Raw genomic sequence first — 126,798 nt, 5'->3', positions numbered from 1 at the left:
CCCCCCCCAAACCCCCCACAGCTTTCCCTTGCTTGCTAATTTGAATTCAATATTCTTGAATGCAGATTGGCAGGAAGAAAAATTAACCTGTGAAGAGAATTGGAAGTCAACTGCACTTCCTCCATATCCATCACACCTTTCTGCCTCTTCTTGAAAGTATCCAAAAGTTCATCTCTAATTGACAGAAGCTGAAGATAAATTGTCTTTAACATCAATGAAACCATTCTCAAGTATTCGGAAAAATTGTCAATAAGAGACTTGGAATAGAGAGAAATGCAAAAACAACTGAGCAATCAGATTAGTAAAATGGAATATACCGGTTGCTCAACATGGTCATTAAAGAAGCTAACTGTTGATTCCCTTGCTTCACGAATCCAATTGTCAATGTCAGAACTTCCCATCAGACGGCTATGCCGTAGGAGCCAGAAAGAACAAACTGAAAGGCCAACTGCACCACATGTATACCGGATCCAGTAACGAGTTACTTTCGTTGGCTTTTTGTGTTTAGCTACCTAAGAGCAAGGTAAGCAAGTAAGCAACAGATCCCAAAAATTAATTGGTCATCAAATGCAAGTTAATAAAATTACTGTCTGATTTTGTGGCAAAAAGGATTAAAGATAAAAAGGATTCTTTACCATGAGAGCTAAGTAAGAGTCCAGTTCCTGTAGATTCCTATAAATCAAGTTGATAGCATCGCTAATTTCACAATCTGTCCATTGAGACTCTTCCTGATTGATTTCTGGCAATTTCTCAAATAGTAGGGGAAATGAATAGGTTCCATCAACAGAAGAATTACTCTGCATAGTTATTGTCATGAAAATTGGATCCTAAAGTTCTTAACCAGCTAATCATAGCAGCAAGTCCTGAAATGGTCTCCATAAGAGTGAAACTGTTGCAAAAGCAAATCCAATCATATAAAGACATATATCGATATGCTTACCTGACGCAGTGCATGTAGATGGCCAATTGATGCCTCCAACTTCGAAAATAAACCATTAAGAGGAACCGTTAGTGAGGGAAATGACTTCGCTGGATCTGTCACTAACTCTTCTCCACATTTGTCAACTTCCATATAAAACTAGACAGACAAACAAGAAATGAATCCATGACAAATTTTGCATGAAATGAAAAAGCAATTATACCTATATGTCCAGCTATCAAGCATACAAAACTACTACATACTTGATGTTAAGTCTATCCGTGGTTTGTGCAAATTTGAATGAAACAGAAAAAGATAAATAAATTATAATATTGCAAGCAGTATTTGAAGATGATAGGCTTCCTTATCATGGTAATATTATGACAGTACAGAACTAAGAACAAGATGGAGCAAACCTCAGCCAGAAAAGCAGCAAGTGAACACCTTAAGGTAGATAAGACAGCTATTCTTTCCGAAATGTATGAAGAAGCAGAATGGGAAAAATGCTGCATTGCTGAACCATCAGCAACGCTTTCTCGCATGAGTTGAACTGTTCCATTAAAAAATGCTCGTGGCCCTCTCTCAAAAATCATGAAGTAAACTTTCCTAGCATTAGATCCCTGAAAATAATTACAAAATTAGGATAAATACTTAAGGCAATAACCAAGATTATAGCCATAGACACCATTTGAATAAATTGCTTTTAGCTTTTTGCTTCCCAACACAAAAGCAAAAAAGTTTCTTGTAGAATTAAAAATAAAAAAGATAATCTTTTGGATAACAAAATGCATGATTTTAGTTTTGTATAGACTAATTATCTTATAGTTGATGTTACATTTAGTCATTTTTCCATATATAATCAACTGTCATTTTACTTTATACTTTAGTTTTTGCTTTATAACAACCATTTTTTTTTTTTGGGGGGGGGGGGGGTGGGCTGATTGCTTTTCACTTTCAGAAGCAAAAAAATGCAGATAAAAGCAATTTGAAGAATTAAAAATTGATACTACAAGTTTAGAGAAAAAATACATTATTTGATTTTAATATAAAGTTAATCAAGTTATCATTGGTGTTTGCATTTTAGTTATTAGCCCTATGCACACCCACTATGTGGGTGGAATAGATAAAAAATTTGATTATTTAGATAAGTATGAAAAAACATAACAAAAAAGAAAAACCTTTATATATTTTAAATTGTGACAGACTCTGAATTACTGTAACACACTTGTGATACCGAACCCAGCAATCAATTAGTAAAAATTTGATCATTTCTTATCAATTATGATTTTTTTTACTATTTGAACAAATTAGAAAAAAAAAAAAAAAAAAAGCAGCAAACTTAACCAAATTACCAACCAAACTAAGGCTTAGTACGGTAGTTTACCTCTGCTCTAGATTGCCAAAATTGCAAATTATTTTGAATTTTATGCAAATTCAAAATGGAGCGATCCATTATATCATTTAGAACTTCATAAACTCTCGATGCCTCCGGCGTCATCCTGCATGTAGAAATCAATCAATAAATTCAAATATCACATCACTTTTCACTTTCAATCAATAAACTTTGAAAAAGAAACGAAGAACAGGTCGAGGCCGTACGGGGTGGTGGAGCTGAATGAGTCGGAAGGCAATGGGAGAGGGAGACCAGTCCTGCGTTTTGCTGAGATGGGGAGAGCCGTTTGGCGAGACAGATTTGAGATTTTCTCGAGAAAATTGGAAGGGGAAGAAGGAAACAAAGTGGTGAGTCGGTTCCATAGATAGTTGGAGTAAAATGAGAATAGGGTTTTAACGTCCCTCGACGATTCATTTCCGTCAGGCGTAGCTTCCATACTATTTCTAACTTGTAACTGCAGAAGCTGCTTTGCCTCTCAGCTTAAAACTCAAACTTGACGACTTCCTCTCCGGACGTTTGTTTTCAACGCTGTGGATCACTTTTCCGGACGAAAAGTGAAACCCACTTTTTTCTTATGATTTTATATGGGAAATTCCCGAACCACCCTTCCCCACATAAACTTGGTCTTTGAATTCTCCATCGGCTTTGCTGGGCCTAATGTGTTGGTCCATAAATCCGTGACCAGTCCAGCTCGATTGGACCATCGAACTAGCAGCACAAGGACATACCACAAAGCTGTATGAGACTGGATACGACCATGAGCCTGGCACTGATTGAGAGTTTTTAAACGCACTACACGTCTGTAACGTTAAGCCGCACGAGCAAAACGCAAACAGATGGATTATGCAGAACAGTGCGGGACAGCAAGTTTGGTGCGCCAAACTCTCGCACACACAAAACGTATACATGCTGCGCACACAGAAGTGGCGCACATGGGCATCGTGCAGAAGGAAAGTGCACACATGAGTGCCGCACGGAAGGTAAGCATGCACATGGACCCTGCATAGATGGAAACTGCGCATATGTCGCACACCAAAGGGGGCCTCACACCAGAAGGCTGTGCGAACACAACCTATACACTAAAGGATATCGCACGCACAACCCGCACAACAAAAGGTCAGGCGCATACATGCCGCACTCTAAAGAGCTCCACGCATCATAGGTGCATACTAGAATGCCTTTCATGGGAGGGTTATGCACAAAAAGACCATGTACCAATGGGTCACACGATAGAGGGCCATGCACAAGTGGACCACACACATGTTATGCCAGAAGGACTTGCTCAGGCATCGGTCGTGCACAAAGAAACAGTGTGCATGAGGGCTGAGTAGATGGACATCAAATATCAACAACCTGCATACAAGAGGACAACTCATATGAGGGTAATTTATTAGCTATTAGGAAAAGTAGCAAACAAGTTAATGTTATATGAAAATTATGACACTTTCCATATTTATATTTCTTTTTATGTTATTTATTTTATTTACATTTCAAATAGGCTTAGGATTAGGATAGTTTATCACACTATAAATAACCGCTTTATGTTTCATTGTAAGGTACCAAGTTGCCACCCCTTTAGTTTTCACCAAGCTATTGTCAAGCATAGGTAAGCCAAACCCATGATCACTTAGCATTAGTCTTAGGTTTTTTATTTTTACGTACGAGGAATAATATAATTATTGTTTCTTCTTTTTTTTTTTCAATTGTCTTATGCTTTCGCATCTTTATCATGTTTTCGCATTATTTCGCATATTTATGAATTAAGGCTTACTTAATCTTCATATACAAGACTTAAGCGTCGCATGGATCTTGGTTAAAGTTCTAAGATCGTGATAGTCAAATCTTGAAGAACAAGTCCAGACTTATACGACCTATATAATATTAAAATAATAAAATCATTTTTATATTAATTTTATACACTTTTTAAATATCTTCGAATTATATTTATTATTTATATAATTAAATAAAATGTAATGGTAATTTGTCTTATAATTTTTTATCTATATCCAAATAATCAAAATGGCATAACTTGTAAATAAATTTAATATAAAAAACAATTATTTTAAGTGTCTATTTGAATATTATGTTGAATAAAAATAAGTATAATCTTTTAGTAATCATCATAAAATAAAAGAGTAAAATACTCTATCATTTTTAACTTTTAATAATAATTACACACGACTCTACTAATTTGTAAAATAGACACTTTACCCCCAAATAGCTAAACAGTGTTACTGTTTAAATTGAACTATCTAAAATGTCTTTCTCAATTTTTTTTTTTTACTTTTTAAAGCCAGCAGACGAAGTTCCCTATCCCGACCGACCACATTGTGGTCAAATTGGGCTCAAATTCAGCTGAATTTCTCAAGGAGCTTTAGATCTGGTGCTCCCCAAGGAGCATTGGATTTGTGCTCCCTAGGGAACATGTTAATGGTTTAGGGAGCGCCTTGAGGAATTTTTTTTAAAATTAAAAATAAAAAATTATAGTTTATGTAGCGTGATAATTTTTAAAATTGATAAAAGGTAAAGTTATATTTTTAATATTACCACATCATCAAACTAATGAAAATATTAATAGTGAACTAACAACTAGACTTATGTATTTAGCAAAAAATATTTTTTTAGGGTGAATTGTTTATTTTAAAAATTAATAGACTCTTATGAAATTATGATTAAAAGTTCAAAGAAGAGGGTATTTTACCCTAAAATAAACTTATAAAGATGTGAAACTTAGTGGTCTCATTTGATCTACTTATCCCACTACATATGGAGTTGGCTTAAATAATACATATGAGAAAGTAGGAGACTTTGATCTTTTTATCTTATTTCTTCTTGTGCTAAATTCTTAAATATTCTTATCGTTTCAATTTCATAGCATAGATGGTTGACTTTTAGATGATTATCTCATTCTTTAACAAAATATGTTTTTTTGAAAGGTGAATGTTACAGTAAGTCTAATCTTATTGTAAAGTCAATCAATAAAATTTTTAAAAAATAAAAAAACCTATATAATAGGTTAACAGAAAAACAATATATATAATTTTTAAATTTATCCATTTTAGGATAACAACATAGATAATTTTTAAATTTGTTTAGTTTATTTTAAAAGTTATTTAACTTTTAATTTTATTTTTTACTTTAAACAATAAGAATATTATTCTTTTTAATATTAAAATTATATTTAATTAATTAATTCAATAAAATTATTATTATTACTTGTTACGTTAACTCTCATATGTTTACGTTAAGATTTTAAATTTGCTTATTCCACTTTTATAAGATTTTAAGTCAATTCTTACAACTTTATGTCAAGCATTTTCAATAGTAACTTTTAACTACAATTATCGTTATCTTTATTATTTTTTATTTAAAATAAAAATTTGAATATCGTTATATACTTTTAGCCTGATAATATAAATATAAATGTTTATTTTTATTAAAATTAGATTTTTTTACTTGATTAACTTATTACATTAACTCTAACACATTTACGTTAAAATTTAAAATATAATTATTCCACCTTTATAAGTTTTTACGTCAATTGTTGCAGTTTTACGTCAAGGCTTATTTATATTAATTTTGAACTATAATTATTTTTTTTATTTTTTTATTTAAAAATTAAAATTTATATATCGTTAAACACTTTTAGCTTGAGAATATAAATTTAAATATTTATTTTTTACTAAAATTATATTTTTTAACTTAATTGACTTGTTATATTAACTATTACACATTTACATTAAGATTTAAACTTTAGTTATTCTACCTTTATAAGGTTTTATGTTAATTCTTACAGTTTTACGTCAAGACTTATCTATGTCAATTTTAAACTATAATTATTTTTATCCTTATTATTCTTTATTTAAAAATTAAAATTTGTATATCGTTAAACACTTTTAGTTTGAGAATATAAATTTAAATATTTGTTTTTCACTAAAATTATATTTTTTTTACTTAATTGACTTGTTACATTAATTTTCACGCATTTACGTTAAGATTTAAAATTTAATTATTCTACCTTTATAAGTTTTTACGTCAATTCTTACAGTTTTACGTTAACGTTTTTCTATGTCAATTTTGAACTATAATTATTTTTATCCTATTATTCTTTATTTAAAAATTAAAATTTGTATATCGTTAAACACTTTTATTCCTAGAATATAAATATAAATGTTTTTTTTTTACTAAAATTATATTTTTTTTATTTAATGGACTTGTTATGTTAACTCTCACACATTTACTTTAAGATTTAAAATTTAATTATTCCACATTTATAAATTTTCACATCAATTGTTACAGTTTTACGTTAAACTTTTTTATATCAATTTTAAACTATAATTATTTTTATCCTTATTATTCTTTATTTAAAAATTAAAATTTGTATATCATTAAACACTTTTAGTTTGAAAATATAAATTTAAATTTTTATTTTTCACTAAAATTAGATTTTTTTACTTAATTGACTTGTTACGTTAACTCTCATACATTAAGATTTAAAGTTTAGTTATTCCACCTTTATAAGTTTTTACGTCAATTGTTATAGTTTTGTGTCAAGACTTATATATATCAATTTTGAACTACAATTATTTTATTATTATTATTTATTTAAAAATTAAAATTTGTATATCGTTAAACACTTTTAGTCTAAGAATATAAATTTAAATATTTATTTTTCATTAAAATTAGATTTTTTTCTTTAATTGACTTATTACGTTAATTCTTACACATTTACGTTAAGATTTTAAATTTAGTTATTCTACCTTTATGAGTTTTTATGTTAATCTTATTGCTTTACGTTAAGGATTTTTAATTATAACTTTTAAAGATTTTAGGTTTTTTAATGACAACTTTAAATTATATGCGTTTTTATTTTTATTATTATACATTTTTAATTTTGACTTTTGATTTATTATAGTGATAATCTTATTTATAATATGAAATTTCAGTCATTGAATAAAAGCAATGCAAATAAATGTTTTCTATTAATAAGGTATAATAAGAGTCCATCAAAAGAAGGATATTTTGTTTACAGGTTGAATTTGTTTACTAATTTTTTTATGAGTTTTAAATCAATGATTGTAATTTAATATCATAGATCAGATGGTTTTTATTAATTGACTTTACAGTATGGTAAAAAATGATGACCTTATTACAGAATTTACTTTTTTGAAATTGTAATTCTTTTGATTTTCAAATATCTATCCTAATTATTCTATTTTTATTAAATTTGTTCATGAAATCCCTATCTTCATTTCAACCCTTTTTATAGTCCTTATAATTGTTAAGTTTGATTTTTCTCTTTTTTTGGTATTAACTTGAAATAAGACTTTGAGAGAAAAACTAAAAATCTCAAATAACTCGAGATAGAAAAAGGAAATATGAGCGGACAGTGGTACAAGGTAGTATAGGAGGACGATGATAGACAAGTGAAAAGAAATGAGAAAAATGAGTTTCGGCGAGTCCGACTGACGGAGGAGTGGGGCTACGACAACCGTTTTGCTTCAGAGAGAGAAAGAGTGAGGAAGAGTGAGAATAAACAATGGGTTAAATAGGTAAGTTAAGTTTTGTATTATATAGGAGAGTAGTTTGTAAAATTGCTGGAGGACATATTTTTACCAATCATGTTTTTCCTATTGTCAATATATTGGAATAACCATTATCAAAGAAGAGGTCGGTAATACTTATTTTAATTTCTCTAAAAATAATTAGTTTAAAAAATGATCCTTCTGTAAACCAAATGTTAATATTAAAAAATTAAAATAAGAGAAATGACTATACTTCATTCCCACAGTCAAACATGTACTTAAATTGTTATAGTGGGGAGCATTCCTCTCAAACCAAAATCGAGTCTCTAAATTTAAAGTATTCATGAGTCGAGCTCAATTATTGTTTTTAAAATTTAAAGTGATACTCAATTGTCATTTTTAAAATTTAAATTTCAGTGTATCTATTTTTATTTATTATTAAAAATATTTTTGTAATAATATATTAATATTTTAAAATTAAAAATAAATAAAAATAAAAATAATATTATTATTTTGAGCATTCCTGCCAGCCCTTGTACAGCGCTACTCCATTAACACCTTTGCCTTGGCTTTAGGTAAGTCTTGTCCAAAAGCAAATGTTTGTCATTTTTTGATAGAAGAAAAGTTGGAGTTTTACGGAGTTAAAATTTATAATGTTTTTCCTTCGAACATTTGAACAAATTTATTTTGGTTCCGTAATCTTCTTTTATTCAAATTATTGAAATTTTCGGATAGAGATAGTTTGACTAAACAAAATTTATGAATTTTTTTTAAAAAAATAAATTCATGTTCTTTTATTAAATATTGATTAACTACTAAAATAATTTTACAGTCAAAAAATATTTTTTGTCAACAAACTTAAATTTCAACTCAACTTTTATGGAATTTTAATTTTAAAAGTTAACGATACGAAATCCGAATCCAAACCCTGGATTGTAAAATTTACACAACTAAATTATGACTCGTGCATTGCACGTGAACCACTTTTTATTTATTTATTTATTTCTTTCTTTTATATCTTTCACGTGATTAAATGAAAAGTCCCTTTGAATCTTCCTTTTATATATATATATATGTTATCAATTTGGCAACTATTCTTAACGATTCAAACTCCATCACGAGTCTTAAGCCTGAAGCTAATTGGATTCTGGGGAAATACATGTGGGCGCTCACTGGATAACGTCTTTTGTCCTATACATGCCATCCGCGTTTCTAGATTTTGACCTCTCCCACAAAGCTTACGCGTTAAGGAATATCGTTGAGTTTGGGTACCCTGCCTTCAATTCCATCGTAATTTTCTCTACACCCCAGTCACTCCGCCAAGCCTCTAATCCCCCGCACGGATTAGTGCCACGCTTAAGAAACAGCTGATTGGAGACACGCTGGCGAGTGCAACAAACCACAAGAAGCAAAGAACAAAGACCCTTGGAGTTTTTTAAGAGCGTACTGACGACGCGCCCCGTTTCCATTGTCCACCAGTCGTAAAAATCTTATTCTTTTGTCCTTTATTTACCTCTGATTTTTCCTATAAAAACACAAGCACTTGCACAACAGATAAACAAAAAGAAATCATATCATCGAAAAGAGAGAGAAATGGCAACAGTGGGTGGAGTTACCGAGGTTGAAGGAAACGCCAATAGTCTGGAGATCGAAACCCTCGCTCGTTTTGCCGTCGACGAACACAACAAGAAGGAGGTCTCTCTCTTTTTCTTTTTTCCTTTTGATTACAATTTTACGTCCTAATCCGATTGAAATTATTGTGTGAAATTTCATTTTATATTTATTTATTGTTTTGGGGTGATGCAGAATGCGATGCTGGAGTATAAGAAAGTGGTGAACGTAAAGCAGCAAGTGGTTGCTGGAACTATCTACTACATAACAATGGAGGTAATGGATGGTGACAAGAAGCAAATTTATGAAGCCAAGGTGTGGGAGAAGCCTTGGATAAATTTCAAGGAGTTGCAAGATTTCAAGCTTATTGGTGATGCCCCTGCCGATTGCGCCAGCGCTTAGGGTAAACCCAAACCCATCCTTAATTTTGTTTCCATTTATTAGTCTAAAAGATAATTGTAGATATGTTACCTCAGCCCCAAATTAACAATACTAGTTGGAAAAAGCAAATTGATTTTTGCTTAGTCTTCCAGGTTTTATTAGATTTCGTTTTGATTTAACCTCTGTGTGTTTGTTTGTGGCTTCATTTGATATTTGCTTTAGGTCCAACTACTTTTCTCAAGAGTATAAACTAAGGGAAGGAGGGTTGAATTTTAATTTTTAGGATCATTTTTTCAATGTTTGTTCTTGTTAACACCAAGTGTATCATTTTATTTCTATTTTTTAATCTGATAGGGATGGCTTTATGTTGACAATTTCAATGGATAAGATTTGGAGGGGGGACAATTGAGGAAATGAGTTATTTGTTAAGCCCCACGATAGGTGAAACTGAGGTATAGTGCCGGTATAGGTATTACTAAACCCAACAATCTTTCCATAAATCTGTGTGCCTAACACATATGGTTTTGATAGTGTTATTTGAAACCTAAAGTAAACCATTTAGAAAGAAAGAAAGTAACCTTGTCTAGAAATCTACTGCAATCTAGTGCTGTTGTGATAAAGGTGGACCATATGATGTTCTTACTTATTCTTCTATTGTAATTGTCTCAACTTTATGTAGCATTAGAGACTAATATCCATATTTATGTACATACCCACAAAGTTACATCACTTCTTGCTTGTCTGTTTTCCTTCTGTACTTGGGGAATCTGGTATGTTCTTAATGGTCATTGCATAGGCCTGCAGGTCTGGTTTTATTAGTAATACTATCGTCTTTGTTTTAATTCAGGTGACCCAAGATCGGATGTGAAAGGATATCAAGTATTTCCACGGCGTGTTCAGCCTTGAAATAAATGTAGCTATGTCTTATGTGGATTTCGATTTAACCTGTATTAAATTCAGTGGTGTTAAAACTTATATAGAACAATATAGACTAATGTAAAGTTTAGTACATAATTATTTATGTTTTCTCTCGTTTACCTCTTAATTATGATAAAATCTTCATATGGTTACACAGCCTCCCAACGCAAGAAATATCCCATCATGTTTAAACAAAGAGACAAACCCTAACTAAACTTGTTCTTTGTGGACTAATCAAACACTTGGTCAAATATTATATCTTCATTAATTTCCTGACAAGACAGAGAATGGTTTACCTCTCCACCTTCATAATCAATAAAGGCTTCATCTCCATGGTGGAGAATTCCCTTCTATGTAAAGTTAATCTCCATGACTACCTTCCGGGATGTTCAAAGTCAATTTTCCGGCACCTTCAATCGGGTTCCCATAGTCTTTATGCAAAATTTGCACCTATTGGATGAGTTGCTTTATCATCCTTTGCACCTCTCGCATGATCGTTCTCCCATACTCTGCAACTAGAACATCTCTTGGGCTTAATTCAGCCTAAGAACTCTCCCACTTCTTGCTATTCTGAAAGCTGGACTCTCCCTCTACTTGATACCACAACAACGTTTACATCGATCTCCAACATAAGAGAAACTTAAGGGAAAAAACAATAGACATACAAAATAAATGCAGAGGGGCTGGCTTCTTCACTTGCAAGAGAAAGAAATAGAAAGAGCAGCTACTTCTTGAATGCTATTAATAGAAGCAGAACGACCTCAACTACATCAATAAAATAAATTTATGTAGCATGAAAACTTACTGATATTAGACCTCGGACCTTAACATAAGACTAATTTAACCCATCCAAATTAACTTAAAAAATTTGCCCGAGAAGAAGACAAACATTAAAATAGAATCAGCTACATCGACATTATTAGAGCATGAACAGTCTGCACCACAGTTCGGCTACAGTAGCATGAACAGTACTTTTCCTTTTCTTCAAGAGTTTTGCTCAGTCATCCTGAACTTAGGAACTCAAAACTGCTTTCAATTAGTTTTATATAGTGTAAACATATATTATTACAACCCCTAGAGAAATCAGAAAGATAAGCTAAAAGTTTCAGACTAATCTAGAATGTACCTTTCAGTGTTTCCCTTCTTCCTAAGCTTCCTACCATATTTCTCTTTTCAAAGCATAAAATCTACTCTACTCTATATAAGAAAAGAACTGCACATGTAGGAGAAAGGCAACTATAATACCGCACATGAAAGCAGAAATTCAATTGCTTATCCTTCTTCATCATAGTCTTCCTCATCTATCCCCCTGTTTAAATTAGCAAGTTCAATAGGATCAATAGCCATCTTCTCAATTTCAGAGAATGAATAACCAGGGTATTCCTCCTGCTTTTCAGGTATGCTGTCTGTTATTGGACTAGCAGGAGCAACAGATATGGTTGAGTCCCTATTCTCGTTCAAGTCGACATTGAGGTCAAAGCTTCCAACTGGGGCTTCAACGTTCTTGCCAGCTGAATTATGATTCTTCAATTCATCAGGCTCTTCCCGATCATCAAGCCTTTGAATGCTTAAAGTATGCTTCTCTTGACAATGAGAAATGTCTGGATCATCTTCAAACTTTTCACAATGTGTAGCTGTCTCTCTCTCTGCTGTTTTGCTACCTCTTCCACGACCTCTACCTCTGCCCCTACCCCGACCTCTGCCACAGCTAGTAAAATGGCTGGTCTCATGCTACAAAAAAGAAAAAGCGGCCATGAACACAATTTTTGGGTTGTCATGCTTCACTTCATCATATTTTTTACCAACCTAACTTCCAGCACGAATTATAATTGCTAGCAAGAATTAAAGTTAACAGGTCACGAATTGCAGCAAATTAGTTTTTTCTAGCTTGCAAGTGCATTCTTATTTCTTGTAGCCCCATTCCATCATATTAACTATTAAGTACTTCCCCACCCCCACCTCCTCTTGGGTTGGAGAGTGGAAGGGGGCACATCCATGATAAGTATCAAAGAAAATGAAGGACTTACTATTCTTCTCCTCTTTGACTCATCGCCACTAGCATTGTCATCATCATCAACCACTTTCCTGCTCAATAAAAAAGGATTAGCAATATTAGAATATTGAGCTTACTTTAGTTTATTCACCTATAAGTATAAAACTTGTCCAAACCTTCTTTTGGCACCAGAATGATCATTGCCAGCAGCATCCGATCCACCTAGGTCAGGAACCTTGCCAACAATTTCTCCGAGAAAATCAAAATCATTAAAGGCCCGTACACATTGCTTTCTGCACGCTCAAAACCAACAAAGTTAATCCTGATGTCTAACACCCAATGTCAACACAAGGAGAAGAAAAAATTCACTTACAGATGCAAAGAATTCATAGTCCTGGCACCCCTCATCAAAGTTATTTCATACGTTCGGTCACATAAATCTTGTAGAAATAACTCCAATGCTTTAGCTGCAGCCATTAATTATCATAAAAGATAAATTAGTTTTCCTTTACATAGCGAAAGTCTATTGAACTTCAAAACCCTCTCTCATCACACAAAACCCTACTCCCTACCTAAGATTCGAAACTAAAACTTCCAAGTTCTAACTATTCCGGACAATGCATAAATTAGATTTTTTACTATATTTGTATTTACAATGAATGAAACTTATGAGGGAAAAAAAAAATCAAAAGTACTTACAAACAAGCACAGGGACAGCCATAGCAATTTTTCCAACATCTTCATCAGCTTGCATAATCTTCTTTATTCGAGCCTATCGAATAATTAACATCAATTAGTACAAGATAAACAAATTTCATAACACACTTGTAAAAGTAAATAATACCCCAAGCAATCGTTTATAAGCTATATGTATAACAATTGAGAGAAAAACAACTTACGGCTGGGAAACGGGTGTCGAGTTTCTTCCTCATGTTTTGTTAAATTACGAAGAAAAAGAAAAATTGCAGAAAACCCTAGAAAGACAAGAACAAAAAGAAGGAAAGAAAAGACCCGCACAAATTTCGACTTAATAGAAGTTCAAAAATTAGTGAACTAGGACTCTGTTCTCGGACCGGTACTTTCGGGTCCAACTCCTGTCCTTTTTCTTACATAGTACTATGTTTACCCTTTTACTGTTCGGACATAGCTTTCCTGCCACGTCACCTATGTCTTTTTCTTGTTTTTCTAGAAATTTTTGGGTTGAACCTTAACTTTTAAGAATATTTGAAAACAATTTTTCTGTAATTTTTAATTAAACTTAAAAGATAATCTCAAAATTACATCTTAAAAAAAAAGTAATAAATCTGATTACTACTTTGATTAAAGCAGTAAATTTAAAATTTTCTTTTAATAAAAAAATGTTCTCTGTGATGAAAGAGTTAACCCTTCTAATATAAATTCATTTATATGTATATTGAAAGAATCAATTAAGTATAATATTTTTTTAAAAAAATTTAATTATTTAAAAAAATTTAAATAAATTCTTATTCTTATGAAATCCTTATGTCATTGAATAAAAAAATTATTATTAATGAAAACAGTCACTTGTTATTTTATATTTATAAAATGTTAACATCAAAGCTTAAAAATATCATGAATCATGTAATCATGCCATGTCACCATCTAATATGACATATCAACATTCATGTTAGCACCATGTGAAATAAAATAAAAAAAGTATTTTGATTAATAATAGTTAATTAATTGTAAATTATAAAAACATATTTAATTTAAATAAAGTATAAAAATTTGATTAATCACAACAAAAGGATAAAAGTTTATTTAAATTTTTTTAAATAATTCAATAAACTAATTTTAACTAAGTTAGTTCATCTATTTATTTCTATTCATATTTATAAATGTGATTATAATCTTATTTAGATATACAAATAAAAAATATAAATATATGTAACAATTAATAATTGAATAAAACAAAATTTAGCCTTGACCGCGCGGCAACGCACGGAAAGAATACTAGTACAGATTGAGGAGGACAGATTCAAGTCTGGGTGCACTGTGCACATGGGCTTAATTACTAGTAATGAAGAAACTTTGAATTAGGTCAAACAATAAAACAATTCTGCAGTGACACCGCTGTCTTGAACTCGGCTTGGGTTCAATGTTAAGCTTTTTCCAACAAAATGGGATCCTGCATCCAACTTAGCAGGGTGGTTGGAACCCTGACACCGACACCTTTTAAAAGTTGTCAGATTTGGTGAGTTTGTATTTTAACTATTATATATATGTATGTAATATATGATCAATGCCTATGATCTTCACTAAATATTGCCATTTTCCTATATTTTAGTCAGACTGGCAAGAATTGTTCAACCCTGTAATGTATGTAACCCATTACAGTAACCGGCTAAAAGTATATAAAAGAGAAAACCCTGAAAAGTATATGCAGCTCTTAAACAATAAAGGTTGACTCAATTGTCTTTATAAGTTGGGAAGCATTTTCTAGAAAAGAGGGATAAGATTAACTAACAAGAAAAACCCCTTTCTACAATTCAATTATTCAATGGAGAAAATAGGTTTCATGCTATCTTGTGACTGATTGTCTCAATTTAAGCCTTAATGGAACACATTAATTAGCCTCTATCACATGAAATCACATCACCTAAAACTATGCCATGTGTTTAAATTTTTTTTTTACTTAATTAGCATTAAAGAGTTGAAAAAGTTAAATGTTTAGGGTGTTAATGTTGAGTCCACAACATTAATTTCCGGATAAGGAAATTCAATAAAAAAGATGAACTAACTAATCAACATTTTCCTTTTATTTATTTAACTTATTATCAATTTAATTTGTTAAGACCCAATAATTAAATCCAATTTATTAATATCTTGGAAAAAATTGAAAACATCCTATTAAAATGCAAGTAGATGATAAATTAGAAACAAAAATTATATGCATGCTTGTTCTTTTTATTTTTGGAACATCGTAGGAAAATATTTGTAAGTTAATATGTCACACTATTGTATGAATTTTAGTTTTTTGGATTTTGGACTGTACTACAAATGATTTGAACCCTCCAACCATTAGAGAGCTTACCCAAGACCTATCTATGCAAAGCTCTTGTTAAAATCATTCAATAACAACTTTTTTGTGTCTATTGGAGGAACATCATAAAAGACATAGTCATTATTAACGTCAAAACCTTTATTAGCCATACAATCGATTACCATATTATATTCTTTGAAAATATGTCACGCATTAACTTCCCACTGCCTCTAAAGAAATTGATGAATGGCTTGAATTAGGTCCGAATTAGAGCAAGGATGACCCCTACAAGAAGTAATGGCTTGCACAACTAACTTACGGTCAACTTGTAAATCAATTTTGGAAAGCCCAGCTCTCAAGTTAAACAAAGTCCTCTATAGACACCCCAAAGTTTAGTTCGATATGTCGTGCATCTTTCAAGTCTAATGTTAAAACCATCAAGCCATTCCTCATTAAAATCCCGAATCATCCCACTTGCAGTAGATCTAAATGCACCATTCGAATTCAATGTCAACCAAAACCTCTCCAAAATCTCCATATATGTAATAGGAATTTTTTACGGATGACACAAAGCTTGGGATTGCATTCAGTCGCCCCTCCGTTGAGATCCACTTACCTTCAAAAACGAAAATATTCCTCCATTTCATATGTATCACCAAGTAATACTAAAGATAATTGCCTAAACGACATTGTTAATCACTAGTAAGTTCCTTATTAGTAAGGATACATTCATGCAGACACTGAACCAGGGACGTGCAGATGCGATAAAGCCCCTTTCAACGCCAAGCCATATTCCAAACCCCTTTATTGACTACAGTTTGAGTTTCCATCCCCTCAATTAATGTTTCATTTGTAGAAGAGATCGAGGAAACACATGAGGATGTGGAAGCCTAATACAACTCATCGCAATGATCGAAATGTAAAGGAGGAATGGCATTAATCAACACCTTAGGTTCTTCCTGTTGGAACATTTTCAAATAAAATGTTTGTCGAAAAAATCGTATTTAAAAATCATATCTGTTGAAAATGAAAAATAAAAAAAAAGTCACATTTGGTGGGAAAAATTAAAAGTTATGTCTATTTGAAATAGATAGGTATGAATATTTGAAAGAGACACAAATTGTGTTTATTGGGAATGGGCACTAAGCCTATAAAAAAGACTATCTTTTAGACAATAGAACGTACATAAAAAAATATTAACATCTTTACTTCATTTCTCAAACATTTTTTAAGTTTTCTGCTATTTTATTTTGCTACAGAAAAATATTTTATAAATGTGATAATCTTGTCATATTCTGATGAGTGTTCAGTGAATTTGATTTTATTAGTATAAAACGTCATCAATAAAATCTTAAAAATAGTAACATTGATACACGCCTTTATGTTAATTTTTACATTTTCTAACTTAGTGTTCTAACACCTCCTCCATAAACAATCAACTACCCGCTCAACATCCCAGGCACCATTAGGCTGAACCAGATCCCGAACATGACTGTTATCATCAATAAAGCAACCCAATGATTGAGCAGCCTTGAGCAACAGTCTCTCACCAATCCAAGTGTCTATCCAAAACCTCGTAGTTCTTCCATCTCTAATGGCCCACTTGATATTCTGTCTAAAGGTTTGCCAAAGTCGGCTTAGTGAAGACCACAGAAAAGAAGCCTCGGTTCTGTTAATGCTCTCAGGTATTAAATAGGAACCAAGGCTGTATTTACCACGTAGAATCTTAACCTATAGAGTAATTGGAAGAGCAATTTGCTTCCAACAAATTTCAGTAGAAAAGCATCATTCAAAGCCTTCAGATTTCGGATTCCTAAACCACCTTCAGATTTAGGCTTGCAAGCCCTTTTCCACTTAAGGAGATGCACTTTGGCATTGCTAGAATCACCACCCCCCAAGAAATTATGGCAATGAGCTTCAATTTTCTTGCAAGTCTCAATAGGTAGCAACTGTTTGCATGGTATAACACAGTATGGTAAACAAGAGAGTCAGTCTACCTGCAAAGGAAAGACCAAAAGCCATCCAAGAAGACAATCGGCTATAGATTTTCTCCTCAAGATATTGGAAAGTGTTAATTCGCTTCCTTCCATGCATCAAAGGCACTCTCAAGTATTTTCCATAAAAGAATTTTGATTGTGTTTAAGAGAGACTTTGAGAATGGTGGAAGAAAACTAAAAGTTGTGTGATGTAGAGAGAGAATCCACAGACGTTGGCATGAAATGGAATTTAAAATAAAGTTTGAAGATATTTGCATAGGTTAATTTAAGAAATTGCCGTTAACTTTAATTTTTATTTAGTTGTTGTTATTTATGGTACTTTAGTGTTTAAAAATTCCAGACTAGCACTAGTCAAGCCACGTCAACAACAGTTAATACCACGTCAACATAATCAACACCGTATCAACAACTTTAATAAAAAAAGCTTAAGATCATTAAGGATTCAATTGATATTAATAAATTTTAAAAATGTAAAGATTCAATTTATATAAATTATAAATAATAGAAAAATCTATGTTCAAAATTTTGGTAAAATATAATAATTAAATTCAAAATTTGACCAATAAAATTTTTAAAAATTTCACGTCAAAATCAAATACCACTACATCAACACTCGTTAATGCCAAACCAGTATGTCAAGACTACATTAATAACTTTAATGAAAGAAACTTGTTAACGATCAAAATGACATTAATAAATTTTAAAAGTATTAGAACTCAATTTATATAGATCATAGTAGATGAACTAAATCCAAGGTATGCTAGAATATAGAACTTAAATTATAATTTAATCAATAACTTTAATATAATAAAACATATTTTGAGACAAATCGAGTCAAACCTTATCTTAAAATACATTGTCCAATCCTTACTGGATACAGGTTCAATTTAAATGCTTAGTGGCTTATTATTTTTGCCATAATGCTTTAAAAAGTCTCTAAATTATTTAAGAAAATTCTAATAAACTCTTATTCTTCTTTTGTATTCAATTAAATTCTTATATTTTTATTTTAAATCAAATAAAATTTTATAATTAATGATTGACTAACTATAATTAATCAAAATATCATTTGTCATTTTATACCAATGTGGTACTAACACAAAAAGAGAAAATGTTACTTGACCATGTAATCATGTCACACTAGTATGCTAGATTAGCACCATGTGATATAATGACAAATATTATTTTTACTACAAATAGTTAATTAATCATTGGTTATACAGATAAATTTGATTAAAAATAAAAATAAAATAACTTGATTGAAAGAAATAAAAAAAGAATTTATTTGAATTTTTTAAAATAGTTTAGAGATTTTTTTAAGTATCATGTTATTATCTTTTTTTTCAAAAAAAGTCTTTAGAATCTGTAGACTCTTTTTGTTTTAAAAAAAAAAAAACTACTGGAATAATTTTTTTTAAGAACTGTGTTTTTGATTTTGTAAATGAAAAAAGAAAATGTTTACGAAAATAAAGTATCAATCAATTTAAATAAGAACATAAAAAAATATTTGTAAAGTTGTTTTTTGGGATTGTAAAGTTTTTATTATTATTGTTATACATATAATTTTAGACTACACAAATAAAACGATAGTCTCCTATCTCATAAATTTTACAAGATTTTAGAGTATTAAACCTTGACTCCCTTGATATCTATATGGGATAAAAGTATAATGCAAGCAATTAATTACATTTAAATTTACTCGTAGCAAGTAATGATAAAATTGATGGTAATAATAAAAAAAAGAAAGAAAGAAAGAAAAAAGCATCGAAAAATAAGGGGAAGAAAGGGCAAGTATAAAAGGGGTCCGTTATAAACGAGTGAATTTTGGTTATAATGGAATCTCATATTTCTCTTTTTCTGTTGTTAAAGAAACGCAAAACAAAACCCTAATACTATCGATTCAGTTTGGGCCTCGAAATACCGCTCTCTCTCTCTCTCTCTCTCCCTCCCTCCCCTTTGTCTCTTCGCATCCAACTCTCTCAACCATCGATCCTTCAATCTCGATCGTCCGATCCATCACCCCCTTCCATTCACCCAGGTATCCCCATTTTTTTTCGTTTTCTTCTTTGATTCCTTCCTTTCATTTTTTTAAGACTTTTTTGGAGATCATTATCTTTTGTGTAGGAAATTTGGTTTGATTGATCATGTGTGTGACTCCTTCAATCTTTTTTTTTTTAATTTTCATTGAATCTGCATTGTTCTGTTGAATGAATCGTGAATTTCTTCTCCGTTTTTAGGGTTGTTTTGGTAATTTCCGGATCGAATTGGCTCGTTGAAATCTTGATTTGTGGAATCAGGAAAAGAAAAAAACAAGTTGAAATGCGACTTTTAGATGCATGCATTATTGATTTAGAGAAATGGAAAACTAAAATATTCTTTTTGACCCAAAATTTGGGTTTATTAGAAATATGTTTCGGAAATGATGCTTTCATTTGTTAGTCTCTTTCTCGTGAATTTGGCTGCCGCGAAATAGGTTTCTTTGTGATCAGGATTCAGAAAACATGGGGTGTTAGTCCGCAATTGAACTAATCGATGAATTCCTTCTTGATTGCGTGAACTTTGATTTTAGTGTAATTCTCTCTCTCTCTTTTTGGATTATAGAATTCTCAATCATCTTTAGACAAAGTTTACAATGCTTGTTGATCATATGGCTACAATTCTATTCTGTGTTTTTAAGGAATTGCAAAAAGTTTGAATTCCTTCTTGATGGCGTGAACTTTGATTTTAGTGTAATTCTCTCTCTTTCTTTTTGGATTATAGAATTCTCAATCATCTTTAGGCAAAGTTTGCAATGCTTAGTGATCATATGGCTACAATTCCGTTTGTGCTTTTAAGGAATTGCAAAAAGTGTGAAACTTGGAGAATGCATTGAATGGGTATTCGAAACTGTATGTGGAGAATCTAGTGAAGAAACAGTTTTTTTTGAGTTTGGATTTAGTTAGTACTCTCAAAAATAGTGAGGCAGGATGACAGATCGCAGGGAATATGATTAGGGATCAAATTTGTTTGCATTCTTGTCATAACAAAATAAAAAAGAAGAAAAGGAGCAAACTGGATTTGCCTGCTAAACTTTTGTTCTCCTGTTTCTTCCCTGTTAATTATAAGCACTTTTCAAGCGTCAGTCATGGCATCTAAATGATATCACTTTCTACAACTGTCTCTGAATGGAGGTTCCCATTGCAAAGCAAATAAAATCTGGAGTTTTCTCATTCTAGTGCAAACCCAAGAATGTAATGTCTGAATTTGATGAGCCAGGTTCTAATTGGAACTTTAAAGTGCGATATGGAAGCTTCATGATGAGACTATTTTCAGTGTTTCTCAATGGGTGAGGACATTATAGAGAAAAGTTAAAGCAACAGAAGGTTTCATTTTATTTTATTTTTCTGAATCATGTATCAATCTGAGATACAAGCAAGAGGTAGGCACTAAATGTAACCTTTGACGGTGGTGGAAAATCTTGAGAATTGGTTAATTAAATTATTTCTAACTGGAGATTGACATTATGCCAATAAATTTATTGTTGAAGACCAAGGATAAAAAACTTTCCTATAAGCACATATATGTTTAAGTTGCAAGCCCGTAGTATGTATCTGGAATTTTGTTTTATGATGAGAGTAACAACTTATTTGCGTTGGAGCTATTTTCAGAATGTATCTGTGAGAAGAAACCATGTTTCAAAGGGCTTCTCAAAGATCTTTGCAATTATTATTTCATCCTTTCTGTCGTTCTTTGATACATTTATAAAATGGAATTATTATTATGTTATCTGAAGGAAATCTTTCTTCAGATGATTGCTTGGGAGTTTGATACTCTGTTAATATGGTGTACTTGCATTGATTCTTTGATTATTACATATAACATCTATTATTTTCTGGTCTTCCCTTTTAAATTCTTCTTAAGATAATGGATCTTATTGTATTTTGATGGGTGAACATCTTTTTGATAATGAATTAGGGATACTGGTCTATAATAAAAATTAAATGTGCTTGCTGTAAATTTTGAACATCTTATGTTGTTATTGGGATATGACATTTTGCACATTGAGTATGGAACCTGTTACTCAGAGTGTAGTTCTAGGTATATATTTTAATTTGCTTCATTTTACTGGATGCCAGTTATAACTTGAGGTCCAGGCACAAGATTGTTTTTTTTTGGTCACAGCATGATAGCTTCCTTGAATCAATGTAATAGTTGGAGCTATTTGGTTTCCAACACATATTTTTTATTGTCATTTGTATATTCCATAAACATATTTTGAGAAGTAAACTCTTATTTCGTTCTTCCTTTTCATTGGTTTTGGCTTTCTTCACTTTTAGGCCTATTTGAGTGACATGCCACAGAAAATGAGAAATTACCACTGCCATTGCTATTGCTGAGTATTGATTGCGTGAGTCTTTTTATGCATTATTGCTTTAGTAAATTGTTGTCCTAAACATTTCAGGACTATATTTGGCCACAAAGATGTCTCCTGCATCCAAGTCTAAGTCCAAGGATAAAAAAGCTGGCAAGGAATCTCAGAAGGCTTCTTCAAAGCCTTCAGGACCTGCTAATGCAGGTAGTGGTGTTCCAGCTAGTGCATATAATCCGATTTTGGGAACATTCCATACCATTGAAACAGTGCCATCATCCTCTGCTTCACCCATTCAAAACAATGGTCGTTTCCGAAACATAGATGAGACAGATGAGCATTCAGGGGGCTCACTTGGAGCTGGGGTTGAGTATGATTCTGTATCTAATAATGGTAGTTGGTCTGGTGAGTCAGAAGATCACAAAGAGAAAACATCTAATCCTCCTGTTCGGCAGGAAATAATACCAGGAGCTGACAATGATAAACGAGAAAAAATTCGTCAAAAGAATGAGAGGAAACACCAGCGTCAGAAAGAGAGGCGAGCTCATGAGTTGCATGAGCGGTGCAGTGGCTATCTCATGTCAAGAAAGCTTGAAGCACTTGCTCAGCAGCTTGTAGCAATGGGATTTTCACATGATCGGGCAACAATGGCTCTTATATTGAATGAAGGCAAAGTGGAGGAATCTGTGGCATGGCTTTTTGAAGGAGGTGAAGAAGCTGTTAAGCATAAGGAACCAACTATTGGTTGTGGGAACTTGAAAATTGACATATCAGAAGAGCTTGCTCGGATTGCAGATATGGAAATCAGATACAAGTGCTTAAAGCAGGAGGTTGAAAGAGCAGTTGTTGCTGCTGAAGGTGATCTTGATAAAGCAGCAGAAGCCTTAAGAACTTTGAAGCAGGAGCCACCTTCTGCTCCACCAAAGTCCGAAGAAACATGTGATTCCCTGACTGCTAGTACTAATAAGGTGTCAGTGGCAGCTAGCCAAAACTTATCAGTAAGGCCACAACCAAAACCAAATCTATCTCCTGCAACACAGCAAAGAAGGGATGAAAAGGATTTTGACTATACAAAAGCAGCAGTTACAGTGGGAGGTTCTTCAGAATCTGTGAGTAAAAGTTTCCAGCCTTTGAAGAGAATACAACCGAAGTTGGAATGGGCAAAACCCCAACAAAGTGCGGTGCCAGCTGAGAAAAGGTGGCCAACTGCTGGATCAAATCCTTCTGTTTCTTATTCCTTGGCATCACCTTTGCAGGCCTCACCTCCACTAGCAAAGACAGATACCCGTTATGTGGCTGTTGGAAGTGATTTTAAGAACCTTCAGCCATCAGTTAGGGAACCGGTTATAATGATGCAGCGACCTCAATCTGTAAATACAAAGCAGGTTCCAGCTACAAGTATAAGCTCATCTCCTCCTGGAACAAATTCCTTTATGTATCCAACTAGTAGTGTTGAAATTACAAAGTCTAATGGCTTTATGCCCCATGTTCCGAGTGCTAGAAGCCTTAGTTCTAACAATATGAGTTCAAATCAGATGCATCACCAGCTTTATTATCCACAACAGCAACACTTTTCATCCAGCAATGGTCCAGGAGATTCTCCAGGAGCAAGCCGAGGAAATGGTTTATGGAGTAGAACAGGCGCGTCACCAACAATTGCGGCTGCATCTTCTCTTGGACTTTTCACCGGTTTGGGTTCTACCAGTTCATCAGGAGCCTCTTCTCCAGTTGACTGGAGCAGTGGTAGCTCAATGACACAATTGGACTATAATAATATCGATTGGAGCTTGGATCGGGGGTTGCCCTCTTCTCCAAGGCCTGGTGGAATTTGGCTGGGGGCGACATCTCCTATGAAGAGTGCTCACATGTATTATCCTAATACAAATGGATTAAGTGCTAAACCGGCAATGAGATTGACACCTTCTAATGGGAACGTTGTACCCATTGCGGGGTTGCAGGATGGTGGAGTGGCGCCTGGAGAAATTTCAACTGCAGGCTCGCATGAGTGGACTTCACCATTTGAAGGGAAAGATCTTTTTAGCTTACCCAGGCAGTTTGTTTCTTCTCCCTCGCTCTAGGGTGGGGAAAAGATTTTATGAAATAAAATTAAAGAAAGAAAAGACGCAATGTGCTTGGATTTGGTGTTAGTGTTGGTTCTTGTGATGCTAATGTGTTGATTGCTGGTGAATATCATTTTAGTGGGAAAAAGCACCTGAGTACTCTCTTCTTTTAATCTCTATATGCCATTACTTCATGCACTATCATCATTTGGTTTTAGACGGGAGTAAAATTGGAACCAAAAACATACAAGAGGCCTTCTTAGGGGACTTTTAACGAAAATTAAAATTAAGATTTTGATTCTGATTTTTATCTATATTTTATGTTACATTCAGTTAATAATACTCATTTTATTTTCCAAAAGTGAAAAAGCAAAAAAAAATAAAAAAATAGCATTATACGAAATATAGGAAAAGAAAAATGAATCATTATTGGAGAAAAACTTCATCTACTTGTCCAACATAAAGCATTAAAAATTTGCCTACTGCAGTACCTCTCTGCCTGCATAGAATTTCAACTTACACGAGCTTTAGTTAGTATTTGCTCCTTGGGTAGAAAAGTCCACTTCCAGGTTTTCTCTGCCTGCAACTGGCCTCTTCCTTCACTGCTTAATTTCTGGGTTAAATATTGGGTAATTAATATATAATCCTTTTCTCCCATTTTCCCACACCCAAAGCTGACTGCAACTCGACATTTAACTCTACATAGTCTGATAGCACTCAGAAACACATCAATTGCTGTTGTACTACAAGTAGATCATACAAGCCAAAGCGGTTCCATCCTTACGTCTTGTCTTCAGTAGGGATGAATCACTCAAGAGTTTGTGATGCTTCCGGGGGCTGACAAGCAGTCACTGAAGTAAGTTCTTTGTACCACTCATTTTCTTCACGGTTAATAAAGTTGGCCTCTGCATTTAGATAAAAAAGTCCATCAACTCATGCAACCTATTTTTCCACATAAAACCATGCAAACAAAGGTACCAACGTTTACCCCCCTACTAGGTATTCTCATCAGTAATTTGATAAAATAAAGTCCATAAACCTCAAACAAGAAGTATTAAGTAAAAAATCAATATTCTGTACAAACTAAAGAATGCCATTTTCGCTTTGAACTTGGACCTTCCATCATTTGGTTGGACTTGAACACGAAGTCCAGATATTTATAGATATTAGTAAAAGGCTTAAGGGCTCAGACAAAGGAGTGCTCAAATAAATTATTTGCGACTTGCCTGACAAAAATACATCACGATAATCATCATCATCATATACAAATTGTGGAGGATCAGGGGAACCGATTCCAACAATGGTGCTTCCACTGCATTATGTATATTGAAAAACAGCGATGAGTGTTCACTTTGCACCAATTAAGATAATTGGATGGTGTGTCAAGAAAAGTAGGTGTAGCCATCGCACCCAACAAATATATACTGGCACATACATCTAATTAACATATAATTAAATAAACTGCCAAAACTGATGACTCAAACAATTTGAAATTGAATATGTTTTTTTTTTCTCATTCTTTTTTTTTTAAATATGGATTTTCAAATGACACTCAACAACAGAGCTTTGCAAATAGCAGCTCCTTTGTTATTATGGCATAAGAATCCTTTTGATGGGTTTAACGACTTATTCACACATTTTCCCTAGCCCATCTGTCTAAGTGCAAAACATCAGGTCTCATTGAGTCTGAACATAAGTTTATGGTAAAAGCTGGAAAAAACATCAAAATTTAACGAAGTACTGCACATATTATACCTCCCAGACATAAAAACAGCATCGTATTGTCCGCGACCAGCTGCAGTTACACGCTGCTTGAGCCGTTTAAGAGATGGTAGAACTTCAAAGGCAGGAGGTTCTGCAAAGAATATACAGAGATTCATGTAAGGCAATACATCTCTAATTCTACACTTAGCATGGCTCACTTTGACTTCCACTGAAAATAAGCATATTTATAAACTCACTCAGCCTAAATTAAGTTCAAAGTTTGGATTCAAGATGTGAAGAAGGGATAATTTGATGCATAAAGGCTGTGACAGAGATATATACTCTAATATTTCACCAAAAACCTTCCTCTCAAGAAATTAAGTCAATTATTATCTGAAAGAAACTTCACCTGATTATATATGCATCAAGAAAGAAAAAGGTAAGAGAAGACACAATTGATTCTTCAAGTATTCATACCCAAATCATTAATACAGACATCTTGGGATATTCCATTCCTTGAAATCTTCTCCAGCAATGCCAAAGGATCAACCTTACTAGTTTGATCTAGTCGAAGACACTGAGAAATCAGAACTTCTCTTAGCTATTAGCTACTGCAAGCAATAAAAGTTGTACAGAATTTTGTTCAGCATTGCCCTAATATATTACCTTGTAAACTTCAGCTGTGGAACATGACTCCTTAGGCTTTATAAGAACCATTGGAATGTCCAAAGGAAGAGGTGGGAATATATCTTGAACAACCTGGGCGTATCAGCACAGAGTCCATTAACCATGCATGTACAGCAATAGAGTCTATAAATTTCATTCCAATTGAATGAGGTTGCGTCATGATTATGTGCAAACTCATAATAACTACTATCAGAAGACAGATCCAGGCACAAAAATTCCTCTCTAAAAATAAATACACATACAAATATACAGTAAGTCTATGAGTTGTACTTCCAGTCCTAACAAAATATTCTGACAAATTCAGGTGCTAAAGGATCAAAGGAAGCTTAGTTATGGGCACAATGAGGTTTTCATCTTTATATTTACACCAAGAAAAAAAGGGCATGAATTGAATATGCATTAGAGTTTGTCCAATTCAAAATTTGAAATAAGAACTACAAAAAGTCAGAAATGACACTCTAATGTGCTAAAGAACCCAGAAAAAAGGCATGACTTGAATATGCTTTAGAGATTGTTGAATTCACAATTCGAAATGAGAACCACAAAAAGTCAGAAATGACCCTCTAATGCGCTACACAACTCAAATGATAGTTCTTGTATCAGTGAAAAGAGAAAGGGCAACGCAAGAACTGAAGGTATTGTCAGAAATGGACTATAAAACTGGCCTTCTTCCCTAACACATAAATAGTCAAAACATTCCTGACAATGTGTTTTGCAATCAAACAGCAAGGTTGTAATACAAAAGGAAACAAATTAACATCTCTGAGCAATAATTACGGTATGCTATTAACATACCTCACCTCGACCGGTACAATATGCTGCTCCATGTGAGAAAAAGAATGGGATATCCGAACCGATCTCACTTGACCATTCCTGAAGCTCCTTCTCAGTTGCAATACAACCATTGAACTGATTAGCTGCCCAAAGTGCAGTTGCTGCATTGCTGCTTCCACCACCAAGCCCTGCTCCAGTAGGCACCTTTTTATCAAGATGAACCTGCCCATTTTATTCCACAAAAAGAATATAACCAAAAAAATGGCTTTCCAGATAAACTCTAATTTCTCAGAAGCACATATATATTAAAATCAAACATAGAAATTCAAAGTTTATCTTGTATCACGTGTCTAACCCAAAAGAAGTTGTTACTGCCAGTTTTTTTCCTGTAGAGGTTAAGGGCTTTAATAATCTGCAACAAGGAACAAAAATTTAAGAACACAAGAGAAAAAGGGGACCCTGGGGATGGGGGAATCAACAGATTGCAGTTAGTTAAAAACCTCACCAAATTTCTATCATCAAGGGGGACACCAGAGACATTGCTTGACAAACGATCCTTAGTTTTGGATGGTGACAAAGAGAATTTAATTATATCCCCCAGACTAACTGTCTGGATCCACAAACAAGGGTAAGGGGTCAAAATCAGACTTTGGGGGCAGAAAATTCAAGGGAAACATAGCAATACATATATCTCAATTCGAAAAGTTATAAACTTACATGAAAGAGAGATGCTAAATCATGATACCCATCTTCCCTTTTGTTGGTTATTCTCAAGAAAACATTAATCTATTAAAAGAAAAAAAAGGCTATGGGCTGTTACAATTGAAAACAAAATTTGATAAAACTAATGCATCAGAAATTATCAAGTCAAGTCAAAGCAAAGAGAATAAATTACCTTACAAGGTGAGAACAATGTAAGTCTTGAAAAAGAAGCTTGCTTGTCCACCTCATCTGCTAACTTGTTTAGCCTCTCATCAGGGTCATATACAATCTAAGCAAAATAAAATAAACTAAACTCATAAAATCCAACTCAAAATATTAACTTTTTAACATAAATCCAAAGCAGGACCAAGAAAGAGTAAAGAAAGAAGAACCTCTAGCTGTTTCTTGGATGCTTTGGGAAATGGCGTTCTTCGAAATTGAAGTTTTGTTTGGGGAGTAATTGACAGGTGACTGTTTTTGGAGGAAGGAGGGAAGAAGAGACTATGGTCACAGAGCAAATGAGAGGAAGCCATGGGGATTTAAAGGTGAAGTTTTGTAATCCCAAAGTGCATGGAAAAATCGTCTAAATAATTGAATTCTGATAATTATTGTACTTTGGAGTTTGGACAAATGAAATGGGTTGAAGGCCTTCAGCAAAGAAATGGAATGGAAGCCTATTGTTTGTCTTCGCTTCTTTCTGTGTTAGGTGACAGTCATATTTTTTCCCAACTCGCAACAATTGATAAGCAAAGAGAAACGGGTTACAGGCGGACTGTTGAAACGTAGGATAAACTTAGTATTCGAGTTTTATTGTTGGGCTGGGCCCAATCCAAAAATAGTAGTTTATGAATTACTATATTAAAAAGAAAAATAATGAAAAGTTAAAGGTTTAAAAACAAAAAAAGTGCCTGAATTTAATTAAATCTATCATCAGGGTTTTTTTTATTATAATTAATTGAATTTTCATACAATTATTTACACTCAATTAATTTTTTATGTGGATTAAAATATTGATGTTGTTAATTCTTTTTGTAAATTAAAATAAAGATATCACGAAATAGAAAAAAAAACCTAAAAGTGTAAAAGATATCTTCTTAAATTTTTATATCAACATGCGACATGGATAATTTTTCATTATCATATGGAATTAGATTGTAAATAATTGTAAGAGTATTTAATTAATTGTAATAAAAAAGATAAGAGATAATAAATTTAAAAAATAATGAATAAAAAAGTTTTTGAATTATTTTAAAATTTTCAAATAAATTTTATTTTTTATTATGTTTAATCAAACTCTTATATTTTATTTTAAGTCAAATAAACTTTTATGAATGATGATTGACTAATTATCATTAGTCAAATGCATCAGAACATTTAGCTCATTAGTTGGTGCATAATCTCTCTGTTTAAAGAGTAGGGTTTGAATTTCCCTTTTCTCAATTATAAAAAAAAAAAACGTAATACTGATATAGAGAGTGAAAAATATCCTATGACTTTATTACTATGTTATATTAACATGTTATATCATCATTAATTATAATATATTAATATATCATGTTATCATCAATGACATGTCAACATACACATAATATAAAATGATAAGTAATATTTTGATTAATCAATCATTAGATATAAGGGTTTACTCGATTCAAAATAAAAATTTTACATGAATTTGATTAAACGTAATAAAAAAAATTATTTAATTTTTTAAATAGTTGAAGATTTTTTTTAGATATTATGTCTAATTTTAATTAAGTTGAAGGGTTTGTTGTTTTTATATTTAAGTTAAAATAGAAAAAAAGTAAAAAATAAATAATAATAAAAAAAAGTAGGAATGAAACCGGTCTTACTGAGTGCAAAACACTCATTTACACCAAAGTTTTGAGCTTTAACTGAACGAACGAAAACTTAAAGATAGAAGGCATGGTAAGCGTTGGCGATGGCCCACGTTATCCTGAGCGAGTCGTCATCCTTGGCTTGAAGAGTTGAACTTGAACTTGAACCATGTTTTTTGTAGTAAAAATGTTAAAGAGTCTAGGTTGCATTGCTTTGCGTCCTCCTGGATTTGTTTATCCAGGCCAGGCAAGTAACTAAGCTAAGCAGAGTTGAAGCCCGAGGTGGAACACCAAAAAATGTCTGTCTCTGTTCCTTTGCAAACGCCAACTTCTCTAATCTCTCGCACAGGGCCTAAACTATGTTTTCACAACCAAAAGTACCTGTGCCCAACATCACTGAAGAGAAAGAGAAACCACCTCCGTTATGATCGGATTCCTACTCCTTTGAGAACCTTCAAATGCTCCTCCCAGAGACAGTCGGCTGATCAGGCCCAAGAGTATGAATTTGAGAGGCTCTTTTCAAACCTCAACCAAGCCACGCTCAAGAGAGAACCTGGTATAATTAGGAATTGCATTCTTAGTTTAATCATATTCATTTAATTAGTACTGTTTTAAATTTCTTTGATTTGTTTCGAGTTCTATGATCCCCTCCTGCAGGAAGTTTATCCAGTGCAATATTCCTGGTGGCGGGTACCACGGTATGCCCTTTTCTCAGCTCTGCTCTACATTGTTTGATTTTCTCTTTTAACTATGTTGTTTATCTATTTGATGTCATCTTGCCTATTGCTGGTTCATTCTCCAGGTGGGTGCAGGGATCCTGGCCATTCCTGCAGTGACACAAGAATCTGGATTTTTGGCCTCTGCTGTTGCTTGTATTCTTTGTTGGATTTTCATGGTAAAACTACTCTTAATTTGCAAAAGATTTGTGGATTTTCTGTTCTTCATTTTGATCTTTGTTTATAAATTTATTGTTTGCTAAGCTGTTTATAAATTAAATAAAGGAAATTAATCACTCCAGTGATTGAAAAACTGGGGCAGGTAGCAACCGGGCTGCTCATTGCTGAAGTTAATGTCAACACAATGTGTGAACTGGGTTCTGGTGGTGTTTCACTGGTATGTAACTCTGTATCACTCTCATCCCTTAAAATCAATTCCGCTCAGTTTCACACAACGTGCATGTGCATCCTTCGTAAGAACAAAAACATTTTATATTTTTAACTATTAACCACTATTACTTGAATTAAATTAAATTTTTCACTGATTTCTTGATTTCATACTAATTAATGTGAACTCTTAATTTATTCAAAAATATAGATTCTTAACTTTGAATTAAGCCAGATTACCTGTGCATGAGTCTCATGCGCAGATATAGGATTTGCTTTGATGAAAACATATAGGGCATTACAATTTCTGGTTATCTTTTAAGTAGCAACTAATTAGCAAAAGCTATAATAGCTAAACTAGAGGAACTTTAATGGCAAGTGGTCACCTCTTTGGTGTAGAACCGTAGAGGAAGTATGGTTAGTTGATTTCCATGCATGTCTCTTTGACAAAACAAATCCATATAAATTTTGTCAAACATCTTGCAGATTGACTAAGGGAGAGTTGCAAGAAAAGTGTAAGGAAAAAGAGAGGGAAACTAATTTTACTATTTTCAAGATTATTTATTTACTTATCTAATGGAAATCGTAGTCTTGGTAATTTCCTTTTACCATTAGGAATGTTGAGAATCGAAATCCAAATTTAAAATCTTGTTACCTACTGATATTTACCATAGTTTTGCATATTGATACTTTAGTCTCATTGTAGCTAATTAACATGCTTATACTTCCACATGGTTTATTTCAGGTATCTATGGCCAGGAGAACTCTTGGATCTGTTGGAGTTCAAATTGCTTGGTAGGCTGAGAAGTCATCAATTTTACATTTTACTCCTTTATATAATGTCATTATGTGTTAAAATGCAACTCAGTCAGATGTTTAGTTAGGGTCTATTATGGATGAATGATTGTTTGTCCTTTTCCCCGTCTTTTGAAGGAGTATTTGTCTGCTTTACTAGCTGTTGAGGAATTGGATGGACTTCATCTCAGAAGCCATCAAAATGCGTGCTTTATGTTCGTAAAAGAATGAACTTAAAAGCTGAAATTATTTTATTAGTTTTGGCGAAAATATAGTAACTGCATGATTATAACAAACAATTAAATTTTGTCGAGGTTGCTGTTTTCTTGATAAGCTTTTGTTTGTTTCTCCAACACCTTATAGATGTTTGCACATTTTAAGCTTTAATGCATGCAACGGCCATTGCCTTGTTACGTTATCTGGATGCTAACCCACTGTATATTCTGGATTGTTTTGTCAAACCGAGTCTTTAATTTTTGTTGTTTACTTGTCTTGCAGTTGGTCATACATATCTATACATTACGCCCTTCTTGTTGCCTATGTGGCTCGTTCTTCAGATATCTTGACAAATTATCTTGGCATTCCATTGTATGAGCCTGAATTCTATTTCTAATTCTCTCAGGCAACTTAATACCAATTAGATCTCTTGATTTTGCTTTCTATGATTAATGTATCAAACAGCTGCTTTATGTTTTTTTAGGTATTGATGGACAGCCTTTGATTGCAGATGGGAAAGTGCAACATTGTTCTCATTGGTCTTGGGAGGCATATGCTACTTTGGAAGGTTGGTGTTCTTTAAACAATCTTCTCTGCTGTTTTTATTATTACATTTACATGATGTTCTGATGTTGTGAGTGAGATCAGTCTCTTAGCACACTAGAGGGAATACAAAAAGTTGCATCAACCCTGTTTTGGCCACATAAACAAAAGTTTGGTTTCTCCTTCTTGATATAGAATGTTTCCCTGAATGAACATAATCTTCCTAGCTATATCACCGGATGAAATTTCTGGGTCTGTTGGCATAGGATGTGCCTCATACAGTCATACCTAGAACCTAATATTTTAAGTTGAAATTGCCTTTACACTAATTGATGCCTTGTAGTTTAAGGGAAAAAGAAAAACAAAGATAGAGCATTAGACTACAGAATATTTTAACTTACAGTGTTTGATATTTCAATATAAAGCCCAGCCATTCATTAATAGGCCACAAAATCTAAAGCTAGTGTTCTATGATCATAGAGTTGAGGACATGTTCCAGTTCCTTTTTTATTCTTTTGGTAGGCTTCAACAGACATTTTCTCTTTCTTTTAGAATGAACAAATTAAGATTGACTTTGGCTCATTTTCAACTGTAGCCAGCGCTTTATTGGTGCCATTAATGGGATTCTTGTGCTCGGAATCATTGCTTCTTTCGCTGCTCTTGTGGTAATTTCCTGACTTTAATCAACAATATGATTTAAATTTCATTACTTGTGCTAAATCATAAGGTCCTTTCTCACATTCGTGAACACAATTTTGTTTCTTTTAGAATATATGTTCTTTGTTTCTTATTGATGAAGAATCGACCTTCTATTTCCTTCTTGATTCTCTTTCCCCTTTGGCCTCTACTATGTAAGACAAATACTGAATAACTTTAAAAATTTTTATGATCATATTAGCGAGAAACAATTCCTTATTCTTACGAAGGGGAACTCGTGGAAGGATCAATTGAGAAGAAGATAAATAAAGAAGAAGAAACAATTCATCTTTCTCTCTACTCAAAGAGCGAAATTTGAATCTCTCCTCCCAAATAAAAAAATGTAATAATTTTATAAATTTGAGATCTTTAGCAAGACTTGTTCATTTTACTGAGTTTGCTCTTCAATATATCTGATTACTGTCAACTCTTTATGCATTAACACGACTAAAAAAATGGTGTTTTTCTCCTATCAAATGTGTTTCTTTTATATTGATAAGCTTTTTTATTTAGGCTGTTGCAAGTGGAGGCCTAGAATGGGATAGTCTTCTGAAAGCAAACTTCGAAGCTGTTCCTATGAGTATACCAATAATTGCTCTGTCATTTGTTTACCAGGTAACATCTTTAACCTATAATAATTTAACCTTTAAGTTTTTGTAACATCTTATATCTGCTTTCTTCAGAATGTTGTACCAGTTCTCTGTACAAATCTTGAAGGAAACATGTCAAAAGTAAGGTGACAGATCTTATCATTATATGCTTATAGGATTTCATTCCCGTCCCCTCCATTTTTTTTCAGGTCAAATGTTAGCACATTACTAATCTATTGAATCTGATGATCAAGTTTCTATCATGGGGGCACAGCATTTTTGTCATTGTTTTGATCATGTTTGATTCTGACAAAACTAGTTTTGATCGTCAACAATCGGAATGATGGAAATTTAAGGCGATGGATGAGAATAGTTGTTAATCCAAATATTTTTTAGTGCCTGCTTTCTTTGTTTCAGCTGTCATTGCATCCTTAAGTTTGCTCCCTCTGATAAATCTTGTTTTCGCAGGACTGCTATTGTCCTAGGCACAGCTATACCGCTTGGTTTATTTCTTGTCTGGAATGCTGTTATTCTAGGATCTATTACAAATCTTGAAATGGGCACTGATAAGATGATAGACCCACTGCAACAATTACGATCTAGTAATGGAGTTGTTGGAGTAAGTTCTTGCTTGAAAGACTTGAGCCAAACTTCAGATTGAAAGGGAGCAAATTGAGTTTGAAAGTGACACCACTTTTGTTAATTTGCAGCCAATAATCGAGGTGTTCTCGCTTTTTGCAATTGCAACTTCTTATATTGGGTTTGTTTTGGGCCTTTCAGATTTCCTGGCTGACTGTGAGTCTTCCTTCAACTTTGTTAGTGATCTTATGAGCATCACCTAGCTTATACATGAGTCGAACATTTAGAGTTTAGATTAATTCTCTGATATTTTCCTGATTCTACGTCCATAACCATTGATTGATAACTGCATCCCTGTGCATGCGTATGTCATAACAGTGGAAGGTTATTTTCAATCGCCTTTCTGAAAAGGTTTGCCATACATGGGCTCTGCTATGGAACTTCCAATTTTTAAATCATTTCAAAATCAACTAGATCGATATTAACATCCGAGCATTTTATGTATGATTGGTGCATGTACTTCTTACTCAAAGAACAGTGTTCGAATTCTCTTCCTTCAAATAAAAAAAAAAAACTAGATTGATATCACAATTCAAACCTCCAAGACAGTTGATGCATAAACACTTTGCATCATAATTACTGTTTTGTATGATAATAAATAATCGGAAGAGGTGTTCTAGAGGTTGAACCTGTTTACTTTCAGCACACTGTCTCCTTGCACTGATTGCGTTTCTGTTTCAAAAATGTTGTTTCATGAAGATATTCAATTTTTTGTTCTCATTTTCCAATTATTTCAGTGCTGAAACTTCCGACCGGTAAGAATAGACCTCAACCCTATCTCTTGACTTTGATTCCGCCCCTCGGACTTGCTTTGCTAGACCCAGAGATCTTTTTTAAAGCCTTGGACTTTGCAGGAACATATGGAGGTAATTTCCTGAGACATTTTTCTATTTTTTCCTCTCTCTCTGAACACCCATTGATGTAGTGATAAATTAATTTGTTTTCCATTTTGCATAATTTTTGAACTTAAACATAATCACAATACCTTGCCATGCAAACAACTGCGAGTTCGTTTGCGCTAGTTTTGATTAAAAGCTTCCATTCCTTTGCCTTGCAAACATCTGAAAGCTATCAAAATTTTCCATGTTTTTGCCAGTACTAGTATTGTTTGGAATTCTTCCTGCTGCAATGTCTTGGTTAGATCGGTACTCCAATTCATCCAATTCATCGACATCTTTGAAACTGCCAGAGCTTGTTCCTGGAGGAAGGCTTACGCTTACTCTGGTAATGGGATGTGCAGGAGGGGTCATTCTTACAGAAGTACTTAAGAACTTCGGGCACCCATGATTGTCAACAATACTTAATCTTTTGTGCAGTAAACTGAAGTAAATATAATGTACTTGAATTGCATTTCCGAAGAGTTTCACCAATTTAAATTTGTTCTTTCCTTTTGCCTTCAATACTACTTTTCGTTGCTATTAATCTTAATTGGAGGATGATGAGGGTTGATTGATTTAAATTTTAGTATCGGAATATTTAATTCAATGGTGGCTGCATATATTTATTTATTGAAAAAATTATTGTTGAGTTTGAATCCTTTTCTTTTAATAAAATAAATTAATTTAAAATTCTAAGAAAGCAAAGGTTTTTATAGGGAGAATGTCTTATTAATTTATCGATTATTTTAAATATATCTTTATAGAATATGAACTCCCTAATTAATCCCGTTTGCAGAGATGTTGTATTGGATAATTCTTCTAGAAATGTTAATGTCAAAAAGGAAAAATGTTGTTGATTCCTTTAGGAGATTTAAGCTTATACAAACGAAATGAATATTGAGTATTGAATAAAAAAAATATTCTTAGCTGGAAAATTGGAATTCTAATATAATTCTTGATGATACATTGTCAAGATGTACAACCGTTTAGATTTTGAGGTTCGTCCTTTGCTTTAAGAGAAAATTGTGAGGAATAATCTTCTTAATAAGAAGATTTCAAAAATAATTATAAAAATAAATTTAATTATTTTTAATTATATTTAGTTATAATTTGACAAAAATACACTTTAAATTATTTCAAATAAATTAAACTATTCATCACAATTTTTTTCCATCTCCGTCTATGATTTTGATTTCCTTCTCTCACTATCTAGCTCTTTCTAATTTTATTGATTTATCTTTTCGGTATCCGTTTGCTGTGTTCTCGATTTTTCTTTCCTGGGCTTTCAGGACACTAAACGATGGTTTTTGATGTGCTTGAGGTGAGTCATTATTTGGAGAATTGGATTTTTAGGTATTTTGGATGAAATTAAAATGGTTGAAATGATCATAAATATTTGAAATAATTTTTAATTGAATTAATTAGGAACTTAGACACTAATGAACTTAAAAATTTGAAATTTATAAACTTAGGGTTTAAAAGAGAATTTTTTTCGATTTTCAGTCGAAATAAGTATTTTAGATAAGAAAAATTATGTTTTGATTTGTATAAAAATGTTAGAAACATTTTAATTGGTGTTAAATTGTAAAAAAAAAAACAAAAAGAAATGAAGAGAGTGAAGAGAATTTGAAGTTTTAGTTTGCAAGTAATAATAACATCTTAGGCATTAAAGTATAACAAAATTTTTTTGAACATGGAGTGTAACAACAATATTTTTTCAATATAGCATGTAATAACAACATTTTTTTCAACATGATGTATAATATGTTTTTGTTCATAGCATGCAACAACAATATATTTTTTTTTCAACATGACGTGTATCAACATTTTTTAACCATAACGTATAATATGTTTTTGCACATAGCGTATAACAAAAACATTTTTTCAACATGACGGGTAACATCATGTGTACTTGAATATGAAAAAATTTCATGAAAGGTAATTTTGTCTAATTTAATTAAAAATAGTTAAAATTATAAAAAAATTATTTTTAAAAACATCTTATTTTTAAAAGTTAAAATACCCTTTGCTTTAAAAATTAAAAATTTAAGTTTCGTTTTCTCATTTTAGAGAAGAGAATTTTGAGATATCTTATGTAAGGTATTTTTGTTTCAATGAATAAGGTTTAGAAAGTGATTATTATTTTATATTATATTAAAAGTGATTATTGTTCGTTAGCATTCGCTTACCAATGGGGTTTTTTTAAATCAACAAACGATGGAATAGGAAAAAATAAAAAATAAAAAGTAATTATTTTTGTCTAATTAAATTATTGTAAGTTATGTATATTTTTGTCGAGGCTTTCTAGACTTTTAGGTTTACTAATTAATGAGGTAAAAATAGATGACAATGTATGAAATCAATATACTAACAACACCTCAAATATCAACAGAGATGAGTTTACTATGTCTTTCCTTCAATTTGCCAATGACACGGTAATAGTTTGCAAGCCCCCTTCTTATAATTTGTTGAATGCTAAAAGGATTTTGATATGTTTTCAAGCTATTTCGAGTCTCAAAATCAACCTTAACAAGAGCTGTCTCTACGGTGTTGGCTTGGACCAAAGGCTTGTTGAAGATTGGCAAGTAGAATATCTTGCACAGTTAGCCTGTTACCAAGTAACTATTTGGGACTGCCATTAGGGGGAAAGTCCAATTCTTTGAAAATATAGTAGTCAGCTGTGGACAAATTTGAATCTAAACTATCTACTTGGAAGTCACACCATCTGTCTTTGGGTGGTAGACCTACTCTCCTTAATTCCTGCTTAGTAGTTTCCCAATATTCTTCATGTCTCTTTTCTTGATTCCCATTGGTGTTACGGAGATATTAGAAAAAATTCAGAGACACTTTCTTTGGGTGGAGCTTAAGGGAATAGAAGATGCACCTTGTTAACTGGCAGACTATATGTCTCCGAAAAGACCTTGGTGGTCTTGTGTGATTGATATCAATGTTCAAAATAAAGCGCTTCTTAATAAATGGATATGGAAGTTTGGTAACAAGACGAGCAACCTATGGAGAAAAGTTATTGAAAGCAAAACGGGGTGCAGTAGAGACAGCCTCTTCCCTGTTGAGGGTGTTCACGTATGACTTCTAGTATTTGGCTCAGTATCATTAGTCTTCTTGTTCACTATGATAGAGATAGCCAAGTTACAAAAGTTGGTTTTGGATTATTAGTGGGGAATGGTCAAAAGATAAGTTTTTGGCATGACCAATGGATTGAGGGGATAATTCTTAAGTTTAGCTTTCCAAGAACTCACGCCCTCGCCACTAATAAAAATGGTACTGTTGATAAGTATGGTGTATGGGAGGGAGATGAATGGCAGTGGTGTCTTGAGTTAAGAAGGAACATGTTTGATTGGGAGCTTGATCAATGCGAGGCTCTCCATAATATTTTGAAAGACGAGGCCTTAGATGTGAACCTTGACGACAAACTGATATGGAGAGACACTCCCAGTGGCTACTATTCTACTAGTTCTTACCGTTCCCTCCAAGGACCTGCTATTCAAGGTGAAAACTATTAGATATCACTTTAGAGTGGCCTTGCTCCGTTAAAGGTGGAAGCTTTCTATTGGCTCATTCTCAAAGGAGAAGTCATGGTTCTTGATACTCTTTTAAAAAGAGGTCTTAGTGAAGCAGTTTGTTGTCTTTTTTGTATGAAAGATGTTGAAATCATTGGCCATCTTTTTTTTATCTGTAGTGAATCCTGGGCTTTATGGTATCTTTGGGCAAGCAATTGGGTGTTGAAATGGGTCATTCATAAAGACCCTCTTGTTAATTTTTTATCTTGGAATGAAGTTACCTAAACTATCGACAATTTGGAAATTTGGAGGATGACTTTCCCAGCGATATTCTGGACCATTTGGTTGGGGAGAAATGATGCATGCTTCAATGGTAAGCTTTGAGATGGTCATCACATTTTTGACATGGTGAAATTACGAGTAGCTTGGTGGGCTTACGCAAAGTGGCCATATTCTAATTTATCTATTCAAGACCTTGTGAGGTTTCCAAAATCAGCAATGGTCCCTTCAAAACCTTTGAAAGGAAAACTTGATGTCAAGTGGCAAGCCCCTCTGGATGGAGCCCTCAAATTTAATATTGGTAGTGCTTTGAGTGGTAATCCGGGTGAAGCTGGAATTGGAGGGGTTTTAAAGGATGTAATGGTAATGTTTTGCTGCTTTTCTCTTTCTCAATGGGAATAATGGATGCCAATACCACTGAGATTAAAGCTTTATGTAAAGCTCTTCCAATGTTTGTTACTACTAGATGGAGCTCCCAAAAGGAAATCTTTGAAAGTGACTTTGAAAATGTTGTTAAATGAGGTTTAAACCCAATCACAGCCTCTTGGAAATTAAGGCCTCCCTTTATTCAGATTATGCACTTTAAATCTATGATTGACGGTTGTGAAATTGTCAAAATTCCTAGGTCCGCTCATGAGATTGCTGATTCTCTTGCCAAATCAGGGGTAAGTAGAGAAGTTGATTTTATACGGATGTTACCTCCAGCGGATGATGAATTATAACTGCTCTTCCTCTGTTCTTACTTGCTGCTTGTTTTGGTTATGTTATGCTTTGTTGAGTTGCTATGATAGGGCTGTTATATTTTACTATTGGTTAATTCAGCTTTTGGTTTTTGACTGGGGCTTTTCTTTCCTTTTGAGAAGTTGGGTTAATGCCCTGTTGTGGCTACCATGGTGGCTCTCATGGGGTCCTAAGGAGGGTAGTTTGAACTGTACAGGGGTGATCATTCCATTGCTCTTTGACATGCAATGGCTTGAAGTGATCTTCGAAGTGTACGGGGGTATTCTTTTCTTTTGCTCTCCTCTCGCAGATTTTGTGTTTGAACAAGGAGTTTTTGTTTTAAGTTTTGATAGGATCATCTCTGTCTGGTTGATTAAGGTTTTGCTAACCGCTTTTTGCTCGATGGGGGATGTACATGCTGATTTTCTAGGGAAGGCAGGGGTGGTTTGATGCTGCAAATCTGTTTTTGTTCTTTTGCCGCCTTTCTTGGTGGCTTGGAGGTTAATTCTCCTCCTTGATGATGGCTGTAACTTTATTCTTTATTATGAATGAACTCAGCTTTTCAAAAAAAAAAAACTTAAAAATAAATCCAAATTCTATGTATGATCATTAAATTTTAATTTTAATTTTTTATTTTACTCACTGAATTTTAATTCGTCCCAATTAGATTATTGAGTTTTGATCAAATTCTAAATTTAGATTTTGTACTCTACCAAAGTATTGGATCTAGCCTCTTGATTATAATTCATATAAATCAAGTTTTTATATTTTCAAAATTTATTAATATCAGTTCAATCATTAATAAAATCAAGTTTTCTCCGTCAAAGTTGTTGACATGACATTGATCATGTTGATAATGCTAACTTTAGATGATCGAATTTTGAAATTAGTTTTTATATTTTATCAAAAGATTAAATTTAATCTCTTAAATATAATTTATATCAATGGATTTTTTATATTTTTAAAATTTATTAATTTCAATTCATACGTTAGCATTGTCAAGCTTCTTTCCTAAAGTTGTTAAGTGGCGTTGACGATGCGGATGACGTTGACCAATGTTAACATGATATTAATCAATGTTGACATGAAACCGATTGGAATCTCTTCAAACTTTCTATCCGATTCCAATTTGCGTCAGTGCCCTTCGTTTCTCTCTCTACATCGTACAATGTATCATTTTCTTCCACCTCTTTAATATTTTCTCTCAAACACAACCATAATTGTTTTAACCTTTCTTCCTTATTCTCTGTCTATATCACACGACTTTTGGTTCTCTAGTATTCTTATAGTAGACTGGGTTATGGAAAGCTTGATGCAAATGCCTCAAATTGACCGCTTGCTTGAATATATACCAACTTTTACATCTCAATGGAATTTCTCCATTGTTGTACCACTTTTTAATCCTAATTAGTATGGTTAATTGATAAGCTTTTATTTTAAATTCTTATTTCTTTCTTGATTTTTGATTAATTTTAATTAGTTTAGGGATTAGTGTTTATTTTACGTTTTAATCATTTGGCTAGCAATTAAACGTCACGTGCCACCCAATATGCCGCATTGCATTTTTTTTTTGTCAATTTTACTTCAAAACAAATAGATCTTTAAAATTTCCATGTTAGCATTGGTCAACGTTATGTTAACATTAGTCGACATCATGCCAATTTCGGTCAACACCATGTTAGTACGGCCACATCAGCAACTTAATTTAATGGTGGATTTAACAAATTTTGAAAGTCTAAAGTTTTAATGTTTACAATTTAAATAAAAAGACTAATAAATCCAACATTTTAATAGAGTACATACATTAAATTCAAATTTTGACTTAATTTTTAAAATTCCAAAAACTTCTAAATTAACATGGTCAATGCTATGTGATCAACAAGTGTAATGAAGGAAACTTGATAGTATTAACAATCTGATTGATATTAATAAATTTTAAAAGTATAGAGATATTTATATGAATAATAGTACAAAGATTAAATTTTACATTTTGGTAGAATATAGAGGGATTAAGTTCAGAATTTGATGCCTTTCCAAAAAAAAAAAAATCAGAATTTGACCTTCAATTTTTTAAAGTGTACCAAATGTAGTCATTTTTATCAAAATAAATGACCAAGAATGACATAATAGCTTCTGTTTTTTTTTTTGTCAAAGTGGTATTTCATAATTAGGTGACTGAGATATCGACCCATCAAAAGAACAAAAAAGGATTTTGGGATGTTATACCACTAAAAGCACCAGATATACCAACCCAAAATCTGAACAATCACCCTCTTCTCTACACAAAATCAAGCTTCCCAGCCTGCATGGGACACTGACATAATAGCGACTTAAACAACCATAATTTTTTTTTAAAATATCATGTTAACTTTTACGATTCAATTTTTTTCTCTATCATTTTGTTTTTTGTTTTAGTTAGAAGAGATAAATTGCAAAAAATAATTTGAAAAGAAAGAAAATGAGAAGACAAAAAGGGTAAAGAATTTTCAAAGATTTTTTAAATGAATGAATATATACTTAAATGGTTATTATATTGTTATTTCATAATTATTTGAATAGAATCTCTTAATGTGATCAACATTAGATACAATTTTAAAAATTTTAAACTAAATTGGTATAAATTTGAATTTAGTGACTAAAGTAAGAAAGAGTATACCCACAACCTTATAAACTTAAAAAGACGTTCTCATGCATAAATACATGATAATTATTTTTTTATTAAAAAGCAACAAAATAGATCACTATAAAAATCACATTTAAAATCATTTAAGTCGAGATAGAAGTTCTTACCAATTGAATCAACCTAGTATTAATGATTACTTACTTGTACATAATAATATTCACAATAAGTTGATTTTATGTATATTTTATAATTTTTGTTATACATTTTGAACAATGTCAAGGTAATAAATAAGAGAATTGAAAATGTTGAGCACTGTACCAATAATAACAAAGAGATTTCGATGTGGAATCTTAACTCTCATTGAGGAGCAAAGGTTAAGCTTGAACTATACATAATATATATACATCCTATAATAGCAAAGGAGCAAACAGTAATCTTATAATTTTATGCAATGTTAGAATCTCAAACTATATATATTCGAATTATACAAAATGCAGCCTTTAGACATACAAGAACTAGCTATATTAATGAAATATGTTTAAATATTTTGTGGATATTTGACCAACACAATTCCATTCTTTCATTGGTAACACATCAAAACCATATTTTCAAACAAAGAGGAACAAAAATGTTGAAATATTTAAATAATAAAAGAAAAGCCAAGATCATAACTGAATGTATGGTATTGCAGATATCTTCTGCTCAAAGACTAGTTGCAAGAACTTAGGATGGTAGAGAAGGAGGATACTTTCACTTGAATCTCCATTCAACTTACCACTGGCGTTAAGAGCAAAGTTATTAATGTAAATCAGCCTATTTATGTTTGTTTATAATCAAAGGCATGACAAAATGTTGATGTTTATCATGTTGGCATAGAGGGAAAGGGAACTTGATTTTGTATAAGAGGGTTATAGGTTTTAAAGGTGCTGTTTTGTTTTTATTTGCGCTCACAATAATTGTACAGGGACTTACTGGTTAAGACTTTAAATGGTAGGACGACTGCGATTTTTAATGAAATATAGCATAACAAAATGATACAAAGCAAAAAGAACATTTAAAGTTAGAATATTTAAAGTTTTATATAACTCTTAAAATTAAATTAAAAAAAACTTAGAGAAAATGATAATGACAGAAATTAACTAAGTAAATATATGATTTTTTTTAATATTTTATGTTAATTAAACTTCTAGCAAGAACCCTGAATTAATTTTAGATATTCAGACAGAAATAAAGAAAATGTATCAAATTTTTTTTATATATATCATTTCTCTTTACATGCAATTTTCTTCTTATTCCCCCTCTTCAAAATGTTTTGGGAACTGACAATAGAGAAGTCCATTTGTCTTATGGGAGATGGGAGTCACTCAAAAATTCATTCACTCTGAACTCAACTCAAAAGCCTTTCTTCTCTTTCTTTCTGATATTAATCTTATTGAAGGACACCATCAGGCTAAGACCTCTTCTTTGGATTTATTGTAATTATAATAGAAAAACTATGCATGTATAGTTTGCTTTGATACCAATTAGATCATGTCATACCAAAGTTTAGCAGTGATCACAGTTTCAGGAATTATACTTCAGCTTTCATTGAACAAGCATTCCTTGGGGCAACCTAGACCAGACTATTTCACTCTTGAAAAGAAAAGAGAAGACTACAATATTAAATGGCTACACCTAGTTGTAACCATCATATTATGAAAACAAGAATAAACAAAAGGGTTTCTCACAGAAATTTCAGTACATCAAACTAAAGGATCAAATATCATCACTAGCTGACTTCAACTGAGCAACTAAAAAAACCAATCTGACTTCTAGAAATATAATACCCTGAAATACTTCTTAATAAGCTACATAATCAGATTGAGGTAATTTTAGATCCTGTATCCTCACCATCTAGAGCCGCATAAGGTTCATTGAGATCAAAGTCTAGTATCTTAGGGGGACAAACCTGACTTCCTTCAGCTGCCTGACTAGCTGTTGGGAATAGTGGTTTGGATTTTAGATGTTTGCCCTCTGCTGGTGATGCTGTTTCATCCAATGGAGCTTCAAATAGTCGTTCACTAGGGTTTTTTGGGTATGAACCAGGTGTTTGGCTACTTGGGATGATCTTGTCTCTAAATCTACCTTCTACGGTTGATGGATCACCCTTTTCTTCATCAGGCTTCCTCGGGAACTTCTGAAATTGATCAAAACAACGATTGTTTTCAACGATTTGAGTAGCATCTGCATAATTCAGCTTCAGCTTATTTTCCCTTACCATGGTTTTCTTATCTATGAAATTATCGCAACTGAGCTCTTTCGCTAATGACTTCTCCATCTTTTTTTCTTCACGAGGCCAGTATGAATCTTCCCGTTTATATTCCGAAGGAGCTCTCTCTTGATCCGACTCAGTTTTCAACCTAGCCTTTCCTTTCCCTTCACCCATGTCCTTACCTAGAACAATATTGCTCCGTTGTTTCTGCTCTGAAGCTTTATTTGTCAAGCCCGAAGATTGACATTTATCAATCATCGGCTTCACTGTTGTTGAAGAATATTTTTGGTATGCAATACTTGACTGACCCAAATCAAAAGATTCTCCTCGAGATAGCTTCATAAGGCAGTAGGCAGCTTCAGGTATCTCATCGGAGGTGTATTTCCCGCATCGCTTGGCAGTGTTAGTCCATTTAGGAAGAGATTTCAACAGATCAGAACCTGACACCGAGCCTCTTTCTGTTGCACAACTAATCTGATCAACTTCTGGAGCTTCATCGTTTTCGGATACGCTTGAACAGCAGCTGTTTTTGTCAGAAGGAGGTGGCCTGATCCCTCTCCAACCCCTCTCAGGATGGTTCCTCATGTGCCCAAACAAAGATTTCATTGACCTGAAATCCTTTTTGCATATGCAGCAACTGACTTTCTCACTACCTTCTTGATCATTCGAGGGCAGATCAACAGCTCCATCGGCAGCTTTTGGTAAAAGCGTATTCTTCGAGATCCGTTTCTTGGCCTTGGCACGATGAAGATTTCTTGGCTGAAGCTTTGAAATCTTTCTATGGCGACCATTTTTGTTGCCCTTCATGTGAATCCTTATATGGCCTCCTAATGCCTTGCCCGAAGTAAACCCTTTGCTGCAAACGGGGCAGATATGCTGGCCACAACGTTTCAAGGTATTGGAGACCTTGAGCTTGAGAAAGAGTTTGTTTGACTTTGAGGGTGACAAATCTGATGTTTCCATCGAAGCAGACTCTTGTTCCAAGTTTTCAATCGCTTGAGCAGCTTGATCACCCATCAAACAGAAAGCAAAAATAACAAAGATTTCTTCCTTTTCAGTTTTCTCAAAGGAAAACGAAAAGAGTATAGAGAAGAGAAAGAGATTGGGATCTTAGAAGACAGGAATTATGACGGCATGTAAAGAGACAAATAGCAAGGAGTGAGGGGGTAATCAAGGTATTAGGGCAAAGAAAGAGGAAGAGAAATAGAGGAGCTAAGCTATATTGTAGGGGAAAAATCAAAAAGAGGGAAAAACTAAAGACCTTTGCTTCTAGGATTTTGGATAGACACGCCACATTGCGATAATCTCTCACAAATATTACGTGCAATAATGACGGTCTTCATTGAATTTCCAATGCATAACAGATTTCGACAGCCATTTCTTGTATCTTCAATGAGTATTTAATTCGGGTCCTTTTTTCTTTTTCGTTTTTCCCATAAATAGGAAAAGCCATTTCATTATTGCCAAATAAACCAAAAAGACCAAAACAATGATACATTTATATTAGAAAAAAAAAATTACATATTAGGTATTGTAATTCTTCTTTGTTTACTTCCAAATTAAAGCCATTGAATCATGAGTTACACTATTTTTTTGTTTTGGGAATGCCTCTTTTAATATTTTGAATTAAAGATCTTCAAATTAGAGATTTCATTATCAAACTGCTGGTGTATCCTTAAAGATAATTACACAAGGTCTTTCCTTTTTTTTTCCAAGAAAGATAATTTTATTAACGTCAAAAGAGAAGTCTTTTATACAGTAAACAAAATGAAAAGATTAAATTTACAAAGAAAAGTCCATAAAGTCCACTTCAATCTTTACTTTAAAATGATAAACTGATCAAGACTATGAAATAAATAGATTCAAGAGCAACCCAAAATCAAAATATTTTGCATTGAACTCATATACAGAAAGGGCAATAGGGTTTGAACTTATAAACATTTCAAATCAAAGGCAAGTTGATTGTTTTTTTAATATTTAATTAGAAATCATGTCAAAGCCTTTTTGTCACATCTCTAAGTAGTTAGACTGAGAGAGAAAGGGAGAGTTTTAATTTGTAATTTGTGAAACTCAAACCTTTATCCTCCTTATCTTCAATGCCATTTTAATCAACTTTTTTTTTAAAGCTGATACATATAATATTAATTTTTTATATAATTTTTACTTATTTAAGTTATTGTTTATTTAATCGGGGTATTTAACTGTAATTAATGGCTAGTACTAAATTATTAAGGTCCGATTTTGGATTGTATTTCACGATTTATTTGGATTTTAATAGAATTCAAGCACTTTTTTAATTAAATGAATTTGGATAGGATACTTTATAAAAAGCAGATACCTTACTTGTTTACATCCTTCCGTAAGGGGCTTAAAACTGAATCATAATTATACCATATAGTGTTAATTCTTAGACGTATCTAAACATTCAAAATCGCAGATAAAAGTATGAAAACTTAACAATTTGAGAATGAGAGATAGAGAGAAAGGAGGAAGAGATGTTTAAATTACATGACAATCTCTTAAAAGATTCAGGAAGATACTTCAAATAGAATCTCTCCTGGAGCAACAAACTATGGAGGTAAATATATATTTTTTAGCTTAAGCTAATATATATTTCATTCATATTATGACGTGTATTTATTTTTAAAATTATAAATAGTTTTTACACATCACATATAAGTTATTAGATGAAATGGTATTTGTTGACAAAGAATAATCCTTTCATAGAATCCTTTTTGGTCTTTTGTAATTTCTTGTAATTTTACATATTATATATATATGTATTAATTATAAAAAAAATAACTAATTAAATATTAATCTCTCCCATGAACTGTATTCTTGTTCACATAATTATAATTTGCGACTTTCAAGTTAATAATTCTAAACTTTAACTATTAACTAAAGCTTTAGATACATGCATCTATCATTAAAACAAAATATTCAAGTGCATGAGTACATGAATAACTCAAAGGAAATTAATATAATACCAAACTCCTGCGCATATATATCTCTTCTATAGATGATAAAAGCTTAAATATAGCTAAGGCTTTCTACATAATTGAGGGAAAAGAAGGGTATGAATATCCTAAAAGATACGATAAGCTCATGTTGTCATTTTTCCCTTATCACTCTTTGACCAAAACAGGTTGGTAATATCCATTTCTTTGGTATTTCAATAAAATAATCCAACTCATATATTGGGATAATTTTCTTAAACTTGATGAAGACACCTCATTTTATTCTGGGAATTGAAAAGCTTCATTTTCCCTTTTATCACTTCAATTATATAATTCTGTCTACCATTTGGTTATTATGGCTTCATTTATCTAATTGCAATTTTATTTCTATATATCATCATCCTTAATTACCCTTTATTTACCTAATTTATTTACTTCAATTCATCACTTATGCATATCATTCTCAACCTTCGGGAATTTTACTATCTTAATATCACATCATTTTCAAAAGTTTCTCTCGTCTCATTTGGTCTCAATTTTGTAACTCAGCAATATGTTTGATGGATTCTTATTTCATGCATCAACATTACTTCTCTATAAATATTTACACCTGTTCATGACAAGAAAAACATTGTCAAAATCTAAAACAAAATCAAATGAAAAGAAAATGCAAAATAAATGGAATTAGGCCCAATATAATAATATCGCAATACAACGTGGGTTAAGTTGAAGTCTTCAAGATAGAAAATGAAAAATGAAAGGAAACATACTCGAATGGCAAGCACTTGAGCAAGATCCGAACAGAAATTTTCTGCTCTATTTGATATCTTTTTTTTTTTAATTTTACATTAACTATTTAATAAATTTCTCACATTAGAATTTTCGGTTTATGATTTGAGGTTTTGAGATTAGAGTTTTTGATTAATAATGACATAATGTTCAAATAAGTTCATTAACTATTTTTAAAAAATTAAATAAGCCATTATTCTTTTATTTGGCTTAAAACAAAAACGCAAAGACTTGATTGAATACAATAAAAATATAAAGATTTCTTTTTAATTTTTAAAAATAATTTTAAGAGCTTTTTTAGATATTATGTCATTAATAATATAAAATTAGATATTTAGTGCAAAATTATTAAAAAAACAAACAAACAAGACACTAAATGAGGACAGAAGATTTTCATTCACAAGACCCCAACATTATTTAGCTTGATAACGAGTTTGAGCCCTTTGGTCGGAGGTTTTCTATTTGTCAAATAAAATAATTATTCAATTCATCTAATTAATCAATGCTTCCAAACTTTTCAACTAAAAAGTTATTAATACCCATAATTCAACATTGATGTGAGAAGTAGCATATGCTTTGAGAAAATCATTACTGAAAGAATATTTCTATATATTATTCACAAATGAAAACTCACAGAGCTTATGTTTTATGTACACAGCTACAAAGGGGATAATGGATTCAGTTATAAAAGAGGGAAAAACTAAAACTAAAAGTTAGTTAGAAACTAACTACTAATTACAGCTAGTAAAATAGTAAAAGCAGTAAGTAAACATAAATATTGAACACGTGTTCATTTTTCTCTATTTACACGCTCCACACGTATCCTCACTTAAGTAAGCACATGAGAGGCATGTGCCTGTCTTTTTTTTTTCACCATCAACTCTGCAACCAAGCTCTTCACAATCTTCAGTCCAAGTAAATACTCCCTCTCAAGATGAATGTTCATGGCGGAGCATGAATATCATGAATATTCATCTTGCCTAAGAGTTTATAATATTGTTTTGGTTGCAACCCTTTTGTAACCAAACTTGTAATTTGCCATTCTGTAGAAATATATATAGAATCAATCATGCTTGTTACTTTCTCACGGATGAAATGACAATCCATTTTTACGTATTTTGTACATTCACGAAACATATGACTTCAACAAATATAAATTGCAGACTGATTATTGTAATGAATCGAAGTTTGATTGCTACTTTATTATTAATGCCAAAATCAAATAACAAATACCTCAACCATATGACTTCACAACATGTAGAAGCCATAGATCAATACTTTGCCTCTGTTGAACTTCAAGCAACCATTGACTGCTTTTGGGACTTTCGGCTAACTAATGAACTTCCCAAAAAAACACAATATCCTGTGATTGATTTATGGGTATCAAGACAACTTGCCCAATCACTATCGGAATAAGCAAATATGATCAAATTTGAGTTTGATTTCATGAGTATTCCTTATCTTGAGGCTGATCTAAGATACTTCAATACTTAACATGCTACAGATAAATGATCTTGTCTTGGTTTATCCATAAATTGTGATAATACCTGAACTGCATAAGAGATGTTTGGTCTAGTAAAGGTTAAGTATAAAAGCTTCCCCACCAATTGTATATAACTTGTTGGATTAGTAATTTCCTTACTGATTTTACTCAACTTGTGACTATAATCAATAGGAGTTGTCATTGATTAAGTGCCAAGCATTCCATATTCTTTTAAAAAATCCAATGTATATTTCCTTTGACAAATAGAAATTCCTTCTGAACTTCTTGCAACTTCAAGTCTTAAGAAATACTTTGACAATGTATAAACTGTCTCTTCTAAGCCTCCATTCAAGAAGGCATTGTTGATGTCTAACTGTGATAAAAACCATCCTTTGGCAATTACTAATGCCAAAAAAAACTCTAACAGTGATCTACTTAACAACAGAATTGAAAGTTTCTTGATAATCAAAACCTTATTTTTGATTGTATCCTTTAGCAACTAAATGTGCCTTGTACCTTTCTATAGCACCATTTGCATTCATTTTAACCTTAAACATTCATTTACAACCAATTGCATAAGAATCAAAGGGCAAAGGAACAATAAACCATGTACCATTATCTTCCAAAGCCTTCAAATCACATTACATTGCATCTTTCTAGTGAGTTCAATTAACAGCTTGATTATAAGTGCTAGGTTCATAAGTTCGAGACAGAGTGGTGGTAAAGGTTTTATGTGCAGAAGATAAATTATTATAGGAAAGAAAACTTAGTGAGGATGTGAAGTAACTAATTAAGTAGTAGAAGGTAAATCAATTTGATAAACATCAAGGTACTTTGTATGCTTAGGTCTATTACTTTTCCTAGATAATGCAATAATATCAGCAATAGGACTAAAATGTATAGAAATAGACTCTACAAGACTATGTTCAGGAATTTGACTAGGTGAATTATGAGATATATCATTGAATTTTGATGGAGAATAAGTATTAAATGACACAATAGGTATAAATGAAGATGACTTAGCTAAAGAATAGGAATGTGGTGCAAAATTCACAATGTCAAGAGTTGAAATATTAAATTCAAAATCAAGCACACCATGTGTTTATGGAAAAGTAGAATGATCACTAGTATGCTGTAGAGACTAAAAAGGATATATATGTGTAATAACGTATAAGTCTTGAAACTCAACTGTTTGACATAAATGAAATCGTCATCAATCTTTTTTGTTTAGGTGCAATTGACCACTTAATTAAAAATATTTTTCCTAATAAGGTCTTAGATTTGACTTAGGTTCATTAAAAAAATAAGTTTTATTTTACGAAACAGATTAGATTTCGAAGTACAATTACATGTGAAGAAGGGATTAGCACCCTCACAATGCCCATTCAAAATAATACTTAATTAATTATGTGTTTTCTTTTTAGCTTTAATAAATGAATTTTATTTCAATATCCTAGTTTATTTTCCTCAACTATTTCTTCAATTTATTATCATTTTAAAACAATAAAATATCCTTTAATATTGAACATTCTTCCTAAATTCCGCAACCCTTTTGATAAAATTTAGAAAGATTTTCTCATCTAAAAATTTTCAAGAAAGTTATCCCTTATAACATCCTTGAAATTCTATCATTGAAGGACTTCCATTTATTTTATGTTAAGCATTCATTATGAAATTATATTTATAAAATTTAAATTCTTTATTTAACTATGTTTTTATTAATTATTTATATAAATAAATCTTTTTGGTAAAAAATATTTATAGGATTACCCCCAACCCTTATGGTAAGGTCTCATAATTATTCTACTAACTATGATTGTAAGAATTTCATCCTAACCTAATTGTGACCTAAAACAAAATTTTATTTTTATTATATTTTATGTATTTTCATTAATATCCAAAACAAAATAAATAAATAAAAAACATAAACATAAATAAAAAAATAAAGTAACATGAAAGTTCAAGTCCACACCTGAATTAAATATACGGAAATGGGCTTGGTCAAATGTAGCCTGCAATCAACTATCCAAGGATCCAAACGAAATGGGTTTAGACAACCAACCAATCCAACAACCCAAAGAAGTAAGCCTGGTAAATGGGCTGCTACTAGTTACAAGAAACAAGCCCGGTCATGATTGGCAGGCATTAGTCAACTAACCCAAAGTCCAAACGCACCGTTTTACTACTGCGTAAAACGACGTCGTTTCACCAGGATAGAAAATACTATCTTAAGAAATCCTAGGCCGCTTTTTCTCATCTTTGTCTCTCTTTAGTGCTAATGTTTTCCCCCTCTCTCTAAAAACCTCTCCTTTTTTCCTTTTTCCAGATTCTGATTGCCGAAATATCGTCGATTGTTACACCATTTGTCTTCGGTCGCCGTTCGCCGGTGCCAGAACCTCACCAAATTTGACCCACAGAACCAAGCCACTCTTCCCTTTAATTGGAATCACTTTCTTGAAAACAACCTCAAAATTCCTAGATCTAAATTTGAAGATTTCATAACCCATAAACCTTCGAAGATTTCATAACCCATAAACCCAAAAACAATCTTTTTTTGTTTTCTATTGTGTGATTTTTTCTTGTTCCTTGTCTCTATTGCTGCGTTTTTTTTGGAGTTTATATGGGTGTTTTCTTAGAATCTCGATTTAATTGCAAATCTTTGATTTTCTTTTTCTTGATTTTATTCGATTTCATGGAACGATTTCTCGGTATAAAACATTCTGATTTGTGGAAGGATTTTAGGGATTTCGTTGATCTTTTTTTCTTTTTCGATTGATCTTTTTTCCTTTTAATCTTCCTTTCCTTTTTTTGTTTTTTTTTTCCAATTTTTCTGATTTTGATTTACTTTCTTTTTTTGTTTTGTTTGATCTTTGTTTGAGTTCTTTGTCTTATTTTTTATTGTTTGTGGGCTTGCTAGCCCAACACCATTTAGGTTATGAACCCATTTGGGTTATAAACCCATCATTCCTAAGACCTAAAAATCAAATAAAAAAAATTAAAAATAAACCAAAAATAAAATGAAATGAAATTAAACTTATTAAAAAGTTAAATAAATAAGATTAAGTCTCGAATAAATATAGTGTCTATAGTTGTCTTTTTTTGTATATTTCTTAAAATCAAGAATTATGTAAAGATATATAGACAATCATATTTGTTAGTTATAGTTGTAAAAGAATTGAAAACTCTTTCAACGAGCCTCCATAACTTAAAAGGAAATGATAATTCCTCTACCAAAGTTTTAAAACTTTTTACAACTCTTTCATCGAGGTTCTAAAACTTTTTAATCTCCTTCATTAAGGCTCCAAATTTAAAAATAAAATAAAAACTCCTTCATCGAGACTTCAAACTTTAAAAGGAAATGGAAATTCCTTCATCAAGGCTTTAAAACTTTCTATAACTCTTCCATCGAAGCTCTGAAACTTTTTAATTTCCTCCACTGAGACTGTAAATTTAAAAATGAAATAAAAACTCCCCCGTCAATGCTGCAAACTTTAAAAAGAAATGAGAATTGCTCCACCAAGACTTTGAAACTTTGTACAACTCCTTCATCGAGGCTCCAAAACTTTTTAATCTCCTCCATTAAGACTTCAAATTTAAAAATGAAATAAAAACGCCTCCATCTAGGCTTCAAACTTTAAAGGGAAATTAGAGTTCCTCCACCAAGGTTTTAAAACTTTTTACAACTCCTTCATTGAGGCTCTTGAAACTTTCTAATCTCCTCCACCAAGACTCTAAATTCCTCCACCGAAGCTTTAATATCTTAAGAATTCTTCCACCGAGGTTTTAAAATCTTAAGAATTCCTCCACCGAGGTTTTGATATCTTAAGAATTTTTTGATTGAGGTTCCAATATCTTAAAAATTCGTCCACCGAGGTTCCAATATCTAAAAAATTCCTCCATTAAGGTTCCAATATCTTAAGAATCTCTCTACTGAGGATCCAACATCTTAAGAATCCGTCCACTGAGGATCCAATATTTTAAGATCTCCTCCAACAAGGTTCCAATACTTTTTTAAAAAGAAATAACTTTCTGAATGCATATGATGCAAATTGCTATCATGATATGCCAATACTTAACTTCTAGGATGATGTCTTGCATCCATGTTTAGGGACTTTCAAAGATTTTAAAATTTCACGATTTTCTACCTCGTCATTTCCTTGAAATTTTAATCTTGTACCATTTGATTAGCTAACTCTCCTTATAACAACTCATCTATTTTTAACACATATGTTCCACTTAACGAGTTTAGAAATTCCGAAAATCTTTTGAGTTCAATTTGAACCTTTTTTATCATCCTTAGATTCCATCCGAAGTAATGTGAGTGTTTTTCCATATTTGTTATGATTCATTTATTCATTATCATTTAAAATTTCATGACAAATATGATGTACAACGTATTTTCTTGGTTCGTGAAAAGTAAAGAAATAACAAAATGAAGACATTATGATTTTCAATCAGTGTAATGGGGAAAAAGTCAAAATTTCAAAAAGGGATACAATATCCAAGTAATGAACATTTGAACAATTATGAACAAACTAAATCCAAAAAACCTTCGAAGCAAAAACTTTTGTTGATCGGTTGATGTACTTGGTTCCTTTTGAAAATTTCCAATTGGCCCTTGCCTTGTCATGTTTTGACATCTGTGCATCATCTTGCCCCTTAACTATATATTTTTGTACTCAGGTTGCCTTTTCAAGTTTTCAACATGTGCCCATCTTTTGGGTTCAAATTGCCTTTTCGAGTTTTCACCGTGAACTTTTTTTTTGAAATTCAAATTGCCTTTTTGGGTTTTCACATTGAACTCTCTTTTTTTTCTTTTTTTTTTTTTTTTGAATTCAAACTGCCTTTTTGGGTTTCCACCTTGAACTCTTTTTTATATATTTTCTTTTCTTTCTTTATTTAGGCACAGTATTTCTTGACTACATCAAGATTTACTAGATTTGGCAAATCATCCCCATCCATTTTTGCTAGGATCAATGCACCATCTAAAAAAGTCTTCTTTACCACATATGGGCCTTACCAATTTCGGTGACCACTTTCCTTGAAGAGCATGTTGGATAGGGAGAATTTTCTTCAAAACTAATTCTTTTTCTTTGAAGCACCGAGAGCAAATTTTCTTGTCATGTGCTCGTGCCATTCTCTGTTGATACAATTGGCCATGACAAAGTACCGTATGTCTTTTCTCCTCAATCAAATTTAATTACGCGTAATGAGCATGCACATATTCTCCCTCTTCCAATTCAACCTCTTTCAAAATTCTCTAAAAAGGAATCTAGACTTCAATAGGTATTACTGCTTTCATCCCATACATTAAAGAAATGGGGTAGTTCTTATAGACGTGCGTACAAATGTTTGGTAAGCATGCAATGCAAATAATAACTTCTCATGTCGATCCTTGTACACTTCACTCATTTTTACCATAATTTTCTTGATATTCTTATTGGCTGCCTTTACTGCTTTATTCATGTTTGGGCGATGCAATGTAGAATTATGATGCTTGATTTTACATCGAGCACAAACTTCAACCATCATTCTGTTATTGAGATTGTATGCATTATTTGAGATAATCTTTTCTAGGAGTTCATATCGACAAATCAATATTTTCTAGATCAACTTGCAAACAACCATTTGTTTCATATTAGCATAAGAAATTGCTTCTACCCATTTTGTAAAGTAATCAATAACCACTAAGATAAATTGATGTCCATTTGAAGCTTTGGGAGTGATAGGCCCGATTACATCCATTCTCCAATAAAGAAAGGCCATGGAGGTGCTAAGACATGTAAAGGGGCTAGAGGGACATGAATCTTATCTGCGAAATTAGTACAATTAGTTTCCATTGTCAACTAACAATAGCCAGCCTTCATGATTTGCCTAGCCATCATATGTCCACTTGCATGTGTTCCACAATCACCTTCATGAATTTCGTCAATGTTTTTTTTAGCTTCAACAAAGCTCACACATCTTAACAATGTTTGATCTCGACTTCTTTTGCACAAGATTTCACCATTGAGGAAAAAAACTCATAGCCCATCTCTTGATGATCCTTTTGTCATTCTCAAAAGCTTTTTTAGGGTATTGTCGGTATTTGACATACTATAAGATATCATAATACCTAGGTTTTCCATCAATCTCCTCATCTACACTGGAACAGTGTGTAAGCGACTCTTGTAAACTTATCTTGATAGGCTCAACCTCAACTTTCGTCCCTACTTTGAACATTGCTGTCAATGTTGCTAAAGCATCAAGGATATGATTTTCATCTCGATGAAGGTGATTAAAGTGTATGTTATCAAACTTTTTAATCAATTCTGTTATATATTTATGATATAAGATCAACTTTAAGTTTTTTGTTTCCCATTTTCCTCGTAATTGATAATGATCAAGGTAGAATCTCTACACACTTCGAGTTCATCAATTTTTCTTTCAATTGTTGCTTGAAGGCCACGACACACCCTCATACTTTGTGACATTATTAGTGCAAGGGAAACCCAATCTTGTAGTAGCAGGGTAGTACTTCCCATTTGATGAAATCAAAATTACCCTAATACTATGCCTCAAAGCATTTGAAACTTTATCAAAAAACATTTTCCAAACTTTGTTTTTTGTTAATTTTTCTTTCCTAGTGGAATACAACCATTAAATCTTCATCTGGGAATTCAAACTTCATGGGTTCATAATCGTCTACAACCCTGTCTGCAAGAAACTCATCTATCTTTCCTGACAAAGAAGGTTTCTCAAAGATATGCTTAATTAGATCCAATTTTGCCATAAGCCAAGTAGTAGAATATAGCATATACTACTTAAGTTTGTGAGTTATCTAAGTTAATGCACAGCACATTTTTTCTATTGACGAGTACTTAGATTCATACTTTGTGAATTTTTTACTTAAGTAGTAATGACATGTTCTTTTTTCCCATTTTCACCATGTTGTCCTAACACACAACCCATATATTTTTTGAACATCGTCACATATAGAATAAGCGGGTTTTCTTAAAACTAGAGGTACGAATATTGGTGGTTTTGAAAGAGATTTCTTAATCTTTGCAAATGCATTTTGGCACTCTTCCTTCCATTCACCTTGGATTTTGCTTTCAAAGAAATTTGAAAATAAGGTCACATTTAGTAGTTAATTGGGATACGAAACAAGCGATATAATTCAAATGCCCTAATAAGCCCCTTACCTCTTTTTCGCATTTGAGGGGGAGGCAAATTTTGGATTGCTCGTATTTTATCTAGATCCATCTTAATTCCTTTTTCGCTAATGACAAAGCCCAACAATTTACATGAAGTAGCACCGACAGTGCATTTAGCTAAATTTAATTTGAGCTAGAATTTTCTCAATCTCTCAAATAACTTTTTGAGATTGGCTATATGATCTTTTAGTCTACAAGACTTGACAATCATATTATCTGTATACACCTCAATTTCTTTATGCATCATGTCATGAAAAATAGTCACCATAGCTCTTTAATAAATAGTTTTAGAGTTTTTCCAGCCAAAAGGCATTACTTTATGGCAAAATTTGCCCCATATTGTCACAAATGTAGTCTTTTCCATGTTTTCTAAATTCATTTTGATCTGATTGTATCTTGAAAACCCATCCATAAATGAAAATAGGGAATGCTTGGTTGTGTTATCAACAAGAGTAACAATATTCAAATCTTGGTAATCTACACATATTTGAACTTTTCCATTTTTTTAAGAACTAAGACTATGTTGGCCACCCAATCTGGATACGTAGTCACCTCTAAGAATCCTACATCAAATTGCTTTTTTACTTCCTCTTTGATTTTTAATAATATTTTCAGTTTCATTCGTCTTAATTTCTATTTAATCAGTTTACACTTCATCTTCAAAGGTAACTTATGCACCATGATATCCATACTCAACTCTGGCATATCTTGATAAGACCATACAAACACATCTACATATTCATGAAACAATTTGATCAATCCTTGTCTTTCAGAAAGAAAAAGACTTATGCCAATTTTAACTTCCTTTTTATTTTCCTCACTCTCGAAATTAATCGCTTCTATAGGATCATGAAGAGGTTCTATTTGTTTTTCTTGTTACTTAATCAGTCTCAATAATTCAAGGGATAAAAGATAATCATCAACATTCTTTCGTTATCAAGTTTGCCAACATATATATTCTTTCTCAAATCAAATCTAAGATCGTTATCATCATTATTCTCATATCTGTTACTTAGAAACTTAGAAATAAATGAAATCGAAGCGATATAGGAATATGGAAGCCAGAAAATGGCAACTTAAGTTGAAAATGTGTGAAAGCAAAGACATGAAAATCAATAGGCGTAAAAAAATTATGAGCATGCACCATATGTGTCCTTTTTATCAAATAATATTGAATAAAGCCCATAATACATAAAAGAAATTCTCCATAAGCTCTTAGGCATAAGCATTAAAGGATTTAATTTATTACTTTGTAGAAGACATGAAGATGATAGATAGCTTCACGCTCGTCCATTTATCAAACTTCAAACTAAAGGGTCCTATGTGTATATCAACGATGCTTCCTTTAATTGATCTTCTTCCACAGCATTCATTGCAACTTCGTACTCATGATACCTCACTTTTTGTAGATTTGGATGAATGTACCCCTTGAATGAAAAGTCTTATAAAGGTATGGAAAATATATCTTAACATCTGTTATTCCATTCCTTTGAGGCGAGCCATTCTCTTCTTTTTCTTTTTGGACATTATCTCAAATCTTTCCTTCCTTATAGGTTCATACCCAAGGCCAAATATTTCTTTACTCTTAACCATCGATAAAGGTCTTTTGATTCCTTGCAACCCTTTTCCCAAACCGAACCCTACGCGACATCCTCTTTCAACAATTTGCTTGATGATCATTTTAGAAGCTTTTGATAAGCGTGAAGTGGGTATTTTAGACCCTTCACTCATAAATAGCATTGATGAATTCGAAAAACCTAAAGGAGCATTCAATTACCTCTTTGATAGCTTCCATATATTAAGTAGTAGAAGATTAAGTAACAAATATATCTTTTTCTCCACAAACACATATAAACTTTTCATCTACTATAAACTTGACTTTTGATGAAGAGATGATGGCACAACCCTTACCATATGGATCCATAGATGCCTTAATAAAAAATTATAAGATGGTGTAATGTCCATGACCTAGAAATTGATGGCAAAAGTTCGAGGTCCAATTTGTATTGGTATCTCGACATCATCTGAAATAATAACTTTTCATATTTAAACTTTTGAGCTATAGTGTTTTTTAATTTTTATATGTCATTTTACCAAGAGACATAACCATTCACATGAAAACCTACTTATAATCTAATAGTCATATTATGTCACTTTATGTGACATAACCTTTGAGCTAAGATAACTTTTCATTATGTGACATAATTTTTTATTTTGAAAATACACCAACAGATCTTGTCTTGAGACCTAGCGTGGTACAAATGACAAACAAGCTACCTAGGAGTTTTCGATAGTCGAGCTATTTTTTAACGTTTTTTTGTACCATAAACATGGATCAGAGTGTGCTTCTGTCATGATGATTGGATAATTGCATATTTATTTTGAATGTCTATGAATGAATGATGCATAAATGAATATGTTTCAAGGTATTCATCACATAACACGTATTGGTAAGAAAAAGGTTCCTTTATTAATCTCAAAGATTGTTTACATCCATTTCCATCTTAGTACAATCTAAATAAAATGACCAATTTGTCGATATTGGTCATATGTCTTATCGAAAAAGTCTATCATGTATTACCCATATGTTTCCATTGGGCAGACTTTCTTTTTAAAGATTTCCACCTTATAGCCATATCTCTTGCCATAAAAACTGCATTGGTGATTTATCTAGCAAAATGCTCCACTTATGCTTGTTTTTCCAAAATTCACATCGTCACACCTCATTTGTATTCCTTATTCTTGCATATTCTTAAAGCGAATGGCATTCCTTCTTAACTAAGTCATACTCCCTCAAAAGTGCTTGAATGGTCTGCTCGAGTTGCTCACGCTTTCCTCGAAATACTTGATTAACTCCTTATTGGATCTATAGCTTATGTGCCAAACCATTAATAGAATCTTGGAGAACATCTTTCTGTTCCTCTATTACTTCACATTTTGCTTGCAATTGTTCATTTTCATTTTATAACACATTAAGCTTAACAGTTACTGATTCAAAGATGCTACTTAGTCCATCAAACATGTCTTTCCATGCCTCTATCTCCATATGCAGTTTTTTTATCTTCTTTTTATTTTCCTTGGCTTCACCTATTAAATTTTCCACTTTTCTCTTGAGTTCTTCGTTCTTGATTTTTAATTTATTCTCCTTGACCTCAAATTGTAAATTGATGACAGGAACATCTCAATATTTCAAATAAGATGAACAAATATAATTAGATTGGGGAAGCAACATGATGTTTTTGATTCTCCGTGCATGCCATATCAAATATTTTGGTGTAACCTTATCACTGAATCTTCCTAGTTTTATTTTACGAGCTTGTTTCAATGGCTTAGCAATCTTCTTAACTTTTTTTTACGTCCTTGGCTCATCATAAGAAAACTTAATTTGATCAAGCTTATGAGTTATTGAGACAAATTGTTCACATCCCATTTGTGGGGCATAACTAATTGCCCCCCATCAAAGCTCCACAATTTAAAAGGAAATGAGAACTCCTCCATCAAGGCTTTAAAACTTTTTACAACTCCTCCAACAAGGCCTCAAAACTTTTCAATCTCTTCTATCGAGGCTTCAAATTTAAAAATGAAATGAAAACTCATTCATCAAGGCTTCAAACTTTAAAAGGAAATGAAAATTCCTCTACCAAGGCTTTATAACTTTTTACAACTCTTTCACCAAGGTTATGAAACTTTTTAATCTCCTACATTGAGACTCCAAATTTAAAAATAAAATAAAAACTCCTCCTTCAAGGCTTCAAACTTTAAAAGGAAATGACAATTCCTCCATTAAGGCTTTAAAACTTTTTACAACTTCTCCATTAAGACTCCAAATAAAAAGTGAAATAAAAACTCCTTCATCGAAGCTTTAAACTTTAAAAGGAAATGAGAATTCTTCCATCGAGTCTTTAAAACTTTTTATAACTTTTCCACCAAGGCTTCAAAACTTTTTAATCTCCTCCACCGAGACTCTAAATTCCTCCATTGAAACTTCAATATCTTAAGAATTCCTCCATCGAGGTTTTGATATCTTAAAAATTCCTCCACCGAAGTTCAAATATCTTAAGAATTCCTCTACCGAGATTTAAATATCTTAAGAATTCATCCAACGTTTAACCATACAACAAAATGTCATCCAAGTATATGACCATAAACTTGTCCTAATAATCATGAAAACTTGATTCATCAATGTGCAAAATGTGGCAAGAACATTGGTTAGTCTAAAAGGCATAACAAGAAATTTAAATGCATCATACTGTGTTAAGCATGTGGTTTTTGGTTCATCTCCATCAATAACTCTTACTTGATGGTATCCAGACCGAAGATCTAATTTGGAGAAATACTTTGCTTGACTCAATTGGTCGAAGAGGTTTACTATAAGAGGAATGGGATTTTGTTCTTTACTGTGACTTTGTTCAGAGCTCAATAATCCACACATAACCGCAAACTCCCATCTTGCTTTCTAAAACAGTATTGGGCCCCAAAAAGTGCTTTTGAGAGTCTGATGAATCCAGCTTGTATCAAGTCATCTAATTATTTTCTCAACTCGACTAGTTCTAAAGGAGCCATCTTATACGACCCTTTTACAGAAGATTAACTCTTGAGATTAATTTTATCTCATGATTAACTACTCGTTGAGGTGGTAGCACCCTTGGTAGCTGTTCTAGCATCATATCCTTAAATTTTTTCAATATCAACTTCACTCCTATAGATATCGGGTCCGTACTATCTCCGCTTTTGTGGATGAGCATAGCCGTATAATAAGGTTATCCCCTTGTAATCTCTTTTTTAATTGGATGGCTAATATTATCTTCTTTCCACTCCTAGGTATGATTGTAATAAGTATTACAAATGGTTTTTTCCTAAAAATATAGCTAGTAGTGGAAAATAGAATAGCTTATTCTTTTGTCATAAAGTCTAAGCCAAGAACAACATGGAAATCATCTATAGCGGCAATCGTGAAGTTTACACCTTTTCCTAAGAATTGATCTTAGTCTTCACGTCTTTAGAGTTCCTTATAATAGTTGAAGCTTATGAGTAGACTACTTTTATTTGCTTGACATCTTTCTCAACTTTGAAACTATACTTTTTGGCCTCTCTCGGAGTGATGAAGGTGACTAAGGCCCCCATGTCGAGTATAGCTTTTGTCATTTTGTCATTCAACACTACATCCACATACATAAGACCCCATTAAGGCTTCTTCTTCATCTTGTCTAGTTGAGTTTGAAGGGCATTAAGGAAACAAATTGAACCCATTCATATCGACTCCTCATTGATTTTTGCATCTAAGAGACAGGGTTAAGTTATCTCGAGATTAGATGTACATATCGCATTGAAAGCTATTTGATGTGGGCACTCAATTACCTGATGAGGTTCATTACATAGAAAACAAGATATAGGGAATCATGGTTGGAAGCCCTACATCCTATTTGTTCCTAGTTGGGGCATGTCTCTAGTGAATGGTCTACTTCTTGCTCTCTCACTTAGGGGTTTACTAACTTTAACAAATTTGCCCCATTATTGAAGCTAGAGCTATTATTCCTTGATGGAAAGTTCTTTATTTTGTTTAAGCTGTCACTGTAATCAGTAAGGCGTTCAGTAGTTACCATCATTGAAGTCACGTCTTGCACCTTTCTTCGTTATATCTCTATTCTAGCCCATGGGTTTAAACCTTCGAGGAAATAGAACAACTTGTCATTTTCGATCATATCCTTAATTTATAGCATCAAGGTAGAGAAGTTCCTCATAAACTCTTACAAGGATCCTATTTGCACTGACTCTCATAGCTTTTGTCGAGCCATATACTCCATATTTTTAGAGAAAAAGTAATTCTTTAGTTCTCGCTTAAGGTCAACCCAAGTGTTGATAGTGCGTTTGCTATTGATAAATTTTGAACGCCACCATAACTTAGCATCTCCAACAAGTTACATCGTGGCCATTGCCACCATTCTTCTGCTGACTTTGTGTGACAATTCGGAAGTACTATTCTATATCAAAGAGGAAATTCTCTAACTCTTTCATGTCTCTAGCCTCTTCGTAACATTTGGGCTCTAGCACTTTAGCTTTTTCCCTCTATCTCTTGAGTTTACATTAAGATTACCTGCAGCAATAACCAAAATATTTATCTGAGCTTTCAATTCTCTAAACTCGCCTTGGAAAGTGTTCAACGCATCCTTAGTTTTATCATTCAGGATATTTATCATATCAGTTAGTTCTCGATAAACTGTTTTAATTTCACTTATTCGCTCAAGCAAGACCATCTAAGTCTTTACCGCGGCCATCGCAGCCTTTAGCTACTCAATTCTCTGATGGTTCTTTAGAGCACTTCACATGTTCATCATGTTTCCTTTTTCACTTAGCATGTCTCATTCGTACTCTGATACCAATTGTCATGGACTATGCCTCTTGGCTCAAATAGCTTGTGCGACACTTAAGTGGACGCTTCAACACAAGCCAATCAAAAACTCAATTATATCTGAGCAAACACAGATTCTAATCACCTAGTTTAAAAAAGAAATAACAAAATCATAAGGTATAACGAATGTCATATACGCAACCATTAGTTCCAAGTAAATGAAAAATATTTTATTAATATTGAAAAATGGAGTATAAAGGGACTTAGAGTATAAACGTGCCATCGTTGGGTAGTAAGGGCAGCCCGAAATGGTTAACCATAAATATACCTTAACCAATGAGGTAGACTAATAATTAGCCGACTGCTCAACCCCTATAAAAAGCTAATGAGTTTTTATATCTATGCCATCAAGAACCATTACAATGCGTGAAATAATGGCACTCTTTCCCTTAAAGGCTTTCCTCCTAAAAACTTAATAAGCTTTTACAAGTACGTTACCAAGTGACATTACATTGTTTGAAATGGGGAAGTTTCCCTTTAAGGCAACTTAGTCTTTTAGATGGTTTTACCTTGTTATGGCCCTATACAAAGGTTGGCTCATGACACTTGGCAACCACAAGAACATGTTAGTGCTTCTTCTCAACAACATTATTCTATTGTAATGTCTCCACACAAGATGACTAATGAATAATACCATCTTTGCATAAAAATCAGATAGGTTAAACTCTCCTTGATTATTGTCCTAATACATTTTATAGAAGTTGAAAATTGATTTTTAGCAAAGTTATAAAAAGAAGATAATATGATTGATACATCTAACTTATTTCTCATTAAGAAAATCTAGGTAAAATGTGTAAAATCATCAACCAAATGAAGAAAATAACATTGACCTTTTATAATAGGAATTGCATAAGGTCCCCATACATATGCATGTAGAATTTCAAAAGCAAAAGTTGTGTTTTTGATATGAACAGGAGAAAGAGTTTCTTCATTAATTTTTGCATAGGGACAAACTTAACAAATTAAGTCTTTTGAATAATCAATTGCAAGACACTGCTTATAAATAATACCTATTCTACTTAAAGGTATGTGGCTTAAACTAAAATGCCACAAATCAAATAGTTTATACATTGGTTTGCAACATTAACAGGAGACTTAAATGGAAATTTTACAAGCTTATCAAAACTATATTTAGAGAGATATTGTTCATCTTAATAATCTTGTAAGAAGTATAATCTTAAGGAAACCTTAGCAACCCCAGTCACATTCTATGAGAAGAGATCTTAAACAACACAAATTTTACCAATGAAAAAGACATAAGTTCCTTGACGAGAGGTAAGTTTATTTACTGATATAAAGTTTAACTGAAATGAAAAAACATATAATACATTTTTTAAAGTCAATAAAGAAGTCAACTTAACTGTTCCTATGTGTGTCATAGTAGATTTAGCATTGTTAGGTAGTTGAACATTAGATTTGACAATTTGTGTTTTCATGTCTTAAACATGTCAGACACGATTAAGCATGAAATACGCTAAGGTTAAACATGAACAAGACACAAATACTATTCACATCTTAAATCTACAACACGTACATGTATACATTTAATAACCATGTAACATGACATGACATGATTAACACGTTTGTTAAACGTGTCAATATATGACACGATATGATTAACAACACGATTAACACGTTTAATACAATTAAATAAAAATTTTTATAATTAAACATAATTTTTTATTTAAATTTAAAATCAATAATTATAAAAATAATAATAACAAAACAAAATAATATAACATCAAATATAACAAAACAAAAGTTCAAAATTAGGGTTTGGGTATGGCATAATTACATTATTATCTTTACAAAATTTAAAAAACTTATTAAAATAATTATTTAAAAAATTATTTAAGTAAGGTTAAAATAGTTTTTGATTATTAATTTTTAACAAATTAATAAACGTGTCATATTATATATATATATATTATATATATAATATTAATTTTATGTTTCGATCGATTCAGTTCAAAAATATTAAGAATGACAACCAACTAAATAAACTAATTGAATCAAATTTTTTAAACTAATAGACTTAATGGACCACTTGGACCGAATCATTTTACTCAAATTATATTTGGTTCGGATAAATCATTGTTTTGGTCCAATTTTGCTCATCCCTACAGTTACTGTTTCATTTATGATGTGGTTAATTAGCCTAGCAGTGTATGAAGTAGTTAAAAATTTAAAACCAAGGACGCAGAAAGAAAAGGTATCAACTATACTGCCATATCGCTTAAAGCTACTTCACATGATAAGGCTGCAGTTTTGGATGTACAAGCACAACGCGAAACAAGATAGAGATTAGAGAAGCAGTTGCGGTTGCCTGCCTCTCATTCTCATAATTTGTGTAAGATGATTTGAGCACCATATTGAGGTTGAAGTGTTACAGCAGCATATGGGGCGTGGGTATAGCTTGGTGAAAGCTCAAATGAGAAATTCTGCAAGATTTGGGCCAAGGCTAATTTAGATTCAAGCATCGCAAAGTTTTGACCAACGCATATTCTTGGGCCCCAGCCAAAAGGGAAGTAGGATATTCTATCCTTGGTTGGCTTCAAAATCCCTTCTGAAAATCTTTCTGGCTTGAACTCCGTTGCATCTTCTCCCCATTGTTCTGTATCCCTATGAACGAGGTGCAATGGTATAAACAGCTGCACCCCTGCTGGAAGACACAAATTTCCCAGCTTGGTCTCTCTGTATGTCCGTCGAATGAGGGATGTTGAGGGGTATAGTCTCAGAACTTCAAGTAGGATCATGTTTACCTTGTAAAAAAGTTTTAATTAAAAAAAATTAGAAATCAATCTCAATCAAACAACACAAGAAAAGCGACACTGCACTTACTATCTTCAAGCGATTCAAGTCATCGTATGCTGGTTTATTCCTCCCAAAAACTTGCAATACTTCTTCCCTGGCTCGCTCCTGCCAATCAGTATGCATGCTCAACACAATCATGGTCCACGTCAGCAAATTGGCTGTGGTTTCCTGACCAGCAAAGTAAAACAACTTGCACTCTTCTATCACATCCTCGGTGGTCATCCTGGAATTCGAATGCTTCTTCTCTTGTAGCTCATCGAGATTAGACTTCAATAGCAAGCCCAACAAATCGTCTTTGTGATCTCCTGATCCTATGACCTTCTCTCTTTTTTCTATTATACCTGTCAATAAGGATCCAACTTCTTTGTGGATGTGCCTCATCCTTTTGTTTACTTTGGTTGGCAGAAACCTAATTCAGAATGAATTTTTGAAATGGAATGAGCCATGTAAGTGATACTATTAACGATGAGGAGATTGTATTTTTAGGTTGTTTAAAATTTTGGGTGACAATTAATATTAACCCTCTTTATAAAAATTTTAAAAAATGTTGTATATAATGTGAAATATCAGGTTAGTTAAGTTGAAGGTATCTTAGACACATAAATATAATATCACAACATTAATTTTATTTATTATAAATTGAACATCATTAGTCTTGAAATTTAACATACTATTCGAGTAGATATTGTTTTGTTTATTAGTTGTTTGTTGATAGACTTGTTGTTTTTAGGTATAAAATTTATGTAAACATCCGTTGTGTTCAAAGTCATTGTCATTAAATTTTAGAATTATTATATCTTAAATACACAAAACAGCTAGAGTTGCCAAGCAAATGCTTAATTAATCGTGAAGATAGCGAGTGAAACAGAAGGTGATAATGAATGAGGAAATGGCATTGGATAAATGTACCTTAGCCATGGGAAATTGATGCTCATCTGAGATTGTAAAAAGAGGCGCCCCTGCTCCTTTTGGAGTAGGAATATCAACCTCCCTTCTTCGAAATTGCTTCCGAAAGCTGCTCTGGATATGACATCCCCAGTTAAGTTTTGAAATTCGACAGACATATCCACTTCACAAGATCCCATGAAGTTTACCAATTTGCTCCACTTTTCAATCAATTCTTCGGTACAAACCACAAATGCAGGCAACATATGCTAACAAAATCACCCAAAGGATAAAATAAGTTGCCAACAATAATGGAAAAGATGCTACACAAGAAGCTAAAGAAGAAGAAATAACAAAGCAATGACTGAAAAAGATAACCTTCAACTTCTCTATGCGGAAGGCCGGATTAACGATTTTCCTGTGTTTGGCCCATTTATCTCCGTTATAGCTCGCAAGGCCAGTCACGAACAGCTGAGTGAATGAATTTATATATGGCTTAGGGAAGTCACCAGAATTGTTGTTCAGAATCTCTTTTATTAAGTTTGGCTCCATGATTGCCACACGGGGAGTTGTTCCATACCAAATAACAAACGATTTTTCTGCATGGTTTTCACATATACATTGAGGCTTGTCAGTTGCATATCCTTTAAGACAATTGACAGTCTCAAACGGGAAGATGACAGGGTATATTGTTTGAATCTCATCAAAGTACAGGGCAGACCTCCCTCTTTTGACAATTGATAGTCTACATGCTTTCTTTTTCTTCTTTATTTTCTTGGTGAAATATGCTAAGCAAAAGGTTAGATGGCTGGCTAAACATCACCCCTGAAACAGTAATGTAATGAACTTGTAGTATAAGAAAAGTTCATTTCTACGCTGAATCAATTTAAAATATATCATACTGCTAATATATAGCAGCAGTTTTATATATATTTTGATGCGTGCTGGTTTGAAATTCTAGCTTGGACACTAATCCCACCTCACATGTCCCAAAGTCAAATAACCATCCTGATTTTCGAGGCTGTGCCGGTTTCGATTGCAATGATCCATACGATTATTATTATTATTATTATTATTATTATATGAAACCATAACAACTGAAAAGGCAGACCCCGGAATGCAAAAGTTGAAAACATAAGGAAAAACAAGACCGCAAGTTATTGAAATCAGCAAACATTAGCGTGGGGAAACAAGTATAACATACTGTAAGTCGTGACCAGATCATGAAGCAAAGGATTGAGACGAGGCAAGATGTCGTGCGGCTGCTCGAGAGGTTTCGACCCTTTTTCCTTTGCTAACTTGATCATCTCCTTGGTGTTCCCGTGAATCAACTTGTACGGATGTCCATGGATGCCCTGTTTCCATAGCTGCTTCTCTATCGTTTTCGGTCTCCACCATATCACATAGAGCAGTTTCAGACCGCAGGCTATGGCCACAACAGAGAGAAGTGTAATCAACACTGCCATGATCACAACTTTTTGTCTTTGTTTTTCTTTTGTTGGGGATGGGAGTATGGGAATTGGGAAAGTAGGAAGGGTAGTTAAGTCCTTATATGGCTTTTGCTGAAGCAGTTTGAGGGTAATTACCAGAAGAAATATATCCCACAAAAACCGTGAAAGCTAGGTCGATCATCGTACAATAGCAAGGAGTTCACTTGTCCCATCGATCAATAAAAAAATTGGAGTAANATGATATTGGAATTATTTTTAATAGATAAGGATATTTTTGAAATAAAAAAATTCTCTTGAAAAAGAGACGTGTTTTTTTTATAAAAAAAAAAGAAGAGAAAACTCCTCTTTAAAGCTTTTCTTGAATTTTTTTAAAATTTTTTTCTATAAAAAATTATTTTTTAAAATTTCTATTAGACCTAACTTTTAGTTTTTAAAATAGATAAATTGAAAAAAATATTCTGACGAAACAAACACTAAATATTGAATACGTGTTCATTTTTCTCTATTTACACGCTTCACAAGTATCATCACTTAAGTAAGCACATGAGAGGCACGTCCTGTCTTCTTTCTTTAACCATCATTTTTCTCTATTTAGGGTCCTTTTAGTTAGTAAAAAATGACTTACTGGAGGAAAATTTATTCTATGTAAAATGTTTTATAGAAAAATTTAATGTTTTCAGTTGTTTGAATAAATTGTTGAAAATATTTTTTATTGTTTGGATCATTTTATGAAAAAAATTTTCATAATGGTGTAGTTATTTAGATATTAAAATAATAAATAGGAGTTGATTGCAAAACAATATTGATATTTGATTTTCACTAATTTGAGATCAAAATTAAGAATGAAAATGAAAATGGACAAAATCAATAATGATATTTTTTAAAGCATTTAACCACATATCTGTAATGAAAATAAACTCTAATTTTTTTAAAAAATTTCATCTTATCACTTTTTTATCATAACTATAAAAATATAAATATTCATCAATTGTAAGATATTCAAAACCTATATTTATAAATATGTGTTCATTAATGATGATCATTAAAATATTTTTTATTATAATTATTAATAAGATTTAAACCAATTAGAAATGTGTGTTCATCAAATGATGATCATTGAAATATGTTTTATTATAATTATTAGTAAGATTTACTCTATATAAATAAAAAATTTAATTGTATTGAATGGTTTTATTAAAATAATATTTTTTTAATTTTAATAATGTTGTATAATTTAAATAGTAATATTTTAAATTAATTATTTTAAAGTTAAAGATTAATATTTTTTATTTTTAATATTTTAAATTAAATATTAATATTCATTAAACTTATATTCATAAATTTAGTATAAAAGTATTTTTATTATTTTCTGAAAAATATTTTACGCCTTTCACTTAGATTTTTTGGAAAATGCCTCGCACTTTAGCTCATCCTTATCACTTAGGTTTAACTGAAAATTATATCATTAATTTCGCTTATAAGGTTTTGTTATCATTAATATTAATGTAAAATGTGATGAAGTCAAAATAAATATATAGGTTAATACAGTACCTTCTATGAAATTTAACGAGTTCAACAAGACTAGTTTCCTTCAATATCATTTGCCAATCCTTCCTTTTCTTCAGCCGAAGCTCTCATTTTCAAAAGAAGTGAGAAGGTGTAAGGAGGGTCCATCATCTTCTCTGCACTTGCACCACCTTCAACGGCTATGGCCTCAAACTCACGCATCGAATTTAAAGCCACCACGATTGTCTTCATTTGGATATAAGCCATTTCCTTTCCCCAAACACATCCTGTGCCCACAATGAAACACCGAAATCTAAACTGATTAACGGCTATGGCAACAGGCCTCTTTGGCCCATTGTAGAGGAAAGATCACACCATCGAATCCACTCTGTACATACGGAGGCATGTTCACGTGAGTTTTGATGCATGCTGTACATAACATCCACAGCTTCTCAAATCTCTAGTTGCTTGACAGTGCTCAACTTTTACCTTACTGAACAACTCAATAACATCAGTAGATGCCAAGTGTTCCCAGAGCGTCCTGAAATTGGACTCAGAAACAGAAAACTCCTCATGATACTAGTCACTTGCAAACATTAAGTTGCCTGCAGTGCTTGATTTTTTGTTCAATTTTCAGTTTTATAAAACACCTTGGTCCGTGCTAGATTCGAAAGCTGCCGTCACATTATCCTTCTCCATGTAACTGTTAAGACTTGATAGACAATCATATATGATCTTTGCTTGTGGGTGTGAATTATCTTCTACAAAGAAAGGTTGGATCCTCTGGTCAACCTCAATCCAGCTACAACCAGGGTTCTTTCTCAGCCCTAGTTGTCTCATCTTTAATCTCACTTTGCGTACCTTGTTCCACTTCTTGGCAGAAGCATACATATTTGACAAAATAACATAGGTTGATGAATCATCAGGATCTTTCTCAATAAGCAATTCTGCAATTTTCTCCCCCAACTCCAAACACTTGTGCAAATGGCATGCGGAAAATAGAGTGCTTAGCAACCCAACATCCTCTCTAGTCTTCGGGGTACTTTGGACAAACTCATAAGCTTCATGTAATCTTCCGGCACGTCCAAGAAGATCAATCAAGCATGAATAGTGTTCAAGTTGAGGCTCAATACTATGCTCATTGGTCAGTTGATTGAAATAATAGCAACCTTCATCAACCAATCCTCCATGGCTACATGCACATAAAACTGCAAGAAAAGTAACTCCATCTGGTTTTGTATTAGATTGCTGCATTTCACCAAAAAGTTCCAAAGCATCTAGAGCTTGACCATGAGATCCATAAGCAGTGATCATAGAAGTCCAAGACACGAGATCCCTCTCTGGTAACTCACAGAAAATTTTATATGCTTCATCTACAGCACCACATTTTGCGTACATGTCTAGGAGAGCCCCCATGACTACTTCATTTCTTTCCAATTTGTTCTCAATTATAGAATTATGAATCTCCTTTCCGTTTTCTAAGGCTGCCAACTGTGAACAAGCTGCTAAGACACTAGTAAATGTTACTGCATCTGGATTTACACCAGCTTTCATCATGTTTTCATAGATGCCAAGAGCGTCAAAAAATTTTCCAATAGAGACATATCCGGAGATCATAATATTCCAAGAGACTAAATCTGTTTTTAGCATCATCTTAAAGATGTTTTCAGCTGAATTAACATTTTCACATTTGAAGTATAGATCAATAAGGGAGTTGTTAACAAAAATATCAGCTTCTACCATGTTTCTTATCATATAACCATGTATAAATTTTCCATACTGAAGTTGGGCTGATCTTGAACAAGCCATCAATATGCTACTTAAACTAGTCAGAGAGGGTTTAATCCCTTCCATATTCATCCTCTTAAAGAGTTCCATGCATGATTGGCTATTACCTACTGAACTGTAACCTGCAATCATGGAATTCCAAGTAACCACACCCTTTTCTGGAATTTGCTCAAAAACCTCCCTAGCCATCTCAATACAACCACATTTCCCATACATGTCAACAAGAGAAGAGCCAAGAAAACCATCCAACACATGCCCGTGTTTGACCAATTCTCCATGAATCGCCCTCCCTTTTTCCAGGTCCATAAGCCTTGCACAAGCTGAGAAAATAACTGTTAGTGTCACTGAATTAGGCGCAAACCCAGCATCCCTCATCTTCCCAAATAATTCCAATGTTTTTTCAGCTTTCCCATCTTGATAATAACAGGAAATAACAGTGTTCCAGCAGGCAACGTCTCTATCAGGCATTTCATCAAACACGAGCGTAGCCTGTTCAAACATTTTGCAATTTGCATACATGCTTACAAGAGAGCTTGCAACAACAACATCATATAAAAATCCAGCTTTCATCAAATGGGTATGGATCATTTTCCCATAATCAACACTTCCCAACCCACCACAAGCCTTTAGCACACTTGGATAGGTGAAACTGTTAGGCTTTAAATAAGGATATTCCCATAACCTCTCGAAGAGATCAAGAGCTTCAACGAACAGGAAGCTCTTAGTGTAAGCAGCCATGAGGCCATTCCACAAAGAAATGTCTAATGGGTAGTCAATGGTCTTAAAAACACGGAATGCGGAGTCATGTAAATGGCAAGAGAAGTAGAAGCTGATGAGGTTTTTGCAAAAGGCGATGTTGTTCTGGAAGCCGAAAGTGATTATTTTCTGGTGAAGGAGCTTACCCTTTACCAATGACTTAGAACTAATGCAGGTTTTCAAAAGGGACAACAGTTTTGCGGTGTCCATTCAAAAGGGTGCCTGGATTAATCATTGAAAATAAGACAAGACTGCTTTATCTGAGCTGTTGTGTTTCCGTGGAAGAGGGAGACACAGCAAGATATTCTAAAGTCTAACCGATGATATGAATAGAAATCGATCTTTAAAATTAAAAAATGCACATAACAAAGAGGCAAGCCAACAACAGCGGCAATTTTGGAGGGGGAGGAAAAGTGGGAAACAAATGAAATTGCCATTGATCTTGGTATTTTCTTAATTTGAGAAGCTCTAAATTTTTTTTTTTATAAACATAATTAATTTGAAAGAATCAATGACAAAAATAATGATTTTCGCTTAATTGTCAAAGTCATAATATCACATTTACTTCCTATAATTTAGGAAAATGTCTAATTTCATACATATTAAAAAAAAAAGCCTGATGTTGTACTTGAATTTTTATTTTATCTATCTATATGTTTTAAAGATTGATTTTGTTAAAAAAAATTGGATGATGTTTCAACAAGTCAATCAAAATGCACCACATGACTAATAAATATCATGTCACTCTTTGATCCATGACTTGCGGTATAACTTCATTCATGAAAAAAATTAATTTATTAAAATAAAAACGAAAATTTGAAAAAGAAAATTAAAATAGAGACTATGAAATTTTAAAAAAAATTATTTTTTGAAAGATAAAAATAGAAATTTTTTAACTTTTTTTTTTTTTCACTTTCCATTTCCTTCTCTCTTCTCCTTCCGGTCCCTTCCTCGATCTCCTTGTTTTCGGCCATTAATTGACCACTAATACCAGAGGAGGGAGGTGGGCTAGGAGGGGCCGCCGTCATTCAAAGTTTCAAAAGTTTACAATATTTTTTTTGTTTTTAATATTAATGTTTTAATTTTTGTTTTTTAAAAGTTTATAATTTACTTTTTAATATTAAATTTTTTTATTTTTATCCCCCAAACTTGAAATCTTAATTCCGTTGCTGACTTAAAGCTTACTTGTGAGGGTGAAGAGATAATATTGACATTTTATAGTTTTAAAATGGTACGCAATTGTATGATAGGTGCAATACGCGCATCAAGCTTTCTGTGTTTTTGGTCAAGTTATTAGAGGTTGATGCGTGATTGACCAAAATAAAAAGGTTGATACTTATCAAACTTTCATAATTCATTCATAAAATGCCAGGCAATTGTGATTCATTGTTATTAACTTTGTATAAAGTGGCAAGTCGTCGTCATCCCTTTTCTTCTTTCAATTTTGTTATATTAAAACTCGTCGAGATCAATTATAACAAGCATTAAAAAGTTAAAAAATTAAAAAATAATAATAAAAAATTTCATAATTGAAAAAAAAAAATTTAATCTTGTTTTTCAGACAAAAAAATCATATATCAACTAATTAATAAATACTCAAATGCAATAATAACAAATTTTTAATATATATATATAGCAGACATGATATAAATGAGTTTCTGGTGAGCCCTTTTTCTAGCAGCTTGACCAGGGTATGATGACTTTTCGACTTTAGTTTTATTTCGGGACTTTAGTCAAGGAGTAGTTATATATATATATAGCAGACATGATATAAATGAGTTTCTGGTGAGCCCTTTTTCTAGCAGCTTGACCAGGGTATGATGATTTTTCGACTTTAGTTTTATTTCCAGACTTTAGTCAAGGAGTAGTTAAGGATGCACTGAACGTAGCCATATTAGTTTGACAATAAACTGTATGTTAGTAGAATATAGAAAATTCCAGTCTGACTGTCATCGAGCGTGGACTGGTTTGATATACATAGAAGATATAGTAATTAAAGAACAAAGCAAGCCTAGCATACAAGTTCAGCACGCATTACATCCCAATTCCATGGGGCTTTCTTTATTATCCCACTGTCTCTACACGCTTATGCTTCTGTCACAGTTTCATCATCCTTCTCAGGCCCAACAAGAGTACCTAAATAATTTACAGCTTGACTGCAGTGGCAAAACTGTTTCTATATCCAAAGGCTACTTTTGTAACGGGATTCAGAGGTCCTGCGCCTCCTTTCTCACCTTCCGTCCCCAGCCTCCTTTTGACTCTCCTGAAAGCATTGCCTCCCTGCTGGGCTCCAACGCCTCCTACATTGCCTCCATCAACAACGTCTCTGTCACCCACAATTTTTCTCCTGACAAGATTGTTGTAGTCCCGACCACTTGTTCTTGTTGGGGCAGTTTGTTCCAGCACATCGCCCCTTACACGATCCGTCCAGGGGATACGTATTTCACCATAGCCAATGATACTTACCAAGGCCTGACCACTTGCAAGGCTCTGGATGGTCAAAATTATTACGGTTATGAGAATCTTATGGTGGGTGAACAGCTAACGGTTCCACTGCGATGTGCTTGTCCTAGCCAAAACCAGACAGCTGATGGCGTGGCTTTTTTGCTGACTTACCTTGTGACATGGGGTGATACTCTATCCTCCATTGGAGAATTATTTGGGGTTGATGCACAAAGCATAGCTGCGGCAAACAATGTGTCAGCGGAAGATCTCATCTACCCTTTTACGCCTTTGTTGATTCCAATGAAAAGTGAAAGCTGCAGTAAAAATCCTGGAAGTTTGCTCTGCAGCTGTCCAAACGGCCGATATGCATATGAGTTGGAAGATGGCCATAACTGTGCAGCGCAGGATAAGAGGCAAGAGGGTTTCTCACTCAAATTGGTAACCATTTTAGGTCAGTCTTTTTCTACACATATAAAATTGTGCTGGCCAAAGTTTAGACGGCCTTTTTTTATAAAGTTCATATATTTTTAACTTATATTAATCCGTAACTTTCATAAAATTTTAATTAAAATAAATTCATTTATGCATATTCAAAAAAAAATCATTCAATTAATGGTATACATACTAGTTTTTTTTTTTATTGAAAGAAAATTTTGAATCAAATGTCTAAGTGCATCGATGACATGTATTTGAATATTGAAAAGAATTTATCATAATTTTTAATTGAAATATATTTCATGTAAAAATCATTAAAATTGATAAATTCTTTTAGAAAATTTTTTATATTATAATCTCCTCTAAACCCGTTTTGATTGGATTGGAGTTGTAACGAAAAGTATTTTTGACATAAGGATTTTTCAATAGCTATTATCAGAATTTAATTTTTTTAAAAATAATTAAAAATTGAGTTTCTCTCTTTGCATGTTAGCATACACCATTAAATGGTATTTTAAAATTCTAATTTTTAAGTTAGTTATTTAATTAATCATTTATTTATTTGCTTAAACTAGGAAAATTCTAATCAAATTTAACTATCCAAAAAATCTAGAATTTTACTAATTTTTAAAAATTTATAAAAAACTAGGATTTTGCTATTACTAAACAATGTTCATCTTGGCCAAAAAAAATAAAAAAACCTTTGCCGCTATTATAAATAAATAAATAATGCTTCAATCTAAAATTCATAGCATTGTATGTATTAGAAAATATATATATACTCACTTGCTAATTTAGTTAAATGAGTACAACAATATTGAATTAATTAGCAACAAGAACTTTTTAATTAAATTATCTAACCATAAAAAGCATAATTAAGGGTTTTTTTTTTTTTTCTCTTCCTTGCTTCGCTTCAGGTGTTAGTATTGGTACGGGGTTTCTTTGTCTAGCACTTATTGGTTACAACATGTATTTACGACTACGAAAAAGAAAGGACAGAATCCGTAGAGAGAAATTCTTTAAGCAGAACGGAGGCTTGTTGTTAAACCAAGGACTGTCATGTTTCGGGGGTGGAGAAAAATCAAAAATATTTGCTGCCGAGGAGCTTCAGAAAGCGACGGACAACTTCAACCAGAGCAGGATTCTGGGACAGGGAGGCTTTGGGACGGTTTACAAAGGAATGTTACATGATGGTAGAATCGTTGCTATTAAAAGGTCTAAAGTAATAGACAAGTCCCAGATCCAGCAGTTTATAAATGAAGTTGTCATTCTTTCCCAAATCAATCATCGGAACATCGTCAAGTTACTGGGTTGTTGTTTAGAGACTGAGTTTCCTATTCTAGTGTACGAGTTCATACCAAATGGCACCCTTTTTCACCATATTCATGAACAAGACAACGAGTCCTCGCTTTCCTGGGAAAATCGTTTGAGAATTGCCTGTGAAGTGGCCGAAGCGGTAGCCTACATGCATTCTGCAGCTTCGATTCCCATCTTTCATCGTGATATTAAATCTTCCAACATCCTCCTGGACGATAAATATAATGCCAAAGTGTCTGATTTCGGGACTTCAAAACCAATTCCTGATGATAAAACTCACTTGACCACGCTCGTACAAGGAACATTTGGATATTTGGATCCAGAATACTTCCAGTCAAGCCAATTCACAGAGAAAAGTGATGTTTATAGCTTTGGGGTTGTGCTTATTGAGCTCCTGACAGGGGAGAAACCAGTCTCTTTTGCCCGAGCTGAGGAAGAAAGAAACCTCGTCGCATACTTCATCGCATCGACAAAAGAGAACAAGTTGCTACAGATTTTAGACGACCAAATCGCTAAAGAAGCTACCAAAGAGGATATTTATGCTGTTGCATGCCTTGCAATTAGATGCTTGAGATTGAATAGCAAGAAGAGGCCTACAATGAAGGAGGTGTCAATGGCGCTTGAAGGTTTGAGACAGTCACATAGATGCCTAGATATCCATGAACAAGCCCAATTAATAAGTGATGAAATATCAGAGCATACTGTTATCGAAGTTGAAGAAGAATCTATCTTCTCTCTAGATTTGGATTCTGCTGACATGGAATGACTATATTGTTATGTGCGTGAAATGCATGAACTTTGATGATGTGCTTAAATAGGGAAAGGATGTTTATTCTTAGAATTTTTGTCTTTATGTCTGAGAATAAGGTAGGAAAGGGCTAAGTAGAAGAAAATTTGAAAAAGAATTTTTATCTTACAAAGTGAATTGTCAAAATTATATACATAGCAAAAAGAAACATTTACTCAAAAATAGATTTTAATTCATATAATTAGTAATAATATTGAGAAAAATTTTAATGTATATAATAAATAACAGTTACTCAAAAAAGTTTTAATATAGTGACACTTACTAAGATCTCATTATGTGGCCATTAAAGTAGTGAGCATTTTTAAGCATGATCACTAATGGTGTAATGAGATTTGTTCTTGAGTAAAAAGGAGAAACATAAAAGGTAATAGAGAAAAGTAATTGCACTTCAAGAAAATATTAAGAGAAAATCTCCTAGTTATCTCCATATCTAAACTACCAAAGTAAGCTTTCCAAAACATTTCAAAATGAAATTAGCCTCTAAATCCTACCACTTATTCTAAGTTACTTTCACTACTATTCATGTGATATAATTTGTTCAGTTTATTCTCATTACTTTCTGTATAACATTATACTTACGCTTTAAAAAAAATAATATATTAATAATCAAAATCAAATATCTACAATATGCCATTCTAGCATGTTCAAAAAGGTTAGTTAAACTTAAGTTGAGAATTAAATCATGGCTTCAATTGCTATTTTAGACATATATGTTGTCCTTTTTGCAAAGTTGCAACAAAGAAATTATCATCTAGATTCTTAAAGATCAGCTCCCCCCAGGCTGCTTTCATTATTTTGATTTAGCGGCTTTAGGCATAACTGTTGAAAATCAACACGATGAAACTAATGAGAAATAAGATATTAGCTTATGCTAGATCAAAGGGTAACTCTGTCGTTAGATGTGCCCTCTATTTTCGTAAATTGGTAATGAAGAAGATAATATGGTTTGGGTTGCAATAGTTCAAGCCAAGTCCGCTTTCTTCTCGTTTGGTTTTTTTTTTTTTTTTTTTTTTGTTTCAACATTTATTTTCTCCAAAATCAACTACTTCCTTCATTTTTACTCTATTGGACAGAAATAAAAGTACAATCACTGTCTGCATAATTAAGTCAAAGTCACTGTTTCAACTCTTCTCGTGATCACAATACTAACTTATCTTCCTCTTAACTTAATCCATCAGGCATATAACTTACACGCAAACAGAATCTCAATTCATGGAGATAGATTCTTCTCCAACTTCAACACCGGTATGGACTAATATTTCATCACTTACTAACTGGATCTGGTCATGGATTTCTAGGCATCCATGTGGATTTCTCAATCCTTCAAGCTCCGTTGCCACCTTCATTATAGGCCCTCTCTTGCTTTTCAATCTCAAGCATCTAATCGCAAGACAAGCAACAGCATATATATCCTCTTGGGTAGCTCCATTAGCAACTTGGATATCTGAACTCTGAAGCAACTTGTTCTCTTTTATGGACTATATGAAGTATGCAACAAGGCTTCTTTCTTCTTCAGCACGGGTTAAAGAGACTGGCTTCTACCCTGTTAAGAGATCAGAAAGCACAACCCCAAAGCTATAAACATCACTTTTCTCCATGAATTGACTTGATATGAAGTACTTCAGATTCAAGTATCATAATATTGCTTGCACAAGTGTGGTCAAGTTTTACCATCCGGAATTGATTTTATAGTCTCAAATCAGAAACCTTGACACTGCGTTTTGTCATCTAGGAGAATGTGGAAGATTTAGTGTCACAATGAAAGATGGCAATTGAGGCTGCAGAATGCATTTAGGCTACTGCTTCAGCAACAAAAGCGAGGTTTCATTATCTTGCTTGTAAGTCTGGTGAAAAAGGGTACCCTATGGTAAGAACTGGTACACTAGTAAAAGTAAATTCAGTCTGTGAACAACAACCTAGTAAGTTCACAATGTTTCTATAATTGATTTGAGAAAGAATAACAACTTCGTTTATGAACTGTTGGATCTGGGATTTGTCTATTGCTTTAGACCTCTTAATAGCAACTATCCTACCATCATCTAACATTCCCTTGTAAATTGTCCCAAAGCCTCCCTATCCTAGAATCCTACTCGGTTCAAGTTGTCCATTGCTTTTTCCAATTCCTCGGCATCATATAATTTTATTTTTCTCCACCTCCAAAAGATGATAATCCTTGGTTTAACAACAAGCCTCCATTCTCTGCTTAAAGAATTTCTCTCAACAAACAGCTTCTTTTCTTTTTTGCTGACATAAATACATGTTGTAACCAAAAAGTTGTAAACAAAGAAATCCCCCACAAATTCCAAAACCTAAAATAATCAAAGAGAAAAGAAAAAAAGAAATAATAGGCCTTATGCTTCTTGTGGTTAATTAAGAAGCCCAATTTTGTTTTGGTTTATAGGGGCAGAACAGGCCAGCTATCTGTTTAACCAGAAAAGAAGGAAAAAGAATCGACCAAAAGTGGAGTATAATTGAACTTGAGCATTCTTCTGATCTTGTCACATCCTCAATTTGTTAATTGAATGAGAGAAAAGAGCTTCAGCCATAAATAAAGGTAACCAGAGTGCAAAAACTGGGGGAAATGACTTAATATAGCAAAGACAACAAGAGTGGACAAAAAATTATTGTTCAAACAATGATTACTCATAAACATTGCCATGCAGAGATATAGGGCAAACATTTTATTAAAATAGATATCAATGGACCACAAACAAACATAAATCCATCTTACTTGGGCAGTAGTGTCTTGATGACTTGCTTTGCATTTTGCTGTCTCCACCTCTGCAATTGCCATCACCTCCTTCAGCTGTTTGGTTGTTCTTTCCTGCTCAACTCCTTGAAGCTGTGCTTTATGTCTAAGATTCTTCACCTGAGAGATAACAATTGGTGAGGCATAATGCAAAACACTGAATATCCTATCAAGCAAGTTAAACAAGCTTGCTGGAAAAAGTAAACAAGAATTATCTTCTAAACTGTAAAATATTCTGCTCAAATTAAAGTTTAGGATCTAGCTTGCCAGCCCATATTTAGCTCTTTGATTTTTCTCCGTCACTGACCTCATCCATTAACATATTGTATTGTTTTAGGAAGAAACCATATCTTGACCATTGTTTTGAAAGAACTTAAATTTATTACATTGCATTGCAGAAGTGCCAATTTTGATGCATTTATGCACTCACTTGGGACAGAAATTTATAATTCATGCCCATTTGTTATCTAGGCATCATGGATTAACTATAATATCCAATAAGCCTATCAGCCAGACCAAGAGTAATATGTTCTCAAGATCTGATCACTCTCAAAGTTCACTCACAAAATAGTATGCATTCAGTTTTGGTAAAACGATATAAGACAACACAATTTGTTTAGGAATTATTTGGCTGAATTTTCACTACTTGCTTGTTGCTTTGGAAACAAAAAAAAATGCGTTTGAGTATAAAAGCAAAAATTTTCTTCAAGATTTAACAATTAAAAAAGTAAACTCTTTTGGAAAACAAAATTTATGATCTTATTCTTACTTTTATCAGAATATTTATGTTAAAATTGCTGCTGCATTTTAAGCATTTGTTCATTTTTAACCAATTATGATTTTGCTTTTGCATTTTAGCAATTCTTCGTAAGCAAAAAATTAAATAGGAGAATGCAAGGTGCAAGAAAAACAATCAATGGGAACCTCAGTGAAAAATAAATAAAAAGATTCCACAAGAGTATTGAGAAGAAAGAAAGACAAAATACTTATGATCTCAATCTGACAACCTCTTGAGTAAGGCTATCATTGGTCCTCTTAGCATCATCCATAACTATTTGAGTGGAGGTGAGACCTCCAAGGGTTGGGGTGAGTGTTGTTGAACGAGGAGGGCTAGGCCGTCTTGACTCCTGATATTAGTGATGTTGCACAAGAAACAATTCTTGATCCAGGAACAGAAGCTGAGAAAAATTTCTTGGATGATCCATATACCAGATTAAAAGATTTAGAAATAACAAGTTCTCCCCATTGGGAGCCTTCATTTGGAAGTGGTGAGACACAACTACTACTAAATTCTAGCTTCTTGTTTCTCTTTGATTGGCTTTCCCTTTGCTTCAATGATTCCATTGATGAAAATCTAGCAAGTTGAGATGAAAGCTGGAATCCGACTTGTTATCTTTATCAACAAATTCACTAGTCTCATGATTCATTCCTCCTCTTCGACTCACAGAAGATTGAGACGAGGCATCAGTTTGAACTGCTTTCCTCAGTTTATTGAAACAATAACTTCTGAAGCCTTTGTCTAATAGAAGGAGAAAGTCCATCACAATGGGTGAGAACATCCAACGAATGTACCACTCCTTTCTGAACAACTGTATGAAATGCTGATGATACACCCCTAATTAAAATATCTTTGTGGTCCAAATCATAGTTATCCACAAGAAGAAGCAAAAACTCAAGAAGGGAGTGAGTGAAGTCAATATAATTAGGCAAGGAGCATACCATCAATAGCATTGCAGGCTCAATATTCATAATATTGTCCACTTTTTCATTGAAAAAGAGCCAATCATAAAACAGTGCCAGCTTCCCATTAGCTTCAATATAGTTCTTCCTACAACATTTTAGTAGCCAACCGATAACAGCCCATCTGGGAATAATGTTTGACTGAATAATTTCATTAGACGGGTGGTGTGCACAACATAGAAACCGGACAATATCAACAACAAGACTCTCTCTCTCTGGCCCTAAAAGAAATTTCTTTGCAAACCATGTCTGGTATCGTTTCTGGCTCCCTAGCATCACATGTGTGAGTAAAAACCGCAAGTGTGTTTCCATTTCAGGAGTGATCCGTAGTAAGAAATACCGACTGGAAGTTCTTGTGCAATACAGCTGAGAGATATCCGAGAACCCAGCAGTTCTAAACTCACTTGGATTCAAAACCAAATCCTTCCATATAGTTCTAAATTCAGGTACATGAACTAGATCTTGTAATAATCGAACAAGATCCCTCCCTATCTTCAAACAAAGGTGAAACTGCTCCCTTAACATTCTGACACAAAACTCAATCTCCAATTGCCTCAATACCCCTAGTTCCAGATTACTCGATAACCTACAATGATCCGATAATAAACGAAGAAATGTATAAAGTGCACTAGTCAAAACTAAAGGCTCTTCTTCTAACAAACAATCCCATTTACTTAAACAAACACTCACTAACTCGAAACATAACCAAAGATTCCCATCACTAAAATCACCACCAATAATTTGCCTCAACAAGCACACTAACAAACCATCAATGCCTACCGCGGAAACATCAATCATTTCTCTAGTAACCCAAATTAACTGATCTTTAACTGAATCAACAAACTTTCCATACAATTCATTAACAATTCCGACTAGTAAAGTTAAAAACAGCTTATACCCATCAACAACAATAGCATGTAAGTGCTTAATATGGATTTTGGCGAAATGGGGTTCGATTAAAACACCATAAATTATAGCTTGATTAAGTTGAGTGTATTCTTGGGGGTTTGGGATTGTTAGCGGAAATGGGGGTCTTAGTTTTGATTCGAGAAGATCAAAAGCTTGCCTTAGAGAGAGTTCTTGCTGGCTTTCCGCTTGGTAGGATGCGATTCGAATCAGTTTCGAAGCCATAAAGAGTAGTTTTCACTACCTTACGGGACTGTTACTGGGGCATTTTGTTAAATTTAGAAGTGGGCTTATACCGCTGCTTAAAACTACACAAGAAAAATGAAGTTTGAGGAAATTTTGGCAGAATTTATCAATAAAATGATTTCTGCTTTACTTAGGGGAAAACAAAAGGTGAGTGTGGTTAAGGAAGGAGGGGGGAGACGTTTGACAGAGGAAGGGAGAAGGGAAGTACGTTTTTGAAAAGAAATAGGTTAAGCAGACGTCGCCGTTTAATGTGGGTAAAATAAAAATGATGAAGGCTGGCAAAAGGAGAGGTCTCACAACTGTGAGTTGCTAGCTCTTCTTTAGCTGCAAGCAGGTTATGTTCTGATCAGCTTCTTTTGTGCCCTACATATGTTTTTTGTTTTTTAGTTCAAGTTCTGACATTTATCATACGTAGGAAATGAAGGAAAAAAATTATCTATACGGTCAGCTTTTGAGGCAACTAGTCTTGTCTTATTACCCTTGTATGGTATTATTCTATTATTTCAGAGTTCTCGTCTGCTGATTCAATACATTCTTTGTTGGTTACCTAGAAATTCATAGACTATATAACTATATATTCAAAGCTTGGAAGAATTGTGTGATGATGGCGGACTGGGACAAGTCTACCTGAGGATTTATAGCAGATGATATAGCATAACTACTAGAGAACAGCATAGTCGATTACATTCATTTCAATGCAGTTTGCACCTTATGGAGATCAGCTGCCAATGCCATGCATGCAAATTCGCCATAGCATCATAAACAGCAAAGTTGGATGGATGTTTTGCCTTCTTAATTCAAATGGAAATCCGCATGCAATGAAGAAGTCTTGTTTGTTGCTAGGCTTCAAGGAGAATTACAAGTAGTGAGAATTAGACTCAAATGAATTTTTTTTTTTTGGTAAAATGGTCAAAAGTATTCTCAGACTTTGGTTAAATCTAATGCTCTCTCCAGGCGGTCTTAAGTATGCACACCCCCACTTCAGTGTCTCGTCAGCCTGGTGCATTCACCTGATTGACAAAGAAATGAACTGAAAATATAAAAATCAAACGAAAAATGGAAAACCTTTTTCCTGCAGATTTCATTTGCTTATGAATTTACATGATTGCTGCCTTCAACAAGAGCCAGCAACCTACTAAGAATTTACACTTGTCACCCTCAATCCCCCCACACAAGGTACATATAGGGAAAAAAATGAAGTAAAATCAAGTGGGAAAAATATCAAAGGGGCCAAAATAAAAGAAAACCCAATCAAACCTCTCTAGTTATCTCACTAATACCATTTCTGCTTCCCTCAACTCTTGATGGAACAACGGGAAGCCGAATATAATTGATCAATTGGATCCCAATAATTGGGATTGAAATCTTAAAAGGACTATTACATTTACATAATGGTTATTTCACTGTGTTAATGACCCAAGTCCTCACTCCCAACACCAACACTAGACTTGTCAATCATGCGGACATTGTATTGCTCATATACTCTTGCTCTGTTCTCTGCCCACCATTGTTCTGCTTGTTTCTCACTAAACCGCTTCCGACTGCATCATAGTTTCAAAAACAGTTTAATTTCTCTTCAGCAATAAACATGACTAAATTCATCTCTAAGAGTCAAGTAAGATAAAATATTGGACTGTTACACCAATCAAAGGTAGGCTAAACAGACGTGCTTAAATCAAGCACATGAAGTATGTGATGGCGTGGGAGGTTCAAATTAGACTGAACATGCTTCTTCACCTAATTGAGTTCCCATGCTTGTGGTCTGATTACAACTTAGTGTAGGAGCAAAAACACAGGTTACAAGATTGGCACTTTGGGATGCATTTTTGTATACAATTCAAAGCTTATGATAATTTGGCTGTTTGTCGAAGCCAAACTTGGGCATCAGTTGATTTTCGCAAGTTTTGACAATGCCAAGCCCATCCTGACATCAGGCTAACTTGAGCAGTTTAATAACACTTTTAATTCCCATATTATTATCATCTTACTTGATTTTGCTTACTACAAACAGGAATGTCCTCTCCACCAAATCATTCTCAAGTCCCTGTTATTTGGGATAGCTTGTCAACACAATTTAGAATTGCCAGACAGAGAAATGCATAACATACCTGAAGCGAACTCGCTTGAGATCCTTGGCACCTCCTGGTAGTGAGGTAAGTGTTATATACACACCAGGTTCATCTTGCTCAACCCATTCATTCTCATTTCGAGATTCACCTTCTTTTATTCTGCCTCCACTTTTAGTTGCTGGTTCAATATGGCCTTGTTTGTTATGGCCCAAACTACGATTACTAGCAGTGTTAGAACCATTAGAAAGCAACTGGCTGCTTGATACATTTGAATCTGGTTCTTGGCACACTATTTGACCATTCATTCTGTCAATTGAAACATTAGAGACATCATTTGAAGCAGGGCTGGAGCCAAATGAAGTAAATGAAGGCGACTTGATGTTCCGTGCAGCGCCTACAGGCAGTCTTTCAGCCATATCCTTCAACTGTCCAGCATATCATATATCATCTAAATCAGTAGAGAGACATGAAGTATTGGAAGTGCAACTAACAACTAAACTGACTCTAGTGATACGTTGAGTTCTAGAGATTAGGCAGAAACAACAATTTATTGCACTGATAACATTATGTATCATAAATAATACTTTTATTGCAAAGGCATTTAACATGCAACTAAAAGATATACATCCAGAATCTATATGAGCAGTAGTTTAGCATTATGCTTCCATCTGCTATCCAGTAAAAACCCTGTGTGATTCCAACTTCTTAGAGATAAACAAGTGAGAGGTGAAGAGAGGAACCAGAAGGGATTCTATCAGAACTAAATTCTGAAAGTTAATTTTATATATTTATAAGGGCAGAACAGTCCAGCTATCTGTTTAACCAGAAAAAAAGATTGAAGGAAATATGCTAGATGAGAGATTAAGTTATCTAAGACGTTAGTTAAGATTTTATGGGTTTAATTGTAACCTTTACATATATTTAGGCTATTTTAGATTATTTAGCTTATCTTCTATTAATTAGTATTTTACTTCTTTTCCAAGTATTAGAGTTTTAGGGCTATATTTTGTATTTTGCATTTCACTAGGATTTTTAGTTTAGTATAAATACGTATGTTATTTTAGTTTCAATTAGATTTTGTTTGATGAATATTTTAGAATTTGATATATTAATTATTTAGATTTTCTTCCTCTATTGATTCGTTCTGATTTTCTCTCCTAGTTTTTCTGTTTCTACCCTGATTTCCTCTGTTCCTCCCTAATCACTTCTGCTTGTTTCTAATTTTCCCTCTAGATTTCTATATTCTCTCTCTTTTCCCTTCTACATCAATTTGTTATCAAAGCTCAAGAGAGCTTTTAGTTTTGATTAGGTTTTGGATGATAAACATTTGCAATCCTTTTTTTTTTTTTGAGAATATATACTTGAGATTTTCTCTCCCTCTATTGATTCTTTACAATTTTCTCCCTCAGTTCTGTTTTCCCCCCGATTCCTTCTATTGCTCCCTAATAGCTTCTGCCTATCTCTGATTTTCCTCTAGATTTCTATATTCATCTCTTTTTCCTACTAGTTCTACATCAAGAATCCACCAAAAGTGGAGTACAATTGAACTTGAGCATTCTTATGATCTTGTCACATGGTCAGTTCATTACCCAAAGGTAAGCAAAGAGCCTCAGACATAAATAACAGGTAACCAGAGTACAAAAACTGAAAAAAATGACTTAAAATAGTAAGACAACAACAAAGACAAAAAATTATACTTCAAAGTAATGATGCTCATACACATTGCTATGCAGAGCTATACGGCTAAAGTTTTATTTAAATAGATATCCATGGACCCCAAACAAACATAAATTCAACTTACTTGGGCAGTAAGTGACTTGATGACTTCCTTTGCTGCTTTGCATTTTGCAGTCTCCTCCTCTGCAATTGTTATTGCCTCCTTCAGCTGTTTGGTAGTTCTTTCCAACTCAACTTCTTGAAGCTGTGCTTTACGTGTAAGATTCTCCACCTGAGAGATAAACAATGGTGAGGAATAATGCACAAACCCTGAATAACCTATCAAGCAAGTAAAGCAAGCTTGCAGAAAAAAGGAGACAAGAATTATCTTCCAAGCTGTAAAATATCCTGCTGAAATTAAAGCTTAGCATATAGCTTGCCAGCCCATTTTTAGCATCTTTGATTTTTCTCCTTCACTAAACTCATCTGTTAGCATATTGCCTGACAGAAATCTTTAGGCTTTAACATGGGAAGCCATATATTGACCACTGTTTTGACAGAACTCAGAATTTATTAAATTGCACTGCAGAAGCACCAGTTTTGATGTATACTTTGCACTCACTTTGAACAGAAATCTATAATGCATTCTCAATTGTTACCTACGCATCATGAATTAACAATAATACCCAATAAACATATCAGTCAGACCAAGGAAAAGACCAAGAGATAAAGGTTCTCAAGATCTGACCACTCTCAAAGTTCACTAATGTAATACCATTTGTTCAAATTTTTGGTAAAGTTTCCTTCATCTTAACTACAGAAATGTATAACAAAGTAAGACAATGCAATTTACTTAGGTATTATTTGGCTGTATCTTTGCTACTTGCTTTTGCTTTTGGAAGCAAAAACTAAAAAATGTGTCTGAATATAGAAGCAAAAAGTTTTCTTTAAGAATTAAAACTTAAAAATGTAAGCTTTTTTGGACATCAAAATTTATGATCTTATTTTAACTTTTATTCAGGATAATTATATTAGAATTGCAGCCACATTTTAATCGTTTGATCATTTCTAATCAATGATGATTTTTTTTTTAACTTTAGCTTTTGCATTTTAGCAATACTTAGGAAGCAAAACTAAATAGGAAAATGTTAGGTGCAAGAACAACAATCAAAGGGGACCTTAGCTACAAAAATTAATGATAAATCTCCACAAGAATATTGAGAAGTGGAAAGACAAATTACCTGTGCTCTTAATCTAACAACCTCTTGACTAAGGCTATCATTGGTCCTCTTAGCATCATCGACAACTATTTTAGGGGAGGTGAGGCCTCCAAGAGTTGGGGTTGGTGTTGTTGAACGAGGAGGGCTAGGCCGTCTTGATATTGGTGATGTTGCACGAGAAACGATTCTTGATCCAGGAACAGAAGCTGAAAAAAATTTCTTTGATGATCCAAATACCGGATTAAAAGATTTAGAAATATTAAGTGCTCCCCATTGGGAGCCTCCATTCGGAACTGGTGAGACACGACTACTATTAAATTCTAGTTTCTTGTTTCTCTTTGATCGGCTTTCCCCTTGCTTCAAAGATTCCATTGATGAAAATCTAGCAAGTTGTGCACGAGATCTGGAATCCAACTTATCATCTTTATCAACAAATTCACAAGTCCCGTGATTTATGCTTCCTCTTCTACTCACAGAAGATTGAGATGATGCGTCAGTTTCAATGGCTTTCCTCAGTTTATTAAAACAATTGTCACAGACACGATAAGGTTTGTTGGGATTTGGAGCCATGGAAGCCTTAAGACACTTCTTACTGCTGCATGCATGACAAAAGACTAGTCCACAGTTATAACAATTGTGACGTTTTCTTTTGAAATTAAATGGGAGGCGACAACCAGAACACATGGACTGATCAACACCCGAAACCCATTTATGGAGACAGATTGCTGCAGTGAAGTTAGTGCCACAGGCAAAACTTTTGACTTGCTTGTCTTTCAGAGCTTCTACCAAAGTTGGGGAGTTTCTGTCATCAGAATCCCCATGACCCAATCTACCGTTTGCTCCCTTCCCCCAAGTATAAACTTCAGTTTTGGAAGTCAAAACTGCAACATGATAAGCACCACAAGAAATCTCCTCAACAAAACTCTTGGAAAGCTTTCCTTCAACATGGATAGGAACCTTTCCATCAGCTTGTGGATTTCCCAGCTGGCCATAAACAGGACTTCCCATAGTGTAGACATTCCCTGATGTTGTAAGGGCAACTGTCAGACTGTGTCCACAGGCAACTTGACAAAAGTTTGGTTCCACAAGAGCAGCAACGCAAGTAGGAACAAGTTTTGCTTCCTTATCCCCATGGCCAAGTCGACCTTTATCCCCATCTCCCCATGTAAATAGCTTCCCTGAGGAACAGTTGCTAGAACTTGAATTTCCAACCATGACTTCCACAACTGCAGCAGTATGCCACACTCCACAAGCTGCTCGCACAGTGCGGAGCCCCTTTAGGGATTCCACTTCCCTGGGTATTGAGACACTATTCCGATCTCCATGACCCAAAACACCAAACGTGCCATCTCCAAAGGTAAATAATTGACCTGCAGAAGTTACGACAGCTGTATGCCAGGGGCCACAAGAGATTGATGAGACATGTATCCCCTCCAAGGGCCCATTCACTCGTTTTGGTACCCAATGACTCACTTCATTTCCATGACCAAGAAGACCAAAATTATAAGTGCCATCACCCCATGTGTACAAATCACCAGAAAGTGTGACAGCACAAGTATGGTACTCACCACATGCTACACGTTCAATGTTAGTATTACTAAGGGCATCAATAAGCTTTGGATGCAAAACGTCAGAGTCTACACCATGCCCAAGCCGGCCTCCAGATTCCTCTCCCCAGGAGAAAACCTCCCCCTGCTTGGTTACCAAGGCAGCATGTCGACCACCACAGGCAATATCCTGTACATCAAGTACAACTGCAGATTCTAAAGCTTTAGGCAGTAAAGAATCCATTTTGAGACCACAACTGCCAACTTTATGGAGTCCACCACCCAAAACACCATCACCAGTGCCTTCACCCCAAATGAAAACATCGCCCAAGGCATCACCATCATCATGACCAGACCCTTGGCTTGATGAGCTAACTGCACTAGAAAGACTAACCCTAAAAGCATCCATTGCCATTGTCTTCATGTGACCATGTACACTATCTGATCCTCCTGAAGACAAAGAATGAACTGAACCACTAGCAGAATCTGGAGGAAAGAAACCCTTGGGAGGAACAGCATATAATATTACATCTGAAAATGCCTTATCAAGACCATTCTTTGGAGGACTTTCATACGGACTGTGAAGGCGAAGGTGATCACCATCCTGAATTTATATAGAAAAAGCATCTTAAATTCACAATGTTGTAGTGTTAGAAGGCAGAGTCTGTAGATAATATAGAAACCACACCTTCTGCAAGCTATCATTACTACCAAATGGAGAATTCAAAGGTGAACTTCTTCGTGTGTATGTTCTCGGACTATTTGCTTCAGAAGGAATGCCATCACTTCTCGATTCTGTTCTCCATTTTCTTTGGTGGCTGCGAGAGATTAATGCTTTTAAACCACTAAACCAGACTTCGGCTTCATCTTTATCCTTGCAGATCTAGTAAATGATTTTATTAAGAAAATAAAAAACATTTAGCTGTTTGTATATGGCACAGGAGACGAGGTATACAACAGTAATCTCATAACAAGAAGTCATGGTTTCAAAGAGGCATATTCTTACCAAATCCAGTGATCTGTCATTATATATAAGTGAAAACGACTGATACTCTTTCTCAGGCCGAGGATACCTTTGAAAAATAGGCTGGAAGAAAATATAGGCCATTTTTAATCAGTACTAGCAGAAAAGTAAAAAAATTTTAATGTAGTCATCACAGCATAACCAAGGCAAGACATGAATGATAAGAGACTAGACTACCGCAAAAGAATAAATGGAAGCTACTACAGTGACAAAAGTACACAGAGAAAAGATCTATAAAAACACATGACCCACTAAAGCACCACAATTTCAAATTAGGAATTGTCCTGATTCTGCTATGCTGATCCATGGGCAGAATCAATACAATCGATGGGAGTTGCAATGCTCAAGCAGATAATTGGACGAAAAGGAACAAAGAACATGCACATCCACATCATAGTTTTAAGTTAAGGATCATTGTAAGGCTGCTACAGTGATCCAAGTGCAGTTGTAATGCAATGAGCGAGCAAAAAATTGAAGTAAAAACAAAATTATATTGATCAACTAAATTGCAACATCACCCAAAATTGGTGAACAAGGATTAATCTTGTGTACAGTGAGAAACACCTCCTCACTAAACACATGTACGTTTGAGGTGAGCCTGTAAAAAGACCACCTGACTTAAGTACACTAATGGTTGCCTCCCAGGATCCCACTTCAGCCACTCTATTGCTTAACTTTACCTCAGCATAGAAGATTGTGAATTTCATGAAAATATGCAATTGTAGTCAATTCCACATCAGCTTGGATAAAGTTTACACAATCGTGGTTCAAGTTTCCTCACAGAAATAACTGTCTATGCATAAAATATCAATGATGAACACTAAAATTAACTTTGTACGTGTAGTAGTGCCAAGGAAGATATAAGGAAATGATTAAAAAAATCAGACAAAGCAGACATTTCTTTTATGTTTCCATCACATGTTACAGGCATGTAATCAACTCTCCAAGTATTGTCAAATCATGGCAAAGTAGGCACAGAAAATATGCCATCTCTAAAGAAAACCACTTACAGTGCGCTGCCCAGATATGATTCTAGACACGTGACTTAGTTTAAGATGTTTCTCCTCTTTCCCTGAGAACCATATTAAAACAGACTCATCCTGAAAGTAGAATAACAATCAACCATTTAGGACTTGTAGTGGGAAAAAATAATTCAATAATCAGCAGCACAAGGATAAACTGAACCAAAATATAAGTTTTTCTACTTATTTTACACCCATAAGTACTCTTTTTAATCACTCAGCTTACATGTTAAATCAATTTCATTTTTTTATTCTTCAGCATGGTGTAGAGCAAATTGAATTTTGCTTTCTCTATCTATTGATTATGTTCTTCTCCTTGTCAAATTGCTCAAAATGTAAATATGAGGAAAGCAAGTAAACAGAAGCATAATTAATCATTACAAATAACATTGTTCAAATGGAAAATACTTAATTACCCACCAGTTTAGACGTGATTTATTTCAAAGCTCCATTTAGCTCATTCAGAATAAATGTCAAAGGGTGGAAATAGAGCACTGGAATTTCACTTTCTCCATGTTTAAATATAATTTTCTCTTTGAAAATTATTCCAGCATATAAATTTTGAACTTAAAAAAGGCATGCTTCTCAAGCATTTGCAATCCAAAATAGGATATTTCCGGCATTTGTAGACCAATATTTTAACCAAACGGTGCTTATTCTTTTGACAAGATATGTAATATCATATGTGTACATATACAGGGAAGTGATTGCATCTCTAGTTTCAACTTTCGTTTATTATCTTACACGGAAGGGCTTTCCAATGTTCAATGGAGGAAGGAACCACTACTGTAACAGGTCAAGAACAAGTAAAAATGATCTGTAGTGATGGCAAGTGGACTGTGGTCTCACCAAAGTAAGAGTAATCAAGGTATAGGAATAGCAGAACATAGTTATAAACAAATGTAATGCATTATCATGCAGAATTAATTCCTATTCAAGTATTTATAGTTTGTATTTCCCAAGTTGGCAGTTAGAAATAAGAATAGTCTGCTCAGCAGCAGTTTTGAACCTGATTTCCCTTTATCTAATACAGGTATTTGAGCAAAAAAAAAAAGTACAGGTACTTGAGCAAGAGTGCCAAAGACAAAGGAATAGTACCAAATAGTTGTAGACAAATTAAAGGGTTACCATGCAGAATTAAGCTCACTTCTATTCAAATATAATTAGTTTGGACTTCGTAAATTTGCACCATGAATAGTCTTATTATCAGCAGCTTTAAACTTGATTTTCCTCTATGTAATACTAGTCATTCCATATTTCATTACCTACAATGGCTAAAAACCACTTCACTCATGCTTGTACTTCGCTTGAAAATCATGTACAAAACATTACTCACATCTTCAATAGAGGCTGATTGATAACAAAGAAAATTATGCTCTCGAACAGATACAAACTTTAAAAGAAACATGTTAAAAAGTTTCAAGGAAGTGACTGGAAAATGGGGCACACTTACATTTGAAAGGCGGAAGGGACAAAATTTTGGCTTCCCTCTTCTTCCATACTTCAGCAAGTATGCTCCTTTCTTCAGAGCAGTAATGGCCTGTCGTAAAGAGCATCCAATAACCTAACTTAGGCATATTTAGCACATTTGCAGGTAGGAAACATAATTATAGCTCCAAGATCAATTTACATGTAGAAGAATGATAAATTAGAGGAAAAATACTCACTGCACAATCAAATTATTCAGAAAAATACTCATTATAATGGAAGAACATAAAGACTGATAAAAAGACTTTCAGAGATTTCATAAAAGGAAAAGGCTGTAATAATAAAGCATAAAATAGAACCACAGACAAGATTCCAGCTAGAGCAGGGGCAATCCCCTTTGACCAAAAACAAATTCAGAGTACCTCCCAACTTGACTGAAGCACCACCCACACTAACACTCAGCATCTAAGCAATCTATTTTCCAACTTACATCGAACTAGACATACATGCATATAAAGATTACCTCCAACTTACATTCCAAGGATCCAGAGATGAATGAAGGATTCTCATCAAGTAAGGTCTGGAGATATAGATGTGCCAGACAAAATATGACAGTACCCATTTATTTTTCTATGGTAAGATATCCAATTACTTAGTATTGAGGCCTGTTTAAAACCAGGCCAAGTCATGAGTTGTTAGCATATCTTAAATGCAACTGTATGTAACAATACATGCCATACATATGGGTTAAGAATTTAAAAGTTAAGTATAGGGGCTGCTCAATATATTTATTACTCCCAGCTTCATCATTTATGAATAGTGAAACAGATAACACAAATCAGCCAGGAAGAAGTATCACAATCGCATTGGTGGGTCTTGATTTGGGTGCAGCAGGTAAAGTGATAGCATGACAAAATGCCTACAATCACCTCTCCTAGCATATGGTACTTGGTATTTCCATTCAATTGTCACAAGAGTGGTTTTAGCTACTAGGTGACTTCATATAGCAAATTCTAAGATCATTCACTCAATGCAACACTAAGATTAGCTGGTTTCACCTCTTTACTCACACCTCAAGAGTCCAATACTAATAAAAGCTTTACAAGAGCAAATTACAATTAAAATAAGGGGATCAAGATGTTGCTAACAGGGCTTCACCCTACTTAAGCCACAACTAGAATGCCACTATCTGTTTCTACTTGCTCCAACAACTACGCTTTTACTCATACACATCCCTCAACGATCATTAAAATGCTCAATACTCTGAAAAACTATACTCAAATAAAAAGCATCAAATCAGCCGCTTATAACAATAATCAGAAAAAAAAAACTCAAAAAATTCAATCCAACAAACAAAGAAATCAAATTCACTGATTAAAATACAAACAAAATCACCCAAAAAAATCACCTGCTCGATGTCTCTTTCGACAGGGCCAGTTCTGCTAAGATCGGAAGCCATCCTATCCGTTCTTGACATAACCGAAACTACACTTTACTAAACCAAAAAAAGGACCCCCTAAATCCCCAACAATTAAAGGAATCCAAAAAAAAAAAATACTTAAGAAATGTTTAACATAAAGTCATCCATTTTCAAAACCAAACCCTTCCATCCAAATAACTCTTTACCTTTTCCTTCTCACCAGAACTAAACCCTAACTTCAACCTCTCAAATTCCACCCAATATCCGAAAAATTGGGATTCTACCATCACGAGAAGTTTACTAGTTCCCAATTTCACTTCACTTTTTACACCTCTTTGGAAATTTCAATAATCTTAATCTAAAGAAATTATGAAGAAAATAAAGCTTTTATTTAGTGAAAGTAGCAAAAAGTTGAGAAGAAAAGAATCAATTTGAGAATGAGGTGGGAATTGAAGGGAGAGAGGTATTTGGGAAGAGAGAAAATCTGCGAGGAAAGTGAAGGAAAAAAATGGGAAAGAGTTGGGAAAATGCTAATATTATGATCTGATTAGGAGTCACAGCAGACAGAGACAGAGACAGAGAAGGGAGGGCATTAATAACTCAGAGAGGAAAAAAAAAAGGAAAAGGGCAAAGAGAGAATAAAAAAAAAAACAGAGGGGATAATGCTAAATACCCACCTCCTTTCTTTTGCTTTGCAGTAATTTTTGGGTTTTTCCGTTTGGTGGCTGAGAAAGTTGTAAAAAGAAAGAAAAGCAAAGCCAGTGAAATGATGTTACTGAAACTGTAAATAGTAAAATCCTAGTCAAATCTTGATTGAATTTCTTTGACTCGGCCGAGTTGAGTTTTCCCGTTGCGTTCTTTCCTTTTCTCAGTAGTCAATAGAAAAAAAGAAAAAGAAAAGAAAAATCAAAAGCTCCATGAAATTTGATTGAAAACATATTTATCTTTTTAAAAAATATATTCTTTTAGCTTTTTAAATTTGGTAAAAAATACATTCATTTACGGAAAAGGTAATAATATTAATTACTAATTAATCTTAAATGAAAAGACAAATGTATCTTTGTTAATTATTTATTCTCTCGTTTCTTTCTTTTATCCAAAACTTTTTTTAATTACAAAATTATGATTTAAATTAGTTATGAGATTTTATTAATTTTAAAATTATATTTAATTATTACCAAATTAGTAAATAATATTTTTTGTATTTCCTTTTGCTTTCTCTTTTCTAGCAATACTAGTTTTCAATTATTAGCAATATAATTAAAATTTTGCACAAAAATTTACACTTTTTAATTAATTTAAATTCAAAGTCATCCAATGTCTCCTTTCAAAAAGGAAAAGAAGAACGTCACGCGTCGTTCGGCCACTTTGATTCAAGTCAACGTGTTTTTATTTTGGCACTTTTTTCTTTCATTTTAAACATAGTATTGACTGGGAGAAGTAGAAAAGAAAATATGTGTATCTTTTTAACTGAAAAAAATTATATATTTAAGCTTTCATTGATAATAAAAGTCATAATATTTAAAAAATTTTGAATTATTTTAAATAATATAAATAATTTTTTATTCTTTTATAATATTCAATCAAATTTTTATATTTTTATTTTAGATTATATAGACTCCTATATGATATATATAAATCTTTTTTATTGACAAAAATATTATATTTTAAATTTTTATTTTAAATATGTTATATTCTTAATAATAATAAAATCTATCTACTTTGTAAATACATAAGAGTTTTAATTGCATCGAATAATTTTCATTAAAATATATATGAATAAGATTTATCAAATTTGTAAATAAGAATTTTAATTTCATTAAAAAAAGTTTATTACTTCTAAAAACATTTAATAGTTTATAGATTAATATTACAAAATTTCATTTATGATAATGGAGACATTAATTGTCTTTTATATCTAGATAATTAACTTTACATTTAGAAAATTGATAAAAATGGTCATGTTTATTCATTATAAATTTAAATTTTCATTTGAAATATTTTTATTATTAATATTAATAAAATTTACTTAATTTTAAATATATAAGAATTCTAATTGTATCTAATAACTTTCATTAAAAATATTTTATAATATAAATATTAATAAGATTTATCAAATTTGTAAATAAAAATCCTAATTGAATTGAATGAAGTATTGAATAATACATTGATTTAATATCACAAAATTTCAATTATATATGATCAAGGCATTAATTGTCTCTTATATATATTTTACTTTCATTATAATAACAATGATGGTATCCGTAACTACGCTACGGAAATAGAAAATATAGATTATATTGTATTAGATTTCAATTTGATATATTCAAAAGATAAATTGTTTATAGAGAAAAATATAAATTGATATTAACTGCAAATAATTATTTGTTTTGATTTCAATCATTGGAAAGTTGGTAAAGGATAAATTTATTTTAGTAGTATATGTAGTAGTAACAGTTTCTTAAGTAAAAGAGATAATAAATAATCGAAAGGAAACACCATAAGCAAATCAAATTATAAAAAAAAAAAAGTTTTTATTTTAGTCAAACAAAATTATCACATTATTAGGCGACTGTGAGATATGTCTTTTTCCCATTTGTTTAGTTTCTATTGTTGTGATGCTTCTACTAGGCCTGTTGTATACATGTAAAGATAAAAAAATTTTAGCGTCTAATTTTGATAAGCTTTTAAGTTGAATGAATAAAAGATTTGTAAAGTAATATAATTAACATACATGATTTTTATTTTTCGTTGGTAGTTCTTCTAGCATTAAGTCCTCAGTTGTTAAGATATAAATAGTATTTCTAATAGTACCTTTTTCTACCACAACAGTAGCCGAATTTGAATCGTTAGGCAAAACAATCAAGGTAGATATCATGTTTGGAGTTATCGTGCCTTTGATAGTGACTCCCCTTGGCTAATGGTTAATCAAGGTTCTAAATTCGGCTTGATTGTGATTGATTCCTACTTTAATATACATTAGGCCCTCTCAGCAATCTCCTATTTTCTAATTACTCATGGTAAATAACAACAAAAAAACAAGATGATCAATGCAATCATTCTCCCATAGTTTACTTTACTTACAAATGGATCATCTAAAGCCAATTGTTTGTTACTTATTGACAGTTTTTTTTTCCCTCCAATTGGGGAAATAAAAATTTTTTTGGGTGGGCATGAAAAAGTAAAATTCAATTTTTTATCAAGGTTTTCGTATTTATTTGCACCTCGAAAAATAGATCCAAAAGAAAATAAACATTCTCCTTACCAAAAAAAAAAAGAAAAGCAATTTTTTCCGTTATGTATCGTCACAGTAAAAAGAGTTCGACTCGACAAGAGAGGAAACGAAAGCTGGCCAGCAAGCAGAAGAGCAGCTAATGATAGTTGGGAAGCTGATCATTGAAAGCAAAGATGTAAAAAATAACAAAATGAGAAGAATATTGTTAAATTTGTAGTAGTATCTATCTTTTATATATAATGAATGGCAAAAGTTTTATAAATTCAATGTATTTATTTATTCAATGATGATTGTGTGCTATATATATTAAGAAATAAGTATATATTTTTTATTTTTTTATTTTGTTCAATAAATTTGATGGATATTTATTGAAATTTAAACATTCACGTATAATAGTAAATAATATTAGATTACAATTAATAAATTTTATATGAATTTGTCCTCTAACTATTAAAAGTAAAAAATTATTGTTTTAAAGTATTTTTTACTGAAATAAATAACGGTAAACCAAAGAATTAAAAAAATTGTTTAATAAATTGGATGGATATTTATTGTATTTTAAACATTCATGTATAAAAGAGATGATTAAATACTATATATTTAGGTTCATGCAAAATAAGAGGATATAAATAATATTAGATTGCAACTAATAAGTATGATATGAATATGTCCTCTAAGTATTAAAAATTAAAAATTATTGTTTTCAATTAATTTTAAATGAAATAAATAAAATCAAATCAAAGAATGCTAAAAATTTAATGATGACATTTACTAAATGTTATTTCTTAAGTATACAATGAGAGGAAGAGAATATTGTATTGTTAAGTGCTTAACCAAGACTAAATGCTATTTGTTAAGTATGTGTTAATCAAAATGCAAGCAACGGATAAGAAGGGAACAAATGGGCAAAGGAAATTTGAAAACAAATGAACAAATCAAATCATAAGCCTATAAAATTGTAGTATTTTAAGTTAATAACAGCATTCAAATTGCCCTTGAATAAAAATTCTTGATGCATTTAATAAAAAAAAAAACCAACATTTGACATATTCTTCTCCAACAACTATTCCACTTGGTTTTTTAAGTTTCGAAAAAAGTTCTAATAAGACCATCATATTGGTAAATAACAACTCAATAACCCTTTAAAGAGATTTAGCAGCATTAAAGATGAGAGACATTAATACCATGGCCTGATACTAAACTCTCATCCATGTTCATTCAATAAAACTTTAACATACTTCCTGTGTGCTTGAAGCTATGCCTTACTTCATCCTGATTTAAACATATAAGAACAATCAAACTGCACACTAGAATAGCTACACCTATTGCCTTCAAGGTGAAACGAAGAAAGCTGGTACAACCAACACAATGGTTAAAGGCATAAGAATCTTTAATTGCATAATATAACAAATCTTATTTAAGGAGTCATTGCAAAAAAATAGTTTAAATCTTGTATATCAGAGGAAATGTACAAGTAGTTCATATCAAACAATCTAACATTGTGATTATATAAAGAGAAAATAATAAAAATTTATACCTTTTTAGCCTTAAGCTCTTTCTTCGATACTTTCATTACATGTTCAAGTTCTTCTACTTTATGCTCAAACACACAATTGCACATTAAATGTCAGATTCAGAATTGATTTGCATGTGCTTGTCTACATAAGCAAGCACCAAAAAACATGCTTATGTTTCTTGCATTTGTTGCAGCTTATTGCGCTTCACAAAATTGAGTTTCTAGTTGGCGAACTTTATTATCAAAGTTGACCAATTTCTACCTAGTGTCTTCTTGCAATAGATAAAAGAATAAAAATATGATCCTTTTAGAAATTAGATGAAATACTGGTATCATATGTTTAACTTTCAAAATAAGATGGCAATGCAGATGTTACCACATGGATGTAATAACTGTGACATCCACTTAGAATGGGTTAATTAGTATGGTTCTTAATCAAGATTTTAAAGGGTTCTAAAATTAGATTCATTTTGCACAAAAAGCTAGATCATTTCATTTGTTCTAAATAATCAAACTAATTACCCAAAGAAACCCAAATCAGGAAAATAGTCCCCCTTCCCTTGAAGAAAAAAAATCAGCAGATTCAACCAACAGGTACACAGAAAATAAAAATAAAAATTTTCATATTAAATTAAACATCTCTCAACACTAAATTCAAAGGAGGAATCAGAAAGAGAGTACTTGAGAGAAAATTGATGCTGTTTTTATGAAAACCGCCTACATAATGAGAAAAAGGAAATGGGGACAGAAGAGATGCTACTCAAAAAACCATTTAACTAATTGAGTGAGAAGAGAGAGAAAGGAAGTACCGACAGAGGAGAGTGAGTCCAACGTGACAGGGGAAGAGATGGAAGCTGATTGGCGAGCAAAAAAAGGAACCAACTCGGAGAAATAAGGAAGAGTCAAACGCCAGAGAAATAAGGAAGAGTCAAATGCCAGAGAAATAAGGAAGAGTCAAACAGGAATGTAAAAAGCCTAATATCAATACGACGTTGTTTCAATAGACCAAAAGTGAAAAAAAAATAGAAAGGTTCTAATTAAATGACACTTATCATTCAATTGGAGACCCAATTAAAAGAAATTGAAGGCTCAATTGAAAGAAATTAAAACATTCTACTTTTATATATATTATAGATATTCCTCTATTTATAAACAATTAACTTTATTCTCTAAAAATATTTAGACTTTATATATAATTGTTAGTGTTATTTATAAATAAATAAATACTAGTAACAATAAAAGAAGTCTTTCTTGTATTTAATTTAGCCTTACTTTTTCAATTGTTTTTCCTTTACTTTCTCTTGTTCTAACTAGTTGAGCTAGTTCGACTTAGATAATAAAAAAAGTAATAATTATCTTTAAAATGATGAATTAAATTTTATTGTATTTTTTATTTAATGATAAATGTGCATATATTTTGTTTAAAGAATCAGATTTGAGTTGTCTTTATAAAATCAAAAAATAAATAAAAAAGCTAAATCTTGTTTTCATTGAAGATAAAAGAGATTAGCCTAGTTTAGGCATTAGATCAAAGAAAAAAAAAAGAAGAAAAAGAAATGAAGTATTAACTTATTGCACTTCCAAACAAGTAGTAACAGCCATAAGCTTCATAAATTACATGCCCTTAAAGAGCCCAAAGACAGTCTGGATAGTGCCACTGCAATTTGGATTTTCATGGAGACATTTGGAAAGGGAACAAAACTGCAACTGTTTCGCTTTTTAATCATCTTCGGCACATTAATGACGGGGAAGAATAAATGCTCAAATGCCCTGAATTTCAAGAAATTCCTCCTCACCAGCGGAATAATACGTAAACGAGGTCAATTCTTGTGATAAACGATAAATCAATTATTTTTTTTTAAATTGGAAAAAAAGAAGAGTTGAACTTAATTAATATTAATTAAAAAAAACACAAAAAGAAAAATAAATTTGGTATAGAAAGGAGCATGAGGAAGATGGGGGTTGATTGGAGTTCACATACACATCCATAATGGGTCTCCCTAGCTAGCAATAGCACTTTTGTCTTTCCAACCCTATTGATTGAGACCAACACCACACCACCATGAGGGGTTCACTTTGCAGAGAGAAAAAGCAAAGGGACAGAGAGCCACACAAGTGAGGGAAAAACAACTAAAAACTTCTGGTCCCCTTTCTCCTTTCCCAAAATGGTCCTACTCTCTCATATCCTAGAGTAAGGGGGGCTGAATTGCTGCCTCATCATGTGTTCTATTGGCACTACACCACCAAAAAGATGCCCTTTGTCATTGCATCATAAAAAATAAAGTTACAATACATTTTCTTTGTTTTTGGACCGTGGCTCCAAAGATCATGTTGTCAGTCAGTCTAAATGATGTACATATACGTTTCTGGTTATGGGATAAGGCTCGGCCCTTGCTTGTGGGGAAATAATAAAAGGAAGAAGAAGAAGAAGATTATGCTTCCTTTGATATAGTACAAGATTCGCGTTTATTAACATTATTGAATTGTGCTTGTTAGGTCAAAGTGGTCCCTTTGCCCAAGTTCAACTTGAAAACCCACTTCTATGAAAAAGAAGGAAACAAAAAATCTTTGAGTCGGTAAAACATCAATTCATTTTAAGAGTTTTTTGTTTCTCCAAAACCAAAAAAAAAAAAAAAAAACAAAGCAAAGAAAGAAAACAATTGTTGAGAGGAGCTATCTTTTTTATGGAAAAGTATTTTCCCAGAAAATGACATTTTCTTTCGTTTTGGATAATATTTTTTCCAAAAAAGTATTTACTCATATACATAATACACCCTTTAAAGAAACCAAATGAATATGTTTAAAGCATTTCCTCATGTTCTTTAATTACTTTAGTAGGCTCTTTCTTGACTAACTTTTTCTTTCACCGCCATTTTTCTTTTTCATTAGGCAGCAAACAGTGGAAAATGCACAACAGGTTTATTTTATTTCCAAATTATAAAATGGAATATGCAGCATTTTGGATATAAGTTTTTTAGATGCAAGGGAATGATAATTAATATCCTACGTTCTTCCATTTCCTTATGTTAGTATAAAAAATAACATTAATTTATTATTTATTTAAAGTTCATATATCACTATGATCTGGTAAATTTAGAGATGACAATAACTATTTTATAATCAAATATCTTGCAATACTTGAGTTTATTAAGTAGGATTAGAGTATCTATAATTGGGTTCAAATAGAGTTTAATAGTAAACTTATTATACCCATTAGAGGTTGCAATAATAGTCATTGAATGCCCACTAATCGAACTTAATTATGAATAATAATTTTTAATATTAAATTTTAGTTTTATATATTATTTTTTTCTATAAATTATTTATAATTAATGTAATAATTTTTTAGAAGATAATTAATGTAATACTTACTAAAATTTATTAATTCTTCTTAATATTAATTTAAACTTTTTAAAAAATAATTTTAAACTTTAATTTATTCTTTAATTAATTTAATTTTTATTAAAAAATACACAAATTTTTTTAAAAAATATTTTTTTATTTCAGATTCAGTCTTGAGTTTTTTTCAAGTTAATAATCATGGTCAGATATTAAATGTTAATTTTATCGGATTTGGATAGAATTTATATAATTAAACATTAATCAAATTCGGGTTCAAGTATCACAATATTAACATGTATCCTATCCATTGTGAATCCTAATCAAGCTGAACTTCACCTTGAGATCTCATATATTACAAGGTACAAGGATATCATATAAATATACTACCGTGGACTTCTATTTTCATGACAAGTAAGATAATTCTTAAATTTTAGTTGTCAACAAAATAAATATATTCAATCAATTGTTCGATTATCAAAATTCCAAAAATTATGCTTATGCAAAACGTTCAACTCCTATATGCTTTGTTATGATCTAACGAGACAAAAAATTCATCTCTTAACTCACTCTTGAAGTCCCAAAAATTGATAGACATTGATAGCAAATGTTCATATACAATGATAATATTTCTTTGCAAGGAATTCAAAAAATTAATTGCTTAATTACATTAATAAGTGCTTAACTTCTTTAAATATAAAAAAGGTATAATACCTAAAAAAATTCTTATATATACTATTTTGAAAATTTTAAATAAATCTTCATTTGTTTTATTGCGTTCAATAAAATCCTTATTATTTTATTTTGAGTAAAACATACCTTTATGATTAACTGTTGACTAATTATCATCAATCAAAATAAAATTTATTTTTTATATCTCATGATATTGATATGACGTGTTAACATTTTAGAATGAATAATGACATAATATGTTGATGTCACATGATAACTTAACCACGTGGCAATTTCATTCTCCACACCAACATTACATCAACACCACGTGAGTATTAAAAACGACAAATATCATTTTGACTAATAACAGTTAATCAACTTTGAACGTAATAAAAATATAAGAATTTATTTAAATATTCTTGAATAATTTAAATTTTTTTAAAAAAATTATACTTCTTAAAATATATAATATTAATTATCATTCTTTGAAATTTAACTAATATCTATTGTAGTAAGAGTATCATGGTAGCATAAAAATATAAAATGTGAAATCCAAGTCCTCAAGCACATACATTTAAATCGTATAATAATGTAATACGATATATAATTTTCATTCACGGGGCATGTTCAATTTACACAATTGTGTTAACATATGCATTCATACATTGCACACCATATAAATGTGAATTTAAGTATCCATTTGTCCTCATAAAAACAAAAGAAAAACTATATTATCTGTTTTATACAATTGTCAACAAAACCCTAATTCAAGGAAATAAGAATGGATTTTTACCTTTTTTACTAAAATATTTATACATGTTGCCGGATATTAAACTAAGTGACCTAATTTTAAAAAAGAATGGGATATTGGGGCACGTTGCGTCACTCATTGGCTTTGAAAAGCTGGGGTGAAGCATGCGGGTAAGAGCCACGAGCATTTTGATTTTTCAGTGGACGTAAGGCTGCATGACCTCACATGATTATTGATCACCAAATTATTAATCCACAAGATAAAGTAGATATATAGGTGCCCTTGCCCTAGGTCAATATAAAATCTGATTTACTCAATTATTTTAATATCAAACTAACTGAAGTCAAATCAAGATAGATTACTGGAAGGCTTCTTCGCATGTATATGCTTATAAATTTTTGATTATTTTCTAGCTGCTGTGGCTGGGAACTGGGTTACAATTCCATTTTTAATCCAAGATTGGATATTGAAAGGGTTAGTAAAAGGAAAAAGTTATATTTCTTTATGGTACAACACAATTATTGATTGAAAATATTTAAGAACAAAATCGGCATCTTTGAAAACAGAAAAAGGGCAACGAAGTAACTAAGAATCTAATTATATGTCCAACCACTGAGTCTGATGCTTGAGGATGAGGGTTAACAGAGACCAGCTAATGTGTCCTGCCCATTTGAAGTGCAGACAAGGGCATGTTCTAAACAGGGTTCTTTTGTTGGACCAACCATGCAACTGAGTTTAAAGCGATTTGACCTATATAAACACAAGGCAACATTGCAAGGAATATATTTTGGATGCATCGACGGTATATAAAAGTTATATATTATCAATTCACCCAATGTTAACACTTTGTTAACGAAGTAAAATTAAAATTTTTTAAAAATTTAAATATTAAAAAACTATTAATAGTTAACCAAATAAGTAAAAATTATTTTAAAATTTTTTGAAGTTGAACAATTTTGTCAAACGTAATTTTAATGGAAGAAGAAGAAAGGGAGAAGAAGATAATGAAGTTAAAGTGGGATAAAAACAAAGAAAGTTGTGAGGGAGTTAGAGATGGCATCGAGTATTAATCCTGTATTTAATGAATGCAAACTTGTATTTTTAGATTTTCAATTTTCAAAGATATTATTACAGATAAAAAATTTTTGAGCCATGGTTTAGGTTTGAGCAAATTAAGAGAGCTATTTGCATTACCAAATCATTTCTTAATTTGAGATTAAAATTGTTCTTATTAAAACAATGATAAAAGTGAATTCCACGTCATTTAATTAGAAGCACCTTAGGTGTATAAATAAATAATGGCTTCTCCAATTATTATTAATTGATTTAAATTGAATGATTAACATGATATTTATAGAAAGCGTTATCTCCATTCATTGTCTCATTTATGATATGTTTGTTATGTTTATGAGCAAAGTTCATGTCTAGTGAAAAGTTCAACATCTCTATACATGAAATTCATATTACTTGGTAGATCCGCATTTAAGATAAGTCCATCATTTTTGTACATAAAGATCATGTTGCGTGGTAAATTCATTGTCTCTACTCGTGCGAGGAAAAATATTAAAATGATGACCATAAAAGTTACTTCACTTTTTTATAATTTATTGATAATTGGGTTTAGAGATTTATCGGCTTGATAGTGGGCCTTTTAGGGTTAGGTGTTCTTGGGCTTCCGAATGGGATGTCTTTAGGCTAACGTTTTTCTTCTCATGCTGGCCTTATTTTCCTTTTCCTTCATTGTTGCTTATTTTTTCTGTTTTGAATGAGATATTTTTTCTCTTTTCTTTCTGCCGAGGACGAATAGCTTGAAGGTCAAGGAGGCGTAGCTTTATTATAATCAAAGCAATGCTTTTCAAGTTTTCATTAACAAGAGCCACATGCACCAATTTGAACCTAAGCTAGAAGATTCTTTATACTTTTGGGAAGTCAAATAATATCATGGTTTGACATCAAATGTTATGCTATATTCAAGAAGTCTTGCAAGAATCCTATTTTATGTTGATGCAAGTAAGGTTTAGTTGGTATTTATAGGAATTGGTAAAATTGACCTCAAAACATGTTTTTTAATAGATGTTAGTTTTAAGATTTATTTTGTCTTCATCACTCAATATGTAAAGAGGAATTATACCGATAGTTTTAGGAATACAATAAAGTCAGTATCTAATTTCATCTTACAGTTTATAAGAGTATATCGCTAAATACATTCGAAAGTTTACAAAATTATTTAAGTTTGGAAATAACTTTTTGCAGCAAATAAATTATAAGAAATTTAGACTCCCTTGCTAGATGATGTGAAGTTAATTATTTATACTTATTTTCAAAATATAACACTTCTCTTACTCTTGATATGTCATAATAATTGACAGCAAATCTTTTATATATACTTGCAAGTGTCTTTTCTTATGGACACAACTTTTTCATCAAGCACCTCACACATATCTCTGTGTATTACAAGATATAATTCTCAAATAAAAATATTGTTTCAATAATCACTTTATAAAAAGACAATCATTCATATCATAAGATATAACCTTTGAGTTATAATATGATAAAAATAATTTTTCATATCTAAACTTTTAAACTGTAATATTTTTTCAATTGTTTCATAATTTTTGGATTTAGAGATATTTTTTGAACATGTTACTTTACCAAAAGAATAACTATTTATAAAAAAAATTATCTACAATCCAATAATCACACTATATAACTTAACTTTTTTGTTTATATGATTTTTAAATAATCACAACTTTTCATATGAAAAGACATAATTTTTTATTTTAAAATATACAACATAATATTTAGAATCCCACTAAATATAAATAAATCCAGACATTCATGGAAAGATCTCTTTCACCTGCATTACTTTTTTCTCTATTCTCCACAAATAATCACAAACTTGACTGTTGAAGAAGGGCATGCCAGAAGCTACCTCTACTGCCCTCGTTCGCTCTTTCACTATCTAAATTTATTCTCCATAAATAATCTACCTCTACTTTTACATTAGACTTAGGTCCAAAGATCATCTTTCTAAATTTTAAATCTTAAACCCTAACCCTTAAATTTAAGATTTTAAAATTGAATTCTAAAATTGGAATACTGGCACTATGAAAAGAAGAGGTTACTATGTGACACTACGTAACAAGAAAGAAGAAACCATAACTATAAAAAAAAAAACAATTAATTGAAGTGTATAGGACATATAGGATACTGTCATAAAACTTTTTCCCTTTTTTTTTTNAAATAATCACAACTTTTCATATGAAAAGACATAATTTTTTATTTTAAAAATACATCAATATTTTATGATTATACTCCAATGATATTACTTACCATATACTTTACCATTACCGTTTTATTTATCCATTTTTCACTATTTTTTATTAATAGTTAATTTGTTCTAAGCCCTCCATTTAAGTCTATGCTAACACCTTACAATTTCTATATTTCAAATTTTAAAAAACTATTTTTACATCAATTACGAATGTTCAATTTTTTTAGAGAATAAACTTAACATTGACAACAATATTAAATCCACCTTTTGCAATTTTTTTTTAAAAACTTATCTTTTTTATACACCTACACATTATTTTTAATTATAATTATATTAGTTAGTGCTTGTTTGGCTTTTATTTTTTTCTACTTATCTATTTCTTAAAAGCATAAATCAAATAAGATTTTAAAAAGCTCTTAAATTTTTTTTAAAAAACAAAATTTAAAAAAACAAACTTAAAGAAAAGTTACAAAAAAGAACTTTCTCTTATCTTATTTTAAAAACACATTAGCTTTTCAAAAAATACATTTCTCTCAATAAATCTCCCTCTCTCCTTCATCTTTTGACCGTTTTGATTTATTAAGTGATAAAAAATTATATGAATACCTTTTATAGTAATTTTTTTAAAAAATACTTTATGGTAATTTAATGAAGCTTATATAATTTATTTTACTAAACAACATATCAAACAGCTTTAATTTAATTTTAAAAATTATTATTTTTCATAATAATTTTATAATAACTTTTAAGCTAAACAGACTTTTAATCTAATTATCAAATATAATTAATGTATCAATTATCAATTAATAATTAATTTCGTATAGCAAAATTTGTAACAGTTTTTGACACCAAATGAATGAAAAGAGTCAGAAATGAATGAAAAGACATGGCTTGAGTTGTCAAGACTGTTTCGTCATAACAATTACCGTGCAATTCGTCAACCCTGTTTCGGTGGAAGGCTTAGCAGCCTCACGTGGTCGTACATGGTCTCTGTTTGGGGGGAAAGTGTGAACCAAAATGAGTAAATGAACCCAAAATAAAGGCATGTTGTCGTGTATATACACACACATATACGCGAAACTTTTTCAAGTCCACTTTTTCTCTTCTTATTTTATTGGAAAAATAATTATATACATGGAAATTAATTAAGTTATGAAAATGAACAACGTTTTTCATTATTTAGTAACTAATTTTCAGAATTAGTTGATTTATCATTATATATGAACCTACAAGATTTTTTACATACGTGTATACCGAGAAAGTTTTTATGTATACAAAAAGAAGTGTATTAAAATTGTGATGATATAAAAAACAAAAAGATTTTTTTACTATTTAAAAAAAAGTACATTCATTAATGGAAAAGTTAAAAAGTTAGGTGGTATTAAAAACTTGACATAATGTTAAAAAAAATTTATAAATTCTATAAAAAAATTTAAATAAATTTTTATTTTTCAATTACGTTCAAACACATTATTATATTTTTATTTTAAATCAAATAAATTTTTATAATTAATATTTAATTAAATGATATTAGTCAAGATATCACTTATCACGTAAAAGATAAAAAATAACACATAATTATGTTATTATTTCACATTATTATCTATCATGGCATGTCAATAAAATAACATATTGACTAAATTAATCATTGATTATAAAAATTTATTTGATTAAAAATAAATAAATAAATATATATATATATATAAACTTGATTAAAAGTAATAAAAGTTAAAAATTTATTTAATTTTTAAAAAATAATTTAAGAGTATTTTAGGTACCTAATTAGCTAAAAACTTTCTCTAATTAGCTACCTGTTCAGAAGGTATATCCAGTTATATGTACTTCTCCCCGGCCATAAACCTTGACAAACACAACACCCCTTTTCTTTTCTTTTCTATTCATCAATCAATCAAGAGCCGAAAACTCTCACTTTCCAAGCAAGTACAAATGTCGGTCTAAGGTAGCCGACGCGATTTGGCTATATATATATATATATACCTCTCTCGGACTGACTTGTTTGTGAAGCAATATTCTCACCGCCTCGGCAGAATTCCCAAAGAATTTTACTCCTTTGTTTCTTCCTCTTCCTTTTCCTTTTCTTTGATCTCTCCAGGCTTTCAAAACTTTTCCAAGAACCAAAAACAGCAGCCATTTGTATATCGATTTGCAACTTCTTTATATCCATGGATGTGAAGCAGATAGCAACCTTGAAAGCAGAAACGCTGAACAGGTTAAGCAACTGGGGACGTTATTCAACTTTCGACGGTTCGTATGATCCAAGAACTACTTTCTCAGGGAAGTTAGACAAGGAACAACTTGATTTCATCAGGTGTGAAACAATGGCAACAACGCTGGCCATGTCAAGGGCACGTGAAACCAACAGAGACTACGAAACAACGTTAATGGAAGTTCAGTTAGAGGTGGGCATTGAACTGGCTAAACTGTTGGCCGAAACTATTGATCCTGCTTTTGCTGGAACGAATGCTGTCAGAATTGAAGAAGATGGAGAAGAAGTTTGTGGGATTTGTCTGGAAAATATGGAGAAAGGAGAGGAAGCTAGAGCCATGGGCTACTGCAGCCATAAGTTCCATGCTTTTTGTATTTTTGAGTGGGTTAAAAGGAAAAAAAACTGTCCTTTATGTAGATGTGAGATGGAGACAAGCAAACCCTATGAGTTTTAATTTTACAAGAAGCTATTATTCGATACTTTGAAAATTTTGATGCTTACCTATGAAATATCAATAAAAGAATTTAATATTAGTGTTGATATGGTGCATAGGTTTTTTTTTTTTATTATTTGCTCTATTTTTAACGAGTTCTAGTAGTAAATTCTTTCGCCAATTATGATCGCAATTTTAATTCTGTTTGCTTATTTTTTTGGCCCAAAAAAAAATATTACTAATGAAACAGAGAGCAGAGAATACAATCAGAACTAATCATCGCCTAACAAAGCCCAACCTAAACCCTTCGTTAAATAAGTACAATGAAGGGAAGATATCCAATCAGCTGCCACATTTGTCAAACTTGGAAATAGTAACTTTATACCAATTGGTTCAAGTCATCACGACAAGTACTTCTCACTACTGGTCAGTCAGGAAGAATATTTATACGTCTAGGTATAGGGTACCTTTTTAACTTTTTGCTCTTTGCTCCTTTGTCTCCTTGGACAACTTAACTACTTCAACACCAACATGTGTGTATATATATATTGTCACAATCCTTTATCTAGTTATACATTGATTTGTTTTATTAGTTTAAATGATACGTAATACTTAATTCAATTGATTCTAATTGTAATTTGTATTTGTATACGTAATTTTATATAAAAAAAAATATTTGGGATACCATTGATTTTACTAATTAAAATTATTTTTGTCAAATTTAAATTCTTCAACTTTAATTGTCTGATGAACATTCAAAATTCGTTCAATCAAGAAACTAGGAGAGATATATATTTGAATATGTTTTTTGACTTAATATTTGAAAAAAATTCTTAAATTATTTACGAAAAGTTAAATAAACTTTATTTTTCTATTGAATTCAATCAAATCAAACTTATATAATTTTATTTTGAATTAAATAAATTTTTTAATTAATAGTTAATTAATTATAATTAAATAAAATATTATTGATAATTTTATATCCATGTAGTGTTAGCATTATCAAACAGGAAAGCAAATGGCAAGAAAAAAAGGGCAGCAGAATCCATAACAATGGGATATTGGGGCACGTTGCGTCACTTGGCTTTGAAAGGCTGGGGTGAAGCATGCGAGTAAGAGTCACGAGCATTTTGATTTTTCAGTGGACGTAAGGCTGCATGACCTCACATGATTATTGATCACCAAATTTCCACAAGATAAAGTAGATAGATAGGTGCCCTTGCCCTAGGTCAATATAAAGTCTGATTTACTCAATTATTTTAATATCAAACTAACTGAAGTCAAATCAAGATAGATTACTGGAAGGCTTCTTCGCATATATATGCATATAAAATTTTAATTATTTTCTAGCTGCTGTGGCTAGGAGCTGGGTTACAATTCCATTTTTAATCCAAGATTGGATATTGAAAGGGTTAGTAAAAGGAAAAAGTTATATTTCTTTATGGTACAACACAATTATTGATTGAAAATATTTAAGAACAAAATCGGCATCTTTGAAAACAGAAAAAGGGAAACGATGTAACTAAGAATCTAATTATATGTCCAACCACTGAGTTTGATGCTTGAGGATGAGGGTTAACAGAGACCAGCTAATGTGTCCTGCCCATTTGAAGTGCAGACAAGGGCATGTTCTAAAAAGGGTTCTTTTGTTGGACCAACCATGCAACTGAGTTTAAATTGATTTGACCTATATAAACACAAGGCAACATTGCAGGAATATATTTTGGATGTATCGACGGTGTATAAAAGTTATCAATTCACCAAATGTTATCACTTTGTTAACGAAGTAAAATTAAAATTTTTTAAAAATTTAAATTTAAATATTAAAAAACTATTAATAGTTAACCAAATAAGTAAAAATTATTTTAAAATTTTTTGAAGTTGAACAATTTTGTCAAACGTAATTTTAATGGAAGAAGAAGAAAGGGAGAAGAAGATAATGAAGTTAAAGTGGGATAAAAACAAAGAAAGTTGTGAGGGAGTTAGAGAGGGCATCGAGTATTATTAATCCTGTATTTAATGAATGCAAACTTGTATTTTTAGATTTTCAATTTTCAAAGATATTATTACAGATCAAAAATTTTTGAGCCATGGGTTAGGTTTGAGCAAATTAAGAGAGCTATTTGCATTACCAAATCATTTCTTAATTTGAGATTAAAATTGTTCTTATTAAAACAATGATAAAAGTGAATTCCACGTCATTTAATTAGAAGCACCTTAGGTGTATAAATCAATATAAATAATGGCTTCTCCAATTATTATTAATTGATTTAAATTGAATGATTAACATGATATTTATAGAAAGCGCTATCTCTATTCATTGTCTCATTTATGATATGTTGTTATGTTTATGAGCAAAGTTCATGTCTAATGAAAAGTTCATCATCTCTATACATGAAATTCATATTACTTGGTAGATCCGCATTTAAGATAAGTCCATCATTTTTGTACATAAAGATCATGTTGCGTGGTAAATTCATTGTCTCTACTCATGCGAGGAAAAATATTAAAATGATGACCATAAAAGTTANGGAAATAACTTTTTGCAGCAAATAAATTATAAGAAATTTAGACTCCCTTGCTAGATGATGTGAAGTTAATTATTTATACTTATTTTCAAAATATAACACTTCTCTTACTCTTGATATGTCATAATAATTGACAGCAAATCTTTTATATATACTTGCAAGTGTCTTTTCTTATGGACACAACTTTTTCATCAAGCACCTCACACATATCTCTGTGTATTACAAGATATAATTCTCAAATAAAAATATTGTTTCAATAATTATCTTATAAAAAGACAATCATTCATATCATAAGATATAACCTTTGAGTTATAATATGATAAAAATAATTTTTCATATCTAAACTTTTAAACTGTAATATTTTTTCAATTGTTTCATAATTTTTGAATTTAGAGATATTTTTTGAACATGTTACTTTACCAAAAGAATAACTATTTATAAAAAAAATTATCTACAATCCAATAATCACACTATATAACTTAACTTTTTTGTTTATATGATTTTTAAATAATCACAACTTTTCATATGAAAAGACATAATTTTTTATTTTAAAAATACATCAATATTTTATGATTATACTCCAATGATATTACTTACCATATACTTTACCATTACCGTTTTATTTATCCATTTTTCACTATTTTTTATTAATAGTTAATTTGTTCTAAGCCCTCCATTTAAGTCTATGCTAACACCTTACAATTTCTATATTTCAAATTTTAAAAAACTATTTTTACATCAATTATGAATGTTCAATTTTTTTAGAGAATAAACTTAACATTGACAACAATATTAAATCCACCTTTTGTAATTTTTTTTTTTTAAAATTTATCTTTTTTATACACCTACACATTATTTTTAATTATAATTATATTAGTTAGTGCTTGTTTGGCTTTATTTATTTTTTTGTTTATGCATTTCTTAAAAGTAAAAATCAAGTCAAACAAGATTTTAAAAAGCTTTTAAAAAAAAGTTTTTTTAAAAAACAAAATTTAAAAAAATGAACTTTAAAAAAAACTACAAAAAATAGCTTTCTTTTATCTTCTTTTAAAAATACGTCATCGTTTCAAAAAATACATTTCTCTCAATAAATCTCGCTCTCCCCTTTATCTTTTGACCGTTTTGGTTTATTAGGTGATAAAAAATTACATAAATACCCTTTACATGTTAATTCTTTGTAAGCTATAAATCTAGTAGTAAATTCTTTCTCCAATTATGATCGCAGTTTTAATCCTGTTTGCTTTTATTTTGGCCCAAAAAAGAAATATTACTGATGAAACAGAGAACAGAGAATACAATCAGAACTAATCATCGCCTAACAAAGCCCAACCTAAACCCTTCGTTAAATAAGTATAATGAAGGGAAGATATCCAATCAGCTGCCACATTTGTCAAACTTGGAAATAGTAACTTTATACCAATTGGTTCAAGTCCTCACGACAAGTATTGCTCACTACTGATCAGTCAGGAAGAATATTTATACGTCTAGGTGTAGGGTATCTTTTTAACTTTTTGCTCTTTGCTCCTTTGTCTCCTTGGACAACTTAACTACTTCAACACCAACATGTGTGTATATATATATTGTCACAATCCTTTATCTCGGGTTCAAATCAATTTCAGCGTGAACTTGAACTAATTTTATATTAGATTTATCTAGTTATACATTGATTTGTTTTATTAGTTTAAATGATACGTAATACTTAATTCAATTGATTCTAATTGTAATTTGTATTTGTATACGTAATTTTATATAAAAAAAAATATTTGGGATACCATTGATTTTACTAATTAAAATTATTTTTGTCAAATTTAAATTCTTCAACTTTAATTGTCTGATGAACATTCAAAATTCGTTTAATCAAGAAACTAGGGGAGATATAAATTTGAGTTTCTTTTTTGACATAATATTTGAAAAAATTCTTAAATCATTTACGAAAATTTAAATAAACTTTATTTTTTTTATTGAATTCAATCAAACTTACGTACTTTTATTTTGAATTAAATAAATTTTTTAATAAATGATTAATTAATTATAATTAGATAAAATATCATTGATCATTTTATCTCCATGTATCTCCATGTAGTGTTGACATTACCAAATAGGAAAGCAAATGGCAAGAAAAAAAAGGGCAGCCTAACAAAAAAATGGGAAAGAAACTAGTTCAGAATTGCTAGGAAAAGATCACTGCTAAGGGTCAGCGATGGAGGAGGAGGAAACAGAGAAGAATGAAGAGGCAGTGGAAGGACTTTGAAGTGCAAAGTTGATCAGCTGAGGATTCACAGGGAGAGGCTGATCTGTTGATTCTGAATAGAATTAGAGAAGTCATAGCAAGAAGAGGTTAGTAAGTCTAGAGAGATTTATCTATTTCCTTTTGCTAAAGCCACCCATAAGCCGGCATGGCATATGATAAACTTGCTGCCTATTTGTTAGCTTGTTCAGGTCAGTTCAGAATAGACTAAGAGAAGTCAGAATCTTTGTTATCTAATGCTATCTTTTATGCAGGCATGATCAAATTAATGTCTAATCTCAGAGCTGCAATGATAGAGAACATCAGGAAGAAAACAATGATGTTAAACGGTGCAAATCATAGAACACGAGACAATCAAAGAGAAAAATGTCTCAATCACTTGTAATGCTCGGTTCTTTGCAGTTTCCTCCTTTTCATAATGATACATTCTTTTTATAAAGAACAAGAAGTTAAAAGTTTTGACATGCCAGAGTACAGTTAGTGAGATCTATGTATATGAACACATTAAGTTGAAAACGAATTTGCAAGCTGTTATGTAAGATGTTGCTTGTTCAGAATTGTTTAGTAAAATCCAAAAGTTAGATGTGATTTACCTGAAAAATTCATCACAACTTACCTTCATAAAGCATTTCATTAACTAAATAATCAAAATGATTTTGTACATATATTAACAGCCGAGCACTATTTTGAGGACAAAATACAATGAACAAAATGCTCTCCGAGCCCAATGTTCCTAGCAGTGCTTTCAGTTAGCAAGATGAAGACAAACATTTCCCAGCTGTACAAAAGCTATTACAATGTTATACGATCTCAAGGAGTCAGAGAGAACCCCTTAAGCCTCTCTAGAAGCCGTAAACCATAGGGTCATCAATCCAAGGAAGAACTAGTTTCTGCGGTTTCATCCTCACTGAAGCTAGATGGTACATCCATGGAAGACCTAGATAACATACAACGTAGTTCAAAGGTTGACAACTATACAAAATTGCAATAGAAAATTATGAAACCAAAGATTCAAGATATGGATGCTACATATACACTTTAGCATGTTTGCTGCATGCATAGGATAAAAGTAGGATGACGAGTTTCATTCTCAAAAAAAGAGGTCAATTTCCAGGCAATCAAGTGTACTTTCATAACAATCAACATTACATATAAGTCATCTCCTGAAGCAGATGCTTAAACAAAAACCGACAGAGACACGGTAGTTTTGCACTGTCCCAAAAGAATAGGCATGTTCCAGATTTGGAACATTCAGAGAACCTGTCCACCTTAAGGTGCTTTGCAAGAAAAATTCTCTTCAAAGTTTAATGAATTCAGTGCCAGCATCCCAGAAGCAGCTTCAAACTTACGTGATATAAATGGGCAAAGTATCACAAGGTGAATGGTAATCTGTCTTATCTATTATACCAAGACAATCAATTGTAACATTTATGAATTCTGCTCCAAATTACTTGGGGTACATGAATTCTCTTTCTCTCCATCCTAAAAAGGCATTACTACTTTTCCAAGATGCCTCACCAGAGATATACACTTCACAAAAATGAATACCACACTGATGGCCCCCCTTCACTCCCACAGTCCCACATCCCCCTTACCAGAGAAGGAATTGATATGTTGAAAGATTTGGAAGAACCCCAGCTCCCCAAATTCAACAATTCTCAAATTCAGATTGAAATATTTGGTAGGGGGAGAGAAGAAACTATCCAGGAAATCCTAACATTCCAAGTATGCGACATGAATGAAATGCTCCACCAGTAAAAGTTATTAAATCCTTCATTTCTCCACCTAACATACATTTGTGTGTGCTCATAAATAAATGACTAAGTGAACATAAATGCAAGATCACAATAAATACACAAGCAGAAGCTCATTGGCATGTACACATGCAAATAAGTAGATAGAGGGAGGGAGGTGAAAATACATAATATACTGACCCTTTAGTTGGATTTGTCAAAAGAAGCGATCTGGAATGTGATGCATTTGCCACAAAATTTTGTTGAGGAAATTCGACTTTGACTCGTTTTGCAACCTTCAAAATATGCAAGAGGGGTGTCAAAAGCAAAACATGAGCACATGATATGCATATTTGGCCAAAAGCCAACAAAAGCTTGAACTCACTTTCAATTCATTCGTCGGATCAATATTTTCTCTGACAGGATACTCCCTTTTTGGCTTCCACTCTCCACCAAGTTTCTCCAACTGCACATATGAAGTGAAACAAATGAATTCAAGCCAAAGCATTCACCATGGAAACTGCTGAATGATAAAGCATGGGAACAGAAATATAAGCCAATAATGACACCTTTCCCATCCTTGCAGATGGGCCTCTCTCAGTACCCAGGGACTCACTGCACCCATGGATCAAATCTGAAGTTTTAGACAGGTTTTCATTCTTTGGGGCCTTATAGGTATGATTATCATCATCATGCAACCAAGGCTTTTCTTGTTCATTAGCAATTTTCGAGCCATATGGGCCAGGCTGGTTAGAAAAAGAATCTGATCCCATCCTTTCAACAGCAGGCTTAAAGCTCATCCTACTCCGTTTGCAATCACTGACAGCAGTTTTTCCAGCAGAACTTTCGTAGACATTTATAGAAGAGTTCTGGCCAGGGAAAGGGTTGGAACAAAGAAAAGAAGACTTATATTTTAATTGATGATGAGATTTCCTGTCCTGTCTGTCAGACCCATGCTCAGTGTTAAGGTTTGCATCCTCCATATAAGAAGCCTGAGAACTCATCTTGGGATTATGTACTTCATTTATCTACAAGGGCATTAAACAGAAAAGGACATATCATAAAAAAAAACTTTGAATAACTTATTCTTAAAAAGAAAGACAATGTCTACCTTGTTAAATAAAATTCTCCAATATAACTAATGTCATAGCTTCTAACTGAAAGGATAGAGTGATTTATGTATCCAAGTATAAAGGACACTTAATGCTTCTACAAAGCAGCACTGAAGGTAAAAAATCCAACCAAAGCTTTCAAGCTGCAATGTCAAAAGCTACAGCTGGAATTGGTTGTCTATCCGTTCAACTACAAGATCCATATACAGGTGGATCCCACAGATTTCTTGGCAAGGATAGAGGATTGCTCCACCTTCCAAAGAAGTTTTTAGAGAATTCCTGACGATAAGTAGTGGGGCCAGAGAAAGTTGCTCAAAACTAAAACAATTATAACCCTTTTCCTCTGCCTTGAACCCTGCAATACTAGCAGTATCTGGCACATATCTTATCACTCATGGTATAATACTCACAGCAAATCTCTGTTATCAAAGACAATAACCTGAATTCTATTATCTCTTAAGAGGATTGCAATATGGCACCTTAAACAAAAAAGTTTAACAACATAAGTTCAAATACTGCTTGAACTGATATAAACTAGCTCTCACTAATTCTATACACAGTTTAACAAGGTCATATAATTACTGAATATAATATATAAATATAGTTTAAGCGTCCACTTGCACGCCAAAACATGGAAAAAATGAATCAGAGAGTCCACTTACAATATTAAGATTCGGCTGCTTTATAACTCCAGAGATATCTGGAGAATGCTCCTGTCGGGGATCTCCAACATAGATTGGCTCTGCCGAAGCAATAAATACAAGACACTCATGAGAGTTCAAATATTTCAAGATTGAAGATACATGATCATAGTTAAGTATAGAGACTACAAGGGAAGCACAGCAGCAAGAGTGCTCTCTACTGATAGAACTGGGTCAAGAGGTGTAGAGGTGAGGAAGCCAGGAGACACACATGCAGACAAACAAAGGAAGATAGGGAGAGTAAAAGAGAAAGAGTAGGGCACAGCTGCGCCAAAGCAGCTATTCTCTCACTAGTGCACTCTTTATGAATATATCATGCTTCGGACAAGCATGTTCCATTCACACACACCTCTGCTTCTGATTCAAATTTATCGATCCTATTTCATTGTCATTTCCCAGCTACTACTTAGAACTTTTATCATTATTCTGTTTGCGTATTATTTTTAATTATCTGTTAAGTGATGCTGCGTCAAAGTCCAATAAACCTCTATACGCTTAAACCTTCGGCCTTTCCCAATTCAATTACCAGAATGGTTTTTAACATTGTTTTTTTGCTTTGCATGCTTTTATGCCTTCAGAATAACAAGACCTTCAGAGCAAGCCTCATATTAATTCGAATAACAATTATAGAACCCTTCTATGCAGCTTAAACTCTATATTCTAAGCTCAAAAGTAGTAAAAGGATTCCTTATTTTCCATAACCATGCTAATTCACCAAAGGAATTGCACCAAACTCTTCATGGAAGATTTCTTTTCTACTAATGCACCCTGCTTAAAATGAGTTCTATACACCACTCAATTGCAAATCAGATACACCCAAAGTATAAGAAAATAGAAGTTAAACAGTGCAAAAGATGATTTTATCAGGAACCGAGCATGCTGTATTCCAAAAAGCAAATTTTATTTCTCAGACTTTGCTTGTGGTAGGTATGTTCATCAACAGTGTTTTTAAATGCCTTTCCAAGATCTGTAATTGAGACATGCCACAGGTGAAGCAGTTGAAAATTGCAGCAAAATGTTAAATATACACCTCATAGGCATATGTCTTTTCAACTGAAGCACAAGTTTACCGCAGGGCTCATACCTTTATTATGCAAACAGGAAATGCATATGCTTTTGAAACATTATCTCTCTGCATTTTAACTCTTTCCATCAGACACCTTGTCCTTCCAAATCTTACATTGAGTAAACACAGACAATAAAAAGAAAAAGAAGATGCATTTTGACATTAAGAGAGGGGGGGGGGGGGATAGAGTACACAAAGTTAGTAGGAAATAGAGAGATCAGAATAGAAAAATAGAAGAGGAAAGAAAAAGGAATGGGAGATGGAAAACAAATAGGAATTAGTTATTTAGCACTAAAGAAGTGTGAAGTAGAAATGTACATGAACTAAGAACGTAAACATCAACAACAGTTATGGAAAGGCACAAATACATGACTAAGAATAGAATATGCATACATACAAGAATAGAATATGCATACATACATACATACATACGTACATACATACATATGTGTGTGTGTGTGTGTGTGTGTGCGCGTGCGCGCGTGTGTCTGTATAAGTATTGGACTTAACTGATTAAATGGGTAACTCATACTGGTTTAATTTATCATTTATCTTACTTTGAGTTAAGGTCTAGACTCCTTTAATGAGAAGGAGGGTAAGTCATATCAATTTTATTAATTCTTTTTGAACAACAATTTTATTTGTTATTTAGAACAGTTATTAATTTGTATAATTATTATCTAAATTTTATAAAGAAAAGTTAGTACTAAAAAGGCTTATGCCTTAATGCCTTATGGCTTAAGCCTTCCTCTCCAAGACTAACATGCCTTGTCTTATGCATTTGCTTTTGAAAACACTATAAATAAGTACAGTAAATGCCTAAAGGCAGAAGAAATCATGTCTATTATTTTCTAATTTCAAAAGCTAATTAAAGTTTACTAGAGAAAAAATAAGTAAAATGAAAAGAAACAACAAAATTTAAGCACCCCTTCTGCCAGAGCAGATTTCATGATTCTATGAAAATTGTCAATGCAACAAACAGATCTGGGTTTTGGACTTACCATTGACCAGATTGCTACTACGGAACTCAAATGCACCAGGAGGAAGTGGATCAAATTCAATACCAAGTAGCGGACCATCTTCTTGATAATGACTCCCCAGCTGCCTCTTGACAGCAGTAACAGCAGGATTTTCCATTTCACCCTTAACCTTCAAATATCCTGATGGCTTATAACCCATGCTTTTAACAATCCTTGGTTTTATCTGCGTAATTGCTCCATTTTGTGTAAGGTTAGCAGATATTTGCATGTCATAAGGATCCCTACTTTCAGAGAAACGCTGATCATGTAAAGACAAGCTACTTTCAGAAGACGTATCCTCCATATGAGCATTATAGGGATTTTGATGACTCCTACGCTCATATGTCAGGTCAGCAACTGGAAAGTCATGGCCATAAATCCTTCGACTTTCAACCTCCCTCGGATCAACATTCCTATAATCCCCCTGCTTAATACTGCCACAAGAATCTTGTCTGAGCCCACTACCACGATCTTGAATTACACCACTAGAGTGGTCCTGTCGCCCATTAGCATAGGATTCATCTCTCCTTTTGTCTTTTAACCTTCTGTGACAAAACCAACTAGATATCTGCTTTTCTGTCAACCTTATCTGAGCTGCTAGTTGTGCTTTCATTTCATCTGAGGGAAATCTGTGCTCTGGAAAAAAAAAAAACAAAAACTCCTTTTCAAACATAACAGAGGAAACATTTAAATAATATGTGAAGAGAAGAATTAATACCTTTGTAGAAGTTCTCCAGAGCCATAACCTGGGCTGGTGTCTTGACTGTTCTTTTCTTATTCACATCCAGAGAAACTTTATTCTCTTCAGTCTGCACTTCAGCTGAATCTAAAATGACCGCAGAGAAGTAGAAACAAATGTATTAGATGTAATAGCATTAAACATGATAGGGATAAAGAATAGTTAGAAAACTTGTTATAAAGTTACTGCTAAGTTTAATAATAGGAATCAGAGCCACCATAGATATGTACTACTTTCTATCAGATGAGAAGAACAATAGGTACTAGCCAACTACATGAAAGAGCATTAAACCAGGAAGAGGGAAAGTCAGCTTAATAAAAAATGAAAGAAAAACAAAAAACTTATCTAAATTACTTGGAGTCGGATGAACAATTTCAATATTTTCCTTCAGCCATATTACACCTTCACATTTGTCAGATTATACTGACCACAATCTCACATTCACATGCAATGTCTTCTTGATATCTCTCGTTTTTTGGGGTACCTCCAGTTACAACACTCTACATGATAAAAAATTCCCCTAGTTCCGCCTAATTCAAAACTTAAGCAACATAACTTTCGACATCAGCAGCTCTAAAAGCCATAAATAGATATCAGTAAAACCCGAAAAAATCATTACACCAAAAGAAGCAAGCACTTTAATGTGGAATGACAGAAGAGACAATTTTTTCCATTACAGTCCATCATTCTTATCTTCCTCTCCAACTCATCTCCATATGAATGGTCCATACCTCAGGGATCTTGCTGTCATTCCTTACAAAGAAATCCATGTTATTGTTCTTTTTTTCTCTTTTCCTTTCTGGGTCCAAACAATAAAAAATCTATATCTCCCTTCTCAGGATTTTCTAAAATCATTCTTGTAGCTCCTAAATTAGTAATTCCCAAGTTAAGGCATCTTGGTAGATAAGATTGACACAGAAGACATAATTCTTATAACCCAAAACAGAAACTAGGAAAGAATGGAGGAAAGAACCTCACAGATAATGGATTTTATTATCTCGGTAACATATGAAGAACAAAGTTTATCTGAAAGTTCAACCTCTTAACATAGCATATGAAATGCTTCAATTGAAAATATGTAAATAATATGATTCAACCTCCTAGCAAATACATGATCTTCTATATAAGTTGCCTTCCTAGCCCATTAATTTAGTGACTTTTCTCAAAATTGCTGATAGCTAGCATTGCCTTCCATTACCAAGGAACCTCTTGCACTTCTCATCCTGTATTCCAGAGAAAATGATCTTTACAAAGCCTTTGATACATCGTCAAGTGAACCAAATGAACAAATTGATGGATCACTTACTAGTTACTATGTTGACAATTAACTACTGGTAGTTTTATTTAAGTAAGAAGAATTTCTCAAATCGATCTGCTGAATGTATTTGCATAATTTCAGACTTCAATTCAATTATATGTGAGGAACTGAGGATAGCAGCTTATGCAGATTATCCAGAACACCTACAACATGATTCACAGAAGATGCCATTCATTGATACATCACGTACCAATATCTGCAGTTATAATAACATTCTAAGGATACATGCAACCATTAGAAACAAACACACAAATATTAGATGCGCAAATACATAAAGAAAGCCATAAACAATACTTTTGTAGATTCTCAAGTGATATAACCACATTAAATCATAACAATTAGGCTTGCTTAACGTTGCTATCCCTCGTCACAATAGTTAAGGTCGAATATTCCAATCTCCCCCTCCCCAGTTTGTAATTTTCTCTGATGTACCCAAAACAAGATTAAATCATTGATAAAAAATAAAAATAAAAATTCTAAGCAAACAAGACAAAACTTGAAAAGAAGAAGAAGAAGAAGAATAGAAAACCAAAGCTTTTTTCCGAGGAAAGAAAATCACAGCTAGATTTTTATATTTCTTCCTCCATTTCCCATCCACCAAGCACCCCAAAATTAGAAATGCTGCCACGCCTAATGCCCAATAATTCCTCTATGCATGCAACTTCCTTGACATAATCCAATAAACCCACAATTAAGAAAACAAACTTTTGAACAATTTCGAAATCTCAACTTTACATTTCAATGCCAAAAACTCAAAAGTGAAAGCGTTAATCAATAGAAAATTAAAAACCCAAGTCTCAAAATTTTGATCGGAGGATTGAGAAACGAAAGCATTTACCTTCCATAGTTTGTGATATTTTGATATTTTTTTTCTGGGTAGCCTTTATTTTTCTTCAAAGCTTTGTGCTTTGATTTGACCTCGTAAAGGGAACCTCCATTTTTGCAATGCAAATCTGGGTTTTGAGTTGCAGAAGCCTTTACAATTCTATGGGTTTTCCTTCTTTTTTTTTTTTTTGGTGTTTTTTATTGTTTACATTTTAATTAAATTGCCCATGAGAGAGAGAGAGAGAGAGATAAAGATTAAAGAGACAGAGACAGAGGAGAGAGAGCGAGGGAGAAATTCTGGCGGAAGAATGAAAAGACAAGAGGAAGGGAATTCTTTTCTTTTTTTCCTGTTCCTTTCCATTTTGCTTATTTGATTCAATTAGTAGGTTTTGACGGTTGGGGTTTTGTTTTGTTTTAATCAAAACCCAGTTTTGGCTAAATTTCTTCATCTCTATCCTCTTATTTTCTTTTCTTGTCCTTTTAAAAAAAAAAAGTCATTTTTAGCCTCCAGTTTCTTCCCCAGAAAAATCAAATACTATTTCTACCTCTACTAATATATTTACAAGCAAAGATTATAATCACAACAAACCTCATCATGGGCCATTGGGCCTCTTCATTGATAGAATGCAACATAAAATTTGTACGTCCCATCACTCGCAAGCCACATAAATTAAATAATAGATAATAAATTCATTACATATATTTATTTTTTATAAATATCTTTTAACATTTTTCTTATTTTAGTAGCAATGAATTCCCTTTCCTACTCCTTGTTGAAGAGAAAATTATTATTTGCTATTTAAGTTAGGTGACACTGATTCCTCAAGCAACGAAATTATTTGAACGAGATGACTGCATGAAAGTTGGTTGAGCTGAGCACGTTTTTCATGAAACTAATCGAACCTTTCCACGCAACACTAACCAGCAGAATCAGCCCTTGGCCTGGCTGGCGCAGACTGGCAATTCACCCAATTTTTGTATTCGCTGTGAACAATTAAAAAGGGGCAAATCATAAATTTTCCAAAAAAGGGAATGTTTATATAGTTTTTTTTTCTTTTAATTCATTGTGAACATCCAAGAAAAATTAAAACGAAAATTGGAAATGTGTAATGAAAGTGATATGTTGCTTTAAAGGCCAAGTATTATTTCTCGCTTAATTCCAAAATCTGTTAACAATGGTTTTGCAGTAGTAGAACAAGTTAGCCAAAGATTGGACCTTAAAAGAAACACTATTTCCGTCTCAAGCCAAAACAGTTTCTGTGTCTGGGTGGGGTGCATTTTAACTCATTCCACCTTGCTAGATTTGTCATCGCTACCTTCCTGAGATGAAACACCAGTCTTCGACTCGTCAAACTCCAATAACTGCACATTATCATAATCGCTTCATTCATCAAAACTGAACACAAAAAAACATCTATGAAAAGAAATAGGATAGTAGAAAAACTTTTACAATTACAATCCAATTCCTACATTAAAAACACACATTTTGAAAAGAAATTGAGTTGAACATAAAACTCCATGCCAAGAAAAAAAATGCCACAAGGAATTGAACAAGGGTCGAAAAACAAACCGGTGTTACTTCTCCATTCCATATACAGTGAGCAGCCAAGAATCCAATGACAGCTGGTACAATATACAAAAGTGCAGGCTGAAATCACAATGAACATAGCAGATCAGATGATACAACTTACAACTACAATTCAAAAAGAAACCACATTAATAGTGAAACAGCCATATCAGATTATCCTGATAGAAACTTAACGGTATCTCCACATAATAAAACTATCAATGGATACAGCTGCACATGCATTAACAGGAACGGGAGATAAAACAGAGGGTCGTGAATAGTTACCTGTGCAGCTTGAAACCAGTTCATGACAACAATCGTGAGGACCAATCCCACTGTGTATCCCAAAAATGCACTCTTAAAATACTGACTCTCTTTCCCCCTAGATACATCAAATCTTAGTGCTAGTGCTACAAAAATACCTGCAAGGTGATAAATAAACTAATATAAAAACAAATATTATTAGTTATACCCTATCTATTTCTTTCGCATAGAGACATACATAATTCTATGAGAAGAAAGTTTTTTACGTTATAAACGAATAATGGTCAATCAAAATGAAAATGAAAAGGAGAAACATCACTGCCCAACCAGGTAAATGTAAATTTATTGCAGTAATTGTGTGTGTGTGTGTGTGTGTGTGTACTTGTGCTTATATATATGTAAATTGTTTATATATTGGTGCTTGTGGGGTGGGGGGTAACCCATAATTGTTCATATTGACAACTTAAAACCAAAGTCCTACAGAAAAAAGTTCATCATTTTTCACTCAAGAATAAATGGCATAGTAAAACACCAGCAGCTGATAGTATCACTGCTCAGAAATGTTTGCCATGTATCCTACTAACAATGATGATAAAGCCAAAAGGAAAAAAAAGAAAAGATGAATTAAATAAAGCACCTCCATAATCAAACAAATCCATTGGTTAAAAAATGAAAAAAAATTAAATAAAACAACTCTACAATCAAACAATATAAGTTTGAACTGACTACAGCAGTAAATGAGATCATGCTCTAGAAACAGAATGCATGAGTATCTAAACAGAAGCACTCAAAAATATAAATTTTTTTTCCTATAAATCAGCCTTCACAAGGATTTTTTTTCTTGATCAGAGTGTAAAGTGAAGTCTTCCCAGGTGGGACAAGATAATATCAAAATATCAGCATGACGGCTTCATCTGAGGAAATTTCTAGGGTGTGGAAGATGTAAAAAGCAAGATTTTGATTTTCTGCGAGGCCCAGACACTCGACTTAGAAAGAAGGTTCTCCTGAGAAGTAACCACTCCTATGCAAAAAGTGCTGAAAAGAAACTACTGGGGAAGGCAACGTTATGCATTTGTTAAAGCCATTTAACAAGCTCTGTGTGAGATTTGATTTATTATGTAAGCCTTAAATTTTGAAGCATACAAATGGAACTAAAACAGCTGTCAAGACAAATGCATCAGACCTCTAGATACAAAACAAAATACAATTAGGAAAAGAAACAGTCATTCTAATTTCTTCTGTTTCAACATTCAAAATCTTAGAAGTACATTGTTGTTTTTTCTGTTTCTTGGTTAGAAGGACTTCATCATAAAACCAGAAGCATTAGATAACAGCTCAAGTCATAACAACAGCATGCATTAGACCCACCGACTCAAACAGTTTTTCAAACATACCAGGAATCACAATGTCACCAAGTCCAAGCATGGAAAATGGTCGTGCAGAGTCTGCTGTTGGGAACAAAA

The 126,798-nt window shown here is 32.5% G+C and overlaps 15 protein-coding genes and 1 long non-coding RNA gene across 22 annotated transcripts in view; 5 read left to right on the top strand and 11 right to left on the bottom strand.

Moving 5' to 3' along the window:
* LOC18590012 (protein DGS1, mitochondrial) overlaps positions 1-2,872 on the bottom strand; it is a 7,207-nt gene extending 4,335 nt beyond the window's left edge. Inside the window, exons 1-7 of one of the 2 annotated variants that reach the window (XM_018128378.1) lie at positions 2,519-2,872; positions 2,304-2,418; positions 1,336-1,539; positions 941-1,078; positions 636-797; positions 318-512; positions 88-188 (exon numbers count right to left, since the gene is read on the bottom strand). In XM_018128378.1, coding sequence (XP_017983867.1) covers positions 88-188; positions 318-512; positions 636-797; positions 941-1,078; positions 1,336-1,539; positions 2,304-2,418; positions 2,519-2,748 — 1,145 coding nt within the window. In that variant the 5' untranslated portion in view covers positions 2,749-2,872. The remainder of the gene's footprint in view (positions 1-87; positions 189-317; positions 513-635; positions 798-940; positions 1,079-1,335; positions 1,540-2,303; positions 2,419-2,518) is intronic. The other variant, XM_007015268.2, reaches the window with a different exon arrangement.
* LOC18590011 (cysteine proteinase inhibitor) lies at positions 9,356-10,874 on the top strand. 2 transcript variants are annotated; one of them, XM_007015267.2, is made up of 3 exons: positions 9,356-9,532; positions 9,644-9,851; positions 10,677-10,874. In XM_007015267.2, exons 1-2 carry the CDS (start codon positions 9,431-9,433, stop codon positions 9,848-9,850), a joined length of 309 nt encoding a protein of 102 aa, XP_007015329.1. In that variant the 5' UTR covers positions 9,356-9,430; the 3' UTR covers position 9,851; positions 10,677-10,874. The 2 variants fall into 2 exon arrangements, with proteins under 2 accessions (XP_007015329.1, XP_017983633.1); XM_018128144.1 differs by lacking the exon at positions 10,677-10,874 and adding an exon at positions 10,184-10,667.
* On the bottom strand, positions 11,626-13,825 carry LOC18590010 (dr1-associated corepressor). The gene is made up of 6 exons (XM_007015266.2): positions 13,640-13,825; positions 13,440-13,512; positions 13,114-13,207; positions 12,917-13,033; positions 12,775-12,832; positions 11,626-12,478 (listed from the first exon to the last, which is right to left on the bottom strand). The coding sequence occupies exons 1-6, from the start codon at positions 13,670-13,672 to the stop codon at positions 12,020-12,022; spliced, it is 834 nt and encodes a 277-aa protein (XP_007015328.1). The 5' UTR covers positions 13,673-13,825; the 3' UTR covers positions 11,626-12,019.
* Positions 19,568-24,364, top strand: LOC18590008. The gene is made up of 2 exons (XM_007015264.2): positions 19,568-19,779; positions 22,183-24,364. Exon 2 carries the CDS (start codon positions 22,203-22,205, stop codon positions 24,165-24,167), a length of 1,965 nt encoding a protein of 654 aa, XP_007015326.2. The 5' UTR covers positions 19,568-19,779; positions 22,183-22,202; the 3' UTR covers positions 24,168-24,364.
* LOC18590007 (4-diphosphocytidyl-2-C-methyl-D-erythritol kinase, chloroplastic/chromoplastic) lies at positions 24,555-28,770 on the bottom strand. Of its 2 annotated transcripts, XM_018128508.1 has the most exons (11): positions 28,409-28,767; positions 28,210-28,305; positions 28,032-28,100; positions 27,820-27,924; positions 27,670-27,726; positions 27,336-27,536; positions 26,520-26,612; positions 26,331-26,430; positions 25,905-26,004; positions 25,376-25,461; positions 24,555-25,054 (listed from the first exon to the last, which is right to left on the bottom strand). In XM_018128508.1, exons 1-11 carry the CDS (start codon positions 28,547-28,549, stop codon positions 24,957-24,959), a joined length of 1,146 nt encoding a protein of 381 aa, XP_017983997.1. In that variant the 5' UTR covers positions 28,550-28,767; the 3' UTR covers positions 24,555-24,956. The 2 variants fall into 2 exon arrangements, with proteins under 2 accessions (XP_017983997.1, XP_017983998.1); XM_018128509.1 differs by lacking the exon at positions 25,376-25,461 and having other exon boundaries at positions 24,942-25,054; positions 28,409-28,770.
* LOC18590006 (tyrosine-specific transport protein) lies at positions 30,019-35,886 on the top strand. Its single transcript, XM_007015259.2, has 14 exons — positions 30,019-30,407; positions 30,509-30,549; positions 30,654-30,746; positions 30,890-30,964; positions 31,700-31,749; positions 32,248-32,337; positions 32,477-32,533; positions 33,104-33,173; positions 33,718-33,819; positions 33,888-33,940; positions 34,263-34,413; positions 34,505-34,589; positions 35,171-35,299; positions 35,530-35,886. The coding sequence occupies exons 1-14, from the start codon at positions 30,149-30,151 to the stop codon at positions 35,718-35,720; spliced, it is 1,446 nt and encodes a 481-aa protein (XP_007015321.2). The 5' UTR covers positions 30,019-30,148; the 3' UTR covers positions 35,721-35,886.
* LOC18590004 lies at positions 44,307-45,719 on the bottom strand. The gene has a single exon (XM_007015257.2). The coding sequence runs from the start codon at positions 45,717-45,719 to the stop codon at positions 44,307-44,309; it is 1,413 nt and encodes a 470-aa protein (XP_007015319.2).
* On the bottom strand, positions 65,737-68,867 carry LOC18608763 (cytochrome P450 CYP72A219). The gene is made up of 5 exons (XM_007043614.2): positions 68,440-68,867; positions 67,614-67,834; positions 67,260-67,504; positions 66,378-66,759; positions 65,737-66,298 (listed from the first exon to the last, which is right to left on the bottom strand). Exons 1-5 carry the CDS (start codon positions 68,699-68,701, stop codon positions 65,876-65,878), a joined length of 1,533 nt encoding a protein of 510 aa, XP_007043676.2. The 5' UTR covers positions 68,702-68,867; the 3' UTR covers positions 65,737-65,875.
* Positions 70,162-73,101, bottom strand: LOC18590002 (pentatricopeptide repeat-containing protein At5g27110). The gene has a single exon (XM_007015255.2). It carries the CDS (start codon positions 72,944-72,946, stop codon positions 70,832-70,834), a length of 2,115 nt encoding a protein of 704 aa, XP_007015317.2. The 5' UTR covers positions 72,947-73,101; the 3' UTR covers positions 70,162-70,831.
* On the top strand, positions 74,703-77,786 carry LOC18590001 (wall-associated receptor kinase-like 22). Its single transcript, XM_007015254.2, has 2 exons — positions 74,703-75,632; positions 76,534-77,786. The coding sequence occupies exons 1-2, from the start codon at positions 74,786-74,788 to the stop codon at positions 77,697-77,699; spliced, it is 2,013 nt and encodes a 670-aa protein (XP_007015316.2). The 5' UTR covers positions 74,703-74,785; the 3' UTR covers positions 77,700-77,786.
* Positions 78,733-83,687, bottom strand: LOC18590000 (integrator complex subunit 3). 2 transcript variants are annotated; one of them, XM_007015253.2, is made up of 3 exons: positions 81,477-83,687; positions 80,473-80,610; positions 78,733-79,284 (listed from the first exon to the last, which is right to left on the bottom strand). In XM_007015253.2, the coding sequence occupies exon 1, from the start codon at positions 83,359-83,361 to the stop codon at positions 81,979-81,981; it is 1,383 nt and encodes a 460-aa protein (XP_007015315.2). In that variant the 5' UTR covers positions 83,362-83,687; the 3' UTR covers positions 78,733-79,284; positions 80,473-80,610; positions 81,477-81,978. The 2 variants fall into 2 exon arrangements, with proteins under 2 accessions (XP_007015315.2, XP_017983165.1); XM_018127676.1 differs by having other exon boundaries at positions 81,498-83,687.
* LOC18589999 lies at positions 84,428-95,389 on the bottom strand. The gene is made up of 9 exons (XM_018127905.1): positions 94,757-95,389; positions 93,374-93,460; positions 91,909-91,998; positions 90,881-90,961; positions 90,563-90,757; positions 88,349-90,478; positions 87,253-87,399; positions 85,491-85,876; positions 84,428-84,923 (listed from the first exon to the last, which is right to left on the bottom strand). Exons 1-9 carry the CDS (start codon positions 94,823-94,825, stop codon positions 84,791-84,793), a joined length of 3,318 nt encoding a protein of 1,105 aa, XP_017983394.1. The 5' UTR covers positions 94,826-95,389; the 3' UTR covers positions 84,428-84,790.
* Positions 109,739-110,236, top strand: LOC18590026 (putative RING-H2 finger protein ATL69). The gene has a single exon (XM_007015290.2). It carries the CDS (start codon positions 109,739-109,741, stop codon positions 110,234-110,236), a length of 498 nt encoding a protein of 165 aa, XP_007015352.2.
* Positions 115,593-123,726, bottom strand: LOC18589998. The gene is made up of 8 exons (XM_007015246.2): positions 123,518-123,726; positions 121,341-121,448; positions 120,605-121,258; positions 118,499-118,578; positions 117,294-117,752; positions 117,110-117,190; positions 116,926-117,020; positions 115,593-115,928 (listed from the first exon to the last, which is right to left on the bottom strand). The coding sequence occupies exons 1-8, from the start codon at positions 123,522-123,524 to the stop codon at positions 115,859-115,861; spliced, it is 1,554 nt and encodes a 517-aa protein (XP_007015308.2). The 5' UTR covers positions 123,525-123,726; the 3' UTR covers positions 115,593-115,858.
* Positions 122,312-123,511, bottom strand: LOC108663455. The gene is made up of 2 exons (XR_001929478.1): positions 122,668-123,511; positions 122,312-122,584 (listed from the first exon to the last, which is right to left on the bottom strand). It is a non-coding gene; the product is annotated as an uncharacterized LOC108663455 (long non-coding RNA).
* The window catches only part of LOC18589997 (signal peptide peptidase), a 6,573-nt gene continuing 4,384 nt past the window's right edge, over positions 124,610-126,798 (bottom strand). For 2 of the 3 annotated variants that reach the window (XM_018127506.1, XM_018127507.1), the window contains exons 9-12: positions 126,730-126,798; positions 125,357-125,493; positions 125,075-125,152; positions 124,610-124,866 (exon numbers count right to left, since the gene is read on the bottom strand). The exon at positions 126,730-126,798 is cut by the window's right edge and continues 1 nt beyond it. In XM_018127506.1, coding sequence (XP_017982995.1) covers positions 124,789-124,866; positions 125,075-125,152; positions 125,357-125,493; positions 126,730-126,798 — 362 coding nt within the window. In that variant the 3' untranslated portion in view covers positions 124,610-124,788. The remainder of the gene's footprint in view (positions 124,867-125,074; positions 125,153-125,356; positions 125,494-126,729) is intronic. The other variant, XM_018127508.1, reaches the window with a different exon arrangement.

Source organism: Theobroma cacao, chromosome 9 (genome assembly GCF_000208745.1).
Source record: "Theobroma cacao cultivar B97-61/B2 chromosome 9, Criollo_cocoa_genome_V2, whole genome shotgun sequence".
NCBI lineage: Eukaryota > Viridiplantae > Streptophyta > Magnoliopsida > Malvales > Malvaceae > Theobroma > Theobroma cacao.
The sequence above is the reverse complement of the archived record's forward strand: the minus strand, read 5'-3'. Positions and strand labels throughout refer to the sequence as shown.

Excerpts from the sequence above, each read along its gene's own strand:
- LOC18590010 (XM_007015266.2), bottom strand. The coding sequence starts at position 13,672 with ATGAGGAAGAAACTCGACACCCGTTTCCCAGCC. Across the intron at positions 13,513-13,639 it reads TCGACACCCGTTTCCCAGCC|GCTCGAATAAAGAAGATTAT; the intron begins GTAAGTTGTTTT and ends ATTATTCGATAG. Across the intron at positions 12,479-12,774 it reads AGTCAAAGAGGAGAAGAATA|CATGAGACCAGCCATTTTAC; the intron begins GTAAGTCCTTCA and ends TCTTTTTTGTAG.
- LOC18590004 (XM_007015257.2), bottom strand. The coding sequence starts at position 45,719 with ATGGGTGATCAAGCTGCTCAAGCGATTGAAAACTTGGAACAAGAGTCT.
- LOC18589998 (XM_007015246.2), bottom strand. Across the intron at positions 117,021-117,109 it reads ATCCGACGAATGAATTGAAA|GTTGCAAAACGAGTCAAAGT; the intron begins GTGAGTTCAAGC and ends CATATTTTGAAG. Across the intron at positions 115,929-116,925 it reads TTGACAAATCCAACTAAAGG|GTCTTCCATGGATGTACCAT; the intron begins GTCAGTATATTA and ends TATGTTATCTAG.
- LOC18590011 (XM_007015267.2), top strand. The coding sequence starts at position 9,431 with ATGGCAACAGTGGGTGGAGTTACCGAGGTTGAAGGAAACGCCAATAGT. Across the intron at positions 9,533-9,643 it reads ACGAACACAACAAGAAGGAG|AATGCGATGCTGGAGTATAA; the intron begins GTCTCTCTCTTT and ends GGGGTGATGCAG.
- LOC18590026 (XM_007015290.2), top strand. The coding sequence starts at position 109,739 with ATGGATGTGAAGCAGATAGCAACCTTGAAAGCAGAAACGCTGAACAGG.
- LOC18590008 (XM_007015264.2), top strand. The coding sequence starts at position 22,203 with ATGTCTCCTGCATCCAAGTCTAAGTCCAAGGATAAAAAAGCTGGCAAG.
- LOC18590002 (XM_007015255.2), bottom strand. The coding sequence starts at position 72,946 with ATGGACACCGCAAAACTGTTGTCCCTTTTGAAAACCTGCATTAGTTCT.
- LOC18590001 (XM_007015254.2), top strand. The coding sequence starts at position 74,786 with ATGGGGCTTTCTTTATTATCCCACTGTCTCTACACGCTTATGCTTCTG. Across the intron at positions 75,633-76,533 it reads CAAATTGGTAACCATTTTAG|GTGTTAGTATTGGTACGGGG; the intron begins GTCAGTCTTTTT and ends GCTTCGCTTCAG.
- LOC18590006 (XM_007015259.2), top strand. The coding sequence starts at position 30,149 with ATGTCTGTCTCTGTTCCTTTGCAAACGCCAACTTCTCTAATCTCTCGC. Across the intron at positions 33,820-33,887 it reads CTCTGTCATTTGTTTACCAG|AATGTTGTACCAGTTCTCTG; the intron begins GTAACATCTTTA and ends TGCTTTCTTCAG. Across the intron at positions 33,941-34,262 it reads GGAAACATGTCAAAAGTAAG|GACTGCTATTGTCCTAGGCA; the intron begins GTGACAGATCTT and ends TTGTTTTCGCAG.
- LOC18590007 (XM_018128508.1), bottom strand. The coding sequence starts at position 28,549 with ATGGCTTCCTCTCATTTGCTCTGTGACCATAGTCTCTTCTTCCCTCCT. Across the intron at positions 26,613-27,335 it reads ATTGTACCGGTCGAGGTGAG|GTTGTTCAAGATATATTCCC; the intron begins GTATGTTAATAG and ends TGATACGCCCAG. Across the intron at positions 25,055-25,375 it reads TCGTGATGTATTTTTGTCAG|AGGCCAACTTTATTAACCGT; the intron begins GCAAGTCGCAAA and ends ATCTAAATGCAG.
- LOC18590000 (XM_007015253.2), bottom strand. The coding sequence starts at position 83,361 with ATGGCTTCGAAACTGATTCGAATCGCATCCTACCAAGCGGAAAGCCAG.
- LOC18589999 (XM_018127905.1), bottom strand. The coding sequence starts at position 94,825 with ATGTCAAGAACGGATAGGATGGCTTCCGATCTTAGCAGAACTGGCCCT. Across the intron at positions 93,461-94,756 it reads TCGAAAGAGACATCGAGCAG|GCCATTACTGCTCTGAAGAA; the intron begins GTGATTTTTTTG and ends TCTTTACGACAG. Across the intron at positions 84,924-85,490 it reads CTCAAGCGAGTTCGCTTCAG|TCGGAAGCGGTTTAGTGAGA; the intron begins GTATGTTATGCA and ends ACTATGATGCAG.
- LOC18608763 (XM_007043614.2), bottom strand. The coding sequence starts at position 68,701 with ATGGCAGTGTTGATTACACTTCTCTCTGTTGTGGCCATAGCCTGCGGT. Across the intron at positions 67,835-68,439 it reads TGATCTGGTCACGACTTACA|AAAAATCGTTTGTTATTTGG; the intron begins GTATGTTATACT and ends AAAACCATGCAG. Across the intron at positions 66,760-67,259 it reads ATCAATTTCCCATGGCTAAG|GTTTCTGCCAACCAAAGTAA; the intron begins GTACATTTATCC and ends ATTCTGAATTAG.